The sequence below is a fragment of the Sander lucioperca genome, chromosome 1 (genome assembly GCF_008315115.2).
Source record: "Sander lucioperca isolate FBNREF2018 chromosome 1, SLUC_FBN_1.2, whole genome shotgun sequence".
NCBI classification, from domain to species: Eukaryota; Metazoa; Chordata; class Actinopteri; order Perciformes; family Percidae; genus Sander; species Sander lucioperca.
The window spans coordinates 19,238,234-19,382,412 of record NC_050173.1 but is presented as its reverse complement, the minus strand read 5'-3'; the positions used below and the strand labels follow the sequence as shown (position 1 = coordinate 19,382,412).

The 144,179-nt window shown below is 38.1% G+C and overlaps 7 protein-coding genes and 1 long non-coding RNA gene across 24 annotated transcripts in view; 3 read left to right on the top strand and 5 right to left on the bottom strand.

The window, feature by feature from the left end:
• The window catches only part of zgc:112332 (uncharacterized protein LOC553712 homolog), a 7,316-nt gene extending 5,956 nt beyond the window's left edge, over positions 1 to 1,360 (bottom strand). The window contains exons 1-2 of the mRNA XM_031282004.2: positions 1,229 to 1,360; positions 519 to 634 (exon numbers count right to left, since the gene is read on the bottom strand). Coding sequence (XP_031137864.1) covers positions 519 to 634; positions 1,229 to 1,239 — 127 coding nt within the window. The 5' untranslated portion in view covers positions 1,240 to 1,360. The remainder of the gene's footprint in view (positions 1 to 518; positions 635 to 1,228) is intronic.
• A 24,403-nt stretch (positions 1,361 to 25,763) lies between these two features.
• si:dkey-73n8.3 (uncharacterized protein LOC100150965 homolog) lies at positions 25,764 to 30,130 on the bottom strand. The gene is made up of 7 exons (XM_031282246.2): positions 29,830 to 30,130; positions 29,292 to 29,407; positions 28,714 to 28,869; positions 28,321 to 28,425; positions 27,829 to 28,038; positions 27,079 to 27,271; positions 25,764 to 26,380 (listed from the first exon to the last, which is right to left on the bottom strand). Exons 1-7 carry the CDS (start codon positions 29,841 to 29,843, stop codon positions 26,278 to 26,280), a joined length of 897 nt encoding a protein of 298 aa, XP_031138106.1. The 5' UTR covers positions 29,844 to 30,130; the 3' UTR covers positions 25,764 to 26,277.
• Positions 30,131 to 31,792: 1,662 nt separating this feature from the next.
• On the bottom strand, positions 31,793 to 45,824 carry tnfrsf11a (tumor necrosis factor receptor superfamily, member 11a, NFKB activator). 3 transcript variants are annotated; one of them, XM_035999907.1, is made up of 10 exons: positions 45,479 to 45,824; positions 40,893 to 40,971; positions 40,354 to 40,479; positions 39,609 to 39,755; positions 39,430 to 39,520; positions 38,730 to 38,815; positions 38,357 to 38,464; positions 38,059 to 38,108; positions 36,850 to 37,816; positions 31,793 to 33,673 (listed from the first exon to the last, which is right to left on the bottom strand). In XM_035999907.1, the coding sequence occupies exons 1-10, from the start codon at positions 45,551 to 45,553 to the stop codon at positions 33,390 to 33,392; spliced, it is 2,013 nt and encodes a 670-aa protein (XP_035855800.1). In that variant the 5' UTR covers positions 45,554 to 45,824; the 3' UTR covers positions 31,793 to 33,389. The 3 variants fall into 3 exon arrangements, with proteins under 3 accessions (XP_035855800.1, XP_031138042.1, XP_031138043.1); XM_031282182.2 differs by having other exon boundaries at positions 38,739 to 38,815; XM_031282183.2 differs by having other exon boundaries at positions 38,357 to 38,458; positions 38,739 to 38,815.
• Positions 45,825 to 48,639: 2,815 nt separating this feature from the next.
• On the bottom strand, positions 48,640 to 92,760 carry relch (RAB11 binding and LisH domain, coiled-coil and HEAT repeat containing). 11 transcript variants are annotated; one of them, XM_031282175.2, is made up of 32 exons: positions 92,184 to 92,756; positions 82,836 to 82,925; positions 80,111 to 80,182; positions 79,913 to 79,968; positions 79,638 to 79,751; positions 79,121 to 79,315; positions 78,438 to 78,532; positions 77,773 to 77,890; positions 77,446 to 77,522; positions 75,966 to 76,041; positions 75,787 to 75,882; positions 74,941 to 74,964; positions 68,805 to 68,917; positions 68,470 to 68,560; positions 67,862 to 67,909; positions 67,652 to 67,723; positions 67,405 to 67,545; positions 67,031 to 67,195; positions 64,972 to 65,119; positions 64,680 to 64,836; positions 64,419 to 64,542; positions 63,004 to 63,052; positions 61,973 to 62,052; positions 61,235 to 61,341; positions 59,068 to 59,167; positions 57,359 to 57,441; positions 54,214 to 54,277; positions 53,962 to 54,100; positions 53,715 to 53,831; positions 51,954 to 52,042; positions 51,283 to 51,353; positions 48,640 to 49,961 (listed from the first exon to the last, which is right to left on the bottom strand). In XM_031282175.2, the coding sequence occupies exons 1-32, from the start codon at positions 92,632 to 92,634 to the stop codon at positions 49,841 to 49,843; spliced, it is 3,543 nt and encodes a 1,180-aa protein (XP_031138035.1). In that variant the 5' UTR covers positions 92,635 to 92,756; the 3' UTR covers positions 48,640 to 49,840. The 11 variants fall into 11 exon arrangements, 9 of the variants coding, with proteins under 9 accessions (XP_031138035.1, XP_031138028.1, XP_031138027.1 ...); XM_031282168.2 differs by lacking the exon at positions 57,359 to 57,441 and adding an exon at positions 56,561 to 56,643 and having other exon boundaries at positions 77,446 to 77,603; positions 92,184 to 92,755; XM_031282167.2 differs by having other exon boundaries at positions 77,446 to 77,603; positions 92,184 to 92,753.
• A 103-nt stretch (positions 92,761 to 92,863) lies between these two features.
• On the top strand, positions 92,864 to 106,840 carry pign (phosphatidylinositol glycan anchor biosynthesis, class N). Of its 3 annotated transcripts, none has more exons than XM_031282179.2 (29): positions 92,864 to 93,289; positions 93,784 to 94,035; positions 94,625 to 94,746; positions 94,910 to 95,008; positions 95,229 to 95,335; positions 95,686 to 95,810; positions 95,913 to 96,043; positions 96,172 to 96,291; positions 96,490 to 96,530; positions 96,670 to 96,729; positions 96,945 to 97,037; positions 97,392 to 97,447; positions 97,783 to 97,861; positions 98,204 to 98,386; positions 98,505 to 98,644; positions 99,099 to 99,198; positions 99,361 to 99,453; positions 99,868 to 99,959; positions 100,448 to 100,553; positions 100,643 to 100,751; positions 101,826 to 101,928; positions 102,009 to 102,111; positions 102,680 to 102,766; positions 103,013 to 103,068; positions 104,091 to 104,166; positions 104,373 to 104,446; positions 105,332 to 105,374; positions 105,537 to 105,589; positions 105,755 to 106,840. In XM_031282179.2, the coding sequence occupies exons 2-29, from the start codon at positions 93,809 to 93,811 to the stop codon at positions 105,876 to 105,878; spliced, it is 2,802 nt and encodes a 933-aa protein (XP_031138039.1). In that variant the 5' UTR covers positions 92,864 to 93,289; positions 93,784 to 93,808; the 3' UTR covers positions 105,879 to 106,840. The 3 variants fall into 3 exon arrangements, with proteins under 3 accessions (XP_031138039.1, XP_031138038.1, XP_031138040.1); XM_031282178.2 differs by having other exon boundaries at positions 92,864 to 93,394; XM_031282180.2 differs by having other exon boundaries at positions 92,864 to 93,473.
• On the bottom strand, positions 104,468 to 128,017 carry LOC116038003. The gene is made up of 3 exons (XR_004101989.2): positions 127,910 to 128,017; positions 114,991 to 114,997; positions 104,468 to 104,479 (listed from the first exon to the last, which is right to left on the bottom strand). It is a non-coding gene; the product is annotated as an uncharacterized LOC116038003 (long non-coding RNA).
• On the top strand, positions 108,089 to 110,159 carry LOC116038002 (probable G-protein coupled receptor 141). Its single transcript, XM_031282188.2, has 2 exons — positions 108,089 to 108,322; positions 108,902 to 110,159. The coding sequence occupies exon 2, from the start codon at positions 108,902 to 108,904 to the stop codon at positions 109,859 to 109,861; it is 960 nt and encodes a 319-aa protein (XP_031138048.1). The 5' UTR covers positions 108,089 to 108,322; the 3' UTR covers positions 109,862 to 110,159.
• Positions 111,322 to 127,312, top strand: hnf4g (hepatocyte nuclear factor 4, gamma). 3 transcript variants are annotated; one of them, XM_031282187.2, is made up of 11 exons: positions 111,322 to 111,577; positions 117,444 to 117,608; positions 117,939 to 118,033; positions 118,900 to 119,006; positions 119,116 to 119,265; positions 120,720 to 120,807; positions 122,186 to 122,338; positions 123,096 to 123,145; positions 123,429 to 123,615; positions 124,808 to 124,927; positions 125,369 to 127,312. In XM_031282187.2, exons 2-11 carry the CDS (start codon positions 117,445 to 117,447, stop codon positions 125,473 to 125,475), a joined length of 1,221 nt encoding a protein of 406 aa, XP_031138047.1. In that variant the 5' UTR covers positions 111,322 to 111,577; position 117,444; the 3' UTR covers positions 125,476 to 127,312. The 3 variants fall into 3 exon arrangements, with proteins under 3 accessions (XP_031138047.1, XP_031138046.1, XP_031138045.1); XM_031282186.2 differs by having other exon boundaries at positions 117,440 to 117,608; XM_031282185.2 differs by lacking the exon at positions 111,322 to 111,577 and adding an exon at positions 115,050 to 115,562 and having other exon boundaries at positions 117,440 to 117,608.
• Positions 128,018 to 144,179: the final 16,162 nt, after the last annotated feature.

The following is a 144,179-nucleotide window of genomic DNA, read 5'->3' as shown; positions in this document are numbered from 1 at the left end:
GGGCAGTGGGCAGATTCTCACAATGCTCCCTCTGTCCTCTTAATGCATCGCCTGTCTTCCATCACTGCCATTTGTCTTTCACTTGGATTGGTGAAGTGTTTAGGAAGATGCTCATTTTGGTAATCTCTTTTCCGTCTGCCTTTTATTTTGGTCTTTGAATATGTAAGAGGTTAAGTTATGCTGAGGCTATAAAATCACTTGATACAGCCTGATAGTCCCACCAAAACATAATACAGCATAGCCACATCGAATAAGCAAACAAATAGGACTGAGGACAAAGATCACGCTTTATAGCTTTAAACCACCCAAAGCATTAGTGGTGCTTAATTCCAGGGAATGTGTAAGTCAAAGTTTGAAAGTCAAGTACAAATGACAGAAATGCAAAGAGGCAGGTACACATTAATGCGAGTGAGCCAGAAATAGACTGAGCCCTAGAATGTTTTATATTCATATATATATTCTATGACTGAGGCAGATGTAGAGAGACACACAGCTGGACAGACCAGCCTGAACATTACCTCTTCTTGCCAGGTCCCTGGCCGTTTCTTTTCCAATACCAGTGTTGGCTCCTGTGATGATGACTGTTTTCCCATCTAACCTCTCCACAGATGACCACTGGTTACAGCAAACACTCCTGAACAACACACAACAATCACAGAAGATACAAACAATAAATGAAAATAGTTCCATTCATAATAACTGTTATTTGTATCTATAGTATCCAATCCCCGTCTACTTTGTCTATTCAGAAACGTGATCCTTAGTGGAATTTAGGAAATATGTTAACAGGAAAATCAAGCATGCTAAACATGATCCATAAATTGACGATTAAACTGACTGTTTCACTAAAATGTGGACTTTTTGTTACATTTAAGCACATATGTTTATGTATGTTTGCTGTATCCTGTACACAGCAACATAACAGGGGATCTGTATCTATGTTCAGTGATTATGATTAGGCTATTATATGAAAATACCTGGCTTTTTTCCTGTATGAATGAAAGAAAATCTTCAGTCACAAAGACACAGATTCACAGGAGCAAAAACAATAAACAATTACCAAGCAAAGAAATACGTTCAAAATCGACGATAATTATACATTTTACACAGGTCTAATCTTCCCAATTCGCTGCCACGGTGTAATGTAATCTCCTTAAAATTACTAACATTCCTATTATGCCACCAACCTAACCTTTGCCGTTTTATTACGGTTGTGTATTTTTCCTACCTGCAGTACATTCTTCCTCAAGACCAACAGATTCCCACCTCACGACCAGTGAGCCACTTCAGCAAGAAATTAATTTACCTCCTTCAGTCCTTCCAACAGCTCGTCAAATCATGTCGTGCTTGTCACCCTCTCCCCACCCCGCCCCGTTTGTCATGAAAATAAGACGGCTGGGCCAATCAGGAGCGAGCTGACGCATAATTGATTCGCAAGTTGCCGAGAGACTCAAATTACTGGCTGACTTGACCCAAGACAGTGGAAGGAAATCTATTCTGTCAAAAGAATTGAGTTCGACGAGATCGAATTACCTACTAGAAGAAGAGGTCCACTAGCCTAGCATTAGTAGTAATTTATTATGCATTCACCTGCTGCATGCTTTTATCATGATAAGATCCTGAATGTCCGACAGGTCCTATTAAGGCCCTTACAAAGACTTTTTTAAGTAGCCTACTTTGTACTATACTATACTATGACTTTTTAATGTCATTTTCTGTCATACTATACTATTAACCTTTTATGATTTATGATTTATTTGGCATAATATATTATAATTGTATGACTATTTATAGGACATAATCAGTGTTGGGAGTAACGCGTTACAAAAGTAACGCAATTACAGTAATGTATTCCTTTTTGCTGTAACGCAGTAATATAACGCATTACTAATTAAATTTCGGTAATATTATACTCGTTACAATCTCAGTAACGCGAGTTACAACGCATTTTAACGCAACATTTAGTGGTGCATTGTTTTTTTTAAGAATTCACTAACACCGCGACACATTTTTTATATTTATTATTTTATTAGTTTTATTTTCCTGTCGCTGTATTCGATGGTTGAGATGACTGCAGAGACAGATACATTTGCGAGATGGATATTATTTTCAGGAGTTATTACGCTGCGTTGAAGTGACCTGTCCTGTTTCTGTTCCCGTGGTCAGAACCAGAACCAGAGACGATACGTACAGCATGTATGTCCCAACAGGTGACGGTACGGACAGCATGTATGTCCCAACAGGTGACGGTACGGACAGCATGTATGTCCCAACAGGTGACGGTACGGACAGCATGTATGTCCCAACAGGTGACGGTACGGACAGCATGTATGTCCCAACAGGTGACGGTACGTCAGCGGCTGACAGATATAAACATGTCGGGAATTAATGATGAGGCTTGCTACACGTAAATATCATTGCATTTTATCAGCCGTGGAGAGTAACTCTTCCTGTAGTGGAATGGCTTCAAATGACAACCAAAAACGCTTGTCTTTTACTGTGACCATTTACTGTTCAATATGCTGCAGTTTTACAAACAAGAAAGTGAACAACTGGAGCCTGACGGACATGTTGCATCTCAGTAAGCTAGCAAGAGCAGGCTACACAACAGACAACTTCCGTGTAGCCTACTTCAAAATAAAAGCACTTCCTGTGACTATTCGCAGTAATACTAAATTACTGTTAAATAAGGTTGTGTAGGCTACCTTTTCACAAATCAGCTGTAAATCAAGTACTGTAAATAATGTAAATAGTGAGTTTTAATCACACTATAATTGAACATTTCCTTTAGAGTGTTTTAACCTAAACAACATGAATTTCTTATTGAAGTGCTATAAACAAACATTTTACAACAATGCCGTACTTTTAATTGAATATTTTCATTTTCTCCTACTTGCCTATTATACGTTTTACTTATCTATTTTTTATAGATTTAGTTACTTTGCATATTTATATTAATTATACAAAATATGAATAATCTATGATGTATTAAAGTGGATAAATAGGAGACTTTATTAATTGGGTGGTGAAATTCACAAGCTAGCTGCCAAATCAAACTCCCCCTGTTATTTTGGTGAAAGTAACTCAAAAGTAATGCAAAAGTAGTGTAACGCATTACAATTCAGAGACAGTAATATTGTAATATAACTAATTACTCTCAAATGACAGTAACTAGTAATTTATAATGTATTACATTTTGGAAGTAACTTGCCCAACACTGGACATAATATACTATAACTTTGCATGAATATTTATAATGGCATACTATACAACTTTTTTGTATCAAATACTATACTTTTATGGCTTTTTTGCGACATATTATGACTTTCTTATGACATTTTTTATGGCATGGTTTAGTATTATTTTTTATGACTACATGACATACGACATTATAATTTTTATGAATATATGACATTATAACGTACTATAATATGACTATTTTTCGACGTACTATAAAACCTTTTTCGACATACTTCACTATGACTTTTTTATGACTATTTTCGACATACTATACTATGACTTGTTGATTCCCTTCAGATGTTAATTCTTTTTTGAGTCACATGTTCAGAGGAAAGTGACACTATACTGTGACTTTTTTCACAGACTTTGCTATGCCTATTTCATGACTTTTATTTCGACATGCTGTAACATGCCTTTTTAATGACTTTTTTTGACAGATAATACTATGTATTGTTCTTAAGCTTAGTCTGTTAAAAGACTGGTTGGGGTATCTTAGGTTGGGAGTTTCATTCCCATCAAGAGCAAATTTTTTTGTCACAAGTCACATGTCCAGAGAAAAGTCACACTATACTATGACATTTTTCGACACACAGCTCAGTCTGTTAGAAGACTTGTTGGGGTGTCTTAGTTTACTTAGTTTACTATACTATGCCTTTTTTATTTTTTAGAACTTTGTATGACTATTTTGGACATACTATACTATGACTTTTTCAAGACTTTTTTCGACATACTATACTATGATTTTTATAACTTTTTTCCGACATACAATACTATGACTTGTGCTTTAGCTCAGTCTGTTAGAAGACTTGTCTGGGTCTCTTAGGTTAGAGTTTGAATCCAGTCAAGTGTAAAAACAATTTTAAGTCTTGTGTCTAACTTTATGTCCAGAGGAAACTACTATGACTTTTTTCGACACAATATACTATGACTTTTGTATGACTATTTTCAGCATACTATACTATGACTTTTTTATGATTTTTATCGACATACTATACTATGACTTTTTTCGACATACTATACTATGACTTTTTCAAGACTTTTTTGGACATACAATACTATGACTGTTTTACGATTTTTTTCGACATACTATACTATGACTTTTTTGTGGATTTTTTCGACATACAATAGCATGAGTTGTTCGTTAGCTCAGTAGCTAGAAAACTTGTTGGGGAGTCTTAGGTTGGGAGTTTGATTCCCATCAAGTGGTCAGTATTTTTTCACACTATACTTTGACCTTTGAAAGTACGACTTTTTCAAGACTTTTTTGGACATACACAACGTACTATACTATACTCTTTTTTCGACATTCTATACTGTGACTTTTGTATGATTTTTTTCATCATGCTATAGTATGATTTTTTTTCGACATACTATTCTATGACTTTTTTTCGACATACTATACTATGACTGTTTTCAACATACTACACTATGATGTTTTCAAGACTTTTTTCAACATACTATACTATGACCGTTTTCGACATACTCTACTATAACTTTTTTCGACATACTATACTATGACTTTTTCAAGACTTTTTTCTACATACTATACTGTGACTTTTTTCAACATACTATACTATGACTGTTTTCAACATACTATACTATGACTTTTTTGACATACTCTACTATGACTTTTTTTCGACATACTATACTAGGACTTTTTTCGACATATTATAGTATGACTTTTTCAAGACTTTTTCGACATACTATACCATGACTTTTTACGACATACTATACTATGACCGTTTTTGACATACTCTAGTATGACTTTTTTGGACATATTATACTATGACTTTTTAATGATTTTTTTCGACACACTATACTAGGACTTTTTTCAACATACTATACTATGACTTTTGTATGACTATTTTCGACATATTATACTATGACTGTTTTAAAAATACAATACTATGACTTTTTTGGACATATTATACTATGACTTTTTTCGACACACTATACTAGGACTTTTTTCAACATACTATACTATGACTTTTGTATGACTATTTTCGACATACTATACTAGGACTTTTTTGGACATATTATACTATGACTTTTTATGATTTTTTTCGACACACTATACTAGGACTTTTTTTCGACATACTATACTAGAACTTTTGTATGACTATTTTCGACATACTATACTATGACTGTTTTCAGCATACTCTACTATGACTTTTTTGGACATATTATACTATGAGCGTTTTCGACATACTCTACTATGACTTTTTTGGACATATTATAGTTTGACTTTTTTATGATTTTTTTCGACGCACTATAATAGGACTTTTTTCGACATACTCTACTATGACTTTTTTCGACACACTATACTAGGACTTTTTTCAACATACTATACTATGACTTTTGTATGACTATTTTCGACATACTATACTAGGACTTTTTTGGACATACTATACTATGACTTTTTTGGACATATTATACTATGACTTTTTATGATTTTTTTCGACACACTATACTAGGACTTTTTTTCGACATACTATACTAGAACTTTTGTATGACTATTTTCGACATACTATACTATGACTGTTTTCAGCATACTCTACTATGACTTTTTTGGACATATTATACTATGACCATTTTCGACATACTCTACTATGACTTTTTTGGACATACTCTACTATGACTTTATTCGACATATTATACTATGACTTTTTTTGACGATTTCCGATATACTATACTAGGACTTTTTTCGACACATTATACTATGACTTTTTTATGACTATTTCCGACATACTATAGTATGACTTTTTCAAGACTTTTTCGACATACTATACTATGACTTTTTTATGACTATTTTCAACATACAATACTATGACTGTTTTCAACATAACATACTATGACTTCTTTGGACATATACTATGACTTTTTAATGATTTTTTTCGACACACTATACTAGGACTTTTTTCAACATACTATACTATGACTTTTGTATGACTATTTTCGACATATTATACTATGACTGTTTTCAAAATACAATACTATGACTTCTTTATGATTTTTTTTCGATACACTGTACTATGACTTTTTTCGACATACTATACTGTGACTTTTGTATGACTATTTCCGACATACTATACTATGACTGTTTTCAACATACTCTACTATGACTTTTTTGGACATATTATACTATGACCGTTTTCGACATACTCTACTATGACTTTTTTGGACATATTATACTATGACTTTTTTCGACACACTATACTAGGACTTTTTTCAACATACTATACTATGACTTTTGTATGACTATTTTCGACATACTCTACTATGACTTTTTTGGACATACTATATACTAGGACTTTTTAATGATTTTTTTTCGACATATTATACTATGATTTTTTCGACATATTATACTATGACTTTTTATGACTATTTCCAACATACTATAGTATGACTTTTTCAAGACTTTTTCGACATACTATACCATGACTTTTTTGGACATATTATACTATGACTTTTTTATGATTTTTTTCGACACACTATACTATGACTTTTTTCAACATACTATACTAGGACTTTTTTCAACATACTATACTATGACTTTTGTATGACTATTTTCGACATACTATACTAGGACTTTTTTGGACATACTCTACTAGGACTTTTTTGGACATATTATACTATGACTTTTTATGATTTTTTTCGACACACTATACTAGGACTTTTTTCGACATACTATACTAGAACTTTTGTATGACTATTTTCGACATACTATACTATGACTGTTTTCAGCATACTCTACTATGACTTTTTTGGACATATTATACTATGACCGTTTTCGACATACTCTACTATGACTTTTTTGGACATATTATAGTTTGACTTTTTTATGATTTTTTTCGACGCACTATAATAGGACTTTTTTCGACATACTCTACTATGACTTTTTCGACATACTCTACTATGACTTTATTCGACATATTATACTATGACTTTTTTATGACGATTTCCGATATACTATACTAGGACTTTTTTCGACACATTATACTATGACTTTTTTATGACTATTTCCGACATACTATAGTATGACTTTTTCAAGACTTTTTCGACATACTATACTATGACTTTTGTATGACTATTGTCAACATACTATACTATGACTGTTTTCAACATAACATACTATAACTTCTTTATGATCTTTTTTCGACACACTGTACTATGACTTTTTTCGACATACTATACTATGACTTTTGTATGACTATTTCCGACATACTATACTATGACTGTTTTCAACATACTCTACTATGACTTTTTTGGACATATTATACTATGACCGTTTTCGACATACTCTACTATGACTTTTCTGGACATATTATACTATGACTTTTTTAACATACTCTACTATGACTTTTTTGGACATACTATATACTAGGACTTTTTAATGACTTTTTTTTTGACATATTATACTATGACTTTTTTCGACATACTATACTATGTTCGTTTTCGACATACTCTACTAGGACTTTTTTCGACACATTATACTATGACTTTTTTATGACTATTTCCGACATACTATAGTATGACTTTTTCAAGACTTTTTCGACATACTATGCTATGACTTTTTTATGACTATTTTCAACATACAATACTATGACTGTTTTCAACATAACATACTATGACTTCTTTATGATCTTTTTTCGACACACTGTACTATGACTTTTTTCAACATACTATACTATGACTTTTGTATGACTATTTCCGACATACTATAGTATGACTTTTTCAAGACTTTTTCGACATACTATACTATGACTTTTTTATGACTATTTTCAACATACAATACTATGACTGTTTTCAACATAACATACTATGACTTCTTTATGATCTTTTTTCGACACACTGTACTATGACTTTTTTCGACATACTATACTATGACTTTTGTATGACTATTTCCGACATACTATACTATGACTGTTTTCAACATACTCTACTATGACTTTTTTGGACATATTATACTATGACCGTTTTCGACATACTCTACTATGACTTTTTTGGACATATTATACTATGACTTTTTAATGATTTTTTTCGACACACTATACTAGGACTTTTTTCAACATACTATACTATGACTTTTGTATGACTATTTCCGACATACTATACTATGACTGTTTTTAACATACTCTACTATGACTTTTTTGGACATATTATACTATGACTTTTTTAACATACTCTACTATGACTTTTTTGGACATACTATATACTAGGACTTTTTAATGACTTTTTTTTTGACATATTATACTATGACTTTTTTCGACATACTATACTATGTTCGTTTTCGACATACTCTACTATGACTTTTTCGACATACTCTACTATGACTTTTTCAACATACTATACTATGACTTTTTTCGACATACTATACTATGTTCGTTTTCGACATACTCTACTATGACTTTTTCGACATACTCTACTATGACTTTTTCAGCATACTCTACTATGACTTTTTTGGACATATTATACTATGACCGTTTTCGACATACTCTACTATGACTTTTTTGGACATATTATACTATGACTTTTTTATGATTTTTTTCGACACACTATAATAGGACTTTTTTCGACATACTCTACTATGACTTTTTCGACATACTCTACTATGACTTTTTTTCGACATATTATACTATGACTTTTTTATGACAATTTCCGATATACTATACTAGGACTTTTTTCGACACATTATACTAGGACTTTTTTATGACTATTTCCGACATACTATAGTATGACTTTTTCAAGACTTTTTCGACATACTATGCTATGACTTTTTTATGACTATTTTCAACATACAATATATGACTGTTTTCAACATAACATACTATGACTTCTTTATGATCTTTTTTCGACACACTGTACTATGACTATTTCCGACATACTATACTATGACTTTTGTATGACTATTTCCGACATACTATAGTATGACTTTTTCAAGACTTTTTCGACATACTATACTATGACTTTTTTATGACTATTTTCAACATACAATACTATGACTGTTTTCAACATAACATACTATGACTTCTTTATGATCTTTTTTCGACACACTGTACTATGACTTTTTTCGACATACTATACTATGACTTTTGTATGACTATTTCCGACATACTATACTATGACTGTTTTCAACATACTCTACTATGACTTTTTTGGACATATTATACTATGACCGTTTTCGACATACTCTACTATGACTTTTTTGGACATATTATACTATGACTTTTTAATGATTTTTTTCGACACACTATACTAGGACTTTTTTCAACATACTATACTATGACTTTTGTATGACTATTTCCGACATACTATACTATGACTGTTTTTAACATACTCTACTATGACTTTTTTGGACATATTATACTATGACTTTTTTAACATACTCTACTATGACTTTTTTGGACATACTATATACTAGGACTTTTTAATGACTTTTTTTTCGACATATTATACTATGACTTTTTTCGACATACTATACTATGACTTTCTGACTTTTCGACATACTATACTATGACTTTTTCACTATGACTTTTTCGACATACTATACTATGACTTTTTACGACATACTATACTATGACCGTTTTCGACATACTCTACTATGACTTTTTTGGACATATTATACTATGACTTTTTTATGATTTTTTTCGACACACTATACTAGGACTTTTTTCGACATACTCTACTATGACTTTTGCTATGACTATTTTCGACATACTATACTATGACTTTTTTGCGACATACTCTACTATGACTTTTTTGGACATATTATACTATGACTTTTTTATGATTTTTTTCGACACACTATACTAGGACTTTTTCGACATACTATACTAGACTTTTGTATGACTATTTTTCGACATACTATACTATGACTGTTTTCAGCATACTCTACTATGACTTTTTTGGACATATTATACTAGGACTTTTTTGGACATACTCTACTATGACTTTTTTGGACATATTATACTATGACTTTTTATGATTTTTTTCGACACACTATACTAGGACTTTTTTCGACATACTATACTAGAACTTTTGTATGACTATTTTCGACATACTATACTATGACTGTTTTCAGCATACTCTACTATGACTTTTTTGGACATATTATACTATGACCGTTTTCGACATACTCTACTATGACTTTTTTGGACATATTATACTATGACTTTTTAATGATTTTTTTCGACACACTATACTAGGACTTTTTTCAACATACTATACTATGACTTTTGTATGACTATTTTCGACATATTATACTATGACTGTTTTCAAAATACAATACTATGACGTCTTTATGATTTTTTTTCAACACACTGTACTATGACTTTTTTCGACATACTATACTATGACTTTTGTATGACTATTTCCGACATACTATACTATGACTGTTTTCAACATACTCTACTATGACTTTTTTGGACATATTATACTATGACCGTTTTCGACATACTCTACTATGACTTTTCTGGACATATTATACTATGACTTTTTTAACATACTCTACTATGACTTTTTTGGACATACTATATACTAGGACTTTTTAATGACTTTTTTTTCGACATATTATACTATGACTTTTTTCGACATACTATACTATGTTCGTTTTCGACATACTCTACTATGACTTTTTCAACATACTATACTATGACTGTTTTCAGCATACTCTACTATGACTTTTTTGGACATATTATACTATGACCGTTTTCGACATACTCTACTATGACTTTTTTGGACATATTATACTATGACTTTTTAATGATTTTTTTCGACACACTATAATAGGACTTTTTTCGACATACTCTACTATGACTTTTTCGACATACTCTACTATGACTTTTTTTCGACATATTATACTATGACTTTTTTATGACAATTTCCGATATACTATACTAGGACTTTTTTCGACACATTATACTATGACTTTTTTATGACTATTTCCGACATACTATAGTATGACTTTTTCAAGACTTTTTCGACATACTATACTGACTTTTTTATGACTATTTTCAACATACAATACTATGACTGTTTTCAACATAACATACTATGACTTCTTTATGATCTTTTTTCGACACACTGTACTATGACTTTTTTCGACATACTATACTATGACTTTTGTATGACTATTTCCGACATACTATACTATGACTGTTTTCAACATACTCTACTATGACTTTTTTGGACATATTATACTATGACTTTTTAATGATTTTTTTCGACACACTATACTAGGACTTTTTTCAACATACTATACTATGACTTTTGTATGACTATTTTCGACATATTATACTATGACTGTTTTCAAAATACAATACTATGACTTCTTTATGATTTTTTTTCGACACACTGTACTATGACTTTTTTCGACATACTATACTATGACTTTTGTATGACTATTTCCGACATACTATACTATGACTGTTTTCAACATACTCTACTATGACTTTTTTGGACATATTATACTATGACCGTTTTCGACATACTCTACTATGACTTTTTTCGACATATTATACTATGACTTTTTTAACATACTCTACTATGACTTTTTTGGACATACTATATACTAGGACTTTTTAATGACTTTTTTTTCGACATATTATACTATGACTTTTTTCGACATATTATACTATGACTTTTTATGACTATTTCCAACATACTATAGTATGACTTTTTCAAGACTTTTTCGACATACTATACCATGACTTTTTACGACATACTATACTATGACCGTTTTCGACATACTCTACTATGACTTTTTTGGACATATTATACTATGACTTTTTTATGATTTTTTTCGACACACTATACTAGGACTTTTTTCAACATACTATACTATGACTTTTGTATGACTATTTTCGACATACTACACTATGACTTTTTTGGACATACTCTACTATGACTTTTTTGGACATATTATACTATGACTTTTTATGATTTTTTTCGACACACTATACTAGGACTTTTTTCGACATACTATACTAGAACTTTTGTATGACTATTTTCGACATACTATACTATGACTGTTTTCAGCATACTCTACTATGACTTTTTTGGACATATTATACTATGACCGTTTTCGACATACTCTACTATGACTTTTTTGGACATATTATACTTTGACTTTTTTATGATTTTTTTCGACGCACTATAATAGGACTTTTTTCGACATACTCTACTATGACTTTTTCGACATACTCTACTATGACTTTTTCGACATACTCTACTATGACTTTATTCGACATATTATACTATGACTTTTTTATGACGATTTCCGATATACTATACTAGGACTTTTTTCGACACATTATACTATGACTTCTTTATGACTATTTCCGACATACTATAGTATGACTTTTTCAAGACTTTTTCGACATACTATACTATGACTTTTGTATGACTATTGTCAACATACTATACTATGACTGTTTTCAACATAACATACTATGACTTCTTTATGATCTTTTTTCGACACACTGTACTATGACTTTTTTCGACATACTATACTATGACTTTTGTATGACTATTTCCGACATACTATACTATGACTGTTTTCAACATACTCTACTATGACTTTTTTGGACATATTACACTATGACCGTTTTCGACATACTCTACTATGACTTTTTTGGACATATTATACTATGACTTTTTAATGATTTTTTTCGACACACTATACTAGGACTTTTTTCAACATACTATACTATGACTTTTGTATGACTATTTTCGACATATTATACTATGACTGTTTTCAAAATACAATACTATGACTTCTTTATGATTTTTTTTTCGACACACTGTACTATGACTTTTTTCGACATACTATACTATGACTTTTGTATGACTATTTCCGACATACTATACTATGACTGTTTTTAACATACTCTACTATGACTTTTTTGGACATATTATACTATGACTTTTTTAACATACTCTACTATGACTTTTTTGGACATACTATATACTAGGACTTTTTAATGACTTTTTTTTTGACATATTATACTATGACTTTTTTCGACATACTATACTATGTTCGTTTTCGACATACTCTACTATGACTTTTTCGACATACTCTACTATGACTTTTTCAACATACTATACTATGACTTTTTTCGACATACTATACTATGTTCGTTTTCGACATACTCTACTATGACTTTTTCGACATACTCTACTATGACTTTTTCAGCATACTCTACTATGACTTTTTTGGACATATTATACTATGACCGTTTTCGACATACTCTACTATGACTTTTTTGGACATATTATACTATGACTTTTTTATGATTTTTTTCGACACACTATAATAGGACTTTTTTCGACATACTCTACTATGACTTTTTCGACATACTCTACTATGACTTTTTTTCGACATATTATACTATGACTTTTTTATGACAATTTCCGATATACTATACTAGGACTTTTTTCGACACATTATACTATGACTTTTTTATGACTATTTCCGACATACTATAGTATGACTTTTTCAAGACTTTTTCGACATACTATACTATGACCGTTTTCGACATACTCTAGTATGACTTTTTTGGACATATTATACTATGACTTTTTTATGATTTTTTTCGACACACTATAATAGGACTTTTTTCGACATACTCTACTATGACTTTTTCGACATACTCTACTATGACTTTTTTTCGACATATTATACTATGACTTTTTTATGACAATTTCCGATATACTATACTAGGACTTTTTTCGACACATTATACTATGACTTTTTTATGACTATTTCCGACATACTATAGTATGACTTTTTCAAGACTTTTTCGACATACTATACTATGACCGTTTTCGACATACTCTAGTATGACTTTTTTGGACATATTATACTATGACTTTTTTATGATTTTTTTCGACACACTATAATAGGACTTCTTTCGACATACTGTACTATGACTTTTGTATGACTATTTTCGACATACTATACTATGTTTTCAGTATACTCTACTATGACTTTTTTGGACATATTATACTATGACAGTTTTCTACATACTCTATTATGACTTTTTTGGACATATTATACTTTGACTTTTTTATGATTCTTTTCGACACATTATACTAGGCCTTTTTTGACATACTATACTATGACTTTTGTATGACTATTTTCGACATACAATACTATGACTGTTTTCAACATAACATGACTTCTTTATGATCTTTTTTTCGACACACTATAATATGACTTTTTTTGACATACTATACTAGGACTTTTGTATGACTGTTTTCAACATACTATACTATGACTTTTTCGACATACTATACTATGACTTTTTCGACATACTCTACTATGACTTTTTTCGACATAGTATACTGGGACTTTTTTCGACATATTATACTATAACGTTTTTATGACTATTTCCGACATGCTATAGTATGACTTTTTACGACATACTATACTATGACCGTTTTCAACATACTCTAGTATGACTTTTTTGGACATATTATACTATGAATTTTTTATGATTTTTTTCGACATGCTATACTAGGACTGTTTTTGACATACTATACTATGACTTTTTTCGACATACTATACTATGACCGTTTTCAACATACTCTAGTATGACTTTTTTGGACATATTATACTATGAATTTTTCATGATTTTTTTCGACATGCTATACTAGGACTGTTTTTGACATACTATACTATGACTTTTTCAAGACTTTTTTGGACATACTATACTAGGACTTTTTTGGACATACTATACTTGGACTTTTTTTGACATATAATACTAGGACTTTTGTATGGCTATTTCTGACATACTATAGTATGACTTTTTCAAGACCTTTTTCGACATACTATACCATGACTTTGTTCGAAATACTATACTATGACTTTTCTCAAGACTTTTTTCGACATACTATACTATGACTATATCTTGACTTTTTTTCGACATACTATACTTAGACTTTTTCAACATACAACACTGTGACTTTTTTCTTTCCTTTTTTTTTCAAACTATCTTTTTTATTGATTATAAACAACCAAAACAAATTTTACCAAGAGAACACAATTTACAGTCACAGAAACATAAAACACAGAAACATATAAACAATCATAACAATACAATCACCACATTTAACAAAGACACACAGGGAGGGAGACTTTTGCAGGTATAAACAAAAAAAAGTATAAATGAGCATTTTATAATTAGTTCCAGTGCAGCTTATTGTTGACCATTCACTGTGACTTTTGACATACTATACTGTGACTTTTTTATGACTTTTTTCGACATACATTACTTTGACTGTTTTCCACATACTATACTATGACTTTTTCATGACTATATTCGACATACTATACTGTGACTTTTTTATGATCTTTTTTGACATAATATACTATGACTTTTTTTATGACTTTTTTCGACATACTGTACTATGACTTTTTTCGACATACTATACTATGACTTTTGTATGACTATTGTCAACATACTATACTATGACTTTTTATGTTTTTTTCATCATGCTATATTATGATTTTTTTTAGACATACTGTTCTATGACTTTTTTTCGACATACTATACTATGACTGTTTTCGACATACTCTACTATGACTTTTTTAGACATATTATACTATGACTTTTTTATGACTATTTCCGACATACTATAGTATGACTTTTTCAAGACTTTTTCGACATACTATACCATGACTTTTTACGACATACTATACTATGACCGTTTTCGACATACTCTAGTATGACTTTTTTGGACATATTATACTATGACTTTTTTATGATTTTTTTCGACATACTGTACTATGACTTTTTTTCGACACATTATACTATGACTTTTTTATGACTATTTCCGACATACTATAGTATGACTTTTTCAAGACTTTTTCGGCATACTATACCATGACTTTTTACAACATACTATACTATGACCGTTTTCTACATACTCTACTATGACTTTTTTGGACATATTAACTATGACTATTTTATGATTCTTTTCGACACATTATACTAGGCCTTTTTTGACATACTATACTATGACTTTTGTATGACTATTTTCGACATACAATACTATGACTGTTTTCAACATAACATACTATGACTTCTTTATGATCTTTTTTCGACACACTATAATATGACTTTTTTTGACATACTATATTAGGACTTTTGTATGACTGTTTTCAACATACTATACTATGACTTTTTCAAGACTTTTTTTCGACATATTATACTATGACCGTTTTCAACATACTCTAGTATGACTTTTTTGGACATATTATACTATGAATTTTTTATGATTTTTTTCGACATGCTATACTAGGACTGTTTTTGACATACTATACTATGACTTTTTCAAGACTTTTTTGGACATACTATACTAGGACTTTTTTGGACATACTATACTTGGACTTTTTTTGACATATAATACTAGGACATTTGTATGGCTTTTTCTGACATACTATAGTGTGACTTTTTCAAGACCTTTTTCGACATACTATACCATGACTTTGTTCGAAATACTATACTATGACTTTTTTCAAGACTTTTTTCGACATACTTTACTATGACTATTTCTTGACTTTTTTTCGACATACTATACTTAGACTTTTTCAACATACAATACTGTGACTTTTTTCTTTCCTTTTTTTTTTCAAACTATCTTTTTTATTGATTATAAACAACCAAAACAACTTTTACCAAGAGAACACAATTTACAGTCACAGAAACATAAAACCCAGAAACATATAAACAATCATAACAATACAATCACCACATTTAACAAAGACACACAGGGAGGGAGACTTTTGCAGGTATAAACAAAAAAAAGTATAAATGAGCATTTTATAATTAGTTCCAGTGCAGCTTATTGTTGACCATTCACTGTGACTTTTGACATACTATACTGTGACTTTTTTATGACTTTTTTCGACATACATTACTTTGACTGTTTTCCACATACTATACTGTGATTTTTTTATGATCGTTTTCGACATACTATACTATGACTTTTTTATGACTATATTCGACATACTATACTGTGACTTTTTTATGATCTTTTTCGACATAATATACTATGACTTTTTTATGACTTTTTTCGACATACTGTACTATGACTTTTTTGGACATATTATACTATGACTTTTTTATGATTTTTTTCGACACACTATACTAGGACTTTTTTCAACATACTATACTATGACTTTTGTATGACTATTTTCGACATACTATACTATGACTGTTTTCAACATACTCTACTATGACTTTTTTGGACATATTATACTATGACTTTTTTATGATTTTTTTCGACACAGTATACTAGGACTTTTTTCAACATACTATACTATGACTTTTGTATGACTATTTTCGACATACTATACTATGACTGTTTTCAACATACTCTACTATGATTTTTTTGGACATATTATACTATGACCGTTTTCGACACTCTACTATGACTTTTTTGGACATATTATACTATGACTTTTTAATGATTTTTTTCAACACACTATACTAGGACTTTTTTCGACATACTCTACTATGACTGTTTTCAACATACTATACTATGACTTCTTTATGATTTTTTTTCGACACACTATACTATGACTTTTTTTGACATACTATACTATGACTTTTGCATGACTATTTTCGACATACTATACTATGACGTTTTTCAACATACTCTACTATGACTGTTTTCAACATACTATACTATGACTTTTTTCGACATACTATACTATGACTTTTTCAATACTTTTTTTGACATACTATACTATGACTTTTTAATTACCTTTTTTTGACATACTATACTAGGACTTTTTTTGACATATTATACTAGGACTTTTGTATGACTATTTCCGACATACTATAGTATGACTTTTTCAAGACTTTTTTCGACATACTATACCATGACTTTTTTCGACATACTATACTATTACTTTTTCAAGACTTTTTTCGACATACTATACTATGACTCTTTTTTACACACTATACTATGACTTTTTCTTGACTTTTTTTCGACATACTATACTTTTACTTTTACATACAACATACAACACTGTGACTTTTTTCTTTCCTTTTTTTTTCAAACTATCTTTTTTATTGATTATAAACAACCAAAACAAATCTTACCAAGAGAACACAATTTACAGTCACAGAAACATAAAACACAGAAACATATAAACAATCATAACAATACAATCACCACATTTAACAAAGACACACAGGGAGGGAGACTTTTGCAGGTATAAACAAAAAAAAGTATAAATGAGCATTTTATAATTAGTTCCAGTGCAGCTTATTGTTGACCATTCACTTTGACTTTTGACATACTATACTGTGACTTTTTTATGACTTTTTTCGACATACATTACTTTGACTGTTTTCCACATACTATACTGTGATTTTTTTATGATCGTTTTTGACATACTATACTATGACTTTTTTATGACTTTTTTCGACATACTGTACTATGACTTTTTTCGACATACTATACTATGACTTTTGTATGACTATTGTCAACATACTATACTATGACTTTTTATGTTTTTTTCATCATGCTATATTATGATTTTTTTTCGACATACTGTTCTATGACTTTTTTTCGACATACTATACTATGACTGTTTTCGACATACTCTACTATGACTTTTTTTCAACATACTATACTAGGACTTTTTTCGACATATTATACTAGGACTTTTTTATGACTATTTCCGACATACTATAGTATGACTTTTTCAAGACTTTTTCGACATACTATACCATGACTTTTTACGACATACTATACTATGACCGTTTTCGACATACTCTACTATGACTTTTTTGGACATATTATACTATGACTTTTTTATGATTTTTTTCGACATACTATACTATGACTTTTTTTCGACACATTATACTATGACTTTTTTATGACTATTTCCGACATACTATAGTATGACTTTTTCAAGACTTTTTCGACATACTATACCATGACTTTTTACAACATACTATACTATGACCGTTTTCGACATACTCTAGTATGACTTTTTTGGACATATTATACTATGACTTTTTTATGATTTTTTTCGATACATTATACTAGGACTTTTTTCAACATACTATACTATGACTTTTGTATGACTATTTTCGACATACTATACTAGGACTTTTTTGGACATACTCTACTATGACTTTTTTGGACATATAATACTATGACTTTTTTATGATTTTTTTCGACTTACTATACTATGACTATTTCTTGACTTTTTTTCGACATACTATACTTTTACTTTTACATACAACATACAACACTGTGACTTTTTTCTTTCCTTTTTTTTTCAAACTATCTTTTTTATTGATTATAAACAACCAAAACAAATCTTACCAAGAGAACACAATTTACAGTCACAGAAACATAAAACACAGAAACATATAAACAATCATAACAATACAATCACCACATTTAACAAAGACACACAGGGAGGGAGACTTTTGCAGGTATAAACAAAAAAAAGTATAAATGAGCATTTTATAATTAGTTCCAGTGCAGCTTATTGTTGACCATTCACTGTGACTTTTTTATGACTTTTTTCGACATACATTACTTTGACTTTTTTATGATCGTTTTCGACATACTATACTATGACTTTTTTATGACTATATTCGACATACTATACTGTGACTTTTTTATGATCTTTTTCGACATAATATACTATGACTTTTTTATGACTTTTTTCGACATACTGTACTATGACTTTTTTCGACATACTGTACTATGACTTTTTTCGACATACTATACTATGACTTTTGTATGACTATTGTCAACATACTATACTATGACTTTTTATGTTTTTTTCATCATGCTATATTATGATTTTTTTTCGACATACTGTTCTATGACTTTTTTTCGACATACTATACTATGACTGTTTTCGACATACTCTACTATGACTTTTTTGGACATACTATACTAGGACTTTTTAATGACTTTTTTTCAACATACTATACTAGGACTTTTTTCGACATATTATACTTTGACTTTTTTATGACTATTTCCGACATACTATAGTATGACTTTTTCAAGACTTTTTCGACATACTATACCATGACTTTTTACGACATACTATACTATGACCGTTTTCGACATACTCTAGTATGACTTTTTTGGACATATTATACTATGACTTTTTTATGATTTTTTTCGACATACTATACTATGACTTTTTTTCGACACATTATACTATGACTTTTTTATGACTATTTCCGACATACTATAGTATGACTTTTTCAAGACTTTTTCGACATACTATACCATGACTTTTTACAACATACTATACTATGACCGTTTTCGACATACTCTAGTATGACTTTTTTGGACATATTATACTATGACTTTTTTATGATTTTTTTCGATACATTATACTAGGACTTTTTTCGACATACTATACTATGACTTTTGTATGACTATTTTCGACATACTATACTAGGACTTTTTTGGACATACTCTACTATGACTTTTTTGGACATATAATACTATGACTTTTTATGATTTTTTTCGACACACTATACTAGGACTTTTTTCAACATACTATACTATGACTTTTGTATGACTATTTTCGACATACTATACTAGGACTTTTTTGGACATACTCTACTATGACTTTTTTGGACATATAATACTATGACTTTTTATGATTTTTTTCGACACACTATACTAGGACTTTTTTCAACATACTATACTATGACTTTTGTATGACTATTTTCCACATACTATACTATGACTGTTTTCAACATACTCTACTATGACTTTTTTCGACATACTCTAGTATGACTTTTTTGGACATATTATACTATGACTTTTTTATGATTTTTTTCGACATACTATACTATGACTTTTTACAACATACTATACTATGACCGTTTTCGACATACTCTACTATGACTTTTTTGGACATATTATACTATGACTTTTTTATGATTCTTTTCGATACATTATACTAGGACTTTTTTCGACATACTATACTATGACTTTTGTATGACTATTTTCGACATACTATACTAGGACTTTTTTCGACATACTCTACTATGACTTTTTTGGACATATTATACTATGACTTTTTTATGATTTTTTTCAACACACTATACTAGGACTTTTTTCAACATACTATACTATGACTTTTGTATGACTATTTTCGACATACTATACTATGACTGTTTTCAACATACTCTACTATGATTTTTTTGGACATATTATACTATGACCGTTTTCGACACACTACTATGACTTTTTTGGACATATTATACTATGACTTTTTAATGATTTTTTTCAACACACTATACTAGGACTTTTTTCGACATACTCTACTATGACTGTTTTCAACATACTATACTATGACTTCTTTATGATTTTTTTTCGACACACTATACTATGACTTTTTTTGACATACTATACTATGACTTTTGCATGACTATTTTCGACATACTATACTATGACGTTTTTCAACATACTCTACTATGACTTTTTTCGACATACTATACTATGACTTTTTCAATACTTTTTTTGACATACTATACTATGACTTTTTAATTACCTTTTTTTGACATACTATACTAGGACTTTTTTTGACATATTATACTAGGACTTTTGTATGACTATTTCCGACATACTATAGTATGACTTTTTCAAGACTTTTTTCGACATACTATACCATGACTTTTTTTCGACATACTATACTATTACTTTTTCAAGACTTTTTTCGACATACTATACTATGACTCTTTTTTACACACTATACTATGACTTTTTCTTGACTTTTTTTCGACATACTATACTTTTACTTTTACATACAACATACAACACTGTGACTTTTTTCTTTCCTTTTTTTTTCAAACTATCTTTTTTATTGATTATAAACAACCAAAACAAATCTTACCAAGAGAACACAATTTACAGTTACAGAAACATAAAAATCAGAAACATATAAACAATCATAACAATACAATCACCACATTTAACAAAGACACATAGGGAGGGAGACATTTGCAGGTATAAACAAATAAATAAGCATAAATAAGCATTTTATAATTAGTTCCAGTGCAGCTTATTGTTGACCATTCACTGTGACTTTCGACATACTATACTGTGACTTTTTTATGACTTTTTTCGACATACATTACTTTGACTGTTTTCAACATACTATACTGTGACTTTTTTATGATCGTTTTTGACATACTATACTGTGACCTTTTTATGATTTTTTTCGACATACTATCTTTGACTTTTTTATGACTTTTTTCGACATACTATACTGTGACCTTTTTATGATTTTTTTCGACATACTATCTTTGACTTTTTTATGACTTTTTTCGACATACCTTACTTTGACTTTTTTCAACATACTATCCTGTGACTTTTTTATGATCTTTTTCGACATACTATTCTATGACCTTTTTATGACTTTTTTCGACATACCTTACTTTGACTTTTTTTCAACATACTATACTGTGACTTTTACAATACTTTTTCGACATACTATACCATGACTTTTTACAACATACTATACTATGACCGTTTTCGACATACTCTAGTATGACTTTTTTCGACATACCTTACTTTTACTTTTTTCAACATACTATACTGTGACTTTTTTATGATCTTTTTCGACATACTATTCTATGACCTTTTTATGACTTTTTTCGACATACCTTACTTTGACTTTTTTTCAACATACTATACTGTGACTTTTACAATACTTTTTCGACATACTATACCATGACTTTTTACAACATACTATACTATGACCGTTTTCGACATACTCTAGTATGACTTTTTTCGACATACCTTACTTTTACTTTTTTCAACATACTATACTGTGACTTTTTTATGATCTTTTTCGACATACTATACTATGACTTTTTTAAGATTTTTTCAACATACTATACTAGTCTGGTGGAACAGGCTCGGATGCTCCGACACCTTCTCCCAGATGGCAGGAGGCTGAAGAGGCTGTGTGAGGGGTAGCTGAGGTCACCCACAATGCTGGTTGCTTTGCTTTTTTCGACATACTGTACTATGACTTTTTTATGACTATGTTTGACATACTGTACTATACTATGACTTTTTCATGATGTTTTTCGACAAACTATACTATGATTTTTTTATGACTTTTTTCAATTCAAGTCAAGTCAACTTTATTGTCAATTCTGTAATATGTGCCAGACATACAGAGCAATTGAAAATATGGTGCAATAAGGACACTATATACAATATATAAAATAAAAAGAGTAGAAAAGTAATATGTACAAATAAGATATAGAAAGACAAGTAACATGAAATTAAAAGATAAGTAATATGTACAATACAGTAATACATTCTAAATAGTGCAAATGTAAATTCAAAATCAACCAGTACAGGAATACTAAAGATAAAGATATTGAAATGTGCAATAAAAAAACAAAAGTTCCTGAGTATCTTCTTTTTTATAGAGTGGCCAGTGCTGATCCTGATGGGGTCAGAGTCCAGAGTTCTTGGGGGCAGAGGGGAGGGAGAGAGGGGAGGGTGTTGAGCTTCCTGACAGCCTGGGGAATGACGCTGTTTGTCAGTCCTGTGGAACAGACTCGGATGCTCCGGTACCTTCTCCCAGATGGCAGGAGGCTGAAGAGGCTGTGTGAGGGGTAGCTGAGTTCACCCACAATGCTGGTTGTTTTGCGGTTGAGGCGGGTTTGGTAAATGTCCAGGAGTGAGGGGAGCGGGACACCACCCAGCAACCTTCGACACACTATGCTATGACTTTTTTATGATTTTTTTCGACACACTATACTATGACTTTTTTATGATTTTTTCGACATACTATACTATGACTTTTTACGACATACTATACTATGACTTTTTTAGACATACTATACTATGACATTTCAACATACTATACTATGACTTTTTTAGGACTTTTTTCAACATACTATACTATGACTTTTTTAGGACTTTTTTCGACATACAATACTATGACTTTATATGACTTTTTTTGACATCCAATAGTATGACTTTTGTATGACTGTTTTGGACATACTATACTATGACTTTTTCAAGACTTTTTTCGACATACTGTACTATGACTTTTTTCGACATACTATACTATGACTTTTGTATGACTATTGTCAACATACTATTCTATGACTTTTTATGATTTTTTTCATCATGCTATAGTATGAATCTTTTTCCACATACTGTACTATGACTTTTTTCGACATACTATACTATGACTTTTGTATGACTATTGTCAACATACTATTCTATGACTTTTTATGATTTTTTTCATCATGCTATAGTATGAATCTTTTTCCACATACTATACTATGACTTTTTTATGACTATATTCGACATACTATTCTATGACTTTTTTCGACATGAAGAGTCGAAGAGTCGGCTGAAGAGGCTGAGTGAGGGGTAGCTGAGGTCACCCACAATGCTGGTTGCTTTGCGGTTGAGGCGGGTTTGGTAAATGTCCAGTAGTGAGGGGGTTGGGACACCACCCAGCAACCTTTGACACACTATGCTATACTATGACTTTTTATGATTTTTTCAACACAGTATACTATAACTTTTTTTGACACACTATACTATGATTTTGTTTTTATGATTTTTTCGACATATTATACTATAACTTTTTTTGACACACTATACTATGTCTTTTTATAACTTTTTTCAACATACTATACTATGACTTTTTTCAACATATACTATGACTTTAAACTATTTTATGACTTTTTCATGACTTTTTGTGGCTTGCTATATGATTTTCTTTTTTATCACACAGTATACTATGACCTTTTATGACATATGGCATTTTTTTATGGCATACTGAACTATGACTTTTTTATTATGATTTTTCATAACATTTTTATTATGTATGATACTATGACTTTTTATGACGTTTTTGTTACATGCCTATGATCTTAAAGACTTTTTGTGGCAATTGTATGTATAAATGTATATTTTTTTGGCATACTATACTATGACATGTTTATGACGTACTATATTTTGAAATCCTTATGGAATACTATAGCTTGACTTTTTATGACTTTTTTATGGCATACTACACTATGGCATTTTTATATTTTTTATGCTCATTCTTTACTATGAATATGAAAGACATCAGCAGTCTTCTTGCTGGGCTTGCAGCAGATCTTTGGACAGCGAAAACTGCCAGCAGTAGACGAGCACACAGGAGCAGGAGGTGGAAGCATGGCCGCAACAATAAGAAGGGAAAACAAGGTCATTGCCTGTAGTTTCATAGTCTTCTGTCAGGCATTTCACTAGCGTGAACCAGCTGAGTCACTCCCTCATCACATTCTGATTTTATTATTTTCCTTTTTATAAAATTTTAAATATTGTTTTCTTTAGCATATTTGATTCTTCCATAATTTTAAGTTGTGCTCTCTTACCTGCTGAACAGTACAAATACTTTATATCAATAACTACAATAAAACCTAATAAATTAGATTAAATCAATTAAATCAAATTAAAATTAATCAAACTCCATGATGGCAATTATGACAATACAGGAGGTTTTGCAAACATTTCATCGCTCAATAGCACATTTATGTGCACATACAATGGTGGACATTTGTTACATCCTACTGCAAGTACATACATGACATCACCATCCTGAAGCTCACATAACATGACATACTGATAACTTAGAGCCACCCAAAACACCTAAGAACAATTGGCGGTTTGGAGTATCAGTGATATTTTTTGATTATCAGCAGCTATCAACATTTATTTCTCCAACCTATTAGCATCTCAGCCCGCAAAACCAATCTAACACTATTACACTCCTATTACAACTAAGGGCGCTCGGAGCGGAAATCGTAACCTCCTTGGTGGAAGTAGTTTAGGCTTGTATTAGTATCTTCCTGTTTAGCTTGGCTGCTTACACATTTCTTGTCCAACACCTACATGTTGAGCATTGAGTAAATCTAGCATCAGCATCATATTTGTAGTACCAAGTCTATCACCGTATGTGTTCATGTATAGTGATTCACATTATATAGGAGAGCATATTTTAATGTAAGTTTATATCCAGCAGATGCCGAGCAGGTGGCAGCTCACAGCCCACAGCTTTAAGGCAGTGCCATCATCCTGACCAGCCCTGGAGCTCTCTGCACTGGCACAGTCCCTGCAGGGAATGGAAAGAAAAGACATGTAATGACCTCTTTTGTACATGCAACATTTTAGTTGTGCTAAAGTTTTAATATAGAAATAATACAGAATTAGGGATGAAATCAATGATGAATGATGGCTTTCACATGGATTCAATTAAACAGTGTCTCGTGAGAAGTGTACATTTTGTACATTCAGTGTATGGCCTTTTAGTAGCTGTGATCGCCTTTAGACATAGCTGTCATGTAGCTGATACACCTTATAAAGACTTTCTGATGGTGTCGTTCTCTGAAGTGTCCTGCTGACCGACAAATCCTAAGATTCTTTGGTTGAAAAATTATCTTTTAAATTGATGAACATCATATAATCCATGGCGCAATTCAAACGGGATCAAAAAATAATTTGCCTCTCCCTGTTCACTCCCGTTCATGTTTTTTCGAAAGATAGGTCCCATGGACCGGAAGTAGAAGGCCGTGACTTCGGCTCTCTATACTATTAATGTTGTGACTTGTGACTAAATATGTTAATGACAACTACAATTTCAAACATTATGCACCTGTAAAGAAACAATGGCATCTGGTTGTTTAAATGTGTGTGTTGTAATGCTGCCTGTCAGCTTTTTACTTCTTAAGGCTTGTTAAGTGGCTTGGTTTGGTTATTTTGAATTGATTGATCTTGAGTATTGCTGCTAGTGCAATAGCAGTTCAGACTGACTTATAGTATCCTCCAGTGAGCAGCTGGTTCTCAGGAGTGACGGTGCAGTAGATGGTGGTGTAGGCTCCCTCTGCCGGGGTCTTGAGCAAGGAACTGAACGTCTTGAGTATGCCCACAAGAGGACGCCTCAGGTGCCTTGTTATTTCAGTGTTTACAGTGCCGGGGTCCACAGAGTAGGCCATCACACCTAGAGCTGTAGGCAAAGGGATGCATTAAGGTTCAAATGGGTTGATGTGGATGCCAACTTCCCAAAACCTTCACTACTTTCCTATACCTCGGTAGCGCTTTGGTCAAACTGAAATGGAGAAAACCCTTGACAATAACCTAATACTAGCCAAACACAAATTACATGGTGCATGGATGTAATGATCAGCTCAATATCAGAATCCGGGTATATTAACTCTAGCTTTATGAATAAAGTCATCACATCATTTGTTATATCATGATAAGACATTTCCAAGAGTAATTTTTCATTCATATCATCTCTGTAGAAATGATTAGATTAATAATGAGAGACACAAGTGTGTGGGTGATCAGTGGAGCAATGATGTGTTTTTTACAAACAAGTCTCTCCTTGCTCTGTATCTTGCCCAGAGTGGTTGTGGTTGAGGCATGAGACTTTCACACTGGCAAGAGATGCGGATCCATTTTTTACGCACAGGGAAAGAGACAGAGAGGCACAGAAAGAGACATAAGACAAACATACATGGCGCATAATGTTGCTTTCTCTTCCACAAACACACACCCTACCCTCAGTCCTTTTGGCCAGCTCTCTGGTAAACAGAACATTGGCCAGCTTGCTCTGTGCGTAGGCCTTGACAGGGTGGTAGTTGTTCTCACCGCTCAGGTCATCAAACTGGATCTTGCCCATGTTGTGAGCTACAGAGGACAAGTTAATGACCCGGGATGGGGCTGAGTGCTTCAGCAAGTCCAGTAACAGAAAGGTCAGGAAGAAATGACCTGAAGAGGGAGACAGTGGGTGGAAGAAAAGAGAAAGACAAGCAGTTTGGAGCAAGAGAAAATAAGACAAAGAAAAATGGGATGAAAAAAGAAATAAGAACAAAGACACCCAAATGAGCTAGTTGATAATTTGCTATACTGATACTGGCAGGGGCCCATACCAATTAAAGTAGATTTATTTTAATAAATGAGAGGCCCTCAGAATTCAACAAACATCCCCACCATTAACTTAACACAGGGGCAATCCCAAAAGTGCATTTCCTCTATATTTTAATCTCATACCTAAGTGATTGACTCCAAACTGCATCTCATATCCATCCACAGTGGTGTCGTAAGGGCACATAGCCACCCCTGCATTGTTGATCAGGTAGTGAAGAGTCTTCTCAGCTGGAAAACACAACATATGTTACCTGCAATACTTTTTGTAAAATGTATATAATGCTGTAGGGCGCCTGGATAGCTCAGTTGGTAAAGCGGGCGCCCATATATAGAGGTTTACTCCTCGACGCAGAGGGCCCGGGTCCGACTCCGACCTGCGGCCCTTTGCTGCATGTCATTCCCCCTTCTCTCTCCCCTTTCATTTCTTTAGCTGTCCTGTCAATAAAGGCCTAAAAATCCCAAAAAAATAATAATGTATGCTGTATTCTGTAGTGTATGTGTGTGCGTGCTACTCACTGTTGTAGATATTCTCAGCAAACTGGCAGATTGATTTGGTGTCAGCTAGATCCAGTTGCTTGGCGACTACCTTGGCTCCTGCCACCTCCCTCATGATGTCACAAACAGCTTGTTCTCCTTTTGCCATGTCTCTGCATGCCAAAATCACCCGTGCACCTAAGGAGATTAATACCTCTTAATGGTGACTGTGTGCTTGCATGTACATTCATGTTGAAATTTGAACCAAGTGAGGTGGTTTTGAGCTTACTTTTAAACATGTATCTTTGTCTCAGTGTTCATATATCAATATATAGTGTGGCAGGCATTAGTAGTTCCAGTTATCTGCTCTGGTCATATGATTTTAACTGTATTTTCTTAAAACCAGTATTGGTTTATATGCTTGTAAGCATTATTTAATTTCTTATTTTTTTTATTTAATACTTGAGCCATCTCATTATATTTGTTATTCTTGTATGAGCTTTCTAAGCTTTAAAAACATTTTTTACACAGACACTCTGAGTCACACAGCAATAAAGAATAATACAGAGCCTATAAGTCATCATGGTACTCATTTATCTTTAAATGTTCTGTTTGCTTGCCTCTGCCGGCCAGGTCTTTCGCTGTCTCTTTGCCTATTCCAACATTAGCCCCCGTTATTATAGCTGTCTTCCCTTCTAGACTCACATCTGAAGACCACTTGGGGATAAACAGAGACCTGAGGAATGAGGCAAGAAGGGATAAATGATGAGAGAAATATTAATAGGCTCGACACAAAGCATTAGAGGGAAATCCTATTTTTACTGTCAACAGAATAAAAAACTAAAAAGAAAAGTGAAGGGAAATAAATTATTGTTTATGTGACCGGTTTATTTAAACTTATAGTGACTAAATAAACAAATAAACAAGTTGGGCGAGGTTTACCACCTATAAGGCAAAACAGTAAATGCCAAAAAACAACAGTCATTGTATAAAACGAAGTTAAAAGTCACAGGCGTTGAGCTGACCTGGCAACTTCACTTTCCATTTCAGCATCTGTCTGAACTGACCTGAAGCACAATCACCCAAATCAGGAAAATAAAAGTTTGTGAATATATTTTTTGGCTTACATGATGATATCCTACATGAGAAGTTTCTTACCTGACTGCTTGCATTTCTGTAGTTGGTGACACAGAATTGTCCCTCCTAAAATGTAAGTGGCTCCTTATTTCACCGATGTTATCTCAAGACTCAGGTCCAGAGATGTGAAAGAAAGGATGATGGAGAAATGAGAAATAAAAAAGTGCATACAGCATACTTATTTGCCCTTTATGTAGTTGAGAGTGCATTGGGATGTCATAATTTCATACAAACCCCCCTCTGTTAAAAGTCTGTCAATGTAACTAATCAATTTGCCAGAGTGTCTAATTGGGCTAATGGTGAGCAATCACATGAAGTACTGTTACATTTCAAAAAGCGTAAGTAACAGAGAACTGTTTGTGTATTTAGCTACAGATATATATTGCTTGACACAGAAGATTGTTGTGATGTCACATGTATCTTTTCTTTTTCTCCCCTCTGTATTCTGCCGAAAAACAAGTAAAAATATAAAGAAAAAGTATTATTGGTGTGTGTCAGTAAAAAATATCAGGAAATATTCAGATCTTTTACTTGAGTAGAAGAAGTTATAACACAAAGAATAGTACTCTATTACACGTAAAAAATGATTAACAATCTTTCTAATTTTTTTTTCATTTTAAGGTTATGATCCAGGTGTTCCTAAGTAAAATGACTTTATATAGATTTTGGTAGTTTGATTTGACCTTTTTAAGCTCCTCACATATCCTGCATGCAAATTGTTTCATCTCTGAAGTAACTAGAAATGGCATCTGCTGAATGAAAAATTACCTTTTGGGAAATAACACCAATCTTATCTAAGTGTCTATGCTGAAGAGTCACTGCAGGTGAAATTGAAAACCTGGATCCACAGGTGAGCCGACTGTAATTTCAGCATTTCACCACTGTGGATTTTCTGGTGCTTTCCACAGGAAGATCTAAGTTATCACTTGGCTGTATGTGAGGTTGTTATCCTAATTGCTGATTGGGGTGACCATGGCAGTTTATTTGATGCTTGTAAGGGCTGGTGTTGTGGTAAATGGGCATTATGTTTGTATTAGTATGAAACCACAGACTACAGTATGTCTAGTAAATGGACTGCATTCATATAGCGACTTTCTACTTTACTGGACAAAGTATTTTACAATTTGCCTCTCATTCACCTATTCACACACACATTCATACATTGATGGTGGTGAAGCTGCCGTGCAAGGCATTGGCCTGTCCATTGGAAGCAACTTGAACTTGGGTTTGTCACATGTGGACAAGAGGAGGCAGGATCAAACTGTCAACTTTTGATTAAAGGACAATCTGCTCTGCCTCCTGAGCAACATCCACCCCAAAGTCAATGTAGGACCTGCTTATAAAATTTGTATTAAATTGTATTTAATTTTCAGAATTTACATATTAACTTAAGATGTCTTCTCTTTTTGTCATCCTAACATACAGTTACCACTAGGGGGCAGACTGTAGCAACATGAAGAAGTTTAGGACATCCCACATATTATCAGTCAAACCAGGAAAAAAAAAAAAAAGCCGAAATAATTCAAATCTACAGTCAGGTTCTGTGTTGGCCGGGTAGCCAGGTCTCATGTAAACCATGTGAAAGCTAGTCATAACTTCCTGTTTTTACAAACTACCATAAAATAAACTGAGACAAGATGCATTTACACACACGCACACGCACACACACACGCACACACACACACTCCTGACCGACCTAAACCAGGCCTAAATGAGTTCTGCCAGCTTCTCTCATGTGGTCTCTCTGTGACGCTAGCTGGTCTGACTGCTAGCTTCGTTTCCCCTCACAGCTGCTCACCATCCACAGGCCTGATGAAAGGCTGCCTGTCAACACAGGGACAAAGACAGAGAGGCCTTGCCACATGTGTAATTAGCATTGCTTCTTTCACGAAGATTATAGATTATCTTGAGGAGATAAATGACTCGTTCATTGTAATTTGTCGAACCCAGAATAGGAAAGCTGACAGAGAGAAACCACAGAATGTAGGATAGCAGCCATCCCTAAAGGGATTAGATGCAAAACATATTTAATCTCAATCAAAATATTCTTTTGGTCATTCATTGCAATAGGTTTGATTGATATGTACATGATTATTGTAAGGCTGCATACATATGTTGAGATTGTAACTGAACAGTCCCTTACAACTCCTACAGTGTGTTTTGCCTGCTGTTCATGGCTCCACATCCACACCTCAAATCAAATGAGAGGACACACAAGGACAATGTTCAATCTTGTTTTACAAATTTTACAAACAATGATCACATATTCATCTTCTGAAAATAACATAAACAATCTACTTTGTAAAATGAATTAAAATATAAACAGGCTGACATTTTACTTTTCTTCATTAAGGCTTGCACATTAAAACATTATGAAACAAAACAAACCAGTAATAAAATAGCTTATCAAATGCATAGCATTTTTTCTTAAGACACACACTGCACATATGGTGCAATTAGAAGAGATACAAAAAGTCTACATATGGGATAAAGCATACATCATCATACCAAAACAGGATGCATCTCTTTACTGTAAATTAGCTTTTGTTAAACCCTGCAAACCATGAAAAAGGAACATTCACTCAGTGAAATGCCAGATCTTAATGTAGCTTGTAGATTGAATTTTCTACCGTAAAAATATTTACTTCCATGGCATGATTTTGTAAGACCAAACACAATTATTTCCACATGGTGGATATTGTGTTATGCAAGGAAACTCTTGAATTCCTCCAAATGTCAAATTTAGAACCGTTAAAAAGCAGGAAGGTACAGACTTTAACCTGGGCTAGTCAATGATGGAAGGTGGAAAATGAAAAATGTACTAACTCCTTTATATCAAGACCCAGCTGTAATTTCCAACAATAAAAACATGACGTTCTTCCAGTCTGAACTCTCGTTCCACATCCAATTCCCAACAAAATCCCCATCATTGTCTGAAATGGAGGGAGTTTCCATTTGAAAAAACATGCAGCCTTCCAATGGAAAATGAAAAAGGGCACTTTAGAGATGCCTGAGGCGAGATTCATTGACTAATGTGTTAAAATGGAGAAGTTATAGAAGATTACATTCCAAACAAAAGATGAAGGCATAGATAGATATATAGCTTCACATGCCAAAAAGTTGCGCTCAGATCTTGCTCTGTTAATTAAAAGCCTTCCTTTCCTTGTGTTTGTACAAAAAGCTGGTATGGTAGACAAATTGTGTTTTTTTTTTTAATGTATTTAGGTATTTTTGTAATATAATTGGGAGCTAAGATATATAAGGTGAAGTAACCAACAGAAATGATCTGAGGTCATTTTTTTGAGATGATCACTGTTCTGTACTGTACTGTACTGTACTGTAGGGGTCCATGAGGACTTGGCTTGCCCTGGAGCAAGGCACCAAACCCCCAGCTGCTCTGGGTGCCTGTCCATGGGGCAGCCACCTCGCTCTGACATCTCTCCATTAATGCGTGTCTATGTGTTGTTTGTGAGTGTGTATTTTGGCCCGGTGTGTGTAATGTGTGAAAACAACAGAGTGAAAAAAATTAATTTCCCCTTGGGGATCAAAAAAGTATGTAATAAACAGCCATTGGTCACTTTTTACTTTCCCAGCGGCCGCTCCTCCATCACTCCCTGGACAAGCAGTGTATCATCTTGTAAGGTGCTTTGGCAAATGGAGTCCCTTTGTGACCTCAGGCTGCTTTGGAAAAATGGAGCCGTCTCATTGGCCTCTTCCTGGACAGGTCTCCCGAACGCATCGTCCTGCCCCGCCCCGTCACTGCCAAGAGACGTCTGGCTGACATAGACGACGATGACATCCCCGCTAAAGTTCATCACCTGACCGCTGGAGATAAAGGTGGTGTTGTGGTTCCCAGACACCTGACCTGTACGGAAACATGTGGGAGGGAGAAAAAGAAGAGACTGTGAGAAGTAGAAAACATATAAAAGACGGGGGCACAAGAGTGGTAAAAGGGTGAGAAGTGGGACACTTTTTTTGGAAAATATTTGCCCAGTACATACATTTTTTTTTTGCCTTTTAAAAAAAGTAAAATGCCACAAGAGCGCTAGAGTAACAAAAGCCTTGGTTTCATGACAAATTAATCAACATTTCCATCTCTAACTGGTATAGAAAATGAGTGGAATGACACCATATTGGGAAATGAAATATATATATATATAGTACAATTGTGTATGACAGACATTTTTCCCCTCAACACACGGGCAGATAGAGCTTACCCTATTCATGATGTCAGTGAAAAGAGACTATATCTTGGCTAACCTCGGATGACAAATGGACAGTGAGTGGGATGACCATGCAGGATGACCACAGAGAGGCCACAGCTACATAGACCGCCATATCATATCCTTTCTGCCTTATTTCTTTCAGATTGTCCAGCACTTTTAGCGTGAGAAACTCAAGACCTCTGAAAACAAGTCATTTGTCAAGGGTTTAGGGTTTTACAGACATGGCTGAATAAATGCAAAAAAAGTGCCATTCAACTCTCTCTAACCTTTATTTTCTTCCAGTACTATAACATGTTTCTCCAGAAGAGAACGTTCCATGGTTTATCTCAACGTTATACCTGCCGCAAAATCATTTGTACAAACTTGCACTGATCTACTGATGTCCATGTACTGTTCACATATGGATTTTAGCCCACCAGGTGAATTAGGAAATAAACTGTGTTTTTCTTTCGTAAGCCATCTTTCACCACATTAAGCCTCTGGTTCCTATTTTATCCAGCATCCTGTCTGACTTTCCAGCCGGCAGAACAAGCCGTGACTCACAGCTCATGCCTCATATGTTCACACATGTGCACGGACACACACATAATCACAGTAAATCTAAGCAAACAGGCTCTAGTAGACACTTTAACACACACACACACACACACACACACACACACACACACACACTAAAAAGCACACAAAGCTCTATAAAGTTGCAAATACAAACACAATCACACACTCACAGACGTGTGTCTCTTGTGTTCCCCATCTGAGAGCCTTTCCCGGAATACCAGTCTGAGAGGTCTAGCTCGAAAATATGTCATTTCACCACAACTTTGAAAACAAAGCTTGATGGAATCTGCTTGGGTTCTTCTGTTTATCCTTTCTTAATACCAAGCTGATTTTTCTGGATGCCCAACAATTGTAGCATTACCGTATCCTGACAGGGTTTTTAAACCAAAGACTACAGTTGAACTCTTGTAGAACCCCTTTCATACTCACACTCAAACAAAACCGCAATTGTACACAGTCCTCCCCAAAAAATCTTGCTCATTTTAGACAACTTATAGTTTAATTCATCATTACTGCTTTTGAGGTGTCCTTGAACAAACACATTTAACCCTCAAAACTGCTGCAGTGGAGTATACTGTACTTTCTCCTACAGTATGTGCAAACTGTGGGAGACAAACAGAAAGAAATGAGAAGTGAGGAAGAAAATTCTGTTGGACAGGTGAAACCTCCAACCCCTTGCTTGACCTTCAAATAACACATGCGGGAAGTCCATTTAATTGGCTGTTATTACTGCATGATGGGAAATGGTGTTAATTTCAGGCCAGCCAGAGTGTAATTAAAAAACCCAGTCATCAGTGAGAGTTGAAAAAACTCTTCACATGCGTGTTTGTGTGTGTATGTGTGTGTGTGTGTGTGTGTGTGTGTGTGTGCGTGTATGCCATCTACAAAGCTTCTGTTTACCCAGAGTTCCATAGGGTTGCGCAAAGTGACCACAGCTTTAATTGAAGCAAGATGTGTGCAGCTTGAGTAATACTTTTATAACCCTGCCCACCCAACAAAACACACACACACACACACACACACACACACACACACACACACACACACACACACACACAACTGTATGTTAGAGTGTGGTTCTGGTGGTTCTCTAGCTCATCAAACACTCACATATCTTATTCCTGCTCCCTGTGTGGTCCCCCAAAATTCATAGTCCAGCTATCAATACTGGCTTTAATAAAACATATTTCTTGGAAACTATCACACACATCTTACTCTTATGCTGAAACCAATTCTGTTATTAGTTGTGTTCAGCATGTTCACCTAATAATGCCCCAGTTTGAGCCAACCACTGTTCCCATCAGGCTGTTCTGGTAATTCTGCTTGGATAACTAACCATAACCACTCAGTGTTTGAGGCACAATACATAAATATGTTTCCCGGAGATTTTTCACTTTGGCAGTGTGTAAAGGTCTCAGTGAGAACAATACAAGTTCAACCATGTGACAGTAAAACTTTCCATTAAAACCAACATGAATTTCATTCTGTTGTTCTTGGTCGCTAGCCCCACCTATTCTGGGGAAAGAGAACTCTGCTATGTAGTATATTAAATCATGTATGGGTATGACCCTGTGGTTATACCCTGTGTCCACCTGGCAAACACAACTGTGGTCCCACAGTCTTTGTAATGAGCCATTATCCCCAAGCACACAACCTCTGTGCATTCAGTTTTTATTGATATTGTTTAGTGGTGATATACAGGAAAAATCCAGCTCCATAACATCTCTTTGCATTGCCCCAAGAGAGTTAAAAAAATAGCTTGACTTGAAGCTTGAGCTTGAAGGTGTGACTTTTGAAGTCACTATTACGATACACTACACGATACACAAACTTATATTGTGAATTTTGATGTTAAGTCAAATGTACTACTAAGATTATTCACTACGTTAAAAGTATGACTTACAAAGATGATGAAAAAAAGACTGTATATCATTATTCTGACTTTAGCAAGTAAACCTTTTTAAGTTGTAGTATCTCATTCTATTGAGTTAAACTTTACTAAGAAGCTCATCATTTTGACCTGCCATAATATCTCACAATTAGTACTTTTAATTTTTTATAAAGCATAAAGCAGCTGGAGAATGACAGGAAAGCAGGAGGAGAGGGAATGACACGCAGCAAAGGGCCACAGGTCAGAATCAAACCTGTGCCGCTGCTTCAGCCTACATGGGGCACACCTTCTACCGTGTGAGTTAGATTTCACCCCAGAATATTTGCTGTAAGGGGGGACCAAGTCAAGTTTTGCATTTTCACCCACCTGAGGTAAGAGTTGGTTCAGCCAGCTGACTATGGAGGCTCTCAGGTGAGCACTCCAGTTCTGACTCCCCAGAGGAGAGCTTGTTTCCCCTGCTATCCCCCCAGGAAAGTCCCTGGCCTTGCTTCAGGCTCAAGCCTTCAGGGGGCTTGTCCAGGTAGAGATCTCCAACAGATGAGGAAGTCATCAAGGGGCTGACCGAGGTCATGGCAGAGATTGTACTGTTCTCTGTTGAGGTGGAGTCTGTGCTTGCCAGTCTGTATAATTCCTCCTGTTTTACCAGTGAGCTGTCAGACAGCTGAGGTTTGAACTCTGCTCTCACCTGAGCCTGAGACAACGGCAGGCAGAGTTCAGGGAGTGGACTGGACGGAGGGATTACAGAGGAGGTGTGGAGGAGTGGAGGAGAAAGGGAGACAAGAGATGCAACACCTGTCTCACTCTTGGACAAAACCATCTTTGTTTGATTTCCCTCACTCCTTTCTCCACTATCGTCTGCTCTTATACTCCCACTTTTCTCCTCTTTCCCACTCTCATATCCATCCCTTTCTCCATCCAGCCCTCCACACGAGCAGGTTCCTGGAGTCCCGGGGCTGACAGCCTGGCTACAGTCCTCATTCTCCCCTACTTCCAATGGCTCGCGGACGGGAATGACGCACACACAGGAACCTGCCAAAAGAGGAGACGCACTCACAACCTCCTCTTCCTCTGACACCTCCTCAGGTTCTCCAGACCCTTTACTCTGATCGGCCATCACTGTCTTCCCCTTGTTCCCTCCTTCCTCTTTCATTTCCCCCAAGAATGGCAGTGAGACCCTGACATCGGGAACAGAAGTGGGGAAGATGCATGGGAGCTCATCAGCAGGGCTGTGGGGTGCTTGGCAGATGAGTTTGGTCGTCTCACATGGTGAACATTTGGGGCCTCCTCCTGTTCCTCCTCCTGATCCACTGTGGTAAAGAGGGGCCAAAGTCTCCTAGAAGGACAGGAACAAAGAAAGGAGCATTGTAAATAACTAATATTTTGTGCATGAATAGTAAGAAATATGTGGTTGCCCAAACCCTACACCATGTAGTAATAGACATAAGAGCTGTATTTGTTTCTATTGTTTCATGTGATGATATATTTCCTAAACAATCTAAAAAGTAGGTGGGATCACTTGCAATAACTTTGGTTTCTGTGTATTCCCATAGCTTTTTAACTGAAATTCCACTTTACCTGTTGTATCCTAGTCCTCTTTAGATTCTGGACACAGGATCGCAGATTTACTAGACAAAGAAACAACATATTTAATATAGGCCCAGTTTATACCTCAAGTAAAATCTAAAGAAAATATTTTCTTTTTATATACCATAATGTATAGTTAGTTGTGTGCAATGTGTACCACTTGAGTCAGTTTTGATCCAATGTCTATGATGTATGACACCTTGAAATCATAAACCCTTGTAAAGAACAATAATAAAACATCACATCATAGCTAGAGGAGAACTTCAAGATTAATATGACTGTAACCTACCAGAGAGTAATTTCAGTTTGTCCTTGTAGCAGAAGAGGAGCAGGATAAGGAGACACAGAACAGTGATGACTGAGAGCACTGAAACGATAACCCAGGAGGGTGCTGCACCTGCAAGAAAGAGGAGTTCAGAGCTTGCTTTTCTACTCTACATCTACTGTCAGTCATAAATGTCTGCCAAAGTTACAAAAAGTAATAAATATCTGTCAAAGATGCAATACATCATAAATCAGACACGTTCTACATTTACAGCAACATTTAAAGTAGCAGAAATTATATTTGCTCTATAAAAGTGTATCTTTATTTTGAGTGGTTAAATGTGCATTAAATTAGCTCTGCATGGTGACAGTCTGCAGTGACTGTGTCCGTGTCTTACATGTCTTACCAGAGGTAAGTGGTCCACACACTGCATCAGCCTGAGCGCTGCCTGGCTGTATTTCGCTCCTGCCCTCAGCCTTACAACTAGAAAAGAGGATGAAATACAAAAACACAGAGTGAAGGGGAATATTTGTTTCCATGTTGTTTTGCTGCACCTTTTTAATATTTATCTCTAGTTGTTATTTTTATACTGATCTTGGTATTGTTTTTTTTGTTCTTTCCTTGTAAAGTGTCTTTGAGTACCTTTATAAGCGCTATATAAAATAAATGTATTATTATTATTTGTACAACTGGAGAGACTACTTGTTTTTTTCATTCCCTCTACATCTTACAAACCAATCTGCCAGCCTTTACAGTTAGATCTGCAGTGACAAACTAAGAAAGAGGAACAGATGAAGAGGAAAAACCTCTCCCTCCCTTTTTTCATCGTCATCATCATTATTATGGATCCGGCCAGCAGTGGAAGCTGGTGTCTGGTCCAGGGTTCCAGGGGAAGTGGTGTGAGTATTACTCATAACAGCTGGCTGGTGGTTAGGCGGACGACAACTACAAAATTGTATTTTCCCTTCGCTCCACCAAGAGATTCTAGGCTAAAACTGTGTGTGTGTGTGTGTGTGTGTGTGTGTGTGTGTGTGTGTGTGTGTGTGTGTGTGTGTGTGTGTGTGTGTGTGTGTGTGTGTGTGAATATATACACTTACTTAGTCCATTGTTTGCATTGTTCGGCAGTGTTGTCAGCAGAGAAGAAGCCTTTCTTACATGCAACACATGTCTGCCTTCCATTAGTAGACTCTGGAATGAATGACAAACATTGGAGTATATCTCTAAGAGACACTCCGCTTTAATTGTTTGAGGTGTGTTTTGTGTTAGTGTGTCTCACCGGGGTCCACCTCAAGTCCATATCCAGCACTGCAGGTGGGTATCCTCTCACAGTACTCACAGTTGATGGGGTGGCATTGGAGGCCGGCAAGGCAGCGACACGGCTCCTCTGCCACTGGGTTTTCAGGCCTCTTCATAAACCCCTTAACTGGCGGTCAAAGGGGAGAGTATTTTAGTGCAAAGGTAGTCCAAATCCTTGAAAGGAATGATCATGTGTGTGTCATCTCAAGTTCCACGCCGCAGGCTGATCTGTCTATCTGTGTTGCTGCTTGGGTTTGGAAGTTTGGAAGTGGCTGTGTTACAAAGAATTAGAGATAATTTTGATAATGACACAAATTGGCGCAATTTCATTTTAGCATGTTCAGCCCAAGAGACACTTTCCTGGAGTTCACTTCATCATAATTATACACAGGGACATGTTCTGTGATGTTCAAAACATTTTGAATACAAAAAGAGAACATCAAAATCAATACAATGGTACTCCAATAATTAAATACATTAATAAACCCTTAATCTTTATTTTTGTTGAGATTGTAGTATTCTTAAGGGCTTTGTTGTACAGGATAACTTTATACTGAACATTTTTGTTCTCCAATGCAAGTAGACATGGGTCGACAAATTATTTGGAAACAATATGTTTAAAGATTTTTTTCTTATTGTATTGTTAAGGTATAAGTAACAAAACCTTTTTAATACTTTTTTTGTTATATTAATATGAAATCCTTGTTCCAGCTGCAGGTACTGACCTGGGTCACAGAACTTTGGCTGAAGACAGCGCCTCTTTTCAGTCAAGCCAGGCTGGTATTCTCCACGACTACATTTAACACATATAGTCTTCTGGGAATCAGTACAGTCGTTAAACACACGGAAGCCTGACCAAAAAAAAAGAAGTGAGCGAGAAAGGTACAGAAGGAGAAAGAAAGACAGATGGAGTTAACAACCCATACATAATCACAGCAACCACTAAAAACTTAATGGAAGAAGGAAATTCACAAAATTAGAGCCCTTTTCCTCTTTTAAATAAATGGGTACTTCTTGTGGATCAAATGGCAACCCAAATTGTGTGTGTCAGTGTGGATGTGAAAACACATGTGCACATCTGAGCAATTTTTAACCAAAATGTTCCGTTTTTAAACATCCTTCCTCTTTTGATTTAAGATCTTTGTGAATGGAAATCTATTTTTATGTTATGCTGCTTCCATTGAGTAAACCAGATATGCAATAGACTCTACTTTCTTATTTTTTACCTCGATCACTTTCTGTATATATTTGTGTATGCTATTACCTGGTTCACACTTGTTGCAGCATCTGGAGTCTTTTAAATAATGTGTTTCCTCACACTGGAGAGATTTGGAGACAGCATTCTAAAAAATAACAAGACATGAAATGTTTAGTGTTTTTATGTGGCAGGAAAGCCCTTTTATGACACTTATTCAAAGATAATATGTAAAAAAGAATGACTATCATTCTTTCTGAAGATTACCAAATGATATGATTTACTTGATCAAAAACAGTGATTTATCCATCAGTGTTTTTTTCCTCAATGCATGCCATGCTTTTCTATGATACTCCTTCTTCAGCTCATCTTTCAAATCCATACATGATATTTTGAGATGGCGGTGAGTAATGAGAGGAACAGGATGGTTCAAACATTTCCAAGACATGCCAAGGAATTATTTCCACATTCTCAGAAGCACCTGACCACAGCAGTGCACTGCACACCCTCCGAACCAGCCAACGGAACCCCAATAGCAACCAGTTACATGAAGATAACCAACTGGAACTAAACTATTCTGATCCCCACTAGTGAGCTGTTGAAGGAAAATGCAAGGATTGGTTAAATGTGTCCATTAAGTAAAGGCAGCTGTTAAGCTACATTGGAGGATCATTCTATTCTAACTGCCTATAATGCTAAGTCTCATGCTGTCATTCAACAGTGTAAGATTTAGCATTAGCATGGAGTACCAGAGCTCATAAACATGGAAGTAAACAGTGAAACATCTGTGCATGTTTTAAACAATAAATGGGAACTGTAAAAGACCACGAAGGTAAGCCATGCAGGCTCTCACACACACATAATGTACACACCCTCCTGCCACACTAAATTAGAGGCCGGTAAACTCCTAGCCACACTGCTGAATTAGAGAATCTGGCTGTTATGACAGAAAGTACACCAAAGCCACAGTGTCTATATATACATGTAGAATAATACAACATATAGGCCTGACTGGTCTCTCCTCCTTCTTTTTCTCATTCAGCCCTTCTGAAAGATTTTTCCCCCATGAAATTATAGACTTATTCAGTCATTCAAACTACATGCACAAAAATGTTGGTACTACATGCATAAGTCTGTCTGCCATCAACTCATCATCAATGCTATATTTTCTTTCCCACAGTGCATCTGTTTGACCATAACTCAAATGTCAACGGTCCAAAAAAAATTACATTCTTAGTTTTACAAAAAAGTTTCATGTTGAAATATACAAATGATATGATCAGTTTTGATAAAAAAATTAAAATAATGTAATGTAACTCTAACACTGTCTTTCACACTTTCACACCCTTTCCTCCTCTTCCCCGTGTATTTTTTCCAGTGTCTGTCTGTCCGGCCTCAGGCTACAACAGCACAACATACACACTGGCAAGCGTTTAATTACCTCCACTAAGCCTCTCACACATCACCCAGTCTTTGTTTTAGACTCTAACCAGAGAAATAATGATGCACAGCGCTCATAGCTCGGACTGCAGCACTAATGAGGACCATGTGCTGAAGCAGACACAAGTGACAGAAGTAGGGAAGGTTCCCATGCTAAGAGGTTCAGGTTTGTGTACTGTAGAGAGATAGGCAGAGATGTGGAGAGACACATCTGTAAAGCCAGTGGTGGTCAATCCGTACAACTGGGCCAGAGTGCACAGGAAGCCAAAAGAATGCTGGAAATTTTATTTTTGTTACCGCTACATCTAAACATTGGGTCTTAGTTGTGCGAGGCAGTATGTTTTAAATCACTAAATACATATGTAAGAGGAAAAGAGCTGATCCACCCTATATGATTATAGGTTATTATGATGGTCAAGACAGAACATCCAACCTCAAAGCTAACTTTATATGCCATATGGATTCAAATATACACTTATGTTTGAGTGTGTGTGTGTGAGTCTAACAGAAAGAAAGAGATAGGGGAGGGAAAGTTTGATGAATGGATAAAGTAGGGGGCATTGAATGGAGAGAAAAAGACAAGGAGTATTAAGTGACCTGTTGCTCCGGTGATATTCAGTAACTACCCTTTTTTAAATCACCTTTTCCTAGCTGTGTGTTTATCTTAATACCCTTCACCAATTGTGTGATTCTATCAAACAGGAGCGTGATGCAGAGTGCATTCCATTTGCTGACAGAGTACCAGAGAATTTGCATAACGGCCACAGCAGCCATTGGCACTGAGCCAAGAGAAGCACAGTGTGACTTTATCCAGTATCACTTTATCCACGATAAGGTGCTGTAAAAGAGTAATGCAAAATTCAATCTTTGTACAATACTTGAACCTGTGATTATTCTTTAAAAGCCATAAAAACAAATCCTTTAAAGTGCCACCTGCATTAATCAGGATATTTGAAAAAAAAATCCTCCTGATAACACTTCCAAAACTTAAACTATATGAGCATCTAACACTTAGTGGATTATTACTCAATTGATAATCAAACAGTTTGCACTGTCTTATCTATAAAACCAGTTTGTGGTTTTCATGCCACCCAGCCAATAACAAATTGGTATCAAGTGACACGGTAGGTTTTTCCAGGAAAAAAAAAAATCCTCTACAGTAGTGCGAATATATTGACAAATGATGATGAATTGCAGCATGAAGATTGGCTTAATACTAAAGAAGAGCTGGGAAATCAAGACAGTGTTAGCCAAAAATCGGTGAACAAAAAAATGTCAAAACTCAAACTAAAAGAACTCCACTCAATGAACAGGGAAGAACAGATACTGCAAAAAGTTGGTAAACAAGTCCCTAGACAACTAATGTGTGCTAATTGTTTTTGATTGCACTAGACAGAGCTTAATGAGGATGTGTAAGAGACATACTAAAGGTCTTAAAACAATTCTAATTCCTTCTTCTCCCTCCACACAATGCTCAGGCTTTATTACTCAATTGAATGCCTCTGTTGTCTGTGTCGGTAAATCAAGTTTGGATCTGCAGGCCTGAGGCAATATACCGTTATTGCTCAAGCCGAGGTAGACAACACTGCTTACTGATGTGCCGGTGGGTGGATGGATAAATGGATACTAGAGAAATTATTAAAATGAATCAGCGATTTTTGTGAATGTTAGATGTAGGGAGTTAGGAAATAGGTAAATTGGTGATGGATGATTGAATGACAGATGGTCAGATATATGAATTCATGGATGGCTAAAGAAGGCGGCTAATAAAAACATACAGGAGCCATGTGGGTAGGCAATTAAATGAATCCACCAAAGCTCTGCTTATTCAAAATGTATTGACTTTTAAGCTCTTGACATCTTGAAGTAATCTTGTATTGCTCAATGTCACACAGGCAGTTTGAAATGAGTTTGGAATGGATTGGATGAAGTGGTTGAAAACCAAGAAAATGAAGGGGAATTCTTAGGGGATACTATGCGTCAGTAATGGCAAGACCATGGTGAGAACAAACCAAAGCCAAAGGTTTGCAGTGTCACCTTAAAACGTAGGTGAAAAATATCTCTTCCCTTCCACACACTGACTCGCTTTCCAGGCATTACACTCTTGCCACTACTTGAACAAATGTGACTTGTGGAAAAAAAAACATCTTTCTGTGCCATTACCACTCTGGATCTCAGCATAGACATGGATGCAGTGCTCTCCCTAAGCATTATCTCTTGCAACACATTTTAGTGAAGCAGAGAAGAAAACAAGGGAAGAAAGAGAGTCTGTTCCAGACTAAGTCATAACGATGCTGGTTTATGGTAATACAGGCAAACATGCAGTGATAGATCACTGGTGCCCAGCAGTCCCACCACTACAACCACATCTCGTAAACTACTCCACCTGGACGGAGTTAGCTCCTTGGACTAAACAACATGGACAACATGTCATGGGCCATTCACTTTTTTTCCTCAAATTAAACTGTGGCAGTGAATCAGCTGAGCCATTATGGATACAGTGAAAGGATCTAAAAACAAGAAAAATGGTCACAAGTGATGCTTTGCATAATGGTGATAGTGACAGTGAAACATAATTTGATCACATTCTTGCAGTCCCATCTTCTAGGGAATAAAACCCTAGAATATTTTTGGTTTCGGTGGCTATCCTGGATCTCGGTATGACCATTTAAGGGACTGTTCCTCACTTTGGAAGCCTCTCCTTTGGCAGAGCTAATGAGGTTCCTGATGAGCCATTTGGCCAGCGCCGGGTCCTCTTTGGACCAGGAGAGAATGTTTGGTAGAGGGAGAAGAGCATCCAGTTGCCAGCGGCGTTTTTGCGGTCAGAACAGGGATGTGGACTCGACCCAAACACAACTGTTTCCAGTCAGCGTCCGGGCGTAAAAATCCAACCTCCCCATTTCTCTCCTTCTCCCTCTGACCAGTTCATACGAATCATCAGACGTGATGACACATGTTCTGGTTTACTGTTACATACCACTTTGCCCTACTCACGAAAACAAAACATCATGATTGTCAGTATTTGGCATTGCCGCACATTCAAATAAAACTTGAGCGTATACAATAAAGAGTATACAATACGCAGTAAGTAATAAGTAAATAGTAATGGCAGAGTATACAAAAAGTAATTCTCAACTCTTTTGACTATTAAATTCACTCCCTAATTATGTTATATAGGAAATTAAACCTTCTTTTTATTACCAGAAGTGTTTTACCTGTGCGTAAAAGGTGACGAGGGCGCATGTTATCCAGCCTCGGACTATCCAACTTGTAGAAAAGTTCAATCTCATCTCTGCTGGTTAATGAACACTACTTCTGAGGCAAACTTTTCTTTCTCAGCCAAGATGACGACTCTTTATACCGAGATCCGATTCTTCTTTAGATTTCCTCACAGTAAATCACTTCTTCTTGTGTGCATAAATGCGGCGGAGCCTCCACACCGTCTCATAGGGCATTCTTGCGCCTTCATTCCCGGTAAGGCAGCTGTAGTTCCCACCTTTCTTCTCCTCTCATCTTCCTCCTGCTTTCACCCACGCGTTGTGGAGGAAGCTGCAAGCAACAGCTTGTAAAAAACTGACTGACTGAGGGAGGGAGGGAACTCCTCCCACGTTGCCATATGTAAAAAAATAAAAAATAAAACAAGTTCACCGCGCCCCTCCCTTTTCCCTCCTGGCTCTAAACACTCTCTCTCTGAATGAATTAATGTGTATGTGACAGTTAAAGTAAGTGGGCCTGATTGTTGTCAGTGATTATCATGGTAACATGAACCTTTATACACTGGAATTAGAAAAGTACTGTCACTATGTGTCTCTGGTAACCAACATGTTTAGCTGCAACAACCTGCACAACTTATTTACTTTGTCAAGGGGCACTTTTCATGTGATTGACCAAACAAGTAACATTATGATCTCATGCCCGAGATGAATACAGATGATCCCACACACTGGAGGCAAATCATGTGGTCACTTTCATAGATAATTCCTGCATTTGCCATTCATCATAGAAATTGATGGGCCGATCCCAGCATAGTGGAGCTTGCGTCCTGGAACAGCCATGACCATTTCTACAGTCTCAAAAACCCATTTATTTAAAAATATGGTAACTGCCTCCAGGAAACAGTTGTTCTCCGTCCCCAGGGTAGAAAGAGGAGATACAGTACTGAATTTGCATGGCAGATTAGATGCAGCCCACCTCGGCAAGTCAAGAGAGGGAAGGTTTGAGAGAGTGGAGAATATGTTCTCTTGAAGGTGACAGTTATGCAAATATTATATTGCATGTGAAGGCCCTAAATGGATTAAACAGGGCACGAGAGAGAAGAGGAGCGGTGCGGTAAAAGGAAAAAAAGGAGATGCATAATGAAGCAATCTTCATTCCTGATCAGAGTTAAAGTTTTTAAAGTGGACATAGAAAAGAAAAAAAGTGACAAACATGTCAAAGAATGTGCAGTAAGTGTTGCATACTGATATTTCAGATGTTTAAAAATAAGCCCACATTGACTAAAAATCAACATTGACTGATGTTCAATTAGTGTAGGCTATAGACACACAAATAACTTTTGAACACATAAGAAGTTCAATGGGAAGAGGAAGAAATAACGAGGGTTTTAAGCTGAGCCAATGGAGGTAATGGACTCTGTCCTCCCTCTCCCCCTCTTCCCGTAAGAACATGCTGAGGAAGCTGGTTTGTGGTGGAGCCTCTGCAGCTCCCACAGTAGCAATTAGGAGCCATATTCAACTTTTATACTGTAGCATTCAGAAACCTGAACGCACCTCAATAATTCACACCAAAGTCGACCCCTAACAACAAAACTGAACTTAAAAAAACAGAGAAGTCACTGTTAGGCTTCACTTCAAACTTAGAAGCTGCAATGTAGCTTGTTTGGATGTATAAAAAATTGGATCCACTGCAGCAGACACCATGCTGGTTTACAAGCATCACACTTCACATGACCTGGGTCAAAGCAGACTGTGTGGGTTGTGTTGCTTAGCATCACTTAAAACAAGTCAAAGTTCATAAAGTAGGCCTATTCCAGCTCATATAGGCTACACAACACACACACACACACACACACACACACACACACACACAGAATGGTTTCCATTAAAGTAACACACACTCGTTCCATAAAAGAAAGCAGCCGCAGCCTGTTTCGGTACCATGATTTTGGAGGAAGCTTCAAGGGTTCGGCACGGTCTCCCTTTAAAACACTGAAAAGGACACAGGGCTGAAACACATGCATATGGCACTCACATACACACAGAACAGAGCGGAATAATAACATTAAGGCTTAGCCACCATGTTCCGGTGGGTTTAGGGTTGGATCTGCATTGCTTCTGCTTGCTTTGGAAACAGATGTGATCTGTGAGTCACCCAAGTCACTAATGTGAGTAAGAGCTGCCTGCTGATGCCATTTCTACACATAACAAAAATGCCGGGAGAATTTTGAACACACACAGAAATACAGGTTCACACCCAGATGTGCATGTCGGTATATCCACGCTGAAAAGTGGTAGGTAAACAGTAGGTTGCTTGAACACACAAAGACCACAACTAGGAACGCAAATCACCTATCAGGCATCTGTCTCTGCACACACATATCTACAGACACAGGTAGACCCAAAAAAACATACATACATACATACATACATACATATAAATATATACATACACACACACACACACACACACACACTCTAGTTCCACCCTGTTGTGTATAAATTATTTGTTCACCTGGCATGTTATCAGTGATGAGTGTTGAAATATGCAAATTCTGTTCTTTATCAAGAGGCGTTTGCTTACTCCTGTAATGTTCAACCACTAAATGAGTGCAGCTCCACAATGGCCTGCCTTACCCATTTATATTTTCAACACTTTCAACACACAATGTATTGGATTCCACTATAGGTCAATCAGAAAAAACAAGTCTGTTATTGACTAGGTTGAAATTGAAACTGTGTTAAATTCCTATGAGGTCCTTCTGAGGCGCACAGGTCTTTGAATGAGATCAATTGTCTTCTCTTGATGATTTAGGCCAAAGTTAACCATATTGATACTAAAGGACAGAAAGCATGTATTGAGAGATAGTGCAATCTTGACGACAGATCTGAGCTTTTACTTCTGTACTTATTTGGAGTAAGTTGTTGGGAATGTCCCTTAAGATGGACTTTGGTTTGTTGTACTAAGCAGACAATAGACCACATCAAAGGGTTGAATGTGTGGAGCAAGGACAGCAGGAGTGTGTTTGCCTGTGTAATGACTTTGTTTTACAACCTTCAACACCTGTCGACACTTTGAGCCATGAGCCATAATCAAAACTTGGGACACCAAGAAGACTAAAAGCATGCAGACATTCAAGGATGCATCCAAAAGTATACTGTATTTAAGTACACAACTGATCTCCATCTTTTATTACACCATGACACCGATTTCAAATATACATCATGAGTACCATCCTCTTCAGTTCAGTGTATGATACAGTTATTTACTGTTTCTCGTAGAGCATATCGAAAGAGAACAACAACAAAAAAAAGAACCAAATACCCACTTTAGAAAAAAAGGTACAATTATCAGAGACACTGCAACACAGAGACAAGATGCAACGGACAGAGAGGGAATAATTATGATCAGTGTTCTCTTTAACTTCACATTGCCAAAACGGATAAACAATAACAGTAGTGATAATGTTCATTATGTATAAGACTCTAAATCAAAACAAATATATATAATAAAGAACAAAATAGTAAAGTGAAGTGCAAATTTCTTTGGAAGTTGGAATAAGTTTTTTTTTTCATTAAGACATAAATAAGTTATAAAATAGAAGCTGTCAAAACAAACCAGCGACAGAAATAAAGGCAAGACAATTTCCTTGTAGCTTCAAGTATGCGATACTTCTGAGCCGTACAGATACACTGTACAAAGCATTCTAAACAGAGCCACTTTGTTGTCTTTCAGTTATTCTATAACAAATGCAAGTTAATGCATCTATCGCACAACTCTTCTCTCCAAAATGTCATTTAAAATTCTAAATGAAATCCAGCATCCAGCAGAGTTTTGTTTCCTAGAGAAGAGTGAACTCTTCTGACACAAGAAGTACTGCGCTGAAATCAAATTTAAAGTTTGTGATACTTTCAAGTCCTGATATGTCCAGGACACAAGTCCCTTGTTGTCACTTTGGGTGCATCTCAATACTGTTCAGTGTCTTCCTCTCTTTCCCATCTTTCTGAAATGACAATGTTGACAAGACTGATTCAAAAAAGCAAATCCCTAGTCCTGGACAATGCTTTCGCCATGATTAAGGATTAAGGAGAGGAAAATGAGCAGAGGGGAAAACCTCAGCTTTCACTGCAAAACCCCATTGCTTTTCATCTTTGAAAAGCATGGAGTCATGCTGCATTGGAGATTTTAAATCAACACAACTTTCAGCAAACCTTGATTTCTTGAAATTGAATAAGCAATACATGTGGTTTTCTGATACTTAAAGCTGAACCAATGCTTTTTTTCCCCAGTAGAATGAAATGCTGCCGAAAACAGCAGGGGATCATCAGCTAATTGCAGTAGTCGATCAGTCAGCATTGTGATCACTTCTTTCTCTGGAAGACGTTGGCCAGCATTGCACCAGAGGTGGTTAACTGACCCATCTTGCTCAGGAACTTGGTTTTGGCATCCTCACCCACCAAACTGGAGGCGATGGACATGGAGCTATGGGAAAAAAGGGTGTAAACATTGAATTTGGGGAACAAGGTTAACCCTGCCTTATTACCATACATGGACTGAAAGACAGACACACGCAGAAATACAGTATAAGCACAACAGTAGAGAAAAATACTTCTGCCCCGATCTGTTGACGTGCCTATATCAGCCTTTACTCTACTTCTTTAGAGAGGAAATACTGTTTGCCAGTACAGCCCCTGCTGATTTTATAGTCTAACGACTCCATAAGTTCCTCTTTTGAGTTTGCTGGTATTCAGACTGAAACAGTGGGAGGTAAACATCTGCTAAGCTGCTGCATTGCCCAACAGAAAGACAAACATCATATCTTAACACTAAACTAAAGCCAATGAATGTAGGGAGTTCCGACTGCATTGACTGGTGAACACCATCATATGGCTTCTATATAAGAACCACTTAACAATTGGTTATCAAAATGGCTTGTGGCAGAAATGTCCATAAGCATGTTAAATGTAATACACTAGGGAATGGAAACTGGCTACAAAGAATTACACCAATGGTATGTGATGCAACTTCAAAGTCTTTTTGACTGCATTTTTCACTAAGCTGTGATAGCCACAACATATCAGGGTTTCCAAAATATTTCATACTATGAATAAAAATACATTCTACAGGGTCAAAACTTCTTAAAAGATGCTGTACATGCTGTGAAAATAACGATCCAAATGATCAATTATAGTATGAGAAGTCAAAGAAAGACATGACCGACCAAAAAGAAAGACTTGACAGACCAAAATGAAAGAGGAACAAAAAAATCTCTCGGCACAGAGTTTTGAACCTCAGAGTTTAACTGAGGGTTTTTGGGGTGGAACACACCCACAACTGAGCATATGTGCACAGAGAGAAATAGACATATACACACTTCTTAAATCCATACTGTATATGCGAACTTTTTAATGAGCTCCAAACACATGTTGACAAGATGGGAGAAACATCTTTTAAAAGAAACGCACAGTATGGCCCGTGTCCCAGCCTCTTAGCTTTACCAAACAACTCCCCTCATTTTTCTGCTCTCTCTCTCTCACTCTCTCTGTGAAGATACCCACATAATGAGTGTGGTTCCAACACTCTTACATGTTCTCCTCTTCCATGGGGATAAACCCACAGTACGGGCCCAGTTCCAACACTGTTAAATGCCCCCTCTCCTCACAGTAGGACTACTTATTCCCCCTCCAAATTCTTAACTACCACTTTAAGGCCATCGCTTGTTGCTGTCACTGCCTCTCATGCAATAATAACCAATATTTTTCAAATAATTTCAGACGTGGCAGTGTGAATGAGATGTTCTCACCCTTGTGCGTCTGCCATTCCTCTGTTTTCCACCTTGATTTCACACTCCTTGATCATAGAACTCAGAATAACCTGTGCAGGATATGACAGAGACAGATCAAACTGAAAGGTTAACTTCACAAAAAGTTCTTTGTTGTAACAAAACACCACCTGTATCTCATGAGTTACTAAAAGCGTTTTTAACTACTGGAGTGGTAGACAGATGGCGTGTGGTCTAATTCTGTCCCAACGGGACTTTTATGCATTTGTATGTTTTTTAATGCTTTAAAAGTTCCAGTTTGGAAAATAATTCCTGTCTTAGAATCTGGTAAGCAGACTTCACAGAAACAGCGGATGTGTACAGAGGAAAAGAATCAGCTGATCCTTAGTCAGCCTCAGGAAAACGCTCACATGAAATGGATCGCGTGAGATTCTGAGACACAAATAAAAATGGCAGAGGTGTGTATATGAGTGTGTCTGAGAAAGAGGTGAAGAGTCAGGCTGTCTGTCTTTACCGATATTATGTGAGATCCCCTGAGAAAAACAGACAGAAAGAGGGAGACAGTCCAGCCCATCAGTGCCTGAGTATGTGGACGAGAGACTAAATACGCGCGTGCATTGTGAGTTTTAGAGTCGGTGTCTGAATACGTGTATGGAATCCCCCCCCCTCTGCACGCAGGAGTGTTTCCTGACCTCGTGCTCAGGAGAGAGTTGCTCCATGTCGGCGCGAAGACACCTGAGGCCAGGCAGGAAGTGGTTGACCATCACCTCCTCAGAAATGACTGCACAGGAAGTTAAGGACTGGTACAGTTTAAAATGCCAGTTGATCCAAATCACCTTGCAGCCACATGAATGCATTACTATTCATAGAGTAGTAATCAAAATGCTATCTTTTCACTATCTGGGCAGATTTCAGAAAGCCAAATGTGGGTGTTCCCTTCAAAATGAAATGATCTGGGAATTTAATTAATGAGAAAAGACAGCAAAAACAACACATTTTTAACTGAACATAGCTGAATATATAGCTTTACAGAGCTAAACTGCTCATGGTCACTGTAAGAAAATACAAAAAGAAAAAAAAGAAAAAGTAAAAACCCTACTTTATACATTTTAATAACTCTTATGTATAAATCTCTGAGTGGAGATTTAAGTAATGCCTTATCTATCCAGACTGTTTTTGATTTTCTCACTACATGTATAGCTATGGAAACTAAAAAGATGGTGTTTTTTTAAGGCCAAGCAGTTGCAAATATTTTTTGAGATAGTGCTTCCAGACATTACAGAGAGGTGGATTTTACTTAAAGATAATTTAAAATGTAAAAAGAAAATCTGTCAGTGAATGAAGTGAAAATATTTTCATTTGATTGTACAAACCTTAACATATACGTATTGCTATATGGCACCAAAGTAGGTTGACACAAACTCAAATTTTCAGCACAATGGTACTTTGTCCAGGATTGTATGTATTCTGCCACCTGTCATAGCCAGTGGAGCTATACACAACACAGAGTGAACAAATCTATATATAGAGAGAGATGGGAATGCACAATTTCAGAGCTTGTCCCACTGATTACACGAGACAGAAGTGCAGTAGGAGGTAAAGCCTCTGAGGTTAGGGCTATACCTCCTGGACACTACTGCACTGTGAAATCACAGCCTGACAAAGATCCACAGGAATGAACCTCAGACCAGCTGTCCTCTACATGTGTATGTATGTGTGTGTGTGTGTGTGTGTGTGTGTGTCGGGTGGGGTTGACTGAGAAGAGTAGAGAGAGGAATAAGAGTGTGAGAAAAGGGAAATAGTAAGATGAGAAACAAGCACAGAAGAGAAGGGTGAAAGAGAGACAGAGCAGAGGTAATGTAAACGTGAGTCCTATCCTGGGAACTGTTACAAACAATTGAAGTTGATGTTCGGTCCCTCCCTCCTCTCACGCGCTTTCTCCCTCTCTCTCATCCTTTCCTTTGCTCAAACAGCCCTGTAATTACCTCTAGCCCCAAAATGGTGGCAGCTTATTTTCCCTTTCTCCTCCTGCCAAATGACAGGCAAACTCTGCCAACACATACAGTGAACCACAAACTCAGGCACCGGGGCCACGCTGATACGTACCACACAGTTATACAGGCACATTCAGGAGCACCTCTAACCAGTGCAGCTAGCTTATTGTAACGGGCCTTCCCACTGACTCACAGTTACGACAGCTAACCCTGAACCCAAGCCAACCATGACACAGACTTCTAGTAAATCCTTTCGAAATACATAAAAAAATATGTGTGAGCTGACAAGGGAACTTCACATTTCTTCCTCCTTTCACAAGGTTATCTGGCTGTTAACTTATAAGTATATAACTAGTATCAGGATTTTAAATAAAAGTCCTCCTAGAGGAGGTAAATGCAAGCTAACCAGTATATGGCCCCGCTTACACAGACCATTAGGTTTGACCTATAGAAGGATACAGCAGCAGGAGAGGGCACTGTAGGCCTCAAACAGCTGGGTGGCGATGTCAATCCTCTTGCTCTCCACCGTCTGGCTGTTGTTAGCCAGCGCAAGCTTGTGAAGATGCGGTAACACGACTGGAGGAATAAAAACAAAATACAGACAAAAAGTTAGTGCACATGACAGGCAGAGTCCAATAAAAAGAAATAGATTAGACTTAGTTCACTATTGGAATTTTTTTAAATGTATTTAAATGAGTGTCCTTACACTCATCTCTAAAGCGTGGCTCTGCATTAGGTCCAACCCTTCCAAATGTCCTGATGATCTCCATGTGCAAAGAGTGCTGATCTTGATACTGAGGGTCTTCCAGGAATGACGCCAGCTGCATTTTTACACGCTCCAGCAGCTGCACACACGCACAGAAAGTATGTTTGTACATGTTTTATAGTGATTTGTCACATTATTTTTGAAATAAATTAATCTCCAGCATATTAGCCATGTGTGCAGTCAGTTTCCTACCTCTTTTTGTGTGACTGTCTCCATGATGGTACCAAAGGCAGGGATAGTAGATATCCTCACTGAGCTAAAAGCAGCAGGAGAGCAAGACAATGGTTTGACCATTCACAGTCACTGTATCACTATTTTTGGCATTCTCCAATTTCTCAATAAGAATGCCTTTAAGCAGGAATCAGAATTAGTTAAATATTATCTGCACATAATTTGCAGATTCATTTGAAAAGGTTTAAATCATGGGATTGTTTAACCACATCAACCACAACTTAGATGGCCTCAGGTTATGTCAATAGTAGGGAAGCCCCAATCAGGTTTCCTGGGGCTATTTTCAGATTTTTCAAATCTTGTTACCGAGTCAAATTGACAGGAATTATGTTGTTTAGTTAGTTAGTTAAGTGCCCGGTAAGCATTCATTCTAAAACCACAAAGAGATAGTACTACTTTGGTTTACACATGTTCTAGGTTTTATCCAACTATAGCAATTACATAGTAATGACTAGTAATGCTAGTAACCACAGTGATGACTGAGTTGGTTGCTCACGTAGTGGAGAGCCATACAGTAACAGCCAACAGCTTTGTTGATCTACTAAGTTTATATTTCAAAAATAGATTAAAGAAATCATTACTTGACCAATACAGAAAATAGACCAAAACACAGGAACGAAACTGTAATTTAAAAGCTATTGTTGTTATTGTTGTATTGTTGCTAGTTATTGTAAGACTGAAAGATTGTATGCTGTATTTGCATATCTATTTACTTTGTAATAATATGATTTTGTGAAATAAGGGGCAGGACCAAATAAGCTATTTGCTTCCGCTTGCTCCTTCTCGAACTAATCCTTTTATATTTTTATTTTGTTTTGTTTTTTTTGTTATTAATTCCTGATTGTTTGTGTTTTTTTATGGTTTTAAAAAATGTGTTTTGTCTTGCATCATTGTTGATTGTTCAACATGATTGTTCAATTATTGTGATTGAATAAATGAAATGAAATATTTGACTGGGCAGTTGTAAAGATGATCATATGATTTCCATTGACCTATTCAGATCTGTTATTTTCTTAAAATCTGGCCAATCAATTGACCCATCAAAGATATAAAAGGTACACAATAGGGATAGACCGATTATCTGCCCTGTTTTTTGGCAGTTTGCAGATTATCGATTTCTGTGTTTTATTTGCCTGATAACCGATAAAGGTAATTAATTAAAAATTGCCTTACTTTGGTTCGGCTACAGCTCTGTATCTGTCCCTCTGCTTCGGTTTCACTCACCACTGAGTCTGACTTAATGCCCCGCCCTCAACACTATCTGACTATCTTTTACTGTGTATTATGTTGAAAGTTTCCAATTTATTAAATAATTTAAACTAGCTAAATGTTGCTAATAATAATTTGACCCTGATCTACATTGAACCCTAGATTAGAGCTTTAAAGAATATTCATCACATTATTCTTGAGCTAACGATCCCAATGAAAGCTAAAATGTTTTTTTTTTTAATTAAAAATACAAAAACATAATAATGCATAATAAAAAAAATACCTTACACTACTCAATGATTATGATGAACTGTGATAAGCAAGATTAATGGGTGCTGGTAGGGTGATGTTAGATAATCATTCCACTGTCAGGAGGAGCAGGAAAAGCCAAAAGATACACTTGAGCCATCTTGAACTCTACAGTCCGCTGATCATGGACACAGCAAGATACATGAAGGATACCATGCCAAAAATGGTACAATTTTAAAATAAATATATGTTGAATCTACAAGTCGGGTCAAGTGTGTACCCATTAGCATGTGAATTTCAATACAGAGAATGAGATGAGAAGGGCTGCATTCCAACAGTGTTGCCACTAATTTCATCATCTTGTCTAATCACAATCATGAAAGCCGGATGTACACTGGCAGCCCAAAGAGTTTTCTTTTTGCTTGTAATAGAGCTAATCTTTGAACTGTCGAAGCATCGCATGTTTATACTGCAATTAAAAGGACAAATGTGTGCCACAAGATCAAACTAGGGGAGATTTAAATCTTCATCCAACTTAAAATGTTGTAGCCAACCACTGGGGCTCCAGATCGGAGGATCATTGAAGGATGATACAGGATACAGAAGAGAGGCACATTACATCAGGCTCTAACCTCCTCTCCCATTACATAGTTGTGGTGGCTAACGAAGCTGCCTCTGATTTAACCTCAGATGTACTGAAGGGTTTTGTTGTCACAAGAGCTTTTTTTTTTTAGTGGCCATTCCAGCTCAGCGAGACACATTTCTAGGAGGACACTGCTTCACACTGTGAGGATGCAGCCCACAAAATGACAATGTTTATAGAGAGGTTTTCTTGTGTCGATTGACTCACAATTCAGGCCCACTGCACAGAGTTATAAGGGCAGGAGCCGCACGGCGATCTACTAATGCTTCACTCATGCCTCGGAGAACCAACTGCAAACCCACCACAGAGCAGGATGAGAGAGAGGGAGAGGCAGGGTGGGAGGAGACAGAGACAGGAGGAGGGAGGGAAAGATAGAGGGGGGTGGGGGGAGGTAAAGATGATATGGAAGATAGAGAGGGAGAACGAGGGGGAAAATAGAGTGACAGGATAAAACTGAGAAAGACGGGGTGAAAATAACCAACCACTAGCTGACAGATCGGTCAGGAGGAGGTGCCCTGCTTAACTGGAGTTGGGTGGGGAGGAAGAGGGTGCGGGTTACAGATGAGCATGCTTGGACTGTGCTATTGACGAATGCAAGCAATGTGCACACGCAAATCTGAACTGGTTAGTATTGCAGACTGATGAGAGCTAGCGTGGGTTAGTGATGCAAACATGCAGTGTTAGGGTTAACAGGGGTTGTGCTGATAAATCACCCATGGCCCAGCCTAAACCTACACAGGAGCAACTCCACACAACCACTGACAACTATGCCATTCGAAAGGAGAATTATATGGAGAACATGAAGAATCTGAAATTGTAAAAAGTTGATATCAAATGGAATAAATTATTTATCAATGAAGTTAGTGTCTTGAGAAATTGTTTTGTGCTGGATTTGCGCCTGGCAGGTACAGACTTGTTTCAGTGTGATAGTTCTCAGGCGGCAAAGAGAAGGGGGGAGAGAGACGCGGCGCGGTTTATTGTTGTTTTTGTTGTTGTTCCACTTACATTTCAGGGTCGGAAGACAGTGTGATGAGAGCCGGCACCACTCTCTGAGCTACCAGCGTCTCATTCACCCCCTTCACGAGCAGCTGTTCGGATTGGACAGAGCCAGGCGTGATGTCACAGAAGTGGGCGGGGCATTGGGACAAGAGCGAGCAACACCGCCAATAGATAGAGAGAAAAGGGAGAAAAAAAAGAAGCAAAACAGAAAAGGGGAGGGGAAAAAGAAAAAAAAAAAAAAAAAAACACAAAAAGATAGGAAGAAAGTGATATACAATGCCAAAAACCATAGCTGCAAGGCACGGAACGGCACTGCATGTATCGAGCAAGTGTGTACACACACACAATCACACGCAAACAAACACACACACACACACACACACACGCACACACACACGCACAAACACACACAAACACACACAAACACACACATGCACACGTATGTATGCAGAAGGAATGGCGAAGCCAACATAGCTAAACTGCACAAATAATTTTACATCTCTTTCCACAGACTCCAGGTCAGATTAGTATTTAATTCACTTTAAATTGATAAAATGGTTGACAGTAAACAAATCTGATCTGGGATCTGTGGTAGAGGACCACAATTCAACCCACAGTTTCAGCAATGGTGGACAGCTAGTCACTATGGAATGGTGACAGTGGGGTGTGTTGGGAAAGGGCAAGTACTTCACAAAACAGGGGGGGACATGAATACAGCCTACCCCTCCTCCTCCCCCAAGTTGAGAACAACATAGGGCGATTCTACTGCTATACCTAGATCCCCATTCCAATATTTGACCTAAAGTGTGCACAGATCTCAAAAGGACAGGGAGATGTGATTTGTTATGGTGGTTTAGGCCAGGACTGCCTTGACAACGTGGCAAGAACAAAAACAAGGAAACTGTTGTCGCCCTTGAAAAATAGTAGTGGTATTATATTTCAACAAGACTGGAAATAATGAAAAAAGTTAAAAACAATATTCATGAGAAAACATTTCTGACTGAATTATACTTTCCAACAACACTGAAAAGGAACAGGCCTTGTACTCTTTTTGACTATACTTTCAGGTTGCTGACTTTAGTCTTTCTCTGACATGCAGCAGATATTTATGTAGTCCACTCTGAGACCAGTGCACAGTGAAATGTCTGATGTCACTTAGGAGGGTCTAGTCATACAGTTTGAACCACTCCACTTATAAGCTACAGTAGACTTTACTCACTAATTGCATGTTAAACAGCAGCAATAGCAAGCAGAGCTAGCACATGTACAGCAAAAAGGTAAACATGAATATAGTATCTATAATGTAGGACTGCACAATTGTGTATGACTGCAATTTTGTCTCAATAATACACCACGTATAATTATATTTAGAATGCACTGTCTATTGGGAAATTTAGATGCTTTAATAGGATAATTAAATAATTACAGATAATCACAAAACACAACAAATTAATCTAAATGACCATTGTATCCATAATTGTGCAGCCGGGTTATATTCTACTACTATGTAATCATTTACTCTTATGTCTTGCTAACATGTAAAAAAGAACAAATGTGTCACTGTTAATACAATTTAAGGTAGAATTTTTGTGAACAATATCTGATAAAAAATCCAAACATCTGTGTGTGTGTGTGTGTGTGCGCGTGCGTGCGTGCGTGCATGTGTGTGTGTGTGTGTGTGTGTGTGTGTGTGTGTGTGTGTGTGTTTTCTCTACCTCAAACATCCGTGCTGCAGTACACCGTACCAGTGCAGAGGTATGGACTACCCCATACCACAGAACAGTGAGCAGCAGTTCATGGTACACTGGGTTGGCACTGAAAAGAGAGCATAACATAAATACTGGGTAATATTGTGGTAGCTGTCAACCAACAACTGACTTTCAAAACTGTGAGAGAATAGTTTTTTTCTGAAATTTCAATTAAGTCTATACAGAAGAAAGTGTGTGTCTAAGCAAGTCACCATATTTTTTAAAAGAGGAGATATTTTGTATCACAAAAAAAAACACAAGCAAAATAAATACAAATGTAACCTATTCAATCTGCTGTTGTAATACTCATTACCTAGACCAGTGTTTCTCAAATGGGGGTACGTGTACCCCTAGGGATACTTTGGAGGACTGCAGGGGGTACGTGACATTTTTTGCAAAATGTTTTTCAGTTACAAGGCTGTAGTTACTTCTACTGTTCAAGTTTGTCGCATTTTTCAAAGTTTTTGTCACTTTTTTCAAAGTTTTTTTTCTGCTTTTTTCATAGTTTGTCGCTTATTTGAATTTGTTGTCACTTTTGTCGCCCTAGAGTTGCCTTCCTTTCTTTCTACTGCCTTTTTCCAAGGTTTTGTCGCCTTTTTTCATCAGCATTTAAATGTTTTCCAGGTACAAGGCTGTTGTTTAGTAAATCTATCGCTGACATCGCTGTACTGTTCCTCTTTATACAAAAATTATTCGCGCTGTGTAGGGGGTACATGGCTTAAAAAACTGTTCAAAGGGAGTACATTATTGAAAAAAGCTTGAGAACCACTGACCTAGACCATTGTTAACATTGTGAATGTGTGAAGCTTGAATCTAGCATAACTCTGAACTGCTATAGTGTTTACTTCACCATCATGTTACATCAATTAAAGGGATACTTCACTGATTTAGCATTAAGCTTTGTATCAGTAGAAACACGGTAGTATTTTCGTATGACCGTGCTTCCCTCCCTCATGTCCCCCTGAGAGGAGAGATCTCTGTATTGTGGGTCTGGAAAAAATCTTCTGATGACGGAAAATGAAGATTTTTGCGTCATCGGAAGATTTTTTGCCCAGAGGCAATGGACTACAGCCAGTAGAAGGAGCTACTTCCACATGTTTTCCACCCGCCCATAGGGGGTCGGACTGTCGTCTTTACCAGAAGCTTGCCGAAGCAAAACTAGTGTCAGCCATCTTGAAGCTTTGCTAAACTGGCTCCCTCTTTTCAGCAGAAAACTTTTACAACAATTATGCGCATTCAAACTACCGCACATGTGTACCACCGGGATACATTGGTACAGACCAGAGAATATGCAGGAAACTTTATTACAGACGGAATACTCGACGCACTACGTGAGCTTTACGGAGCCTATAATGTGCGTGCGCTAAATGTAGCCCGTTTCGTATGTTTTTATATAATGTTGTTTTTATATATTTTAAATGTGTAACACCACTTGAGCCACGGTGAAATGTTGTTTCGTTTATATGGTTGAAATGACAATAAAACACACTTGAGTTGACTGACTGTCTGTCTGTCTGTCTGTCAACGGTAGGCGTGGCTTGGGAGTGGACTCTAAAGCAGCGAAGCAAGTGCATTCTGGGATTTGTTGTCTTTCATCCACATGAGCCAAAAACACATTCTGTCTTTTCTCGGCCTAGAAGCCACCAATTTCTAAAATAAATTCACATTTCTACTACATAAGTGACCCAATTTAAAGATATATTCATCTTTTTAACGGTGAAATATCCCTTTAAGATTTTCAGAGCAGTTACATTACTCAAGCATGTTACAATTGGTTTGAAACCATCTGTAATAGTTTTCATTTAATTCATTGTCTTTTTGATACTTGCTTTGCTGATATAGTTATTAACATATCAGCTACTAGAACTGATCAGCTTTTATGTGTGTCAGCATTGTTTTTTCTCAAAGATTATGCCATTTGTTGTACGGATATTTGTGTGGGTGAACAACAGTAATATTATATTATTTAAAAAAAGACCTAAAAAACAAAAATGTTTCATTTTATTGTTTTTTCGTTTTAAAATGACCAGAAACATTTGTCCATACTTTAGTAGTTTAGAAATGATAGTCCACTGATAACGTAGGAATGTTTAGTGTGTGTGTGTGTGTGTGTGTGTGTGTGTGTGTGTCTCACCCCAGCTCTACAAAGGAGGCCTTCAGGCTGTCAAGAGGTGCATAGGACAGAGACAGGGTTGTCATAACATCCTCTAGGAAACCCACCAACAACTTGCGATCCTCATCCTGAACAGAAATCATTGAATGCTTATCAGTTACATCATGTAGGCAACAAATACATTAACATCTACATTATAATATGTACATATGTGTGCACATTTCTACAGATCAGTTAGTTAGTTAATCAGAGTATTTGGGGACAGCATAAAATCTTTTGTCAACATGAGTTGGAATGGGTTGCTCTGAACAATGTTTTGTTGGAAGTGTTGTGTTGAAAGGTAAATTAATTTATAAATGTATTTATAAATACATTTTGTGAACCTAAAATCAAAACAAAAACACAAAAACATGTGGTGGCTTGATGTGGTTTTAGTTTCTTTTAAGTGGAATTTCCCTTGTGATAAAAGACAAATTACCCCAAATGTAATGTGGTTCACACGCTACATACTATGACATACACAAAAGAATAGGGGCCAAAAATACTCAACACATCAACTAGCTATTAGAGGAAATTATTTAGCAAAACACCAAAAGCAATACATGGTATGACTGCAATGTTTCCTTTAGGATTTTTTTTTTAGCAGTGGTGCCAGGTCTGTCCGACACCACCCCCACCCACCCCAAAAAAAAAAAAAAAAACCCACAGAGGAAAACACTGATGATTCTATTATTTGGCTGAAATCTGCTATTAACTTACCTGGTTATAACAAGTAAGCACTCCAGTGGCATAGATGGGGACTGTAGCTTTAGTGAGAATATCGTTCCCTGCTGAAACATCTGACAGAGGAAGAAAACCAGAACAAAATAGGTAAACATTTCCCTGTATGCACAATTTCTGGTCACACGCACGCACGCTCTCAAGTCCACAGTTTGTATGTCTGAGCCCGTCTCCACCGTATCCACCTGCGTGGATGTCAGCTGTGTGTCTGTCTGGCATACTCTGTGTGTAGGATGGCCGATTTAACCTGCCAGTCCTCATTGATATAGTGGCATGTGTCACGTAGCTCTCTTCCTAGTGCAAAGTTAGCACTAGTAAGAGGACTAGCAGTTAAAAAACTGATTGTATAGCCTATTTAACTATTTTAATAACTTCTTTATTTTTGTTGACAATGATATTGTTTTTTAACTGTTTATCTGATTAATTGGACAAAATTCTTACTGTCGGTTAACAGTTAAACAGTTAATCATTAACATGAACTAACCCTATATCATGTGAATTACCATTATCTGCTTTGCCCAATTAATCAGGGAAATTACAAATACACCACCGTACATTTAAACATGACAGGACATGATTAGGTAAGGTACAGTCTAGTAAATTGTGCTAGGCATTTGGTAGCATGACTGTGTCTGCAACAATGTGTCTAGCATGCATTACATCCTTGTGGTTTTACAAAGATCTACTGAAAAGGATGACTGCCATGAAAGGTCACAATGACATAAACACAGACTAGGACCCAGTACAAAACACATTTCATAAATGGCCACAATACCAAAGCTAAATCACTTGGCAGCCAGTTGAGACCAAGCACCTCTTATAACTACAGAAACATGTCCGGAATACATAAAAAAAAGAGGGGAACACCCATAACTGACTCCAAATAGCTTGTTTACATCAACACTGTCTGCGCCTGAACTCCACCTACCAACATTCTCTTGAGAGAGCTGAGAACATCTTACAACAAATGCACATCTGTGTGTGCATGTGTAGGTTTAATCTGCACTCACCAACATTCTCTTCAGATAGTCGGAGGATCTCTTGAAACTGTGGTTTAACCTATAAGGGTCATGAGGATAAACAAAATGTCATCACTACATTTATAAATATCACTGACATTTACTGCAAAGTACTATCTTACAGTTGTACAGTTCTAAATACCTCACATGGATTTTTGATGAGTATCTTTGCAAGCTCAGAGAGAGGCACAGTGGTAACAACCCCTGGACTCAGACTCAAAGTGAACCCCTGATAAATACACAGTCCACTGTCTGCTCTTTAATACTACTGTTCAGAATGAAGTCACTACAGCTGTGTTTTAAATCAGATGCTCATTTGATCTTTCATTATTCCCTAGATCAGAGGTGCCCAAATTCTTTCATATGAAGGGACAAAATGTATCTGGATGGAAGGCCACGGGCCAAAAATAAATGTTGACGTTGAAGAATTCCATAATTCATGTAATTCTTTGTAGATAAAACGTATGTATTTAATTTACAGGGAGGTTTACATTGCCGTAAAACTCAGATTAATCACTTTTTATCGGCACAAAATGTACAGTATGTTTTGTAGTCATTACGGTTAGGATTTTACAGCACTTTCAAAATAAGAGGAGAATAAGCATGAGCATGTCAAATGCCATGGCGGGCCAAAACAAAGGGAGCACGGGCCAAACTTAGCCTGCGGGCCCCAAATTGGGCGGCCTTGCCCTAGATGATTTAACACTTAAAAAGTTACTCTGTAGTTAGTACTAAACAAATATTTTAGACACAAATAAACAGCAGTTTGCATCATTGCTGACAGGTCTAGTGTTGCATGAGTGAAAAGTGAAGTATTGCTTTGTGAGAATTTTAGCTAATGTGTGAATGCTAGAATATAAAACAAAAATAGTGCATACATTTCAAACTTAGAATTTAGACACTTGAAATGGCTGAAAATTAATAAATAGTAGCACAGTATTTTGCGTTCTCAGGTGAATGTTTCATTTCGAGTCATATAGGGCTGGGTATTGTTCAAAAATATTCAATACCGATACCGTGACTTTGATACCTGTTCCTAAGCTATACTTTTTTCTATACCAATTTTATAAAACAAAAAAAATTACATTACAACACTACGGCTCAAATCTTTTTATTTATTTCTCAGCTCTGACTACGTGAGGCTGTCTCTGTGCGTAACGTAAAGTTTTTCCTGCGCGTCCCTACGACGTGTAACGTTAGACAGCCAATCACAAACATCAGATCTTGGTAGATGCATGTTGCATGCTTATTGGCTTACTGACGCTGAGGAGATTTACTCCTTAGGTATTGAAATTGGGTTATTGAATAACAAGGCATTTTTCGATTCTCTGTACTTTAGAAGCAATTCGGTCGGTGCCTAAAAAGCATAGAATTCGGTACCCAGCCCTAGAGTCATATGGTTCTACCTTAGTGTTGGTAAAAATCTTGCCGAAGGTGCGACAGAGCCTCCAGAAGAAGCGAGAGAACTCATGTACGCAGGTCGATGATGTCACATTGATACGACCCACGATCTCTATGAGCTGCGGGAGGCTGGAGACAGAGCAGAGCAGGGTGCGTGATTGTTTGTGTATGCTTTGTGTATGCTTTTGTGATACCATGTACAAAGCTGTCTGTGTATACTGTAGATATATGACTTGGATGTGTGGGTGGATGTGTGCATTTCTCACAGTTGGTTGACCACCCATAACAGGCTGTCCCAGCCGGTGGTTCCTTCATGTTCTAGCTGGTAGTCGTAGAGTAGCAGCAGGGCACTCAGCATCTCCCTGCTGCCGATGATGGTCGCCACGTCCTGGAGGGGAGAAGCTGGCCTGGGGAACCGGGTCACTGCAGGACCAAAGACACAGGAACAGAATAGAAACTCAGGAAAAGTACCACTTTCACAATTACTACTTCAGTGTGTGTGTGTGTGTGTGTGTGTGTGTGTGTGTGTGTATGTGTGTATGTGTGTCTGTGTCCTACCCTCTATTGCAGGTATGTCTCCGGTGACTTTGGCTCTGCTGGTGAATGGTGCGCTCTGCAGCACCACAGCAAACAGAGGAGGTGTGAGAGACTGCAGGGCCGACAGGAACACGTGTAGCTTGTGCTCATCCAGACCATGCTCTCCTTGCTACAGAAAGAGGGAGGTACAGAGGGAGGTAAAAAAAGGCAGAAGAGAAATAAAGAAAGCAAAAGTGAGGAAGTGCAACTAATTGTTTGTGTGGTGCCAAAATATGTAGCTTGGAAATAAAGTGTTGTTATGTATATGTACCATCAACACAACATTAATGCTTTTGTAGATTGCATTAGTATGTAGTAATGAGTGGGATCAAGGACAACAGGCTATTCATATGGTGTGTTCATCCAGACTTCTTATAGGGTAGAATATACACATTTTCAAAATACACATTGGCCCTCATTTATGAAACGTGCGTACGACCTAAAACAGGCGTAGGACGGGCGTACGCCGATTCCTACGCAAAGCAAGGCATTTATCAATTTGAACGTGAGCGTAGGCTGCGATAAAATCTCACGTCTGGTCTGAACTCGTGTACGCAAGTTTTCGATCCAGTGTGGACTTGCGGTGCAGCATATAATCAGTTTAACAGGAGAAGGAGAAGTCATCAGATGATCACTTATCAGCAATGGCAGATGTGGCTCTTTTAGAGGACCTCTATGCGCCGGTACAACAGTGCACACGTACGCGCATGGGCCACGGTGGAGCGCTCCATCAGATTGTTTAAGGGCAGATGGCTCTGTCTTGCATCAGCAGGGGGGACCCTAAGTCTGCAACATTGTTTAGCCTGTGGGGTTCTGCACAACATCGCGCAGGAAAATAGGGTGCCATAAATGTAGTGATGGAACCAGATGACCTGATGCCCAGAGAGCAGTGTCCAGCACAGCCCCAACTGGGGGCTATATGAAGGAGACAGGATATGATTCATCACTTTTAAAAGGTATAGTGTTATGTTTGGCAATGATATTCAATACAGGAAACATGACGATGCACAACATTTTTATTTATTCTTCAGGTGTTTGTTTCTCTTTTAAAGTGTTGATGGCCACAAGTGAACGATTTATTTCTGCCATTGACATATTTCGGCTTGTTTTTCCAGCTCCTCTGCTGTCAGGAGACAGGGTCGGCGTGGTGGTCCAGCACGGGGGGCGGCGGACACACACTCTCCCTCACAGCTGTTGCCTGGCTCTGACTCATGAAAAAAACATGAGTAAAATAAAAGACACTGCATAAACTCTGATACTGTGTGTTTATTTAAATATAGGTAGGTGTAGGCCTAAGAGATTGCAATATAAGCCTGTATATTACTATTAAATAAATTAAATAAACTTCAGCTGGAGTCCGATTTACCACAGCAACACTGTTGACCGCATCAGCGATCTCTTTCCATTCCATATTCTTTTTACAGCCTTTAATACCAGTTTTCAGGCTGCCAAATAGTACACATGTTAGTGCGAATGAACCCGAGACATCAGGGTTTCAATCTCCACCTCTGAAAAGTGCCGCTTCTCAGCCAGATTACGTCTCTCCATGGCGTAAATTGTAGAGGCGAGGCCTCAAAACCGAATATTGGGGCGTGATATTTAAATTATGATCGTTTCCAGCCGCTGCATTTATCAATGTACGACCATTCGTACGCTCTGATTGGTGTGATATGAACGTTTCATGAATCACACGTGAAGCCTGTCGTAAGATGATTTCTGCGCTGGTTTCTACGTTAGGTTGATAAATGAGGGCCATTGCCTGTAGTATTGGATAGTTTCCTTACAATGTTTACCTACATTAACAATGATTTTCTGGTACATATTTAAAGCATGTTGCTATAATTTCACACATTTGCTCTGAATATTCTTTTCCTCTCATTTACTGTACCTCACATGTATTGAACATACAGTGTTGTACACATCATTTGGATGTCTTTGGCTCAACAAACTCAATGTTTTACTATCAGGAGGGGGGGAGAAAGGCTCCAGAAAGGTTTTAGATCCAGCCATGAAGTTACAGTACATGCACACAGGCACTTACCATAAGTAGTTTCTCTATACGTGCCAACAGAGAAGGGATGAGTGCAGTTTGCAGGGTGCCCAGCTCTGTGGTCCAGGCAGCAAAGGCAGGAATGAAGACCTGGTGGACTGCACTGACCACCCGCTCTGATGGGTCCCCAAGTGACAGCAGCATCAGCTCAAAACCCTGGAAGACACACATTTATGTGCAGGAGATGAGCATGAAGATTTACATTAGATTTGAGCATTTTACAGGAACAGCAAAGTTAACCCGAGGCTATTTTACTGTTTTTTGTTTGTTTTTACATTGTTGCTGTAACACGGTTTTAAGAGAAACAAAAAGTTGGACACTTTACCTGTGCGTTCTGACACACTTTCCTCTCATAACACACATACCTGGGAGTACTTGTCAGGGTCATCTATGTAACCCATGATGATACCTAGACTCTTAACCACAGCCTCTCTGACCATGTCAGCCTTATCCTCAGCGAGCATCTGCTGCAACATGGACAACACCAAGGAGCTACGGATCTCCTTCTGCAGAAACAGAAAGCAAGACGGATAGAGAGCTCATTTATATTTTGATTAATCTATATTTCATGTAAAATCTCTTTTTAATTCCGTATGCACAATTTGCTCTTACAGGCAGGTATGGTGCTAAGGCTCCACAGGACTCTGCCACTAACAATCTCCTCTCTGGATATTTGTGGTTAATCTGTAGAAGAAGAGTGCAAGATTTCAAGGAAAAAGTGTTAAAAGAAATACAGGAACAAAAGTTGAAAGGAGGGGAGAAGTAGACTGGAGGGCAGCCACCATGGAATGGAAACAACTTGAATATCATCAACATGCTGACCCTGTGGAAACCGCTATTGGTCTTTCTCAGCCTCCAAACTTCTGGCAGCTGTTGTTCCCATAAATGTGTTGCATGAGGTGACAAGGAAAACAAGACCACTATCACATATAAGTCAGGGACACCATGGAGGTAATGATAGTGATTTTCAGTCAGAACATGCAATTACAACAACATTGAATGGCATGCTCACTAAATACAAGACACAACTCTGATTTGTTTCTAATATATTGCACAATGAAATATTTTTGCATTAGAACTTTGAACATTTCTTGCAAAAATAATAATTTTTCGTTAGTACTAATGTCAAATCTACACACGTAAGCGACAACGGGGAAACAACAACAAAAATAGCCATGGTTAATATTATTGCTCTAGTCTCTGTACTGAAATAGAACAGAGAAACATCCCCCGTGAAGTGGAAATTAAGTGTCACAGAAGGCTTAAGGAAAAAAAAACAACCTCAAAAACGAAAAATGACACAATAAATAAAAAGTCAACTTGGGCAAGTACTGCATTTGTGTGGGTGAAGCCCTCGTTGTATTACCACTGCAGAAAATCTGCGAAAGCATGTTCAATAACAAAGGCCACCTGCAGTGTATGCACTGTACCTGTTCCCAGCACTGAGGAAGTAGTTCAGCCTCGACACGTGTGGGACCCACATGCCTTGCAAACGCAACACACCCTGTCAAGATCATTTGTCTTAAACACACACACACACACACACACACACACACACACACACACACACACACACACACACACACACACACACACACACACACACACACACACACACACACACACACACAGAGAGAGAGAAACATATGAGAGACTGCTGAATAAAGTCATAGTTGTCTATCTCGGGGCTAAACAATCCTCAGTAAGAAGTCGATCAGCCAGCATAATGCATATTGCATACTGTTCTGTCTGTGCACACACAAACCTCTGCTCATCATCTGGTCTCTTGATTAGGTTGAAGAGGATGTGGAGGAGCTGGTCTCTCTCTTTAGGCTCTGGGTGAAGGCAGGCGGTACATAAGATGAGTGGGATCAACTCCTGAAGGAGAAACAAGGAGAGAGAAACAGAGAGAGATGTGGCATCAGTTTAGATTACTTTGCAAAAGGAAAGGGAGGTTGAAACACACAGGCAAAGGATTGTCGGTAGCAGTCAAGCAGGGCCTGGAAGTCTATTGAGGACGGGGAGTAGGAAACAGGGAGGTGTAAAAGAGGAGAGAAAATTGGAAAAGTGACAGGAAAAAAGAAACACAGGGGGTCACCTTTGAAACCAAAAGGAGTCCGTCAACACCAGTGAAAACATGCTTACCTTCAATACATTGTTGGTGTTATACCTTGAGACTCATTTGGCTTTGGAGTCACGCACATACAATTAGAGCCACGTACTGTAGAAACATAAATAGTGCATGCACACACAGCTGCATTTAGACAGACACATGTATACCTATTGCACTAGTTCCCCTACTACAACACAGCTCTATCCCAGAGTTCAGATAGAGTTTACGGACCTTCCAGCCAGAGGGGAGAGAGCTCAGCTGCCCTTGATACAGGGCCTCCATGGCCAAATTGTGGTCAGCCCTAAATTCCCGCCACACACACACCCAAATTAGAGAGTGCATACAGAGTTAAAAATGTTTTTTTCAAACAAACTATTTTTTTTCCAGGAAGATATCAGTTTCCTGCCAAGTGCTGGAAGACCGTGCAAAACCCCAATGCTGGACGGACAGATGGACCTGACAGACACACTTGGGTAAAGATAGGCTGTGATGAGTCACGCGCTCAATGCTGGACCAGCCCTCTGAAGTCAGTGCCATTGGCTATCTTATAAAAAGTAAAAATATGGAATTTAAGCATCAGAGGGTCATTTTAAGTGGTTACATAACAAGTTCAATATGGGTGAAATCAGTTCAAGCGTCAACAAGCTACAAAAGACTACATATTAACTAAATTCGGGCACATTTAACTGTCACATTGAATAATCTTCTGTGCTGGCCTCTGAAAACACCATCAACAGACATTTTTGGAGACTTAGCAGCACTGGCCTGATAAAACAAATAAAGGAATTCAGCACACATCTGAAAAGCCAGAACCCATGCTGACCCTGTTCTATTTCTGTGCGTATGCCTGTTTTTCTGATGTGAAGACTTCTTCAGGAGGGTAAACATCTGACCAGTGCTGGATAAACATTGTGGGCAGGTAGAGTGGACAGCACGACGCCAGGACCCAGAGGCCAAGGGGACTGATGCTTTACTTCAAAGAGCCGAGCGACTGCACGTTCCAGTCCGAGGACCACTGTGTGTGCAAGAGCCTACATCAAATGTTGATTTTCACATTCACATTCCATCTTAACAAGTCTCATCCGATCTTTATTATAAAATGGAATTTCTTTTGTTGTTTTGTCTTGCATTCAAATAATCGAATGAAGCGCAAAGTAGCGCTGTGATGAATATCTCGTTTGCAGCAAAATCCATACATACAATCATCATACAATGCAGCATCACTATGCCTTAGTGGGCATTCACACCAAGAAAAGTGAAGTGGGGGGGGGAATTGTGTGAAGTCCTGTTGTGTAGACTTTATATTTCACAATTACTGTTTTCGGTCGGACCGTTCATAGATTTTGACGTTTCCGACTGCACTTGAAGGCAGCTTATTTCGAGAGAGAGAGAGAGAGAGAGAGAGAGAGAGAGAGAAGAGACGAGCGAGACATAGTGAGTGCTTTGTTGTTGCAGGAAACATTTAGCTATTACACAAACTCCCAGACAGTTCAGTGCTTGTATTTTGTGTTTTTACCCTCGTAATGTTTTAAAACTTTCTTGTGGCAGCGATAAAGGCAGTGATGTTTACCGTTTACTGTACGGGAATCTCACACCACCTCAAACCATGGCTCTAAACACACGGGCAAGTGTGATCGTTGGTTACATGAGTGGCCACCGCAGCGTGACGTGGGGTTGCGTTTCTCAAAAGTTGAGTCGGTCTAAACTTTTCGCGGCGGCCCGCTGCGTTGTGTCCCCCCCTGCGGCAACCCCCGCCGCAGCCGAAATGCACTAACTCCATCCAAAATGAATAGAAAGACCTGTGTTTTTGCCGGACCATCGGACGGCTGTCGCAGGCATTGTGAACGCAGCCTTACAATATTCTATGCGTTATGATTTTAGTTTTTTTTTTTTTATGTGACTTGCTGCACATGCTTCTCTCCTCCAGGTGCCTGTTCTTTTTAAATTGATTTCCTTTTGTTTTTCATCCATACTGACTTTCTACTGCATTATCAGACAACCCAGAATTTGAGAACAAACACACAGCAAATGTCCTCAACGTCAACTCCTAATCTTTTGTCTCGTAACAGCCCTGATAAAGCTGTCAATGTTCTTTGTCTTGCCAGTAGTTCGTTAAAGATCACAGTTAATCTGGCCAGTAGAAAAAGGAAGTCAATTGTTACAGCGTACATTTACTTTCTTCATAGTGATTATTCTTGAAGAGCCTAGACGCACCCTTTACTGTATATGCAATAGGATTAAGAAAATAGTGCAGCAGCAGATGACCACAAATCAAGCCTCTTTCACTAAAAGAAAAGGAAAATACAACCACATTGCATAAATTACAGTACAGTGCAGTATATTGAGGAAAAACACAATGTTTAATGATTTACAGCGTCTGATATTACAGCCAGGTGGCAGGCAGAGTTTCAATGCATCCTTCCAACGTTTCAAGCAAAACACCTTTTGTTCTTAAGTGGGTGTCGCATTCAGACAACTAAAGGTGTGTCTCCAGGTTTAGGGTGGTTAGAAAGCTTCAAATTGCGAGATGGAAGTGTGAGCAGCGATGTGTGTGTGTGTGTGTGTGTGTGTGTGTGTGTGTGTGTGTGTGTGTGTGTGTACGGAATGTCATGGTTGGTGAATCTAACGGATATAGTACAAAGTCCACACCACTCAGACCCAGAGGCTAAAATGTTCTGCTGTGTTTTAATCTTCGCCATCCCCCAGTTTGCCTATCTTGATTTTGCAAAAAGATTAAGTTCTCTTTATAACTGTCAGACGTTGACTAAAACAACAACAGCACCATTGTGATATGCAAAGCAGCTGGACTGAAAACTACCCTAACCAGACTTACCTCTTTCAAACTCCATTTTGTCTTATTGAGTTTCAACACACGGGGCCCTATTTTAACAATCTAAACGCAAAACGTGAAGCGCATGGCATTGGTGCGTTTAGGGCGTGTCCAAATCCACTTTTGCTAGTTTGATTGCGGAAAAAAGGGTCCATGCGCCGGGCGCATGGTTCAAAAGAGTTGTACTTAGTGTCTTCATTAATTCATAGGTGTGTTTTGGGTGTAACATGCAATAAACCAATCAGAGTGTCATCTCCCATTCCTTTTAAAAGCCAGGCGCGGTTGTACCTTAACGCATTGCTATTATGATGGCGGATTTGCACCGTAATATTTTTATATGTAATCTTTTGCATGTTTGTGTGCTGCTGCGCTTTCCTGTGTGTGTGTAACAAGCATAGTGTGTGTGCGCTGTGTACGAGCCTAGGCGCATTTTACTAATGTGCTGTTAAAATAACAATGAAATGCTGCGTTATTGACTTTAGACCAGGTTTTTGTTTGTCAATGGCGCGATCACTTGCTCTGCTTCCTCAAGATAGCAATATGCCAAGAATTCACCTGAACACACCTCCCTGTAAGAGCAGCACGCCCATGAGTGCCAAGATGGGCGCAAATGCATTTGCTATTTAAAAGACGCGGGCGCTGGACGGGAACTGCGTCGGTCTTAAACTAGCAAAGACACTTGCTTCGGGCTTTGCGCTGTGCTGAGCCGGGTGCAAGATAGATAAAATTCAAGCACAAATGACATACAAACGGACACACACAGTAGACAGAACATCTGTGTGGGTGTCTGCATTATAGCTTGCAAGAAGTAATAGCTTGTTGATGTCTAGTCAATTTTACTGTAAAGTCTCCTTCACTGCTCTTCTCAGAAGAAATTAACATTCAAATTGTGAAAACAAACATGTTCCCCAACAGTTATTAGGGAAAAAGCTGGTTTACCTTAACTTGGAATATCACTGCACACCTCATATCGAGGACTTAAAACAAAAAGCCATATAAACATAAAGCTACTTTTAAATAGGTTGCTAGAAAATGTTATCAGATTAATTACATCTCAAAAGCCACTTCAGCAAATAAATCAGACAAGGAACCAATCAGAAAATGATAGAATTAAGATACATACATGACCCACCTACTGTAAGGCTAAAACTGCATACATTAAACCAGGGGTCACCAACACGGTGCCCGCGGGCACCAGGTAGCCCCCAAGGACCACATGAGTAGCCCTCAGGCCTGTTCTAAAAATTAAAATTGAATATTGACATTATCTGTTTCCCACCTTGTTAAGTCATTGTTGATAATTATTGTGAGAAATCATTAACGTAATCAGCATCTTCACATAGATGAGTATCATTAATCATTAATAATCATATATAACTAAAGGCAAACTGAGCAAATTTGTTATTTCAGAAGAGTGTATCAAACTGGTAGCCCTTCGTATGACTCAGTACCCATGAAGTAGCTCTCAGTTTCAAAAAGGTTGGTGACCCCTGCATTAAACCATCTTTGCATACTCCATTTCCTTTTATGACAACGCTAGATAGCATAACGTCATTAACATTTTACAGAAATGTCAGAGCCAATTATAATTTAAAAAAAGAATAATTCTGGCAAGTCAGCCCCGAATGTGGAAGCAGTTGTAGCCAACAGGAGCTGGGTATTAGTTACATATGAACATTATGAACCCATGCTAAAGTTGACTAAAAATAGGAATAAAAAAATCATCTTTTGGAAAGTGATTTTAATGCCTTAATTAAAAAAATTTGAGATTGGCATGGGGTACTTTCCATAAAATCATCTCTCAATGCAAATCAAACCAGCTATTAGGCTAACTGAAATAAAACCATGCCAGTCTCTGGATATGGTGAAGGGTATGTGATGATGTGGGGCTATTTTAATTCCAAAGGCCAAGGGAACTTTATCAGGATGCATAGTATCCTGGATCCATGAAATAACTGGCCTTTAAAAATAAAAATCTGCCTTCCGCTATGGGAATTTAATGGCGCTTTTCCATTACATGGTACCTGTTCGACTCGCCTCGACTCTACTCGCCTTTTTTGGTTTTCCATTACGGAAAAAAAGTACCTGGTACCTGCTAACAGGTACTTTTTTTAGTACCTCCTCAGTCGAGGTTCCAAGCGAGCTGAGGCGAGCCGAGGCGAGCCGAAAAGGTGACGTGAAAGCGACAGACGGGGGTGTCCTGAACAAACCCGCTATTTTTAAACAGTTTAGCCAGCTGTTTTTTTTTTTTGCTGCCTCCAGCTTCTTTAGAAACAAAATGTGTCTTCTGGCAACAACACACACCTTCAACGTTCGTGTCGCGTTAGGTCACGGCAGTTTACTACGGCGCCGCTTGTTTACAGTTCTGCGGAGGAGGCTCCAGCAGAGCTTTCGCCGCATCCTACGTACACACACACATGCTGGCTCGACGCACACACCAGCTGACAAATGTATACATCAGGCCACATATTACATAAGCTACGGTGAAGCTCTGCGTGGAGCCTCCACAGAACTGTAAAACAAGCTCAAGTGGCCTGATGTTATACTTGTGCGCTGGTGTGTGCGTTGAGCCGGCAAGACAACCAGCCACGCTGAGACGGTACTAAAATATACAATGGAAAATGGACGCACAGTGTGTCGAGTCGAGGCGAGTCGAGCAGGTACCATGTAATGGAAAAACGCCATAACATAGGGGTGTGTATACTTATGCCCCCTGTATTTTAAGGAAGGACATTTATTTATTTACGATACATTATTCATTCACAATGAAAAAAAAGGTTGGATTTTTTCCTAATTTTTTTAATTAAGGCATTAAGATTAATTTCCAAAAGATCATTTTATTTTGATGATTTATTCCTCTTTTTAGTCCACTTTAGCATGGGTTCATAAACTTATGAGCACCACTGTAGGTCTACAGGTCATGTGAGAACCATGCAGGTGAGTGTGTGAAAGACTCACCTGGCAAAGATGTGCAACCATTCTCTAGAAGAGAGGCATGCATGAAAGTGAGAGAATGAGTGAGACGAAAAGAGAAGAGTAAAAATAAAACCAGTAAATGCAAAAGGCAAACGTGAGTCGGGGACAAAAACACCAGAGGGGAAATGATGACGACACTGGTGAAAACAAACGCCGTCATAAGAGAAGGTGAAATTCCCAATCAATAGATAGACACAAGTCAGCTGGGTGTTTGCAGGGTTACGAAAGTCTATGATTGGCACTGCAAATGTCTAAATGAGCTCTTTATTCATACAGCTTGCTGTCAGAAGACACAGTCGGACCGAGGGGGTAACAAGATGAAAGGTGCTAAGTGCAGCATTAGTACATTAGGTTAAATTGAGACATTAGTATGATTATCATAAACAAACCAGCAATCACACCAATTAGATCACAGCCGAGTACACTGGTAGCCTCTACACATGGTGTGTAACACTACGCTGCATGTGAGTTGGATTTTGGGAATGCCTTGTGGCACAAACCAAGAAGAGGGTGGTGTTCTTTCAAAGCAAAGAGAACAACATCTTTCTTACAATAGCAGATGGTGAAATGGGTGAATCACCAACAGAAAAAACACTTTCATCATGTTTAACCCCTTCGGCAAAGGTTGTTAAGAATTGGTTCACTGCCCATTTAGGAAGACATAGTTTGGATGGAAATTTGTAAGCTGAAGATGACTGGTTTCTCTGTAAGGTTCCCAAAATGTTCACCTTGCTTAGCCCAGCTGCTGTGTGTGTATCTATTGGATCCTACGAGCAGAAGACTGTGATGATGACAATAATGAACGGGGTACAGTGGAAGTGGGGTTACCTCTCGTTTAGCAAGCAGGACGTTAGGGACGATGTGAGGGAGGCAGCGGCCCAGCATTAACATCACACTCTCCTCACTGTCTGCTATACGAGACACCTGGAAATGAGAGGGGCATTATGTACTGTACTGTATGTTGTCATGAATGTACTGTTTGTGAGTCTACATGAAAGTGTGCTGACCTCTGCTCCCAGGCGGCTGTCAGAGCACATTCTGCAGAAGGACAGCAGGGCTTGCTGGAAGGCCGGGGATAACTTTCTGCAACAACACAAACAACAAGAGACCAAAAACAGTCACTACTGTCTGTACCACTTAATCTGTACTTCACAACAACTCTGGAGATTGCCCCTGACCACTGAATGATTGAGGATTCCTCTTCCTGCCAGAGAGCTTAGTGCAGCCAGTCTCCCATGTCACTGCCGTGTATTTCAGTGGAATAAAACCAAGAAATCTATTGATAGATGGAGTGTGGCTGAAAGACATTATTGGGGACCTGTTATAGCAGATGGATGACTTGCCACTCATTTTTTGGAACTGTACATGAATCTGATAAAAGGGAAATATATAAGAATATATAGGTATATAGTAAACACAGTATTCCATTGACCGAATGATTCACTAGATGTCGGTGCATTAAATATACTACAGCATGGCTGGGATTGTGGTGAGAAATGTTGCATTGCATTGTTTTTTTTAAACCAGGACAGCAGTTTTCAGATTACATTATGTGCTTACATAATTGCAAAACGGTTCTCCAATGTTTTCTCAGTTAGCCTTTTAAAATGATATCAGATTAGTAAACAGAATGTGCCTTTGGAACATTGGATGAATGGTTGCTGATAATGGGCAATGTAGATATTGCATTAAAGATCAGCCACCCACTCAGATCAGCTGGTATTCTGTCTGTAATGGAGTGGAATGGAAATTTCTAAGTGACCCCAAACTTTTGACTGGTAGTGTATGTTCATATATTTAAGAACAAAAGTCAAAAGTTTTGTGCTGTTGTATTGTCCATTGTGGCTGCATAGGCTGATAACTACCTCCATCCAGTGGTTACATTTAGTAACTACACTAAGAAGGGTGGCAGTAACATGTAGGTTCTGAGTATACATTTTCTGTATTCTAGATTCAAGTAGGCCTGCAACTAACAATTATTTTCATTATCAATTAATCTGCCGATTATTATCTTGATTAATCGATCAATAATCGTCTATAAAATGTCAGAAAATAGTGAAACATGTCCATCCCAAGTCCAAGGTGATGGCTTTAAATGTCTTGTTTTGTCCAAAATCCAAAAATATTCAGTTTAAGATGATATAAAACAAAAAAGAGCAGGAAATCTCCGTATTGGGAGGCTGATAACAGCATTTTCTGCCATTTTTGGATGAAAAATGACTAACAATTAATCAATTATCAATATAGTATTCGACTATATATTAGTCGACTAATCGATTAGTTGACTAATCCTTGCAGCTCTAGATTCAAGTACCTCACAGCAAAAATTTGTAGGAATTGAGTTTGAGAAACTAAACTATCACCCATACAGTGTACCAAGCCACGCACCATCGACAAATTCAACATTACTGATACAAGGATTGTCATTTTTTCTAGCGTCTATTTATATCCGTCTATACAGGAGAGAACAGAATTTTCAGGACTCACCTGTTAGGTTGATCAAACTGGACAGGAGGCCGACTCTTAAGCTTGTTGTGGGACTGTGGGTGAGGGTGTGAAATGTTCTGAGAAGAGGGAGGGTCTGGGTTAGTTTCAGGCTCTGAAACCCTCCGGATGTCCAAATACTGGCCGTTATCTGTAGGAGGCTGAGGGCAACATGAGATTAAGTTAGAATAAATGGGTCAAATGTCTGGGCCTCTGTCAAACTACATCAAGAAATGTGTAAAGGTTCACTCTCTATCACTTTTTTTTATTGCAGGACACTGGTACTAGTAACACAAGCCTGTGCATTACATATTCAAATTGACCATGTACCACGGAGAGAGGGTCGATGGAGGAAGTGGTGGTTGTGGAGTTAGATATATTGTGGGAGCCCAGGTCCAGAGTGGCTGGAGGTGGGGAGGAGACAGTCCTCTTCAGTGTCTGAATCTCACTGTGAAGTAAGGGAAAGAAGACATCACAGAACCCTGTCAGAAAACACTACATAACTCTTATTAGTGAAGAAGTGAGTCAACAAGACAAATATCTTCCATTCAAAAGCAGTGGTAGAGCAGTTATGTAAAATGCCTCAACAATTTTGGATTGTGGTAAAGATAATTTGTCTGAATCTTAATAACTCCACGTGGAAGGAAAATAGGTTCCACTCACGTATCAGAGCAGTGCTTGGGGGAAATTTCCATACTGGTTCTACCTCATGGCCTGTTTTGGTCACAGTTATGGTAATAATGTGCTGAAAACATTTCTAGATTTCCACGCATGCTTCTAATTTCCCCATAGTGGTAGTGGTGAATGATCTTGTTGTAATGGCATATAACTGCTATGTATAGAGAGAAAACTGGGTCAGCATCATAGCATGCCAACAGTGGTCATATGCTTAATATGATATATAGCACAGCACAACTGTATGCAGAGTCATAGCCAGTCTTACACAATGACGGATTCATTTGTACATTAGCATAAACATGCACTCCGGCACACACCTCTGCAGTTTCTTGATCTGCTCAGCTAGGCTCTGCTTCTCATTGGTGAGGAGGCTTATCTGGTATTCCAACTCCTGGACGACTTCTGTCTGTTGCTATAGAGGGACAAAAAGTTTACACAGACACTTTATTACCTCAGCTCAAGAGTAGGTACTCCAATAAGTCAAAACTCTTCTTGACTTGGTAACATCTTTTACTTTATTGAAAGAAGCAGTCCCTTTTCAATTACTTCCACAGCCTGAAACAATGGGAATATAGAGGGGGCAATTAAGTTTTTCCAACATCATCATTGTAGCTCTGTAGACTGCCTCCACTACTTTGCTGTGATAAATAAAAGCAGTTGACTGTCAGGGGAAACTGGCGCTGTCTCTCATCAAGTGTGTAAATGCACATTTTCACCTAGTTTCTGTCCAGAAAACAACTTTAAGTCATGCAAATAAATAAAGTTGAAGAGTTAGAGCAAAAAGGGCAGTGTGTCTATGATAACAGAATACCCATCTCTACTGGAATAGCAAAAAAAAAAAAATCTGATCACAAAGCTTTTAATGCAGCCGAAAGCAAAATACCCGACTGACTAACTCATTAAAAAAAATCCAACATTGATGTATGAAAGGTACAACTCATGAAGAACTGTACATCTGTGAATTACACCCATACATGTACATACACAGTGACACACAAACCTGATGTAAGAGGTCAGGCTTCTTTGGGGGATCTTGGGCAATGCAGTTTCCTGGAAGATCGCCAAAGTCCACCCCTACTGACACATCAACCGTGTCCCGAGGAGAAGGGACGGAGACACCACAGTTCCTGTAGAGATGTAACAGGTCGGGGGGTTTTGGGATGTTGAGGCCGACATCATCCCACAACTCAAAGTCCTGGAAATCATTTTTTAAAAAGCAAATAATTAAACAAGACTAATTTGTGGTGGCAGTGGGCGTGTCCTCTGCATAGATAAAGCAGGACACCGTGCAGGCTCGCAGGACTGCCGATCCGAGTTGTTGAATTTATTTACGGTCACAAGACCCTATCACAGTTCTTAGACCAGTGACCTCATGCGTACAAGTCTGATACCTATTTTGCCTTAAGAATTAAAAGATGTTCTATGAAGAAGCAGGCAGAAATAAATTATTAAAAAAAGTGAATTTCATTCAGAATTGTTATTTTGTCTTAAAAAGATACATCCTGAAACATCTTTACCTGATCATCATTTTCATCAGAGAAGGTGATGGATGAGAGTTTGTGGTCATGTTTTAATAAATATTCATTCACAAGGAAGTTCAAGGCTCTTTTCTCCAGTGGGCGTATAGGCTCCTAGAGAGGAAAAAGAAGCTGTGAAATGATTCACTCAAGACTTAGCAGTGATATCACCACAGGGGTTTAAAGGAACACATTTACTCTAATGTCTTTATTTACTTGGAAAAAAAATGAATGTAGTTCACAAATCTGTTCATTCTCAACACTTGTTTTCCCACCTGAATTTCAGGACTTGACTTGAAGTTTTTTCTCTCCTGAGAGGTCACTTCGCTCTCTGAGAAATTGAGAAGATTATAGATGAGTTTGAAAGGATGCTGAGTGTTATTCATCTAGAGGAATTCTCTTAGAAAAAAAAAAAAGAGAAAGCTGTAACAAAAGGGGGTTCAGGTGGAGAAGAAGTTAAAAGTACGCCACACCTGCTGCCTGAGTCAAGTTGGCGCGCAGAGCCTGAATGGTCTCCTTTGCTTTCCGTAGCTCAAACTCCAGCACTGGACAGGAAGTGACAACACACACACACACAGGAAATGCATCCAACCAAAGACAGGGAACAAACAAAACAAAGATGGGCATGAAAAACAAAACAACCACACAAAAGATTGTAAGAGTCATAACAAAATTAAATAAAATAAAAAAAGGATACATGCAAATCATGGGTCTAAGAAACACATGCAGCAGAGGATCATGGTAAAGCCGGCTGGATGATGTAATGCATTGAGACACATCTCAATGGTAGGATTTCCTGCCCTTGTTTTCCTCCCATTTATAGCACTGATGTGACTGACTTGAAAAATAAAATTTTGGACCAAAGTTACTTCAAGCCGAGGTGAACAAATCTATTCAAGCTACTGAAATGTAGGCTTGATAATCTAGGAGCTGTCTGACAAAGGATTTTTTCCCAGGCAAATGCCATACTAACAAGTAATTACATCATTTGGTTTCAAGCCACTCGAAGGACAGCCACTGCTCAGGTTTTTACTTCTTCGTATAGGCCATCATAGTATGAACACAATCTAAGCTATAAAACTCAGGTGTCGAAATGTAATTTAGAACATGGTAGGTTACTGTTTTAGACTTGTTTTCCGTAAAAAGAAAATCATAATAACACAAGCAAGCTGTTTCGGACGTCCTTTAGAATTAGAAGCAGCAGACAACATTTGAATAAAATTGTTGATTTGTACACTGACATTTGAAATGCTAAACTAACACTGAATAAAGAAAAACACACAAGATCCTTAGACACGTTAGATAAAAAAACACACGCAAAACGTAAGAAGCGATGGAGCAGGAAAACTATGTTGCATAGCTGTGCACTGAAAATCTGCCATCTGATGTCTATTGATGTTCCCAAATTGTCATGTAATGTCTAGGATTGTGGTTCAACAGGTATTGTAGATGGTTCCATACTTAAAATACCAGTATTAAGTGCAAAAGGCAGTTAAAGAAATGTCATCAATCTTTCGAAATAAAATGAGAAATTTTCTGTGAGGTGAGAATTTTCAGTTTCTACAAATTTAAGAATAGTAGATTTCTGCAAAAAGAAATGCCATCAACACATTTGTTGGACTTTTCTGACCTATTTCACCGACTCCATCATGCCTAACCTGTCCAGCAGATCGAGAGTGCACAGGATGCAAGCGCAACAAAATGGAAAACCAAGAACTGAATAACGGGGAGAAGGTAAAAAAAAAAAAAAGCAAAAGCAAAAAGCTAGTCTAGGATGAAGTGACTTGTCCAGTATTGTTAACTGGGGTTTGATCAACGTCAGGAGAAAGCCAGAAAACCCAGAGTCAGACAGCTGGGGGCAGGCGTCTTGGCAAGAAGAACAGGTTGTGGGGATGAGAGTGGGGGTAGGTGAAGAGGGAAGAAAGAAGGGGAACGGTGCCAATATGGTAATAATAGTCATTTTAAAAAGATATAATTTGTAGTTGGGAGCATGAAACCAACATCTCTGCTGCATGGTTTTAACTGTGCCCTTACTATGCATGTTTTCATAAACTGATAAAAGCCCCAAACCATAATCAAGCTAGTTCCCTGTTTACATTTTAGGTGGATCCACCTACTTCACAAGACTTCAACCTTTATAAAATAGTCATCCTTTTTCAACTCTCATAATGCAATAAACACATTTACTCACATTTACAATTCATAGACATGTAAACATTCCTTTTACCATACAGGAAGACACTACTTATCATGCTTAGCAGTCATGTACAGTACACAGGGGGTGGGGGTGGGGGGGGACAATCTAATGTCAAAGAAAGAAAACACATAAAGCATTAAATGTGCCACAGTGTGTGCACAATTCCATACTGCAGTTATGGATTGGGGCTTTTCAGGACTTACTGACTAACACTTACCGATCAAATGAGTGGATGACTACAGAAAGCTGGTAATGGATAATGTTAACCGCTGTACTATGGCATAGTGTGCAGGGCTAAAAAGTAATGTTGGCGATTACAAAATAGAAAGATGAAAACAGGAGACATATTAGGTGTACATAATATGATTTGTCCCTGCATGACAGCGCTGTCCCATCTGCAATCATTGTAAAAGTAAAAGGCTTATTCATCTGTTGTTTTACTTCAGTCAACAGCGTAAAAATGCTCATCACAGTATCTGACAACCGACAAGCTGCTCTTAAGACCAGCGTTCTGTGATGAGGCGCCATCGCCATCAAACAATGCTGAGACAGGTAGCGAAAAAATCCCACAGCCTGACTCAACAGTGTGAGAGTTGATGGGAAGAGGCAGGAACACCTCTACCAAGTTAAAGAAAGAAACATACAGTATGTGGTAAGTGGAACATGCTGACAAAGATCCAAGCCTTTTGAAATACACATTCTGTTAATTAACTTAATTTCTATGTCTAGTTGAAAACTGCATACAAAACAGTATGGTAGTGTTAAAACACAACAACACCCTTGTTTAGTGTGGATACTGACATCAAATGTGTTAAAAATAGGCTCATTATTATTTTGGCAATGTGACATCAGACTTAATACTTATTTCACTTTTGTGGTGGCTTGGATTAAACTGTGTTTGATGCAGCTGTCATTTTCTTTGTTTCTATGCCACCCTCCAATTCTGTCCCGTGATAAGCCAGGTTTCTTGCTTTGAGCCCTGGCAGTACGGTTCATCTTACCTGCCACCCGCTCATCCGACTCTCGGTTGCCGTCATCTGAGTAACGGGCAAAGTCCAGAGAGTCCAAGGTGCTGATGCTGCCTGCTCGATCTGTACAGAGACACAGAGACAATAATGACACAAGTATACGGTGAAATCTTCAAAGTTAGAGGAGTCCACTGGCAGCTCACAGAGCTTACTAATGTGACAATGCACTGATGCTGGAGAAATGTTGCTTTATACTTTCTACTCTCTGAAGGGACAAGGTCAGCTACATAACAGTAGCCCCACTGCGGTAGGGATTCAGTATTTTGCTTAAGGACTCTTAACCAAGCTGGAAGCATGTTGACATTGGGCTGGAGTTAAGGGATGGTGTGACTAACCACTCGGCCACTCTTCTGCAAAACAGATGGAAACTTTATTAAATTCAACTAAAAGCAGAGACCTTTAAAAACGATGTGGGAAGGTTATACTTTAGCCAAGAAACATATGAGTCACACTGCACATGTGGGAAAACAAATCAATCAAAAAATGTTAACTTTGCTGTAGTCTCGCATTGCCAGACCTTCCTCCACAGCGCTGTGAAGGAGGGTCTGGCTAGTTCACACAGCATTCCGGGATGGGAGAAAACATGCTGTGGTTTATTGGCATTTCTTTAAATCAATGCCAATCGTCATGGGCGGCACTAAGCACCGACAGAGCCACGGTGCCGCTGCAAAATAGCCTCGGGAAGGAACTTGTTTCGGTGGAACGTGTACGTTCAAAAGTTGTTTTAGTCATGCAACAGAAAACTCAGATTGGACAGATAGTCTAGCTAGCTGTCTGGATTTATCCTGCAGAGATCTGAGAAAAGGTTAACCGTAGTCCTCATAAATCGACTGGAGTTTAAAATGCTGACACAAAGAAAGCGGAAGGTAACGGTAAGAGGTGCATCCGGCGGAATTTCCGGCAGCAACGGAGCAATCCCGGACGTGGAACGTCGTGGATATAGACTAACTTCGCTGAGACCTTTACCTAATAGAAAATGGCCATTTCCAAACTAACACCTCCAACCAACAACCTGCAAAAATGATTGTTCACTAAAAGAACATATGAAGCTGATACAGAAGCATACTTGTGCTCCTATTTCACTGAGGTAGGCTGGCCTGGTAGCTTAGCCACCGGTGTTAGTTTTCCTCCACCTCAATACAAGTGCAATATTGGACTATTTGTTCTCTGATATCAAGATACAGTGGAAGGTCAAGCCAAATGTAGCATGTAGACTAGCTTTAAACCATGGCTTGCTTTACTTAACAAAGCTAAGGGGCAGTGACTCAGTAAGTGTGTAAGTAATGAAGCTGAAAATAAAATCATTGATTGATGTTTTGAAAAAAAACAAACAGTTTGAGACCTTTGGCTTTTAGGCTTTAGGGCGCATTAAAAAAAAAAAAAAAGTTTAAAAAAGAACTATTGGGTCTTTCTCAATTAGATCACACCAATTAGTGACCTTGATTTCTCTGACCAAAGAGTACTGTGTTTTGTCTGAGTATGATTATTAATATCAATTGATGTTCGAAAAGAACTAGACCTTTCAAAAAAGAAAAAAAACGCATGTTGCTTTGGTAGTTAGAGCAAGATAAAGGAAAATCAGTGAGCATGCCTGCGTGTGTAATGCTCAACAAGAATCGTTTCTTTAACTAAATACTGGATGGTAACAACCTTAAATTTGGGGAGAAAAGCATATAAAGTAAATGCATATGGTTAGTGTGGTTCTGTGTGTGCGTCACATGTTCAAATGTATGACCATGCAGCTTCACAAAGCACACACACACTCTCAGTCTTGTGACTGTACAGTGAGAGTGTTTCTGAATTGGCTGCGAGTATGACAGTGTGTGTCATTGTTCTGTCAGGCTGATGTCATGTTAACCCTGTTTCCTGTGGAGAAGGCTTCCAACTGTCCTTACATCCTGATAATGTGAGGAGTTTGGGGTTTTTTGGTTGAATTCTATTTGGTGAACCAGTGGTTACTAGAGTGTTTGTGTGTGTGCATGAGGGGTAAAAAAAAACCTGTAATTCCACAAGGTGCTGGAGCATGCACAGGTGGCTTGTGTGGGTGTGCCCTTATTTGCAAAAAACAAGTTAGTATTTCTTCCTGGCTGACCTTTCCGTTCTGTGCCTGTGGTGCACATTGTCTGGCCTGTGATGGATCTGACACTTCAGACTGTCGCCTCTTCATTGCACTGCTGCTGGGCAGTTTGTTCCACACACACACACACACACACACACACACACACACACACACACACACACACACACACACACACACACACACACACACACACACACACACACACACACACACACACACACACACACACACACACACACTCTATGGTCTGAAGTACATGAGTGTCCATCTCACATTCAAGCACACACTGCAAATGAGAGTTTATTTGTACACTGAATGAAGGATGCCTCTTTGTCTCTCTGGTGGTTTGTATTGAAAATACTAATCTAACTAAAACAATTGGGAGGCCAACAAAAGCTTCTTAGAGAAAATAAAGTGGAAAGACAAACATAATGAAAGATATATTTTTCTGCTTTGGCAAATATAAAAACAAAGCAGATAAATTGGAGACAGGGAGAGAAGCAAGACTTTAGTCAGATAACAAAGAGATACATTTAAAAAGAGCTGATACAAATACAAGGAGACAAGAAAAGATCAGATGTCAGGAGGTAGCCAACAAGCTCTTTTAATGGGAAGGATGTCTTGCCAACACTGTCAGCTATTTCAAAAATATAAATGGGATGAAAACATGGGAAACAAATTATAAAGGATGCACATTCAGGCACACAAACCTGTGTGAGCATTTGTCTCAAAATATCAACATTATGAAAATATAGCCTATTCAATGAAATGTAACAAGGAATATGCCTGTGTATACTGTAAACTGGGCATGATTGTCACCAACATGGTTCTAATTTTACACACACACACACACACACACACACACACACACACACACACAAGGGTAGCCAACACTTCAACAATATCATTAATCGCCTTCTCGCACAATAAAAACTCCCTGTCCTGACATTATAAAGAGAGAAGACATGAAAAAAGAAAAAGTGCATGTCAGGTTGGGCCAACTAATAGGCAGTGCAACTTAAGGCAGCTACACACCGGGCCGATAACCGGCCGTTGGACAGTCTGGCGAGGTCGGTGACTCGAGTCTGTTTGGTGTGTTCCGTGCCATCGTCTGTCCGAGGGGCCGTCAGCCTTCATTTGGACCTGACATGTTCAGTTGGAGACAGGGCAGTCGGGACTCAACCAGAAACGAGGAGCGGCAAGAGCGGGACTAAGGCTCTCAAAATCTGACGAAAATCTTTTAAACTGACCTTTGTCGATCTAAAATGAAGACAGATTCAGAAACTGCATGGCCTATTTCTCACTTAACATGTTTTCAGAAACACGTTTTGGTGAACTATTTTAGTACAATATGAGATCGTATTCTGAACGAGCCGCCATGACAGTCTGGCTTTGAATTTCCAGAGAAACCAGACCCACGTGACACGTTCGTCCAATCAGCTGCCGGTTTTCATTTTTGGGCGACAATACAGATTAGTGCCGCCTGCTGTTATGGAGGCGTATTACGTATCGTCGCTTTGGTGTGTTCTGAGCAGTGTTGGGGAAGTTACTTTTAAAAAGTAGTGTTTGCTCGTTACTTCTTAAAAAAGTAATCCGTTACTTTACTTAGTTACCCCCTTATGGAAAGTAACTTTTTACTTTACTCATTACTTTTACGTTACTTTTAAAAGCAGGCATCTCTGGCAGAGACTGAAGTTAATTATACAAAAACTATCTTTGACCATAAAGCCAATCTATGGTTTATCAGTGAAGTGTCTGAACTACACTGCAGGCTGGATTCTCTACTCACAGAGTGACGGCTGATTCATTATGAACGAGTCCTGCGCAGGTTGAATGCACATCAGCAGGTCATTGGCGTTACACGGTGTTAGTAAATACTATGTAATGTCTGTATTAACTTGTACCAGGGTCCGTGCATTGTCGTAGACACATGCAGCCTCTTTTCTGGAAATCCTTGCGTGTCCATGCAACTGACACAAGTCCACAGCGGTCCGCTGCGTGTATGTATGAGGCCATCACCACCGCATCCATCTGTGAGTTTGTGTCTGCCTGGCTCAGAACGCCGTCTAGCAAAAAGCCACAAAGCTTAAAACGCTCTCATAAGTTAGCTTTGGCTGCTTCTCGCTTGCCATGATTACTCTGCTACCAGCCTCTGTCACGGCCCGTGTGGAGCTTGTGAGCACGCAGCTGAGAAGGCAGTGTCACTGTCAAATCTGTCCCTGGGAAAAGTAACGTTGCACCGAATTGAAAAAGGAACTACATTTCGTTACCAAATTTTCAGTAGTAGCGTGTTACACTACTTTTTACCTGAAAAAGTAGTTACGTTACTGTTACACCCAACACTGGTTCTGAGGCACTTTTTTTTGACCAACTCAGGGAGACTGATCAGTCCAACTGCCTTTTCTGCCGACGGTCAGCCGTCTGGTTGGTGTGTAACCGGCATAAGGGAGAGGTACACACATAGTAGGATGACCAGGCTGACAGTGGTGTGTGTTTGGCCTGGATTGCCATTGTGCCAACTTTACAGATTTGTAACAAGCGAGCACAAATTAGCTTTTCAATTGATGTCCTGAGATTATACTGCCACTTTTTGGTATCCCATATTATGTCTTATGTGGCAAACCACACCAACTTCTTAAATGTGGCAGCTTACCGTTAACCTTGCATGCTACCTCAAAGGCTCCTCGCATCATATGAGCAAATATGTACCTGACTAGGCCGGAGAGAGAACCATTCATGCCTCCATGCTGCAAATTAGCAAGGTGGTGAGAGATGCCCTACTGTGTCATGTGGTTTACAGCAGCAGCTGCAGATATGATGCTGCTTGTGACATGGGCCATTATCTGTACACGATGACTGCAATAAACTGCTTACAGCTGCTAACAGTCACTGGCCGTGTGGCTACTTGTGGAATCAGAACCCTTACCAAATACATGAACAGTGCTATTAAGGCACTGTTTATAGAACTAAAGGCTGAGCATAGAAAGACCAGCCAAGCAAACTAGCAGCACACTATCTAGCTATAAAAAACGACTATCTGGAACCCTAAATGTGTGGTTATTATCATGCTGTGCCATGTCACAATGAGTTACACACATAGATATAGAACAATATAATATATAAAATATAATGTTCTATATCTATGGTTACACAGTCCATGCAATCATATGAAACCCCATGCATCCTTCCAAAACCTTGTGAAAGCATAACATTCTGCAGAACAAAATTATTCCAACACAATAAGACATTAAAGGACTGGTATAGCCTGTTTCTTTTGTAGGGCAATAATAGTGTACAGTCCTTAAGAATCACGCAGACAAAAACAAGGTATTGAATGCTTTGCTATTGTTTGAAAAATCATATTGAAAATTGGCTGCTTTACAACAACAGAACAGTTGACAACAGAAGACATTCGATCAGTATCCCTTTACCTTCCTCAACAAATACTTAACTCTATCTTCTATCCTCCAAACATGTGGAAAAAGATCAGTCCAGTGATCACGAGTTCTTGGCTATGAGATTATGCTGGAAAGAAAAGTGACATTGCCTTGAGTTCATCGCCTTCTCCCTCAATAACTTCCATCAGCTGCTTAATTGTTTTCCCCGTCTACATATGGCAGATTATATTTATCAGGGATGTGAGATTTCATATTCTTATGAACCTTTACTCTCATCAATAGCTAACACAACTGAGATCACAGTTTCTCCATGACCTTCCTGACAGTTTCACAACAGGGGTGCTGTCAAGTCCTGTCATGCTTTTCGAAGACATCATCATAAAACATTTATTCTGTGACCGCCAGACCTTTGCAACTAACACGCACGCACACACGCACACACACACACACACACACACACAGTTGTTTTTGTTTGCTTCTGTGGTCTCTAAAATGTGTATAGAAAGTCAGTTTTCACAAGTATTTAATTCGACCTGGTGGGGTTATATACCCAGGCCAGTTGCCTAGACCCACACTCAACACTATATTCTATACTGTCTCCTGAGACATCAGGTTGTTGTCAAGTGCTACTACAGCATCTAAATAAAGGGGAAATAAATCTTCTGATTAGAAAACCAGATCCTCTCTTTCTTCAGCATTGATATGCTGTTGATATTGCTAAAAATGTATACAATTAAAATTCATCATCTCGCCTTGTACAAATGCAGTGTCGCTGTCATACTCTGAGCCAATCAGAAACTTAAACACTGATTTAAATCCTGGAATTGATAAAGAGATTATCCTCAAATGAATGACCACATCCACTGGTTTTATTGTATTTAGATTATCGACAAGATGTAAAGAGCATCTGCTTTCATGGGGACTGATTAACAGAAATTAATACCAAATACCTTTTTTTTCAGTGGCAGGTTAAGAAAGGAAGACTGTAAAGATCTGTTGATTTGAGTTGAATCCAGGCACTGGTCAAAGGGATGTAGATTTAAGTCTATTCAAGCCACAGCCTATAGGCTTGTGCTTCCTGCTTGTGGATCTCTTTTGATTGTTTAAAAGATAGGGTGGGTGTGTAACTATCCATAAGGCTCACTGACACTGTTCTTAGCCTTTCTCTCCTGAATCTAAGATAAATATACTTTGACAAGACAGATCCAATCACTACACTAGAGAATACCAAGCTGAGTCATCTCCATTGAAACCTAAGAGTCATTAAGAGGATCCAATTAATAAAATGTGCATACAAGGACATTTTATAATACATGAAAAGGCTTTCAGAAGCTCAATTCTTGATGCTCAGTCAAAATATCCTCATGGTGTATTTTATACCTTTCTAGCTCTCTTTGAATGTAACTAGTTTGCTGCTTTTAGACCACAGAGAGCTTTATGGTGCCTTTAGATCTATGTTAACAGCGAATAGATTTGCTCCACTCACTTCAGTAAAAAGGGGCCAGATGAAAAGGTTTTGTCACTCACATTCCCTTCAATGTCAAGCTCCCCTGCTCCCACAGTTGACTTAAAGTTTATGGTAATACTACTCCTGCTGCTCTATAGCAGGCTTTATTTATTTGTGACTTGGGCTGTCACCATGGTTACAATTATCATGGCATGTGTGTTTATGGGTCCTTTTTGTTTAGTCCCCTTTAAATGCTGCAGGTTATTCCCATACAGGAGTCACTTAAGTGGATGACGGTGCTACAGATTAGAGGTCGACCGATTCATCGGTTTTGCCGATTAATCGGCACCGATAGTTGATTGGTAGAACTATCGTTATCGGCAAAAATCCATACCGATAGTTTTTCCTGGTTGCGTCCGTTGCTGGAGCGCCTGAGAAGCGCGCGCTGTCATTCATTACACAGTACGCGAGAGCTGAGAAGGGTCTGCTGGCATCATGCATTACAGAGGCGAAATAAAAACTATCACTGATGCCTCGTGTTGTTTATTTTCGACATGTGTTACTGCGCGCTGCACGGAGAGCACATGCTGTGCGGAGAAGGCTGACATCAGATGCGCGTTTAAAGCATCGACAGCAAAAAGGTATTTTGTCATATCATTATAAAGTTATTAATTTGTTGAATAGATGCTGCATTAGTAGAGAAAGAACAGCACAACAGTATGTTTGTTTGCTTTCGAGGCTGAGATGACGCTAAACAGTAGTAGTAGGCTAACTTACCTCAAGCGGTTAAAACACTGACAAAAATAAACGCAAGTCCGACCCAAATGGCAGAATCAGAACCCTAAAGGATCGTCCACGATCCCAAACGGCACCTCTGATTCATATTTAGATAATTTAAAAACAGTTAAACGTAGAGACTTACTGATTGCTGCAGCTAAAAGCTAACGAGTTAGCCGTCACAGGGGTGTCTTTGGTGTCTTTCTAGCCTTTACAGGTGATTTTCTATCCAGCCTGGAACTTGTGCCTTTTTTCGGGGTTGTTGAGCATTAAATCCAAACTGTTACATCCAAGATTTATCCACTTGATGTCCATAATTCATCACGTTTTCGGTCATTTCTGCCGCTAACTCCGTGCTACCCATAGACAGTAGGTGCTACCGACAAGGGAATCTCCCATGATGCCTTTGTTTATGTTTTCAACCAATGGGAAGGCAGGTCCGTCACACATTACGCCTTATATGGGCATCCAAGCGAGAACAAAGAGTACCGGTATAAAGTGGGAAAGATAGATCCTTCCAGGTCAGAGATCGTCTGTTACCGTTCTACAGAGAAGAATGGCGTCAGTGTTTTGAGATTTGGCATACATTTCGGCCTTTTTTGAAGAAATGTAAATAGTTTGTCCTTTATATGAATTATAATGCTCATTATGTTTATTTTTGCACTGTTTGACTCCAAATATGTAGGAGAACTGTTTTAGACAACACACATGCTTGTGTAGCATTGCTGTACAGTTAAACAGTTACATGTTGAGGTTTTTATTTATTTATTACTTTTTGTTTCAGTTTGAATGAATGTCTTTTATTGACTTCAATATTTATTTATATTTATTTCATTTAGCATGTTTTCATGGTTCAATACAGTTTTTTTTAATTTTTATAATAAAGTTCAGCACTGTTTTACTTGGAGTGTCATGTTTGTTTTTATCCAGTATCAATTCTAAATACTATCGGTCGATTAATCGGCAAATACGGCCCAACCTAGCTATCGGTATCGGTAAAATCCACTATCGGTCGACCTCTACTACAGATATACATCCTTGACCAATAAACCAAAGTAATATTTATCTCCCGGGCCTAGAAACAACTGGTACAAAGCAACAAAACAACTAATATAACACACTGTCATCTTAAGCAAGAGGTGGAGACACAATTCCTACAAACTGCCGCCTTCTCTTCAAACTTGCTTCATTAGCATGACCATAGTTCAATGCAGTATTGCAAAAGCAATTTGTACAAGCCTTCTCTTCCTTCTCATTTTTCCTTTCTGTAGCTGATCCGGACCTCTGACCTAAAAAAGGGGGGGGGGGGGGCGTGCATTTCCCTACAGGGATCAATTACATTAGAATACTTCTTATAGTCTGTCATAGATAATGCAGTCTTGTATGTCAGCCAAGCCAACACAGCTGACCCACGAAACCCGCTTGTTGGCTGCGGGCCCTAGACCGGGAGGGCAGGTGCAGCAAGTGGATAACGTTATCTCATGATCGATTGGCTTCCAAATCCAGTGTTTTAAGCTAACGTTAGCTAGCCATTGGGCTAACGTTGTATAATGCAGCATTAAAGACGGAGCTAGCTGACGGTTACGTGACTAGCACTGGGAGCAGCTAACATTACTTACGCAGTGGTCCTCCAGGTCCGAGTACCTGGTCCTTGGCAGGCGGAGTGCCGCTCTGTCGCTCGAAGTTCCCAGGGTTAGAGAAATAATCCCTCAGCCTCGGGAGCTCCCTGCCTGCTTCTAACAGTTCTGTGTGAAACTCCAGGGCCGTGAGAATGTATTGGTCACGTAATAGCTGAGCAGCGATACCATCCACTGATATCCGTGTCTCGGCGGTGCCTGCCATAGCGGAGGTGGCCGCGACCGAGACCGAGCCCTCACCGCTGGGGCTCGTCCGGTTGCTAGACAGCAGAAGCGTCGGTGGCTCGGCGTCCGGAGGCGGAGAGAAAGGATTACCTGGTGGCGGCCCTGGCGCCCCTTCACTGGGGCTTCTCTCTGTATGAACTGTTTCATTGGGGCGCCGTTCAGCCTCTTCCTCAGAATCACTGAGATTAAACGGGTTGACCGACGCCATTTTTGCACTATAAAGATGTTTAGCAATCTAAGCTAGCACAGCTAATCAGACCCACTTCTTCCTGAATGGATATCAAGCTAGCTATGGTTTGTTAGGCGGCCTTGACAAGGGGGGAAAAAATGCGAAGCTATGATTGGTCAAATTTGTGAAATGTTCTCCCGATGCCCGCCTATTTCATGGGATAATACAAAATGGTTGGATAACGGCGAGACAGAAAGGAAGACTGGGCAGGGCACATTTGACAGCTGATAGTCTGTTTGTCAATCATAAAGCCACAAGCTGTGAAAATAACAATTTCCGGTGAAACTACACTGTAACACACACAGTTAGATAATAAAATTAATTAAAAAAATATATTAAAAGGCGTTTTGAAAAAATATACAAGGAAACTCGCTGGGAAATAAATATTTTAACTACAGTACCCACAATTCAGCTGCAAAGTACACACGTCAACGTAGATCACAACAAGGAAGTGGATACTCATGGTGCCTGAATTTCTTGTACTAATCTTCTTACTGGAGAATAAGGGACAGTTGGTTTTGTAAAAGGACGCACTTAAAGATTACGTTGATCTTGTTTTGTACAACAAAGCCTCGGTCGGGGTTTCTGGATATTTAATTGGTCATCTACGAAGATACAGTGGAATCTAAATCAGGTGAATGAGTGAAATAGTTGCTGTTTCTGCTCTCCCATTCATTCATTCATCAACGAGACAGCGTTCCCCGTTTTTATTGGGGGATTCCACTGGCGTTACATACAGGTAATGCTTTTTGCGTGGCCTAAAGATGTTACTGATTTTTCCACTCCCTTGTAAACAAGCTTGACTGCTGACCCAATAGGTAATTTACCATTGAAATGTATCGAACTAACTATAAACTCATTATTTCTACAAATTGGGTATTGGCATATAGTGACATAAGGATTACCCCTCCCTTAAGCAGGCTTCACATGGGACACACACTATGGCTTAACCAGTCTATATAATACTGAACCCTTCGAATACCTTCTTTATTTGAACTAACATCTTAATCCTGAACTATATAACTTTGTTTGTCTTTATTTCTGTCCCATCTTCTTCTCACCTTCTTTCACTTGCAAATACATTAAATCTTCCTTCCTCCATCTCCATCCTCCCTGGTTGCTCTGCAGACCCAGCTCGGTGTTGACACTCAAAATGAGGATGATCACCTTCCTCCTAGTTGGACTGACAATCCACGTGGTTTTCTTCCTTTCTATCTTTGACATCTACTTCACCTCTCCCCTGGTCCATGGCATGACACCCCAGGCTACACCGCTGGCACCTCCCGCCTCCAGACTGGTGTTAGTGGTGGCCGATGGTCTCCGAGCAGACAGTCTCTTCACGCTCCTGCCCAACGGCTCATCCAGGGCCCCATTCTTGAGGTTGGGAAAAATACAAAGTTGAGCTTTGATATGGTGTATTTTAGGGCTGCACAATATGCGATATGCGATAATGTTGTTTAATATCGTGATAACGATATAACTTGCGATAAATAAACAAATATTTTAAGTGTACTCAGTTCTGCATTTCTGCTGAAGAAAATCATTTTCAACATTCTTTTATTGAACAAATTGAACATTGAATTGAATATGAAAGGCAGCACTAAAAAAAGAGTTACATTTTAAAGTGTAGTTTTCTACTAAAATGTTCTTTCAACTAACACAAAAAATCTCTGAGTGTCTATCGCTATATGTCGCAGCCTTTCGCGATGTGTATATTGTGACAGTTGATATTGCGATGATAAAAAAAAAGAAGATATATTGTGCAGCCCTAGTGTATTTGTGTACTGTGAATTAGTACCAGAAGCAGTGTGTATATATCTGCAGTGAGGTTTGTTTTTGTTTGTGTGTGTTGTGTTGTGTGTGTGTGTGTGTGTGTGTGTGTGTGTCATATTTATTCTCATGCTTTGTTCATAACTACTGAGTAACCGGTGTTTGTGTGTACACACCTGTGTGTGTTTCCCGATATCAGGAGTGTGATGGAGGAGAGGGGTACCTGGGGTGTGTCACACACACACGTGCCAACTGAGTCTCGTCCCGGTCATGTTGCTCTCATCGCTGGCTTTTATGAGGATGTGAGTGCTGTTGCTAAAGGTAGGTGTGCACGTTAATACAGAGAAGACTATGTGAAAAATTATAGTAAGTATAGTAAATAAATTACTTTTGACACTCTTATACTGTACTTGTGTATGTGTCCGTATGGGTGACTACTGTTTGTGTCTGTTTGTGCACTCACCTTTTTCGTGTGTGTGTTCAGGGTGGAAGGAGAATCCTGTAGAGTTTGACTCGGTGTTTAATGAGACCAAACACACCTGGTGCTGGGGCAGCCCTGATATTCTGCCGATGTTTGCTAAAGGTACACAGGCACACACATTCACACACTCACACAAACGACACAATCAGAACCACCAACCTAATCAATATAAAAGCAGAAGGTCACAGATAAAGACTATACATTTAAGCTCAGTAATTCATTTCTTTTACTCCTCATTGTTGCTTACATGTTTTGATTACTTTAGAACAAAACTTTTAAAACTCCTTGTAACGAAGCTCATTTCGTGCTGTGGTTCTTCCAGGTGCCAGTGGAGACCATGTGTATACTCACACATACCCAGCAGAGGAGGAGGACTTTGCCTCCACAGACGCCTCCAGGCTGGACACCTGGGTGTTCACTCAAGTCAAGGTATGGTAGTGGAATTACTAACGATAATGATGAATGTTGTGATGAATCTGTTGATAGTAACTACTGATTAAGTCATATAATGTTTAAATAGATCATTTTTTGTATAAAGCTCATATTTTCCACTTTCATATTCATTGTTTTATTTACGATGTCATGTTTATGCATTTTCATGTCCTAAAATATGATGCCACGTGAAGTCATTACTAATGATTATACAGTATAGTACTGCTGCAACAAGCTTTATTGGAAACGTGTTGTTACTGTTAGTGCCAGACTCCCTTGGTACAATCATTAAGGATTTGCATATGGCATCTTGAATAAATCCAACTATGTTTTTCTTTCTGCACTAGTCGTTCTTTCAGTCAGCAAAGTCTAACTCCAGTCTGAGGGCCAGTCTGCTCGAGGGTGAGAATATCTTTTTTCTACATCTGCTGGGCATCGACACAAACGGACATGCTCACAGACCAATGTCACGGTAAGAGACATGTTATTAGGATGTCTTGTTGTTTTGATGGCACTCTACATAACATAAAATAAATAGTGATATCTTTATCTTGAATTTTTGTCTTTTGTCTAGAGAGTACCTAGAAAATATCGGTCTAGTAGACAGTGGTGTAGCTGAACTGGTGTCTATGGTAGAAGATTTCTTTGGTCATGACGGCAGAACAGCCTATGTGTTTACCTCTGATCATGGCATGACAAACTGGGGTAAGGCTCTTGTTTGCGTTTGTGTGCCACTGCTTTTTTACTGTCTGGAATGGGAAAAAAAATGAATAATTCTGTTCTTCAGCATATAAATTCACTGAAGGCTTTTATATCATCTGTTGTTTCTCCAGGTTCACACGGTGCAGGCCATCCCTCTGAGACACTCACCCCTTTAGTGGTGTGGGGAGCCGGAGTTCATAATGCCCACATAGTCACTGAACCCCAACCATTCAACGATGGCTACCTACAAGGTGCTAAACTCATGTACTGTGCTCACAGCTGCTTGTTTCAATGTCTCTCAAGCTAGTTTTTTAAGTTCAGTTTAGGACCAAGCTTTTCTACACCCATTAAAGATATAAAAAAAAGAATGTTCTCTTTTTTGAATTTGTTACACTATATGTTTTTATTGACATTATTGTTCTGATTTGTATCCCTACTGCTTCTCTCAGATTGGAAACTGGAGCACCTTCGTAGAGTTGACGTCAATCAGGTAAAGACCGTGACCACCTCACTGTTTAATGATGTCAATGTCATCAATTATTACCACTATATATAAAAAGATATATGAAAGCAGTGATCTCACAGAACAACAGGTAGTAAATTGAACTATTTGTTATTGTTTCCTGCAGGCAGACATCGCTCCCCTCATGGCTTCTCTCATCGGTGTGCCCTTTCCTGTTAACTCTGTTGTAAGTCCAGAGATAAATTAAGGACAAAGGAAATATTCTAGTCATTTTTTATCTTAGAAGGTTGTCTGTAAGTGTTCACAGCATCATTAAAATGGTCCAAAATGGATTTCGAAAGAACACTCCAATGTCTGTGACAATCAGTTATACTGTTCAATAGAAACTATGCATCCAAACATCTTTATCTTTTCCTTTATGTATGTGTGTGTCTCTTTCAGGGTGTGTTACCTCTTCTCTATCTTAACAACAGTGACCAGTTTAAGGCAGAGAGCATGTACACCAATGCTATTCAAGTACTAGAGCAGTACAAGGTATGAAAGCATTTAGCTCTGCTACGGTATTACTGACATGATGACCATAAGTATGTCGCAAAGGCCAGTAAAACAATCACTTGTCACTTCATTGTTCAACTTCAATAAATATGTAGGTATTAATAGTAATACAATTGTAACGATATATCAGTTGAAATTATACTAATATGTTGGTATTACTAGATATCTCCAAACTATTCATTTGATTTATAACAATGACTTCACAATGACAGCTTTTAACACTGCGTCATTGTTAAGGTCTAAGTTGTAGTAAGTCTATTGCTGCACATGTCTTGTAATATAGTAATTCAGTTACATAAATCTATGGTGACTGAGTTATATGTGTTTTTATAGATGAAAATGGCCCAGAAAAAGGAGACAACCTTGTCTTTTCTCTTCACCCCTTACCAGTAAGTACAATTAGTGAGTAAATGGGTTAGGGTTATTACCATTAGTTTTTATTTGCTCAGTCTATAAAAATAAGCATTTTTACCATGGGATCATGAGTGCAGTGTGCAAAGCTTGACGACATTTTCAGTAAAAGTATTAACCAAGTGGCAAATGCTGAGATACTCCATTGCTGGCCTATGCAAAACAATAAGCAGGGCAATGCGTTGTTGCTATTACTGTTGTTGTGTAAGTATAAAGCCAAATGAAGCAGGCTTTATTTGGTAATAGATTTCAGCCCACATTTAAATGCAATGTCACACACTGTCTTTATTGCTTTGTCTCACTGTTTTCCCAGACTACTGACTGAGTCAAAACAAGCAGAATTCATCCACAAGGCCAGAATACTGATTCAGCTGGAGAAGTATGAAGATGCTGTGAGTATTTGGAAAAGGATAGAATGCATCTTATAGGTAAATTAACAGTTGTACAAGTGGATTTAAGCACTTAAATACATTGAGCTGGTGTTGGAACATGTTGTAGTGACCAACGTTGTATGATACTCAGCTGTAGCAATATAAAGTTAGTCACTATTATGCCTGATGCCAAGGGAACCACCTAACCTAGTGCTAAATGTTGTCTACATCAATAAACCTATGTATGCCTTGTCCCTTTATTTTGTTACTTTACATTCCTTGCTGATTAATCTTCTTTCTCCATGACATATTTGCTTTTGCTAAAGCACTCCCTTTCATTCCCCCTCGTCTGTCTATTGTCAGATCTCTCTGTGCCGATCTCTGATATCCAGTGCCCTGGAGGGCCTGGTCTACTACCACACCTATGACAGGTTCTTCCTAGGCTGCAGTGTGGTGCTGGGATTTGTAGGCTGGACCTCATATGTTGTCCTAGTCATACTGAAGACTCATGCCGGCCTCAACAGACACCCCAGTCTCCTCCAACAGGTTAGGTCACTATAATCCTTCTTTTCTTTGCCCTATTCCTTCCACCAAGGCAAGTTTATGAAACTTCAGTGTCCTGTTGAATTATATTTGTTGGTGTTTCTCCTGTGTATGTGTGCAGATTCCCAGCCATACCCTGGCCAGGGTGTGTATATGTGTGACAGTGGTGATCACTGTGTTCTTGCTTATCCAAAGGAGCCCCATTACTTACTATATTTACTGCCTGCTGCCAGTCCCTGTGTGGTACTCTGTCCTTAAAGAGTGAGTAACACACATTAAAGAGAATGTAAAATAGATTAAAAACATGAAACACATGTGCACACATACATCACAGTCTAATTAAACAAGTGTGTATAGCGCCTGCATGCTGTTCTCAGACAGTGGTGTAGCAAACACCACACACACACACACACACACACACACACACACACACACACACACACACACAGGATGTCAGCAAATATCAAAACACATCAAGGGAGATCTCAACAATCAATGAATATAGCAGTTTTTCATTGGATGTAATTTACCTCACACATGCTTGTTCATGCATGTCAGGCACAGCTGCAGTGAGGTGTTGATTAGATCCTTTGAAGTGGTGTTGTATCCATTCATGTTTCTCCTCTGTAAATGTATGAAAGGATGGCCTTTGCCGTTTTCTTTCTTTTCTCCCTTTCACCACAGGAAAAATAATATCATTAATGATCTATTTTAGGTCTGGAACTCTAACAGATTTGGTTCGCTCAGCTCCCTCTCTGCCACTGTGGAAATGTTTTGGCTATTTTGTGCTGGTGGCGTTTGGGATCGAGCTACTGGTAGGAGTCTTTAATGTCTTCTATTGTACAGTTAGAGGCGTATTTCTGCTTCAGTGCACTAATATAGACTTTAGTTGAGCTCCACATACAGTATATATTACAAATTATATAGGGCTCATTGTGTGCTAATAAGGTTATTCTGTTTACCTGTGCTGCCCCCAGGTGGTGAGTTTCTTCCATCGCGCCATGCTGACTGTGGGCCTGGCTGTCCTCTCTCTCTGGCCCTTCCTGTCGGGACTTTTTGGCAAGGCCAAGGTAACTAAGGGCGTTCACAGATCACTGCTCCAGCAGTCACAGTACTGTACACAGGAAAAAACATTGTATTTGAATATTCCCACACCAAAAGGTTATGGAAATCCAAGGTACAGTTTCCTACAAATGAAGCTTGGACACTGTAGTGGAATTTCCTGCTCACAGAAGTCTTGACTGATGGATTTTTAGTTATCAAATGGACACGTCAGTGATTTTTTTGCATAACCTCAATTTTTTTTAATATTTTGATCAGTAAATAAGGAGGCTTGTATCATGTGGACGTGCTGACAAGTTTGTTGTCAATACGTAGAATTCCTCATGGGGGCGGCAGAAACTATGCTCTATAGCTTTAAATTACAGTATGACATCACATACAGTATCTGACTATATGAACTCCTTGTCTCTGTCCCTGTGTAGTTCCGTTCATTGAGCTGGTGTCTGGGGTGTCTGTGTCTGGCTGCTTTCCCTCTCATGCCTGTTGTGGGCAGAGAGCCTAACATACATCTGGTGTGAGTGCTTCCTCTATTTGCATACATTTATCAGAAAGTTTACCACTGTGTCTCGTCATGGCTGAACTCAAAAGCCAGATTAAGATCAGTCAGTTACAAGGAAATATTTAATAATATATTTGTATCTCTATATATTTGTATATATATATATATAAATTTTAAACATCACCACAGAGTGGTGAAATTAGTTAGCTAGAAATCATTTAAAAAATGATATGGTCGGAAATTAATATTACGATGTTAATACAAATGTTGTTGTTTTTTTCCGATATCAATATATCGTGACATAAATGACAAAGCTTCGTCCAGAGCCATAGAAGGCAAACAACTACTTTCACAAGCTAAGCAGGACTCTCGATAACAAGCAAACTGAATATGATATGTAATATGGAGGAGTCAGAGACAGAGAATCTCCATCAGATAAACTGCTAATTAACAGCAGTACATGTCTGTAATAATGAGGTGACATATGATGTTTGTTTGCTCAGTACCTGTGCAGGTCTACTCACTCTCTTCACTTCAGCCTGTTACCTCTGGTCATCAGGACAGAGAACGCCTCTGCACCTCAGTGACAGACTGCAGTTTGTCACCCAGGTAACTACAGTACAGGTCATGTTATGCGTGCTTGTGTTTGTGTCATTGCATTTTCTAAAAAATAAATGCTTACCTGTCAAACTCTGCAGATGCTCCATGTGGCAGTGTGTGCGTACATGCCATCTCTCACACACCTCAGCCTGCAGCAGAAACAGGGCCTGCCCCTTCTTAATCAGATCATCAGCTGGACCACATTAGGTAGGTAGGTGGGTGGGAGTGAGCACAAGATACTTGTGACCTGTCCATGTTCAACACCTTTGAGTTTCCTGGGGAGATTATAATAATATTTATGTAATTTAAAAAAAAAAATATTGATCAGATATTTAAGATGTAGATACAATTATTTGAGTCCTGGCTATATCCCATCTCTTTAAAGGTAGAATATGTAGTGAGTATGGAACACACCGTCCAAAGTTGGCCCCTCAGTTGGCACAGCAGTGGTCGAGTGAGCTAGAGAGTGAATGAAGAGAAGGAGGGACATACAAAGTAGTAATCAGAGGAATAGAAGCTTCTTCCCATATCATTTTGCAGCCATTATGTCCTAAGGCACAAATAAACACGACCACACCTATGCGGGAAGGTGCCCCATTGTCGGATTATGAGTGAATGCAGAGCTTCATCCTGACTGAGTTAGTGAGTAACCCTTTAACCGACAACAATAATTTTGACGGATTTAATACTATCAGTTAAACACAATAAAAAAAAAAAGTTATTAAAAAAACTTTTTTTTCCGCATGATAAAATAAAAACAGGCTATACAATCAATTTCTTAACTGCTAGTTAACTTGCTAGTGCTAACTTTGAACTAGCAAGTTGCGTTTTAAACTGCTTTGTTTTCTGCACGCAGCTCTCTGCTGGATGGCGCTAACAACACGCACACACACACACACACACACACACACACACACACACACACACACACACACACACACACACACACACACACACACACACACACACACACACACACACACACACGTAGGGCCCAAAGGCTCTTTTACCACTCCCAGAAACATCCTGTACACAGCAAAATAAATAACAAAGAGAGAATCCAGACAGAGCGCAGAGTGTCTGCAGATACAGACACCACCACACACTTCTAGTGGGTCATAAGTGATGATTAAGAGGAATTACTTTTGTATTAGTCTATACATTGTTTTTGAGGAAAGCATTGCATACCTTACTTTCTAAAAATAAAAAAGTTACGGTTAAAATGTCTCCCTCTAAGCTGTAAGACCCAGCACACCTCACCTGTCTCTTGTCTTCTCTCAGCATCTTCTATGCTGGTTCCACTCTTGAGCTCTACACGTCTTTTCCACCGACTCCTCAGCATATTCCTCTCTCTCACGGCCACATATCTACTGCTCAGCACTGGGTAAGACAAGAAATATTACACACAGCATCACAGCAAAGTTACAAAATGATCAAATTTCTAATGGGTTTTCTCCCACCCAGGTCAGAGGCATTGTTCCCCCCTGTGTTATCTTGGTTGATGTTTGTGTGGATCAACATTGAACAGGAAGCTATGCTCGCTCAGGGTGTCTCTAGCAGACAAGAGGTAAAAGCACGACATGCATGTTTTTAAACTTAGATTGTGTAGAGCAGCGTAAACTACATGACAAAATGAATGGCAAATTTCTTTAGTCAGACAAGTGTGTGACTATTTATTGTGCTGTCATACAGTATGTTCACCTATGTATGTATGTATGTATGTATGTATGTATGTATGTATGTATGTATGTATGTATGTGTATATATATATATGTATATGTGTGTATATATATATATGTATATGTGTGTATATATATATATATATATATATATATATATATATATATATATATATATATATATATATATATATATATATATATATAAATAAATAAATTATGGAGCCGCTACTTATCTGGGCTGACGTGTTCTGGTGTTAATATTTATCTACTATTCGTGCCTTTAATGACATTTTCTTAATCGAATCATACTGTGATCTTTTTACATAAAGCTCAACATGTTGTTCAGAAGTACTGACTGATAGTTATGATCCGTGTTTGTGTGTGTCAGTGAATGTGTGATTGGGTGTATGCACATGTGTATAAGTATGCTTTTGTGTGTGTGTTTTCTTTCAGCTCTCCACTATTGATTTCTCTGCAAACATCGACATCACCAAGATCCGACAACTGAAGTTGGATGACATCAGAAGATCTTATTTTTTCGTATCCATGTTAGGGTATTTGCAACAGTGACATTAGCTGAAGCACACAAAAAAAAAACACACACACAACAGCCACCAGTGTATTTGGAAGTAATGCTTCTGTCTTAATGGAGTCTGCAGGTGTTCAGGCCAAACATCCAGTTAGATTATCGTTTAAAAAAAGTTGAAATGGAATGGAAGATAAAATGAATGTTTGAGGTGTAGAATTAATTTTAAAAATTTGTCCTTGACTATGCATTTTCTACAGGTATTTTTTATAATAACAGCTTTCTTCGGCACAGGGAACATAGCTTCCATCAACAGGTGTGTGTGTGTGTGTGTGTGTGTGTGTGTGTGTGTGTGTGTGTGTGTGGTAAATGGCAGGAAGTTGTGTTTGGCGGGGGTGGAGTGGGGGGGGGGGTGGCTGTGCATGGTTCAGCCTGGGTGAGGTGAATGTCTGGTATGATGCTGATTGATGATGTGTGCTTTTTTTAATACTGGAAGGAAATAAGTAATCTGTGAAAAAAACAGTTGACTCATATTGTCATTATGTGCATTGTTTAAACCATTAAGTCTGTAGTGTATGCCTTTGTACTTTATGTGAGGCTGCTTACATTGCGCCACATACAGTATGTACGGAAGCCATGAGAGGCTAGGTTAAAGAATATTTTTTTGCAGGCAATGATGGCCACAACCTAGGTTTATCTCCTACGTAGGAAATGTTTTCTCTTCCGTAGGAGAGTACAGGATGCTATGTCCTCCTATGTACAAGCAGGCTTAATAGAGAGTGAGAAAGCCGTGCAGAATTAAGCGCTTAGTGCACAATACAAAGGACATTAAAAGTTCAGCCAAATTCAGCATAAACAAAACATTTTACCTTCTCAGTTAACTACAAATGCCCATTATATAACATAATGGAACTGTGCACAGGCGCCAGCAGGACTCTATTTCATAGTACCACCTGCCAACATCTAGGTTCCCACTCAGTGAGCGAGCAAGAGAAAGAGAGATTGATACATGTTTTTTGCAGTAACGTTACAGACACAACAAGACCATAAAACTAGAATTAGCCCACCGCACGTATAAATTAATACCAGCCAACAGGCCCGGCTTACACAATCATCATTGCAGTTCTAATAAACAAGACCAAGACACAAACACGTGCCGGATTGGGTCGGGTCGTAAAAATGAACATTTGGATTATTAGTGGATGGGTTGCCGGTAAGTGAAATAATACATCATTAATGTGGAGAATATAAATTACATTCTCTAGAGCTTGTGCTCTGAATGAATGACTATTCATTTTTCTGTAGTCACTTCCTCTGCTTCTTTCTCCTTTTGTCTAGTTTTGACCCAGCGTCTGTTTATTGTTTCCTCACTGTCTTCAACCCCTTCATCATGGGAGGGCTGATGATGTGGAAGGTATAATCACTTTCTTTTTATGGATATACGCTGTGCATCTGTATATTCTCCTCATCAAGCTTTCTTTCAGCACAAGAAATAAGTTCGCAAGAAAGGGAAGTAGTCTTGTAGATTCTGATTAAATATGTGTTAACCTCATTCTCAATTTGTTGTATTTTTTTCTGGACTATTTCATTAAATCTTAAATGTGTCGTCCTTTCTTCCAGGTTATCATTCCATTCATAATAGTGATGTGTACATTTGAGACCATCCAAGTTGCAACACAGCTCTCATCAAGAAGGTAACTCCTTGCTGCAGCCTTCAAAATAAGATACTCAACTCTTCTGCTTTAGGATCCGTTGAGTCACAAACCATTATTGTTGATCTGGTATTGTCCGGTGGTTGTGGGACTGATGTACATGTAAAGTCTGCTCTTGGTGTCGGATCTATGATTGCCTCTACAACACTTTCCAACAGAAGGATGCACTTCATCTTGTCACACTATACGCAGTTTTAAATTTGATACAGCCATTTGCTTTTTAGACTGAATTTTGTCAGACATAGATCTTAAACCATGAGTCAGCTCAAATTACTAAATACTATGTGTCTTTCCTTTAATGCCTCCATGACCCCCTAAAGGGAATTTCTTCAATTTGGCACAAACCTCCACTTGGACTCAAGGATGAACTAGATTTTGAAGTGATGACATTTTATCCCCAAAAGGCCAGGGGTCACCTTCACTGTGACATTATAGTGTTCTGCCAAAACACTTTTCTGGCCATTATAAAACGCCATAACTCAGAAAACTGAATGGGGAGACATTTGGTCGGATACTGAATTGGTGACACTAATCTTGGGTGCCCAGTGATTGTGTAGATCTTCTGTTGAATATGTGTGTAAAGCATCCATGTTTGGCCTAAAAAATACAATGAATACCTTATCGATACATTTATGATAAGAGTCTGGACAGACATTGATGTAAACTGCAACTTGACTGGTGGAGACATACTGTACAACCACAAAGCGGTAATTCTAGTTTGTATTATGTTGTATCTGTGAGGAGGTTGTCAATTTACTTCCCATGCTGTACATGAAGTATATGTTGCTGTGTATGTTGTAATATGGAAGATCTTGCTTGAAACACTTCCCTACCTGTGTGCTTTTGTCTCTTGTTCCTCTTTTCCAGTTTGTTCCTCATTGTCCTGGTCATCTCCGACTTGATGGCTCTGGTAAGGCTATGTACATATTTCATGCTTATTTCACATTTCTGTATATTGCACACCTACGCTTGTCTTGGCCAGGTCGTCGTTGCAAATGAGAATGTTATTTTCCTGTTAAGTATAATGAATGTGAACCCCACACAATCAATTTACAACTCTTCCTCTCCTCAGCACTTTTTCTTCCTGGTGCAGGACTACGGCAGCTGGTTGGACATTGGCACAAGGTTAGTTAACTTGTAAATAGAATAAGTCTTAATGAATTACTAATTAATAACTTGACTGGTACACTGTCCTTCCTCATCCTTGTTCCTTCTTCTAGCCTCATTTTTTATCTGTGATCCGTACACTTACACATACACACGTTAAACTTATTTCTCTGTCTCTTTCAGCATTAGTCATTATGTGATAGTGATGTCGATGACTATCTTCCTGATGTTGCTCAGTGTGGTCACACACATTCTCACCTCACAAAGACTCATTCTGTGGAGGAGATCCAAGATGCACTTCCCCTGAATAAACATGTGCTTGTGTGTGCATGCACACATACTAGTTCAACCAAATGTTTAGTATTTATTTGACTTTTATTTTTTAGATACTTTTCATATGACATTCGCCTTATTAAGCCAGGGTTTGTTTATATATGACATGGAATATTGTTTTAGGACTCAATATACTGTACAGTGCTGTGCAAAAGTCTCACGGCAATTGTTTTGGAAATCCCCTCTTATACGTCCTTATTAGTCAGATACTTTAACTTTAACTCGTCCTCTCAGAACTGCTTAACTGAGTTATTTTTAACAGTCATTGTCTTTCTTGTATTAATATAGAATAAACACTTCTTAGATGCTTTTAATAGGACATTTTCCTGAGTGGCTGAAGATGTTTGCACTGTATTCTTTTGTACAATCAGTCACTGTTCCAACATCATTGTTTTTACATTAATCATTGATAAATTTACTAAGGACACTTGAATTTATGACTTTCAATGATGTCTTTGCCAATAGTGCTGATTTCTGATCCACCAAAAAAAGGTAAATTGATAACTACTTTGAGTATGTAACACTATATCCAGTGAAGCTGCCTAAAACATATCATTGTTCAGAAGGAAAAGTTAGTTGTAAAATGTATTGTTTATGTTTGTACCAATAAAACTGAGGGGGTGGAATGGAAACAGGAATGTCCATAAAGGGTCCTGTGTGTTGTGCTTACTGCAACCATTAACATAATTAAACTAGGGGCCAGTGCAGTTGTTGTGCTCTGTGTTTGTACATCAAGGTAACTAGCCATGGGCTGGGCTTAGAGAGTCTGGGAAAGTAAAGTGACCTGCAGTCCAGGTGCACTCCTTTAGCCTTCAGTAGGGCTTGAGCACACGGTGGCCAACACTTTGTGTGGTTGCATTTGACAACTCCTAAATGTCTGTAAATAAGAACGTTGCTGCAAAAATGGTTATGTTTTAATAAAAAATTAAAAAGGTTGCTCTGATATGACATTATTTTCCCAACAGATCATTACTATTGATAATGCTAATATGTGTTGCATTCCCAAATTACTGCTACCTTAAGAAAATTGTCTGATCTTGCTTTGTGGTCAGGGTGATTAAAAGGGGTTTTCCTCTACTTTTGTGTGTCAGGAAATGCAGTCAGGTGTTTGAATATGTTAATAAATAACATGCCCGTACATTTAAGCTTCATTGCAAACTCAAAGGCCTGCAAAGTCATCAGCTGGAGTTGCAGTATATGTTCATGGGAGATTAAGACATTTATCAACCTCACACCTAGCACAACCACATCCTCTCTCACTTCTCTTTTGGCCAATACTTTTAGTCCATAGTGTAACGTACAGCATGGACTATTGGCTGTCTTGTTTTATGTATAAGTATGACTTATCTTGATGCAATATTTTAAGAACAGTATTTAAGTACGATTTAATAGGCATCTGAACTATAAGATGTGTCTAGCAACTCATGACATTCTGCAGAATATTATTGATTCCTGTTTTAGATATACAAAGATTTTTTGGAAACTTGTAAATTATATTGATACTTACTTTCACTTAAGTAAAATGTGTAATGCAGGACTTTTACTTGTAGTAGAGTATTTTTACAGTGTGGTATTAGTACCTTTACTTAAGTAAAGGATCTGAATACTTCTTCCACCACTGTTTATATCTAAACAACACATAACAAGTTATAAAATAGTTAAATGAACCTGGTTATTAAAAGGTAAAAAGCTCAACTTCTTGTTTTTTCAAACTAAAATACAGAAGAAGCTTAGGCATTGGCAGTGCAGTTGCATCTATCAACTTTGCATTGCTTTTCTTTCTTGGATGGCAGACGCTGAGAGGATATAATGTTTTAAATGTAGATAAGATATGCATCTGCCTAAACTACAGCTGTTTAGACTTCTTGTAATATCATGGCATAGATGTAAAAGGTAATCTGTAATGGCAAGCCTAAAGACGTGCTATATGTACCAGCAACTGTGCACCAAACACCTTTCCTCTATTCCTCTAATCAATAAGACATTCACTCACATAACACATCACATTCTAAAGGGATCTATTTAAGACATATGGGGTGACCAGAAAGAGGAAGCAGCTAGCTCGGTGGTGCACACGTGTGTGCAGTGCACCTCCTGTTTCTGACAGAACACATATTCTCTCACTCACACACACACACACACACACACACACACACACACACACACACACACACTTCTTTCTCACAACACAGACTAAGTTTAGTTTCATAACCTTAACTTCCACATTAGTTGCTCAAATGCATCAAAGCAGAAACACAGACAGACAGACACACACACACACACACACAGATGCTCTTTTGTCAGACATTTCACATGCTCGCGGACCTGCTACACTACTGCTTGCTGGAGATAATGTGATTTAATGTAGAGGACATACAAATATCTCTTCATTTGGTAGGCAGTTCTTCGAACCAAAAGGTACGTAAGTCTGGTTTTTACTTTTTGTTCATTCGTGATGCAATTTCCACTACAGCATTGTTCTTTTGGTAATGATTACACTGTGAACAATATGTTTATTTCTAAACTTCATGATATTTAAATGCTTACTATTTCAGTTTTAGTTTGTTTTTAGTCCTCATTCCTGTTAAACTGATATTATGTTGCGACCACATGAAGCCTGTCAGACTAAAATTATACTCTGGTTAATGTCTTGATCTGGATTATGTGTTGAAATATGAGTAACATATATTATAAGTAAAGTATGTAATTTTAATCTAAATGTAATCTAATCTGTTAATTCTAAGAGTCAATACATTTAATCAACCAGATTTTCTCTTTTTCTGTTACTCCTGTTTATAACAGTCAAGTCAATTTTACTTATCCACCCTAATACTACAAATTTGATTTGGATAAGGAAAAACTCCCCGATATAACCCTTTAATGGGGGAAAAAATTAAAATAAACAAATAAACCTTTTCCTGATCTATTCCACCATTACTATCCTCTCGTATCTGATGTGCACCCTTCTCTCTTCTTCCCTTTCTTTCTCTATTTAAGATGGATTCCACGATAAATTCCATAGCCACAACCTCCATGATGACCTCAAGCTCCCTACCAACGACCTCAAAGCCGCTGGCTGATGATACAAAGTACTACACAGCCCTTCTGGTCATCTACTCTGTGGTTCTGCTCTGCGGTATCATCAGTCTGAGCCTGATGATGCACATCATGAAGTCCAGCACTGCATCCATAACCTCCATCGCTGTACTCAACCTCATCTTCGCCCACTTCATCTTCCTTCTCACTGTGCCCTTTAGGATTCACTACTACGCCACTAATGACTGGGCCCTGGGCCTTGGGTGGTGTAAAGTGGTCAGCGGCATGATCCACATCCACATGTACATGTCTTTTATCTTCTATGTGATCATCCTCATTACACGCCTGATGATGTTCTACCTCGAAGCTGAGCAGGTGGCCTCCTTCCAGAAGATTCACGCACTCCTTGTCAGTGCTGTGGTGTGGATGGTGGTGCTTACTGTGGTCCCTTGCATTATCCATTTTTCCTATGGCAAAAAGGATCAAAGCTCGGACACCAACAATACCACCAATGTGACACGCTGCTTCAACTTTGGCGACGACATAGAAACTGTTCCGGCCAAGTTGTTCAACTACATCATAAGCACAATCATCATAGTGGTGGCCACGGTGCTGACGGCCCTCCAAGCCAATGTCCTAAGGGTTTTATACAAAAAGCACCGCCAGGGATGCACCTCTCAGCAGGACTTTGGGGCTCAGCTGAAGAGCCTGTGCTTTGCTCTCATCATGGTGGTCTGCTTCATTCCCTACCACATGTTCCGGCTTTATTACTTAGAACACCTCTATCTGCAGGATGTCAATGAGGTGCTTCTGAGTTTGACCACCTTTAATTGTTTGGACATGCTCACCTTCTTGGGGAGGAGAAGCTGCTACACGTGCTTACCAGTAGTGGTACAAGACGTATTTAGATCCTTTACTTGAGTAAAAGTATTAATAGGTTACCACACTGCAAAAATACTCTGTTACAAGTAAAATGTCCTGCATTGAAAATGTTACTTAAGTAAAAGTATGTAAGTATCATCAGGAAAATGTACTTAAAGCATAAAAATAAAGTACTCAATGCAGAAAAATCCTCACATTTTAGAAACTAGAAACGATCAAAACAGTTCTGTGTTTAATCACCTAATCGTTTCCGCTGTACTTATATATTGCCTATATATTGTTGGGTAATTTAATTTATTATAAAACATCGTATTTTATAAACTACATGTGTTTTGTGTGCAAAAATCTTAATTTGTAAAGTAACTAGTAACTAAAGCTGTCAGATTAATGTAGTGCAGTAAAAGGTACAGTATTTCTCTCTGAAATGTAGTGGAGTAAAAGTAGTAAGTAGCATGGTAAGAAAAGACTCAAGTAAAGTACAAGTACCTCAAATTTGTTCTTAATACAGTACTTGAGAAAATGTACTTAGTTACATTCCACCATTGCTTCATAGGAAAAGCTATTTAATAACTGTTGGTAGGATGTGTGTTCGGGGGATGGGTCAAGATACTTTATTTGACTATTTGCTTTATTTCGTAACTTTATTTTACTTTGTTTTTTTATTGCCTTAGCAAAGGTTTTAATAAGAACATTGCTTATGCACATCTCTATAAAGCTGATATTGTAATAGGCTAACAGCTATTCAAAAGCACATACAAACAATCATTAAAAGCAGATTTATTTGGTGTGATGTTACTTACATGACTGTGTTTCTGTCTCTGTTCCTGTAAATTATTATATTGTATTTTTTTGCCATTATTTGATAGTTGAAAGTGTAGAGAGAGGAACAAAACATGGGGAGGGAGAGAGGTATGACATGCAGCAAAGGATATGTGGTATGTGTCTTAATCAGTAGGCTACCAGGGTCTATTACACAGTGTTTCTATCTCAGGAAATGTTGAAAGAATTTGACATGACTGGCCCTTTGATTTTGACTCAAAATGAATGAACTCTTGCCATCTGCTGGTCTTTGTATATATTGCACAGGCTTCAAGATTGAAATTTATAATGCTAGATTATGCCATTGGTCTTTAGGTTCCCTCATTTTTTATCCAAAATGTGACTTCATGTATAAGACATGTAAGTGGAAATGAATGAATAAATATATATCACCGTGTTTGCTAACACTTAACCCCTGTGTAGTGTACTTAGTTTGAGTGAAATAAATGTCTAAAATTGTTACTTTGTCACCATTATTACCTTAAACCCCCTGGATCTCTTACCTTCTGCCCTCGGAGGTGGTGTTAGAGGACCTGGTTGACACACACACGCACGCACGCACGCACGCACGCACGCACGCACGCACGCACGCACGCACACACACACGCACACACACACGCACACACACCACACCTGTTGATCCTTTCCTTTTGGTTTTTATGGCTCTGGGTTACTGTTTAACATCCCCACCCTACTTTGAGTTTGTTTAGTAAATCGATCTAATGACAGGGCTATGGTGGCGCCATCCAATGTGTTGCTCCATGAATTATAGGCTGCTCAGATCTCCAACCTTCCCTTTTAATGTTGTCGAAGACCTTTACCATTTTCCTTTTCTCAGTGTCAATTAGACTAATGTCGCACTGAGGGGCTGCTTACTACCAGAGTACAACGGTACACCTGGATAAATGCACATCCCAGACCGGAACAGAAACACACGTAAGTCAAAGTCCTGCTGTGAAGTTTACTGTCATTGAAATGTGGTTATAAGAATTATGAGGTAAGCTGTTGGTTTTGTGGAGGAAGTGTAGCTTTCCTCAAGCAGTTTTTAAGGAAGTTTGGTAACTTGATGGTGTTCTGCTAAATCACGTGGTTTTTATTTTGGTGGAAATGGTGGTACTCCCCATTTACACACTTGAATTGCTTTTGTGTGTCCTGTAAATAGAGCTGGTATGCTTTTAAATAGTAGGATAAGTGGTTGTAAGTCTGCTAGATTTCTTAGTTGTTTTGCCCAGTCTATTGAGAGATAGATAGTGATAGTGTTCTCGCCTCTCTGTCCCCAGCATTTTGTTAAAACAGATAATACTTACTTTGTCACGCATGCTTTGCTATAAGGATCTTGTGATAACCTATTTCACCTGTACAAGGACATCATGTGTAACAAGAGCAGTGTTGCAGAGCAGCAGGTTGCTAAGCAGGAAGATGGTAATACAGTCGCATTGTGTTTTCCTCCTGTGATGCAATACCAATATGATACCACCACTGAAAGTACATAGGAATAACTTAAATAAATAAATAAAATATATATATTTTATATAATATAATACAAATACATTTCTAAAATATTTAAAATGATTTATTTCTGTAATTGGAAAGTAAACTGCCTTTCTGAAGGTTGCAATGGTGACGTTTTGATGAGACTATGTCAGAGAGTTGTGGATTCATTCTTGAGGCTGTGATGTGTGTTGTTGTACTGATCTGCTTTAAATTGTGCAGGTGATTGCGTTCACCCTGTGTATACTGTTATAAAAAGACACATGGGCTTTACTTCAGCTTTTCCCATTTTTAGGGGTGAATGTTATTGACCAATGTAGCCTTCAGATTAGCAGCAGATTAGCAGGAAGAATGAAGGAGTGTGACACTCATTAAACGCCCATGGGTCTATAGAAAAGATGTTGGGAAATTTTGCCGGGCATGCACGTAACTAAGATTTAAGGAAACCGTCACGTTTCTATTCAATTACAAAAATCCATATCATAGCAATGGTTTGAGAACTGAACATGTCAACGGACAAAAAAGAAGTAAATGTTTAGCTGATCCTTCAGTAGAGTTTTAAGAGTGAACAATATTCTACTGACCTTGTATTTGTTTTTACTATTGCGCAGGTATCAGGAAGTAGTGGTTTACTAGAGTCAGTTGGGTGGCTGATCATCATCTGCGACTATTAAAACCTCTAATCTAAATAGAGGCGACAGTATTATGGCCAGTTCACACAGAGATAGCCTCTTAGCACTGGGTTTTATGGCTTCAAAGAGCTTTTGGTTGCTAGGCAGACGCAAGGTTTCTCAGTTACATCCTGCTTGGTTTTCAGCTGAAGAAGTCATAATAGCATTTATTACTTTAGGTATTTTTTTTATGAACATGTAATTCATATGTTTTAACCTACATTCACATGTAAAATTTCAAAATCAGTAAGCTTCTACTTTGTGTTTTTTTGCCAGTGGATATGATGAAGTACAAGGGGCTGAATATCCCTACCTACTGTAGATACAGGTTGTTGAACTTACTGGGATGCAGGTTTGTACCAAAGTCTGTCTTTATAAACCGCTGGACAGCTTCAGTGTTTGGGATATTGTATCTTGGTAGAAATGAATCAAGAGGAGGTAAGGATTTGTCAAGTATTCAAAAAGTAGAATAATAAAGATCAAAGGCACTCATTATTACACGAATAAAGACTTGAATTCCTAGGCTTGTTGTCCTTGCACTTAACTGTGGAGGGGGAGGCTAATAGAGCCCTTTCAAGCTTTTAACCTGTTCACCAAGTAAAAATGTTTTTTTTACTTTTCAATGAATACTACATTTTATCTGATATTGTACCTGTCCTCAAAGCCTCAAAGCAAAATGAGCCTTGTTTTTGTTCTATGTTAAACCCAACTATATCACATAGTCTCTTAGAAAACTACAAACCTAAAGTACATGCAGTATAAATATCCACACTTAACCTCTTCTTTCTAAATACATTCAAGCCAGGTGTATACTTTCTAATCCTAGTTCAATGCAGATATAGTTTCATATATCTGTTGTGATGATTAATTGAATCTAGCAAACTCACGCTACAGTGCTCTGTTCCCGTCCTTTTGTGTTAGGTAATTGGGAACATGATTGAAAAGAGTGAATTCTTCTTCTTCACTCTCTACAAACCTGATGAGTCAGAAAGGCCTGACCTCATGGTTAAAATGTAATCTCTCTCTCTCTCTTGACTTGGTCATTCAGCCTTGCATATTAACTAAGATGATTATTACCCTGTGAACAAATACTAATTGCTCTCTCTTTATGTCCAGTGAGTAATCTGTGATAATGTGCATTCTGGTATATTGAGCCTACAGTGACAATTTATTACCACCATGCCTGCTCATATACTGAATGTGTCTTGCTTACTGGCCCACTCATTACTGATGACGGGCATCAAATCTCCCATAATACTGTTTCTTATCATTTACAGCCCTCTGTAATACAATGCCTCATACTGATTACCTTAAGGCCACACAATAAGATTTAGTGCAGTGAAACTCCCAATGTAAAATGGGTGGGTTGGGACATTTTAACTGGTTTATGGTAGTAAATTACAGTGTGTTTACAGCATCCCAGCCCTGGAAGAGGAGGCAGCTCACTGACAACTGTTTACCTTGTTTGAGCTCAACAAAGTGTGAGAACTATACAGTTGTGTTAATAGAGCATGCTGCTGCTAAGGTAGGATTACTTTTACACAGCATGTTGGCTCATCATTCTTAAAGGAAAAGACCAAAGACACTATAAGTGTATCACCCTGTCTGAAAATTCTCATTCATCTTAAGCAGCAGTACAAATGTAGATATTTACTCACAAATGATGACAGCAAAACTGCAATAAATCCAGGTTCTAAAATTAAACCCACAACAAATATTCCATTAACTAAAATACAAGTAAAAACACTGATGTTTCAAGTGGAGTGTGGTCAATAGGGTTATGGGGTAATGTTTGCATGTCTGTTCAATAATGTTTATATGGCCAGTTAATTTTAATATGTATAATAATAATAAAATAAGTTGGATATAAACTGAAGGAGTGTGTTTGTGGAAGACTTATCAGCGTTTTCCACTTCACTTTGTGTCTTCATAGATTGTATCTGCTGAGGTGGTGGTGCCATTACTCCACTATTGATTAGATTAGGAACCTTGGGAGGACACACAAACACCCACACACACACACACACACACGCACACGCACACACACACACACACACACACACACACACACACACACACACACGCACACGCACACGCACACGCACACGCACACGCACGCACGCACACACACACACACACACACACACACACACACACACACACATAAATGCATGTGCCTGTAAGAACAAACCCCCTGTCGTGCGTGTAGGTACATGTGCACAGAAGCTCACCAGTATGCAGATGAAGTGCAAGCTGTCCTACAAAATCTGATACAATCTGTCTCAAGGTAAAGAAAAAATAAAAAAAGGGGGGGGGGAGAAGGGAAATTATCTCCTTCACCATTATCTTTCCATCCCTGTGATCAGTGTGTGAGAGAAGGACAGATAAGTAATGTGCAATAAGGTGAGAAGTCTTAGGCCACAGCTCCTCCCCTCTCCTTGTTTCAGGCCCAATCAGATGGGATTATAGATCTTATATGCCAGGGATCTCCCTTGTCATGACTGTAAGAATTAGATGAAGCAGAGTCCAGCAGATAGGGAAAATAAGAAACTAGAGACTGTAGAGTGAACTGAGAAGAGAAGCAAAGAGAGGAACAAGAAGGTGCGAGGAAGACCAAGTGGAAACAGGAATGAAGTATCCCACTGCATCTCAGAGTAGATCTCTTTTAGATATGGAAGTAGCAAACTATTGTGAAGGCCTGGATCCATCATACAGCATGCTGGGCTTTGAGAATGCAGAGGTGCTCTGTGGAGGAGGAGGTAAGTGTGTGTAGCCACCTAGACACATGCGCACACACACACACACACACACACACACACACACACACACACACACACTGAACGGATGTATAAACAAACAAGGCATGCACATACACTAATTGAAGCACAAACCATATATTTTTCAGCATGTTAGGTTGGACATGCTCACATACAGTATGATACGTAGATACATAGACTGATAAGCAGCTCACTCACAAATCTATTCCTGCGAAATGGCTTAATATGAACAGAGAAATAAGGGGAGCTTTGTACTGTGTATCTGATAAATCTGTAGCCTCTCGCTTTAAATGATGTATCTTTTAAAGAGGATCTTGGATTGGTCATCTACCTCAGAACTGGGTGAGGAGGTAGACTAGAACTTTACTGATGAGGTGAAGTGAGACCAGCTGAATGCAAATTAGTTGCTATTTGTAGAAAAGAAAATAAGAAGGTTTAGTTTTCACATAACAAGCTAAATTAAACGATGGGGAAAGTCATGACATTTTAGTGTTGGCCAATAGTGCGTGCATCCAGTTGTCTGACTAATTGTGGGAAATTCATTTCACTTGACTATTGCTTGTATATGGGTATGTGAGTGGAAATCTGTGGCTGTGAAGGAAAGAGAAGGGTTGGGTAGGGGTTGTAAAAGAATGAAATCAGAATGTTAATAAAGGTGTTTGGGCAGGAATTGCAGGCGTGTGTCATAAAATATGTTTTTTTTATTGAAGAGCAAGCACACATCTAGTGATTCACTGGTGTCACCTCAGCATGTGAATGGAAAGTTAGTCGTACATCGACTCATCTTGCCCAGGTAATGCCTGGTGTGGGACTGAGAGAGATGTGTGAGGGGGGATGTGTCTGTGTTGATGCATTTTGAGTATCTACCTGCACATACTATGATGTTATGTTGTGTTCTATTTGGTAGCCTTTGACTGAACGATAGATATGCAGACAATGATTATGGTTTTGATTATGACAATGATGCCGCTGCTGCTGATATATAATGATTGTGATGATTATGATAATGCTGATGATAATGAGGAGATCACATCAAAAATAAAGACATCAACAGTAATGTCTAAAATGGCTGGCGATTGAACTGCCATTTATTCTTAGTTCAGCACCACACAGATGACTTTGCAGTTATACAAATCTATGCAGTTTTACCATGGGATATACATAAATAAATTTACTACAGTAAGTAGTGAAATGCTATAATCACATAGAAATTCTGAGACTGTCCTCTCCCCAAAAACGCTTTTTGGTCCTTTGTTCAAGTAGCAATTACGACTCATATTTACGTTTATAGTGGCAGCGCCCTCTAGTGGCGTAGTAACAAACGCAGCACTTTCACACAGACCGGGGTTCGTGTCCCGTTTGAAAATAAAAGTAAACTGCAAGTTTTATTTTAACTTTACGGAACAAACAGAAAAAAAATTAACAAACGGAACAAACGGAGCTACATCATGTTCAGCATCACATGCGTAACCCAAGGTGAAGTAATGTCTGTTTTTAACCCAAACCACAATGTTTTTCTTAAGTTTTGTGCCTAAACATAAACAAACTGGACCGTTTCACAATGTTAACTGTTACGTTCTCTGGTTTAGATATGAGGAATGAAAACACTTCTGTGGGCCGTATTTTCTGCTACCGCTAGGGGTGCTGATGTATGAAATGCTCCTATGGGTCAGCCTATATCGTCTTGTTGGAAATTCTACACACAGTGGCTTTAATTAGATGAAATAGTGCAGTGGACAGTCAATAATGTGGTCCAATTACTAGACCCTACTGAAATATTCCTGGATGTTTACTGCAATAGCCTACTTCAATTATGTTTCTGTGCATTTACCTGTGTGAGGTTATTGTGTGTGTTTCAGACAGAATGCCGACAGAGCCGAGCCTGCCAGTCGGTCCAGACGGGGTCGGCAGTAACTGTGCCATATGTGGAGACAAAGCCACAGGAAAACACTACGGAGCGTCCAGCTGTGATGGCTGTAAAGGCTTCTTCAGACGCTCCATACGCAAGAGCCATGTCTACACCTGCAGGTACAGATAGCAAAAACATACTGCGTAAGCACACTTACACACACACACACACACACACACACACACACATATATAAAATTCACAGCATTTTTAAAATCATGCCACACTTACATACTTATTATAACCTATATGGGGAAATTCTAACAATATGAACATGCATAAGTGTGCACATAAATACATGTGCACCCTTATGATCATGTCATGTCATAACTCTTAAATCATTGATAACTTACCTTTCATGGTGTGTCACATTAAATTACTGTACACTGTGTCATCATGTCTTGCTCTGTAAAGCTACGTATATATTATTTGTATGTTCGCCATATGCAGGTTCAACCGACAGTGCATTGTGGATAAAGATAAGAGGAACCAGTGTCGTTTCTGCAGACTTAACAAATGCTTCAGGGCTGGCATGAAGAAAGAAGGTAGGGAAACCTTCGTCCTGCTCCTTGGACAAGAGAGAAAGTAGAGACCATAAATGTGTTTTTCTCCAATCTAGAAACTCCACTAAAAGTTTACATGTAGAGAAAATTATTTGGATATCTTGTTATTTTTTTTGTACCATTGCTGATTTTCATGGCATATTGCCAGTGGTGTATGTATTAGATAGCAGTATAGTTTATTTTGATTTTTTTTTCTCCTACTGAGACAGTAGAGAAGTACCGAATTAAAACTAGTGGCACTTAAGGAGAGGCTTTCTTCAGAGAATCTGAAAGCTGCTTCAAGATGGTTGAAATTGCCTCAGCCATAAAATAGGTGATTACTTTGTGTGTGTGTGTGTGTGTGTGTGTGTGTGTGTGTGTGTGTGTGTGTGTGTGTGTGTGTGTGTGTTTATGAGGGGTATAACCTTGGCAAGAAGTTTTATAACACCTAATCATGTGTTATTCAAACATGTTGTTCTGGATTGCAACTGGTTAACGTTTGACTTGCTGATGCCAGCCTGTATGACTATTTTCCTAAATATTAACTGCCCTAGCGGCTGCTGTCATAATTTGCATTTAGGATTCTCCCCCAACTCTTAACACTGATAAATACAAACTTCTTGCAAACACTAAACCAGGATAGAGACTAAATATTAGCAGGATTGGTGGACATATTCCAGTTTAAAAGATTGTTTACAATAAGTAAGTAAAGAAGTGCGGTCTCTTCTTCCCTGTTCCTTTTTACTGCTCTTTCTGTTTCACACACACACACACACACACACACACACACACACACACACACACACACACACACACACACACACACACATACACACACACAGTAACTTTAGCTCTCTGCTGCATTTTAGCTGTACAGAACGAGAGAGATCGGATCAGCTCCCGAAGAAGTATCCCTGACACCCAAGACTTGCCACCCATTACTATTTTGGCCCAAGCTGAATCACTGTCCCAACAGGTGACAATCCCCTTTTTTATTCATCATGTCCATGAATAATCTACAGTACTTGCACAAAGAAATCAACAGATTGTGACCCAGGAAACCATTGCTTTCGGTCTCCCTCCAGATCACTGCTCCTGTTGGAATAGCAGACATATCGGAGCAGAAGTCAGCCACTATCGGAGATGTATGTGATTCTATGAGACAACAGTTGCTGGTGTTGGTGGAATGGGCCAAGTACATTCCTGCATTTGGAGAACTGCCATTGGATGACCAGGTAATAGGGCTTTGATGCAGAATGGGTCAACTTTGATTAGGCAATTGTTCGCAGGAATAAGTCATCTTTGTGCACACTTTAATGCCATGTCCTAAGTTTAAACTAATACCTCTCAGACGTCAGTACTTTAGTTTAACAACATACTGAAGTGTTGCCTTTTTATATCAGTCATGTGATCAGTCATTAATACAAAGACTACATAATGTACTGCACTGCAAGTACGGCCCCTCTGTGATGTATGTAAGGTCAAAAGGGGAGGCATTGAAGCATAGTTTGTAGGGCTGTCAAATGATTTTTGAAAAAAAAATTAAATCGCGAATAATCGCTGAATTTCTATAGTTAATCGTGATTAATCGCATATTTTATCACATGATTAAAATTCTATTATTTTGCATTTCAGAACAGTTTTTAAGTACATATTAACAATCGAAAGCAATTCTTACCAGTGTATCTTGACTGGGAATCAAATGAATGCAAAGAAAGTTACTTTATGAACTTGATTTTAAGATTTGTAATAATTTATTTACTGTGTAAACAAAAGAAAAATGTGTGAATCTGTCATTATTGCACAATTCCTCCAAGTACCTAACTAAAAAACTAAAAATCCCTATCCTTACCAGAGTCAATATAGTGTTTAGTAACTCCTAAATAATTGTAATTACTCACTGACGTCCAGTGATCACCGGTTAATGAGACAGCGTTTGCATCTGGCAGCAGTTCCACTATGGCTGCTTTCTCTGTGTCATACAGGCTGTGTATGGGGCTGCTGTCCCCCTCGACAGCAACGAGACGGGTCAGAACATGCCAACCGTAGTACGTCTTTAAGACCCGAGTCCTCTACGATGCTGACAGGTCTGCAGTTAGTTGCCACCCGTTTCGCAAGAGCTGTAGTAATTTTTTGGGATTTGGTTTCATCCACAGGTCGGCAAGTAGCACTCTCCAAAATACTGCTTTGCCTGAGTGGGTAGCATGCTAGCGGGTAGCATCACGTTAACTGTACTACTATGCTTAGCTCCGTAGGTGGTAGCTCAAGCTTGACGTGTTTCGGTGATATTTTAATTCGGCTTTACACAATGTGCGTATGGCTTTCGACATCTACTGAGCCGTCCGGGAGTTTTGGAAAATAAAAAGCTCCATTCAGAGTTATTGCTGCTGTGTTTCTCCATCATGCCTGCAGCCTGCAGCAGCAGGATGTGTTAGGAGGAAGTGGCAGCTTGATGATAAGCAACGGTGCTGCAAAGGGTCAAAATAGTAGCCTGTTAGGCACGACGCAAAGCTGAGTGAAGTGTAAAATAAATTAATAAATGCCGGCATGCGATTAAAAAAAATGTACGCGTTATGCTCGGCCCTTAATCATCGCGATTAACGCGTTATAGTTAATAGCGCTAATAGTTTGTGTTCTTTGTTTAAATGTGTGTGTGTATGTGTGTGTGTGTGTGTGTGTCTATTCCCAGGTGAGTTTGCTCAGGGCTCATGCAGGTGAACACCTTTTGCTTGGGGTCGCCAAAAGATCAATGCCATTCAAGGACTTCCTGCTTTTAGGTATGAACTCACTAGTAGATTTTACATGGTGCAATCAGGTGGTTCAGCACTAAAGTGTGAAGACTGATCAATTGAGTAACACACTTTATAATAAGGCATACAAAAATGTAGTTACTAAGGAACAAATCAGGAATTACCTAATAATTAATGAGCCGTTAATGAGCCATTCTGGAATAAGTCTGAGGAGGACTATGTAGTAGAGCATGATGAACAACCACTGTTTGATTCATAACGGTCAGATAATCATCAAGTAACGAGGGACTACTTAGCAACTACTCAGTATGATGTAACACTTTACTTGAGGGGGAACAAAAAGGGTAAGTAATGGTTAAGTAATTGGTAATGAATGAGTCGTTGCTAGTTTGTGCTACTCAGTGGCTGATTTATTAAGGAACTACTCATAAAGAAACATGATTGAACTAATCATTACCTAATGATTTATTAATGTAGTATTTCCCAGTCTGTTCTCTAGTAGTCTCCCTTTGCCAGACCATCCACACGCTGCGGAGCGGAGGAAGGTCTGGCTACTCCACATACGTAGCATTCCGGGATGGGAGAAAAATGTGCTCTGGTTTATTGGCGTTTCTTTAAACCAATCAAAATTGTCATGGGCGGTGCAAAGCTCCGCACTGAGCCGCTGTAAAATAGTCGTGCGAGAGACAACTTAGATTGGAAAGATGGTCTAGCTAGCTGTCTCAATTTACCATGCAGAGATCTGAGGAACAATCAACCATAGTCCTCATAAATCCACCGGAGCAATCCCGGAAGTGGAACGTCAAGGATATAGACTAGTTCTCTAGTAACCCATTATTATCTACTATATATACATGTGTATATATATATATATATATATATATATATATATATATATATATATATGTGTGTATATATGTGTGTGTGTGTATATATATATATATATACCTTGAATCAGAGTTATTCACTCATTAACAATTCATCAATTATCAGGTCGTTCCTCACTCCGGCTTTAGTCACTACTAACATTTTTGTGTACTCGATTGTAAAGTTCTACCGATCAAATGTTGTGTTTCCTGACAATGATTAACTAAAGGTTCCTATTTCTTTGTGACTTCAAAAGTGTCTCTTGTAAAGGGAATTACTCATTACCTAGATATGTACCAACATCATACAGGTCGGTCAACTGCATACACTCAAACACATTGTGCATTGCTACTATGTCTTAGGACCTTTACTATTTAACTTGACTGAATCTCTGAAATAGGCTTGACAACTTTTCTTTCTCTCAAGGCTAAGCGTATTTCCACACAAGCACTCTACCTTATACACATCCACATACCCTACCCTCTTCCTCTCAACTTCCCTTAACACTGGCACTAACTGATACTAACTGTGCCTGCAGGTATCGGCTGTGTGATCCACAGAAACAGTCCTGAACAAGAGATATATAAGGTAGCCAACCGAGTGCTGGATGAGCTGGTCCAGCCCTTTCAGGATATTCAAATAGACGACAATGAGTATGCAGCGCTCAAGGCTATTGTCTTCTTTGACCCAGGTAATAAAAAAAAGTACTGTTTAGTAATTGTAGCTATCAGGGGATTTGTGAGGCTCAGTTTATGACAAATGTAACATTGTTTACTCTTCCGGGGGATGAGTGGTTACCTTGTTTTTTCAGCTTACCCTTGCTTCTTCATTTAGGAACTATAGTCTATGTGTATTTTAATTTCTGCCTTGTTACAGTAAATTAAATGGAATACTGCTTTAAGTTACAGAAACTATTTGGGCAAGATTAGGATATGATTCAAGGTTTTGACATTGGTAATAACCTTGGCACAGAGTTAGGGTTAGGAATTAAGGATAAACAATAAAAATAAAATACATGTCTTGTTTCCAAGTACATTCATATTACAAGAAAAAATAGATCATAAAAGCCAGAAAAAATAGGGAACAAGAAATAAAACGGTGGAAAAAAAATTATGATTAGTAAAAGATTGAAAATAGCAAACTAAATATTTGTAATGATCCTTGTCCAATACCTTTTGCCATTTCTGTCCAGATCACTCTTTTCCCAACTAGTCCCATCCATCTGGTTACATTTCCCTCAATCCTTATTTATTTTTTTATCTCACCTTGGCCTTGTGTGGCCACAATCCCTGTCCCCATCTTGTCCCCTATTTCTCTCCCCTTCACTAAATCCCCTCATTTTAACCTTCATGCCCCAGTTTGACCATAATCATTCCATCAATTCCAGTCATATCCTCATATCCCCCTCTGCCCCTCAATGCATACATGCTTTGGCTCCCAATCTGCAGATGCAAAGTCTTTGCGGGACCCATCGAAGATCAAGGCCATTCGTCTGCAGGTAGGTTGATCATTTGACTCTTACAGCCTATACAGAGCTGCAGTTCTTCTCTAGTATGTTCTATTATAATTTCCAATAAACAGTGTTAACGGGGAGCTGCCTTATTATCACTGTAGATTATACTTTTAATTTTAGTTTGCATTTTTACACATTTGTAAATAATGTATCCATCAGCTTACAAGGACCAAGGCGGTTTGCTTCACTGATGGAGACTTGGCCTTCTGTGTGTGTGTGTGTGTGTGTGTGTGTGTGTGTGTGTGTGTGTATGTGTGTGTGTTTGCAGGTCCAGATGAGTCTGGAAGACTACATTAATGACCGTCAGTATGACTCCAGGGGTCGTTTTGGAGAGCTGTTGCTCCTGCTGCCCACCCTGCAGAGCATCACCTGGCAGATGATCGAACAGCTCCAGTTCATTAAGCTCTGTGGTCTGGCCAAGATAGACAACCTGCTGCATGAGATGCTGCTGGGAGGTGAGACTGGGTCGTGTATATGCTTGTAAACCTGCAGAAAAAGAAATAGGTTTGACCTTCAACAAGACCACCAAATGCTACAGTGGAGCTATTCAGTGATAAATGTGTAGAACTAGACAAGCATGAAGCAATGTAAAAAACAAAAAGTTTTCCTGGATATATACTGTACAATTGGTAAAAAGTTAGGGATTTTGCAGAGAGATGCTATAACTTTGTATAATCCACATAGGCAAAGCCAAAATAGACAGCTTGCCACATGAGATGCCTCTTGGTGACATCTGCAATCACATCTAAATGTGTATGAATAAGGAAGTCTGTAGTTAAAGGTAGAATGCATCAAACATATTCTAAGCAGGGCCATGACAGACAACTCAAGCATGAGATGAGGCGAGGAAATAAAGTACTAAGTCATCTCCAAAAATGTCTTCTGTTTTTCTCCATACATGCTAAAAACAACTCCAGAATATGACAACCTGAAGATGGTGTACAGAAAGAGCAATGTGTGTTTTATTTTTCAGCATCCTGTAGGAATGTGAAACTAACAAAAAACCTGCTATTTAAATATTGTTGAGATAATATTATATTTAGTAATGTGAATGTGAGGCTGAGAAAACATAGTGATGCCGACACTATGGTTTCAAACTATATATATATATATATATATATATATATATATATATACAGTTTGAAACCAAAAAACAAGCTATCCAAACCAAACAATTAAGAAAATGAAACTAAATTGTTTCCTTCTACATCTTATAAAATATATGCAATTATGGGTTCTTTAAACATGCTACAGATCTGCTTAAATAGACAAGTTATGTAGACTTGACTCAATTATGAATATATAAAACATGAACACATGTCAAAAACCCTTTTGAAGGCAGTCTTAAATAACTCTGCATACATTTGTAAAACTCGACTCACTCAGTTAATTAAAAGCTCCAAAACAGTTTTTTTCTAGCACTGTTAAAACCTATGCAAAGTGAACTACCCATTGTTCTTTTTGCTCTGATGAAGGCTTGTAGGTGACATGCCAACATGTGCGAGAATACATCTGTGTTTTTGAGCATTTTACTAAGTGCATGAACCCTTGAACGTCACCTGATTTAATTAACATATTTTCTAAATGAGCTATAAAACATCTGCCATAAATGTATAACAAAAACATGGTGTTCTTGATTTTGTTCAGGCCTTACGTCAGAGCCCACACACGTGCACCACCCAGCACACACCCAGCTGGCCCAGGACCCTTTGACTGGACACACACTGATCATCAGCACCATGCCTGTTGCTCACACTCCACATATAGGTAATGGCTACATGCATCGACAACTGTGAAACATGCATGCAGTCACACAAACCAAATTCACTGAGACAAGCACAAACCCTCTGACAGACGTACAAGAAATATCAAAGCAAGATTTGATGTACAATTTATCGCTTTGCATCAAATGTCACAAAATTTTGTGCCAGATGGGTTCCATTAACTTAGTTGAAACGAATAAATAGGCATTCCTGAATGTGAAAGAAAAACATAAAAATGCATTCGGCAATATTACACCACCTAATGGCCACACAACATTTTTGGGAACTATTCTATAAAGCAGCAGCTAAAGATGTAACATTTTTCGTGGGCCACAGTCAATGCATTCACACTTTATATATGCAATATTGCTTTTTTCCCACACAAAAACATTTTTAATTTGCAAAAATATAAAATATCTCTCTGTCCCTGCCTCTCTCCCTGCAGCCTCTCCAGACACTCCCATCCCATCGCCCCCTCAGGGTCCTGCCCCAGAGAAGTACAAACACTTTCCGCCAGCCAGCCCTTCGCCTTCCACACAGACAGATCTCTGACTTCTCCCTGCACTCTGTCAAAGAAGCTGACATGGGCACAGTTGTTCTTGTCCCCTATTCATCATCCCAGTCATTGTATAAAGATTATGAAAGCAATCCATGTTCAGTGTCTGTCTGTGGTTGGACTTTACCCTGCTTCTTCTCCCTGTGACTTCTGGTGGTGTTGCAACAATAACCAAGACATAATTAAAGCTGCTGTGTGCAGCACTTTCAAACTTCAATATGTCACTCTCTAATGTAGTGAACTAATGAAACACCAAACTAGGGTTTAACAAAATATGCTGTGCATTTTTGTGGTCACCTAAAACTAATACACTGTTTTTTCAACCCATCATCACGGTTTTACAACACTTCATGTCAGTAAGGCACATGCCCATAGACATAATGTATAACAACTGTAAAACTAGATATTAGTCTGTTAAAAAAATATGCAATCTTAAACTTTTGCATTGTTTAAAGTGTAGTTTTCTTTTATTTTTATTGACTAATGTCTTGTTTGATTGGGCACAGATGTGAAGAAAATACCCAGTCCGTATGTGCAGACTGTCACTTGTGCATATTAAGTGTAAGTCCTGATAATGGTAAATGTACGAAATACTATCTAGTCATACATTGCAGAGGCAACAGCAATGGAAAAAAGTCATGGCTTACTGTTAACAAATTACAGCTGGCCATCGAATACAAATCGATGCTCTGTTTTGTTCATACAGTATGCATCAGTGGGGCCCATTACACATGTAAACTGGTCTAAGATCAGTAATTGTGTTCTAAAGAACTTCAGAGAGTTGACAGTTTTCAGGATTTAGATTTTAAAACACATTATGGAGTATACAGAGGAAGTACAATAGTTTGTGGCCAAGATCAATATAATAATAATAATAATAATAATAATGTATACATAGTTTATAAAGACCTCATGTTGAATGCATAAAAGAAATGTGGATAAATTGTAATATTTTAAAAACTTTCTGTATATAGTCAAATGGATGACAGGAAATATTTGGATCATCAAAGTGTTTTGTTACAGTATATTCACTTTCTACAATCAACTGTTTATTTTAATTTTGGTTTTTGTTGATAATGTGTACATTCCTCAATTTAGGTAGCATATTGATTAAAATTTTATTTTGAGTGTTTTATTTGAAATAATTTGTTTGATTCATTGAAAATGCATTACATTCTGTAGATACAGCGAGAGATTTACAAAAGTCCCAGTATGGTATGGCACAGTAGCACCCTCTTGCTGTCAAGAGAGGAAATACAACAGGGCAACAAATGTAAATGAACTACGTATTTTTGTTGTACACGTTATATGCATCAGTACACCATGTGAAATGAGTATGCATTCATTCATTCATTCATTCTTCAGTTGTTTTTTTCGTATAGGGAAAAGTAAAGATGTGAGATGGAAAAAGAGAAATTCCTTTCCAATCAAACATGAATCTGTTGCCACAGCAAACCATTTCAATAGTTATAGCTAAAAAATAAATGGAAATTGACATTTTTTCACAATTTGATCCTGAAAGGAAAACAATATAGACAGACAGATGATGATAAATTGACAGGATGTATTTCAATATGGTTTCTCTACATGCAAGAATACAGAGTGTGGTTTGTCCATTACTTCCGTCATGGAAGTCATCATGCTCCCAGACAATTCCATTGGTTAGGGGTATACAGTGTGTATCTAAAGCCTTATTGGCAAGCTATTGAGACCATACTGTTGGGTGATGCTGCTCATCTAAAATCAAACTAGTTTTCCCAACCGTAATCTGAGAAAACACACTTCGAGTGAGAGTCTAATGTATTGTAGCGGGTATACTGTACCACATATATATATATATATATATATATATATATGAATATTTTTTTCCTGGCTCAGAATGGGCTTGTGTGTGTGTGTGTGTGTGTGTGTGTGTGTGTGTGTGTGTGTGGAGGGGGGGGCATATCAAAGTGTGGGGTCTGGGTGTCCTCCCCCCAGGGTTATTTTGAGCATCAAAGACTTAATTTGCTGCATTCTGATACACTTTTATGCACCAATTTATGATGGGAATACCTTTATTTATCCTATGAGAAGAAAAACACAAATGATATTCAAAATATATCAAAAAGATAATGGAATATAAAGCAGTAAGGGGGCTTTCACATCAGGGACCTAAGCCTGGATCACACAACTTGACCCCAAAGCAACAAAGACAAAATAAAATAGGCTACTTATTTGTCTTAAATGTGCGGTGAAGGGAGGATACTGGCGTTAGTGTAGGCGGAGCATTTGGGCCCGGTCGCTACGCACACACTACGCACTGCGCTCAGCGGGTCGATGAAAGACGAGAAAAACGCTCTCTGCATGTTCTGCAGTGTTAGTTTAGTTTGCTGTCACATTACTCTACCCCATATTTGTGAATACAAATATCTGAAGTGAAATTTCTGTCACAAAACTATGTTGTTGCGTATCATTGCACGTTTGTAAGTGGGTATATGTGAATCCTGGAGATTTCTTAATGGGTATATTGCGTATATCTGTGTATCACGTAGACTACACCACTGCCCCTAAAGCCAAACTAGATTGTAAAATGACAATTTAAGCTGAAACTGAGCTGTACTGGGGCCAACTGTTATTTTGTTTACTTCCATCCACGAACAATCCTTTTCCTATGTGTATGTGCAGTGGATGAGACCAGGGGATAAGGCTGAGAGCTTTATTCTCTGTATATTGTTGTGTGACTCAGAGAAAACACTCAGGTTATTTATGGAAGAGGAGATGATGCTGTCTAGAATCAACATGGCCAAATCCTCCTATCAACTTGATAATGGACACGCTACCTGGCTTAGGTCAAAACAACACCACCCACAATGGGAGGATGTGTGTATGCATATATACTGTATGTGTGTGTATGCTCCTACCTGCAATTTATTTATGATCTGTGCGGGTGCATGTGTGTGTTTTTGGAAGTGTGTGCATGTGTGTACCCAGGGAGCTTTAATCAAAGGCCCACAGTGTGGAGATGTGGGGGCCTTGTCTCTTTCCTTTTCCTCAGATAAAACTGTGTGTTAGCATGCCAGTCACATATCTCATCTGAGACGCACCGCTCTCCTCCCCACAGCTCACCGCTGCCCACAATGACAACACACCAATATGACGCTTGCTCCACCTGAGGAGGGTGACGAGAAGTAGAAAGAGAAAAGGACGGACAGGAATATGAAATGTTTTTTGTCTTTTATTATATAGTTGCAAGTTTGACCTGTTAATTGAGACTGTGATTTGTTTTTAAATAATCCCATTTTCTACCCAGGCTAGGTGGTGATCATGTGTATGTGTACTTTTCTCATACATTTGTTTTGACTTTTGATATTGGTGCAACACATTTTAAATGAATATAAATACTAAAATAATCTGAGCATATTAAGAGGCTCTTATTTGTTATGAGATATGTCTAAACAATAATTTACTCTCAACTCACCTGCTAAATGAAAATACATTGATCATGATTGATTTATTTTCCTAAATTAACTGTACTACAATTATTGAGTTATCAGGGTAGTGCTTAACTTCATTTTTGCATATATGTATTTGATTATTGTAGAGACTTGTCCTAGAAATGTCCTATATTGAAGAAAGTTATTTCTGCATTCTGCATTTCTCTCCTGGTCAAAACAAATAACTGATCCATCCGTCCATCCAGGCATCACTCTATCCATCCTTTTTCTTTCATAACCACTAGATGGCAGTACAAGTCTGTGGTTTCACAATCGACAAATTGCCCTTTAATGGCTGTTATCAATGTCTATGTCAAAATAATACAAAATGGAAGAACATTTTTTTTTTTTTTTTATTTAAAAAATATTAATCATATTTTAATGCCATGAACATTACTTTCTTACTTGGTTGCAGCATTTAAGATGGCACAGTGTATATCAATCATTTTATTTCAACACTTTTTAACAAAAGTGAGAAACATACTGACATATGTTTTTTTCAAAATATTATAATATGGTTATTTGCATCTGCAGTTTAACACACCTGTTAAGAATGTTACATTACGATGATCAAAATAACAAAGATTATTTTAATGTATGTTATAGCATTTTTGTAATTTAGCTTTATGTACACGCTGTTTTCAAACTGTATGAATAGATTTTGTCCAAAAAAAATAGGCACTAAAGATTGCAAAGTCACACATGCATGCTGGGTAATATTGGCACAGTCTGAAATGAATGGCATGTGTCAGCGTTCCAGATTAAAGCCGGAGATTGCAGGCTATCATTCCTCACCAGCGCATTTACCCATAATTCTCCTCTGTCTCCAACATATCCGATGATTCCTCCTCTAGGAGACAAGGTGAGGCTGTATGAATCTCTGCCTCCAACTCTGGAATGAATTTAAAACCTCTCCTGAGTGATTTTCTGTGTCTCCATCCTGCGACTGTGTGTGTGTGTGTGTGTGTGTGTGTGTGTGTGTGTGTGTGTGTGTGTGTGTGTGTTGCATGCATGTATGGTTTCTGATTATACCACAGCATGGGTGAAGGGAAATACAGTGACAGCTTCATTTCCAAAGCTGAGTTCACATAAATGAGGGATTAAAGCAAGCAAGAGGGTTAAGGCTCACCTCGGCCTTCAGTGACAGCGTTCCCTCCTTAAAATCACTCTCTTCCACTCTCTGTTTGTCTATTTCTGTCTCACCCCAACTTTATTTTTGTCTAACTTTTTCTTCCTCTTTTATTCTATCATTCCCGCTTGGTTATCTGTTTGTCTTGCTCTGCTCATTTGGCCCACAAAAATAATGCACGCACATATAGGAATTTAAAGAAACACATACTGTACTGTTGACTCTACAGGCACAGTGATTTACACAATTGCAGGGAACTGGGGTGCGCTCTACATCATGATGATGGGATCCAGGTTAAGGCAATTAAACTAGGGGTTAGAGCCAGGCAAGGGTGTGTGTGTGTGTGTGTGTGTGTGTGTGTGTTTGGGGTACATTAGGGAAATGAAAAGGGGTGGACCACTGATGGCTTCTGAGATGCAGACTTGTTAGAATAAAGGGATATAAAAAAGACAGGAGACAGAGGAGATGACAGGGTGGAAGATAAGATGAGTAGTGCAGTAATGAAAACGGTCCTGTGTACCCCTAGATTACATAGGGAATGAGATTGGAGAGAGAGAGAGGGAATGAGAGAGAGAGAGAGAGGCTGAAGGGGGTAGAGGGGGAAACGGGTGAGCAGAGAGTATGAGAGGGAGTGAAAGAATGAAGAAAGATGACGGACCATGGTGAGAGTCAGCTGGAACAGACAAGGTACTAGTGTGAAAGGAAAAAATGGAGAAGAGAAGAGAAGAGAAGAGAAGAGAAGAGAAGAGAAGAGAAGAGAAGAGAAATTACAACTCAGGACAAAGCAGCCCCACTCTGAATGATAAGTGTCTTACGCGCTGCGGGTTATGGGAAGTTCACACAAACAAATGACTCCCATTTGCCAGAGGCGAGGGACACAATTGAGAATGAAGGGGCGAGAGAGTAAAGGAGGAGAAGAGGAGAGAGGGGAGAAGAAGGAGGGAGAGAACTAAATACCAGAGCCATGATTTCAGATAACTCCATTTGCATTGAGGGAATGCTTACCTTTTTACCCCCCCAATGCTTTCACAGGTTTGCAGCGTAAACGAAAGCACCTTCAATCCAAAGGAAATTAGGAACCCTGTAGTGAAGCGCAGTAAACGTCTGTGCTTGGTTCCTTAAATTATATGGCACCTATGGACCTTGGTCAATAACACTAAAGGTATTGCAAATTGTAGAGCGTAGGTGGGCTATGTTTTGCACCGTAATAGGTGATATCAAACAGTAATAAGGGCGCATGAATACTGACCTTATGTATACACTGAGCAGCATGGAATTAAAGCTAAGTATTGCTGGATACCGCTCCTTGAAAATGCCTTCACTATAGTTGTTTTAACCATGTGGCATGCAGACCAAAAAATCAGCAGGTTTTCATTCTTCCCAAACAAGCAGTCCCCTGGTTCAAGGTGTGCTTTTTAGTTAAATTAGATGCTGACGTGTTTGGTTCGAATGACAACCTTTATACTCAAAAGGACCCCCTCCTTAAAAGCATTGAGTTGCAGACCCAATAGCTTTAGTTTGATAGGAATGGATACACTGGCTAATGGGTCTAAAGCCATGCCAGCAGCTTTGCAACGCTGTACTAAGACAAAGCAGCGCTTTAAGCTAAATGCTAATGACAATGCTAACATGGTGATGTTTGGCAGGTATAATGTTTACCATGTTCACCGTCTTATTTTAGTGTCAGCATACTGACATTTGCTAATTAGCACTAAGCATAAAGTACCGCTGAGGCTAATGGGACTGTCATAAGTTCTGTAGGTATTTGGTTATCAACCAACATATAGCTCTTATTGAAATTTGGCCAGATGATGGCACCAGATGAAAAGCAAAGGGATCACCAAATTACAAGTCATACTGAGGGGAACATGAATGTCTATCAAATCTGTATAGCAAACCAATCTTTCAAACTCAATTGTTTCCCACAAAACATCATGGTGACACTAGAAGGAAAAATCAGGGGATCACCAAAGTCATTGGACTTCATTTTCTGGGAACCATAAATGTCTGTTCATGTGGTGCCATTCCATTTGGTAGATGTTAAGTTGTTGAGATGATAATTGATAACTTTTCCCTGCTCCTCAAGACACAAAAACAAAAATGTCAACCTCATGGTGGCGCTCGAGGACAAGTCAGGGAATTGCCAAAGTCAGTGGGATTCATCCTTTGAGAAACATGAATGTCCTTACAAAATGCCCTTGCAATCCATCCAATAGTTGTTGAAATATTTCAGTCTGGACCAAAGTGGTGACTCAACCAAGCAACCAACATTGCTGTTCATAGAACCATGGCGCTAGCTTGGCTAAAAATATGGTTATCTATGTAAGAATTAAATCAAATCCACCTTACCTTCAATTGGGCCATGAGCGAAGAGTTGGTATGTCATGTAGGCCTAGTATTCCTGCAGATAACGAAAAAAAATATGATGATATGCAAAGACGTTTCCAGCAGGCAAAATAGTGTTGGATAGTTTAATCTACTATATCAAAAACATCATCGTCAAATCTTAAGTGTTTGTTTTCCCCCTCTGAAAATCAAGGAGGAAGTGCTTTTGTCCATTTTCATGTTCAGCAATCAGGAAGAAATCCATCACAGAGGAGGCAGAGATGACAATTTCCCCAGTGACAGTCACATCAATAGTCCATAATCTGATAATGCAGTCACAAGACATGTGTCTTGAGTAATTGGTGACCCTCACTTTTTCTCAACTGTAAAAGCTTTCTTGATCTTTCCATCTTCATCGCTCCCTCCACCCAACTCACTAGCTGGATGCAAGAAGTTCCAGGACATTGTCTGGACATTTTCAAGAGGCATTTGGGGAAATGAAAGAAGTTAAAGAAAATGGAACAAGTTCCTTAATTTAAAGCTTCTTTTTTCCTACCGAACAAAATAATAAATATAAAATGAAGTTTAATCATAACCCAGAAAATAAGATCTAAATTCACCTGAGGAAGATCAGTAGAATTAGACAATAGACACTTTTATCTCCAGTTCACAAGACTGTTGGGTCTCCATTTTGAATTTTATCATCAGAAACAAACCAAGTGTAAATAATTTGCCTTTCATAGCAGAGGCAAGGCCTTTCATTTCCAAAACAGCTCAGAATATAATTATTTTACCCCGAAATTAGAACTGAGCTCACTTTAAAAGGTACAAAGGAATTCACTGTTAGCGTGTAATTAATTTGATATTACTATTTACCTTTACATCAGTTAATTATGATCTCTATAGAGGTGTGCGTTACAAAAAGACACACACACACACACACACACACACACACACACACACTTCTATCGCTATGTAGAGAGAGACAGTGGTGGTAAAAAGTGTGAATTTTACACACATGACTTCCTGTCCTAATCAAGGGCTTTCTCAACTCCTATCTGAAAGACACACATGACTGGCTCCTTCAGCAGGATACCTACACACCGTGGATGTGTGTGATGAGACAGTGAGTGTATGTGTGTATGCATGCTTGCAGAAGCTCACCAACCCAGCAGTGGAGTGGTAAAGGATATTAGGCCGCAATTGCGAAAAGATTGCAAAATGTGACATCCTTAATAGAGAAAGATTACTGTGCGCAACATCACTTTGATTTGAGCTGCATACATTTTCCTCACACAGACAGGCTTCTGGACAGCTCTGCTCTCTGAGCTCTCCAGACTGGGTGCTTTAGCCTTTGTGTTTGTGTGTGTGTGCAAATGCAAATGCGTGTTAACATGAATGCGTATGTATTTGAAAGCAGGAGAGTGAGACACAAAATGTTCTTTTCAACGATCATTTTTGAAGGATGCATTTGTTACACCTGTCAGGTTTTTTACTTTTTAGAGAATTTACTCAAATGATTAGTTTTTTTTTCATTGGTCAGAAAAGCAAATTTGGAAACTGTCCGTTAATCGACACTGACACAACATGTAAAAAAAAGAAGCTTTTTAGAGCCTCATTTGCGTGATGGTCAAACAGAATGGGCAGTAAGGAAAGGGAAATGGTGGGAGTTGGATGTTGTTTTCATCGTTTTCCACCAGTTTGTTCAGCAATAAATATGTCAACTATGCTATTTTGCACATATAGGATTAAATAACACTGTTTTGACAAGTAAATTGACTTCAACCTTGCTGCTGCATGGGGGTAAGATGTTATATGTTATAAATATGCCCAGTTTCAGGCTAGATATAGTTGAAAATGTTTGGATACAAATAGAACTTTCAAATGAATTACTTCATAAATGACTTCCTTGATTTTACATCAAATCAAACTATGATGTAACTATATTGAATTCAATCAATCAATCAAATTGTATTTAAAGTGTAAAATCACCATTAAACATGGTCTCAGTGCACGTTACAGTTAAAGGAACACAGAAATATCAGACAGCAACAAAACAATTGAACAGCATTAAAGCAGTAATAATATACAATACAAAACCAGCAACATAAGAGAATAAGTGAAACAGGTTTGTTTGTAAAGGACGCAGAGAGGATGGTGTGTTATGGTTGGCTGTAGTATAATGAGTAGATGTGGGTTTTTTAATCTAGATTTAAAAATGTCAACTGAGTGAGCTTCTTGAACATGTAGAGGCCATTTCAAAGATGAGGGGCACGGAAGGAGAATGCTCTATAACCAACAGATTTTTTGTTTACTATGGGAATGACCAGGAGACCAGCATCAAGGGAGCAGAGAGAGCGTGCCGGTAGATATGGTGTAATAAACTCAGATAAATAAGGTGGTGCGAGTCCATGCAAGGCCTTAAATGTTCAAAGATATACGTTATATGTTTTTAAATTTTTGTCAGGATTCTGGCTGCAGTGTTCTGAGCAAGTTGAAGGCCTCTAGTGGCACAATTAGGAAGACCAGAAAAAAGGACTTTGCAGTAAGTCGGGAAGACACAAATGCATGGGTTACAGTTTCAGCATCACAAAATGATAAGATTAAAGTGAAAAGTTGTGCTACCATTGTAAAAAGTCCAACAGTTTTTGATTTCTTTTGCTACCTTAAAATAAACACTGCTGTCAATCGTGTGTGGTACACAATGTACAATTTGTCAGTAGCCAACCCTTAAGGCCAAATCCTTTGGTTAATTAGAAAACACTTCCTAGAAGGTTTACCTCTCATTTCCACCTCATTGGAATAACAATCCCCGTCACAACAGCCTTCAGGACAGCTGGTGGAAAGTACAGTATCAAATCTAGAAATTGTGCCAGGGGAGGATATGTCAAAATAAAAGTCTCCCGCCTTAGGTCAATTTATTCTCAAATCCCTACGGTGGACTATCAGTATCAATCAGAAATAAAGTTTGTTAGTGCACAGCCTTGAATGTGAGCAGGACAAAAGCACCAGGGAGGTCCTTTATTTAGCTAATTCTCCTCTATTTGAGATGTACATATTTCTACCGTGCTTTGATAAGGCCTTGGGGACATGCATGTTTTAATTAGACCTGAGCAGCTGGTTGAACAGTTCATAGAAAACTTTGAACATTTTTGCTGAAAGCCTTTCTCTCTTTGTGACAGGCAATGTGTAATTAGCAGCATATGTGCATTTGCATATATGCACCCTGTGACATGTTGCATCTTATTTGAATAAGTAGACATGTCTCAATGTGATATCCCTGAAGTGAATACATGAATATGAGCCGCTAATTATACCAATCTTGCAAATGATCTATTTAAATATTAATATCTTTTCACTTTGCATTGTTTGCTGGGAGCTTTTTTTGTCAGCGAGCTGTGCATGTTTGTTTGTGTCAGTTCCACCTAGGCTGCGGTGGGTATTGTCCTGTGCGTAAAGAATGTACGTGTGTCTCTGCATGTTGTTTCATGTGTGCATGCATGAACTGTTTGGATGGTGTACATGGTCTCCAGTGGAGACAGAAAACGTGTGATTCTCATTGTTACACAAACAATAAAAGCCAATCAGTGAGGCCACTGTGTATGACAAGCTGGGAAACAGGAAAATAAGCACTTTGTGATTCAAGCTCAAACCAGCAGCATCCACCTGGCAAACAAGTTGCCATGTTTTCTTGTGGAAACTTGATCATTGTGGTAATAATGAGATGTTGTCTTGTTACCCTATCGTTTCTCACTATTTTACATTCCTTGTTATTCCACGTAGCACAAATGAAAATGTACATATTTGGCATGTTGTAATAATGAATTAAAAATTCCTCTTAAAAAAGTTTAAGCACAATTAACATGGTTAGGAGTGCTCTCTATAAACTATTTAGAAATGTCGATCAGGATTGTCTGGTTGGTCTGAATGACAATACCAACAGTGTCTGACCAGAGTATTTCAGTAAATAATAAATTTACATTTAGAATGCCTTGTCATTGTAATATTTTCACTGCATACCACCAAACAACAAGGCAAACAACTTCATAAATGCAAGAATGAATCTTATTTACTGCAGCTGAAAGTGCAAAAAAGACAAATTGCAGTTTATACTGCAATTTATGTCTTTATATGTTGCAAATGCCTCAGTGTACGTAAAATAAAATTGTTTTTCAAACTTACTTTAACCACTTGTAGGACCAGATGGGAGTGGTTTACCCCAAAGAATAAAAATGAGCAACACTGCAAGTCAACTCAACACTATTCAAACTGTCCAGGTAAACCAAATCCATGTAGTACAGGTAATCCTTTAAAAAGCCATGTGACTAATGTTTGTAATGCCTGCAGTATATTCATATAATAAAATCTCTGATAGAGACGCTTTGTGCAATAAGATATCCACCTATATAGTGTTCTTAGTGTGTGTGTTACTTTTCCAGCAACATATCAGTACACATGACAGATGTGCTAATGTAAATCATGTATAATATTTAACCAAACTGACAATAGTAATACTTTACCAGTGCAACAGCACAAGAATGGCACTAAATCGCTACCTTTGGGCAGTTGAGAGAGTGAGTGAAATAAGCGAGGTTGTGACTCATTTTCAAAACCTTTAATGAAATCTTTAAAAAAAAAAAGATGATTCTGTGCATCAGTGTTTGAATGGTTCGGATGTAGTCATGTTGACCATTTGTAGCACATGGCAGTTATAGAGAATAACAGGAGGGACGTACTGATGTACTTACATTGGAGAAAGTAATGATTCAAATACATTATTATATAATATACTATTATAAAGGGTGTAACTGTAAGGCTATCTTGACTTAACTCTTTAACTCTTTAGTCGTATTACAAACAGATTAATTATACCACACTGTACAGTACACTGTAAACCCCAATCCATCCATGACACAAAATTTTAATGTTACGTCCACACAAATGTTCAGGATTGTCAAAACAACATAAAAACTTTATGTTCATTTGACACAAAAAAATCATCCCATGTGAGGTTGACATAACTTTTTAACCAAAGTTAAGTCAACAATTTTTGACTTTTGAGTTCATTCTACTTAAATGTATAACGTCAACATCACATAATTAGTTCAAGGCCAATTGACAACACATATACTGTGCACTTAGCATATATTTTTTATAGTTGCGTAAACCTAAAAAATGGTTGTCAAAATATGTACTCAATGTTTTTATGTTCATATGACAAGTGGTCACTTTCATGTTCAACAAAATGAAAATATTGTGTTCACTTAACACAACAAAAACACATAATTACAACATAAGTTCCAGAGTTATGCTGAACACAAATATTTTGTGCTGTTTCACCATAAAACTGCCACAATGTTTTGTGTTTTTACCAACGTATGTTTTAGTACACATAATTAAGTTTTAACTAGTCAAAGCAACGTTAAATTTAAAGGTTGAGAATAACTTCCATTTCTTTGTTTGTCTAATTTAAAATGTTTGAATAGAAAGGATACATACAATTTGTGTTATGTTTGATTTGATCGTACTGCAGTCAGATGCAATTGGTTCATTGGCTGGTCAGTTCCCATGATGCAAGGCGGTAAATAGAGTTGTGTTAAAATTTGCTGAAAAGTTTGCAGTTTGTTCGAAATACAAATGTAACTTTATGAATTCCGTTTATTAAACGTGTCTGCTTAGAATTTTTGTTGCCTGGAAATTGTCATTGTTGTGCTGATTTACATTTGTAACCATGAGTTAAGTGACTGTTACGTTTGATAAGAGCTGGAGTATTGCAGCATTAGACTTTGAGCAGTAATAGACTTCATTCAGCCATTAAGCTGCGGTGTGTCACTTCACTAGTGGTCCTTTTGTGTAAAGTGATGCAAGATCAGCGGCTTTAGAGGGGCTCCTATTTCGCATGAGGCCCTTGGGTGGCCACACCCGAACACTCATGCTATCTCCGCTATAGATGTGTTTATGTTGATTTAACTGTTTAATTGTTGTTTGTACATAAAATTAACAAGTTATGACACATAACTTTTTGTGTTTAATAAGCATAAAAATACACATTAAGCAACCTGATTATTCTATGTTAATATAACATAGAATTATATGTTAAGAAAACACTAATTATTTTTGTTGCATGACTAAAAAAAGTTATGTTAAACTAACATAAATTTCCTTTCAGATAACACTCATGTGACACATTTATTTTATGTTTAGTGTACTCAAAACTTTAATGTTACCATACTGTACTAAATTAAAAGTTTTGAGTGCAAGCCGTTTCCAAAAAAAATTTAGGTTGAGTTAGCGAATTCGGATTTACAGTGTATGCTTAGTTTATTTTCTGCAGATCACACTGATATATTTTGCCTTGTTCTATGTGTTTGGGGTCAAGCCAGCTGCATGGCAAGAATGTATGAATTTGTTTAAATGTTCTTTGTTTTTAGACGTTAAGGGTTGAGGTTTTCCAGACTGCTGATATGTAATTGCACTCATCTTTTGATTCTCTACACTGATGTTTGCTGCTAAATGTGCTGGACAATGAAATGATGAACACTACTCAGCCTTAATTGCATGTTAGTTTTGATGTAAGGCAATCATGAGGTCATGTGTTTGAAGTGGATAGGTTTGTTTGATCCAGCTTTGTGTGAGTGCGTGCACTTGGGTGTTCGGATGTCTTATCATCATATACCTGGTGCAATTAAGTCAGGCATAAGGAACCGGGGAAAGCAAAATGTATTTTTGTGTGTGCATGTGAAAGCAGACATAGTGAGGTTTAATAGAGGTCTGTCTAAGCCTGCACTGCACTGCAACAGTCAATCAATCAGCAGCACAAACTACAGGACACTCCTGCCTTCAAACTCATTAAAATGAGCATGGCATAACAGAAAAACATACCCTTTGCAAATTAAGTTGTGTGTCCTAATTGTTTTCGTGTTTGTGGGCCTTGCGACAACTTCAGAAGGCATTTGTTGTTGCTTGATGTATGCTTGCTGCGCCTAAGGCAATGTTTTTTATGACCATTATTATTCAAATGAGCTAGAAATGTGTTTTGAAAGTCCTAAATCATTGAGCATGAATGGCTACCCTTGGCGTTTATAAATGACTTTCCACACAAGCAAACCTCCGTCTGCATGGCTTACTCCACTGAGCTCATTTGGGTATTTGAGTTCTGTCAACAGAATTTTGTCAGTTGTCCATTGACATGACAAGTTGCATTAGAAAGTTTGACAAGATTTTTCACTACTGTTTTTAGCGATAAACAGCGTTGTATTGGTAAATAGAAAAGTGGACAAAAAATTAGCTCCAGTTGATGATCAGCAGGTGAGAAGCCAAATAGGGTCTACATTTTCCTGTAAAACACAGTGGCTTTATTGTTGTATACTGGTTTCTACTATATAATCTATAGAAAGACACTGATGAATACAATATCATTGCGTAGCCATTTAGTGAAACTGACCCTAATATGCACAATGATATAACAAGGGCTGCAACTAACGCAACTAAGTGTTTTCTTGTTGATTATTTTCTTGATTCATCTAACACCCACTTGCTATCTGCATATGAATGCAGAATCTGAACAAGACTTTGATAATGGACACGTTCTGGTTTCCGTTTGTAGTCAGTTTGTAGTCCGAGTCGTATTGACCAATCATATTAGAGTGGGCTTTAGTTGCAGGGGCACGTTCAGCACCAGCTAAATGTAGCAAAACATGTACTGAAACGGTGGTGTGTTGAACACCTTGTTTTGCTTTTATATCACAAGTTTACATACATGTCGCTGCTTATTGGGTAACATCTCTGACACACCTATCAAACAAGATAAATACCTCAAAGCCAGTTGCGCGCCGTTTCACACCGTTTGAAGAAACGTGTCATACAACCCGGAAACTGTAGCAAAACGGTGCACACCAATTTGAGAATAAAAACGTGCCCCAGGTAAACAGTCTGTGTGGAGAGTAAAAGAGGCGAAACACATTGGCTGAAAAGCAACATCTGAACCCATCGGTTATCGCCTGACAACATTTTATCAGCTTTTTAAAATGTTTTTCTGCACTTATATGCATATATCTGTTCATAGGAATTAACCAAAATGTCATCTGAACCTAAAACATCTACAAAAAGTATTAACTCAGACTGTAGGCCTAAACAATGACCGGCGCACGGAAGAGGAAGTCTTGGCCCCGAAATGTTGGCCTTTGCCCACAGAGGCTAAATCGTCGTCAAACCGATACGTACTACCGGCAATATGTCATCCGAGGGAAGGTCTCATCACCACGCCCCTTTCTGGGGGAAAAAATCCTGCGTTCCCCATAGACGAGAACAGCGTAAACAACAGAGGAAATGTAAATCGCTCCAAACTTTAACTTTAAACAAACCGTTTTAAATTAATAACTATGCCGAAAAGTTGCTGAGTAGTTTGTTGCACCAACAATTCATACAAAAACCCTGATCTTCGATTTGTCCTCTTGCCATGTCCTAAAATAGATCCTGATAGATGGGCTTTGGCTCCAGGCCGATATCGCCCTATGAGAGGGAAGAATCACGCTGTCACATCAGGACAAAAACAGGAAAATGCTGAAAAAGCTGTTGTGTAGCGGGTTAATGGAGACTTTCTCACTGATATATGAGGCTCATAAGATAAGTGAATATTCTCAGTCAGTGTGGTAAATGATGCTGGTGACAGTTACCACTGATGGATAGCTAACGTTAGCTTTAGTCGGAGGCTGCTAACAGTTTAGCAGCATCAGACTATCGTCTCCAACTAAATCTCAGCCTATAGATCCAACAGTTGGTTAATTATAACAGGTTGGTTAATTACAGACGGCACTCAGCCTAATAGTAGTGATCTAATCAGATATGTATTTCTACATAAGCAGTATGCGGTCACCGTGTTGGGTCATTGATCTACTGATGTACGGGACTGAGGGGACATGACAGCGATCAACCTTAGTTTATTAAGGTATCGTGAACGCTCAGGTTCAGGCAAAGTCACAGAGTAAACATTAAACATGTGTATAAAACAAACCATCTGTTTAACAAGAAAAAAATCCACACACATTTGTCAAAATTATGATCCAAACACACATCAAATTGCATTGACTTCTATGGGATCGTCTGTTTTCTATCCCCCAAAAGGGGGCGCGGCCTTGAGTTTTAGCGAAGTACCCCTATGTGCCGGTAGTATGTATAGCCGATGAGTTCCGAGATTGTCCTAAAGCCTGAGGTTTCATATTCAAATGGCTTGTTTAGTTCAGCCAATAGTCAAAAACCCAAAAATAATCAGTTTACTATACTAGCAGACTATGAAAATAGCAAATATTAATAAATTGAATTTGTATAGCGCTTTTCATGGACTCAAAGTCGCTTTACAGGGCAGGGTATGAAACAAAATAAAACAAAAACAAAACAAGATTCAGGCACAGATGAATTGAGGCGGGACTGGAAGATGGTGAGGGACTCAGAGGTGCGGATTCATACTTTAGAAGCTGCAACCAGTGAATTTTTGGCATTTTTGCTTAAAGAATGACTTGTTTCCAAAATACTTTCTGTCAATCAACTAGTCAGTTAATTGACTAATAGTTTCAGCTCTAGATTTAACGACTCAATCATAGTGCTGCAGAAAGTGTACATGTATATATCACTGTACGCATTGATGTGTGCGTTTAACCTTTTTTCATTATACAATAATAGTAGTTTGATAGATAATTAAACTCTTGTAAATGATTTATGTATCTATTGGTATAGCATTTGTTTATGCTCATGTTTTGTCTACTTCAAAAAAAAACTTCAACAGACATCACATTGTAATGTATATCATGAATTTAAAATTCTACAAATACTACCGCTTTGATTTTACATTTGACAGACTAAAGCAACTTTTCTAAGATGAAAACCCTCCTCCGCCACAGTGGCCGTAACAGAACTAGCTTCTATCTCTGTCGATGAGATTTGGTTTGAAGATAATTTTATATCGCTGTAACTGCCCCAAATCAGCGTAAAACATTCTGCTTACACTAACACAGAAGCCACACACACACACACACACACACACACACACACACACACACACACACACAGACCACATCTTGATTAGGTTTTCATAAAGTCTGGGACTATGCTGAGTCTGTAATTGACTTTGACAGCAGAAGCCTCCATGTCCTATGGCTATGTTAAACGAACAATTTACATCTTCATTTCAAATTCTACATGGATAAAAAGCTATTAATTACATTAGTCTGCGAAGAGTCATTCCAGCTGTGTAGAATATGTGTGTGTATCTCTCTCTGTGTGTATCTGCCATCCTTACACTTATACACTTTTGCTCATTTGTATATTAAGTCTTGAGGCGAAACAATGTCCAGTAAGTGCTTCTCTGGAGATGAGTTTACGAGTGTGGAAAGGGCTTTTATTCATGTGTATTGCTTTGCAAAGCAAACACACCGGCTACTCCTATATGAGCATTTTATAGACAGGGGGACATTTATAAAAATCTATTGACCTGGCACTGGTTGCAGAGGCGTTGACCCTTAATACTTCCTCCCATTCATTGCTTGTAATGATGTAAGTTAAGAATTTCAGAATATTTTACTGTGGCTTGTAAAATACAATCGCTATATGAAGTAATTTCCAGTTTAGACGCTGTTGCTTAAAGGAACAGCAACGAGTGAATAGATAGATAGATAGATAGATAGATAGATAGATAGATAGACAGAAGCAGAGATCAGCCCAATCAAAGTGGGAAAAAAAACATTCATAACCAAAAAGGGGGGAGGAAAATGTTTTTGCATGACGATCAAGCAACTTTTCTCTCTTAGAGTGCTTCCTGTCAGCTTCAAAGAGCGCTTTAAGAGGCCGGGAAAGTGGCTCTCTGAACAGCAGCGAGAACAGAAGCATCTCAGCCATCATCATCCGAGCCATCTGCGTGATGGCGGGAACAACACAGACCCCTGTGTTTGCTTTGGAGATAGAACGATCAAAGAACAACACTAACCATATAATGAAGGGACAGATGGACCTTATATGAATTGGAGAGAGAGAGAGAGAGAGAGAGAGAGAGAGAGAGAGAGAGAGAGAGAGAGAGAGCGAGAGAGAAAGAAATACAGTGAAATGAAGAGAGAGCGAGAGGTGTAGACAAAATCTAACTGCAAATGCAACAATCTTTTTAGAAACGAGAGAGAGAGAGAGAGAGAGAGAGAGAGAGCGAGAGAGAGAGAGAGAGAGGTGTGCAGGGGGGATATGATGTGGGGGGATATGATGTGGGGAAAAAGTGTGAGCCATCTCGTCGCATGCAGACTGCCTGCGCTGAATGAGAAAGCTAAAAGGTAATTTCACGGATAAAGAGGAGGCCTAATGCATAGAGGTAATGTAGCAGGGGATGGAACAAAGGCAAACTTTCATCTCTTTAAGCTTGGATGGAGAGAGAGTGAGAGAAAGCGAGAGAGAAAGCTTTGATGCTTTGAAAATGATAATAACAATCTCAAAGTCAGCCTCAGAAGAGAATGTGCCCCCCTCCCTGTGCCCCATCCCCTACTCTTCTGCCCCCTACCACTTAATACAACTGCACAATGACTGTCTAGGACAAGGTGGGCTGTATGTGTGTGTGTTTGTTTGTGTGTGTGTGTGTGTGTGTGAGAGAGAGAAAGAGAAGGGAAGGGTGGTGGGCAAATTGTGGCACTTAGGGCCCCCCAAATTACTCAAGGAACAAACACAAAGATGATGAGAATAAAGACTCATTATATCCGAGATTAGATGACTTTTGTGGACACACTCAGGGAGGAATTTATGT

Bases quoted from the DNA above. Each gene is read 5' to 3' on its own strand.
- relch (XM_031282168.2), bottom strand. From the start codon at position 92,634: ATGGCGTCGGTCAACCCGTTTAATCTCAGTGATTCTGAGGAAGAGGCT. The intron at 54,101-54,213 runs GTAGGAAACTGA...GCGTGTGTGCAG, and splicing joins AGACAGTCACACAAAAAGAG to CTGCTGGAGCGTGTAAAAAT. The intron at 49,962-51,282 runs GTGAGAACATCT...TTTTTCCCATAG, and splicing joins GGAATGGCAGACGCACAAGG to CTCCATGTCCATCGCCTCCA.
- pign (XM_031282178.2), top strand. From the start codon at position 93,294: ATGAGTGAAATAGTTGCTGTTTCTGCTCTCCCATTCATTCATTCATCA. The intron at 95,009-95,228 runs GTACACAGGCAC...TGGTTCTTCCAG, and splicing joins TCTGCCGATGTTTGCTAAAG to GTGCCAGTGGAGACCATGTG. The intron at 105,590-105,754 runs GTTAGTTAACTT...TGTCTCTTTCAG, and splicing joins TGGTTGGACATTGGCACAAG to CATTAGTCATTATGTGATAG.
- LOC116038002 (XM_031282188.2), top strand. From the start codon at position 108,902: ATGGATTCCACGATAAATTCCATAGCCACAACCTCCATGATGACCTCA.
- hnf4g (XM_031282185.2), top strand. From the start codon at position 115,433: ATGAAGTATCCCACTGCATCTCAGAGTAGATCTCTTTTAGATATGGAA. The intron at 119,007-119,115 runs GTGACAATCCCC...GTCTCCCTCCAG, and splicing joins CTGAATCACTGTCCCAACAG to ATCACTGCTCCTGTTGGAAT. The intron at 119,266-120,719 runs GTAATAGGGCTT...GTCTATTCCCAG, and splicing joins AACTGCCATTGGATGACCAG to GTGAGTTTGCTCAGGGCTCA.
- tnfrsf11a (XM_035999907.1), bottom strand. From the start codon at position 45,553: ATGAGATTGAACTTTTCTACAAGTTGGATAGTCCGAGGCTGGATAACA. The intron at 39,521-39,608 runs GTGAGACACACT...CATTCATTCCAG, and splicing joins TGGACTTGAGGTGGACCCCG to AGTCTACTAATGGAAGGCAG. The intron at 38,816-39,429 runs GTAAGTGTATAT...CCTCTTTTCTAG, and splicing joins CAATGCAAACAATGGACTAA to TTGTAAGGCTGAGGGCAGGA.
- si:dkey-73n8.3 (XM_031282246.2), bottom strand. The intron at 27,272-27,828 runs GTAGGGTGTGTG...CTTTGCCTACAG, and splicing joins GCTGGCCAAAAGGACTGAGG to CTCTAGGTGTGATGGCCTAC. The intron at 26,381-27,078 runs GTCAGTCTGAAC...CATTCCCTGCAG, and splicing joins CTCACTGGAGGATACTATAA to GGACTGTGCCAGTGCAGAGA.